Source organism: Osmerus mordax, chromosome 19 (genome assembly GCF_038355195.1).
Source record: "Osmerus mordax isolate fOsmMor3 chromosome 19, fOsmMor3.pri, whole genome shotgun sequence".
NCBI classification, from domain to species: domain Eukaryota; kingdom Metazoa; phylum Chordata; class Actinopteri; order Osmeriformes; family Osmeridae; genus Osmerus; species Osmerus mordax.
Window position 1 is genome coordinate 13541664 of NC_090068.1, and position 143691 is coordinate 13685354.

The 143691-nt window shown below is 41.5% G+C and overlaps 8 protein-coding genes across 15 annotated transcripts; 5 read left to right on the forward strand and 3 right to left on the reverse strand.

The window, feature by feature from the left end:
* Window positions 1–362: 362 nt before the first annotated feature.
* gpr83 (G protein-coupled receptor 83) lies at window positions 363–2234 on the forward strand. The gene is made up of 4 exons (XM_067257605.1): window positions 363–672; window positions 1256–1381; window positions 1471–1604; window positions 1763–2234. Exons 1-4 carry the CDS (start codon window positions 367–369, stop codon window positions 2232–2234), a joined length of 1038 nt encoding a protein of 345 aa, XP_067113706.1. The 5' UTR covers window positions 363–366.
* A 1939-nt stretch (window positions 2235–4173) lies between these two features.
* On the reverse strand, window positions 4174–9299 carry eda2r (ectodysplasin A2 receptor). The gene is made up of 9 exons (XM_067257581.1): window positions 9238–9299; window positions 8758–8859; window positions 7937–8115; window positions 7660–7748; window positions 7305–7469; window positions 6989–7090; window positions 6112–6755; window positions 5018–5073; window positions 4174–4598 (listed from the first exon to the last, which is right to left on the reverse strand). The coding sequence occupies exons 2-8, from the start codon at window positions 8839–8841 to the stop codon at window positions 5050–5052; spliced, it is 1287 nt and encodes a 428-aa protein (XP_067113682.1). The 5' UTR covers window positions 8842–8859; window positions 9238–9299; the 3' UTR covers window positions 4174–4598; window positions 5018–5049.
* An 8182-nt stretch (window positions 9300–17481) lies between these two features.
* Window positions 17482–34193, forward strand: ar (androgen receptor). The gene is made up of 8 exons (XM_067257255.1): window positions 17482–19196; window positions 23152–23303; window positions 24125–24241; window positions 28194–28472; window positions 28725–28869; window positions 29663–29793; window positions 30345–30496; window positions 30682–34193. The coding sequence occupies exons 1-8, from the start codon at window positions 17800–17802 to the stop codon at window positions 30838–30840; spliced, it is 2532 nt and encodes an 843-aa protein (XP_067113356.1). The 5' UTR covers window positions 17482–17799; the 3' UTR covers window positions 30841–34193.
* Window positions 34194–35848: 1655 nt separating this feature from the next.
* On the reverse strand, window positions 35849–52198 carry ophn1 (oligophrenin 1). Of its 3 annotated transcripts, none has more exons than XM_067257258.1 (23): window positions 51767–52198; window positions 50059–50154; window positions 49793–49854; window positions 49542–49613; window positions 48198–48299; window positions 47514–47624; window positions 47090–47194; window positions 46818–46947; window positions 46606–46706; window positions 46315–46406; window positions 45820–45898; window positions 45479–45512; window positions 45245–45307; window positions 44475–44549; window positions 43467–43551; window positions 42469–42527; window positions 41342–41447; window positions 40794–40953; window positions 39794–39941; window positions 38210–38545; window positions 37881–38028; window positions 37381–37431; window positions 35849–37138 (listed from the first exon to the last, which is right to left on the reverse strand). In XM_067257258.1, exons 1-22 carry the CDS (start codon window positions 51918–51920, stop codon window positions 37389–37391), a joined length of 2361 nt encoding a protein of 786 aa, XP_067113359.1. In that variant the 5' UTR covers window positions 51921–52198; the 3' UTR covers window positions 35849–37138; window positions 37381–37388. The 3 variants fall into 3 exon arrangements, with proteins under 3 accessions (XP_067113359.1, XP_067113358.1, XP_067113357.1); XM_067257257.1 differs by having other exon boundaries at window positions 35849–37158; XM_067257256.1 differs by having other exon boundaries at window positions 35849–37199.
* Window positions 52199–52589: 391 nt separating this feature from the next.
* Window positions 52590–55247, forward strand: yipf6 (Yip1 domain family, member 6). Its single transcript, XM_067257205.1, has 7 exons — window positions 52590–52725; window positions 53447–53575; window positions 53674–53752; window positions 53988–54030; window positions 54152–54277; window positions 54421–54578; window positions 54975–55247. The coding sequence occupies exons 1-7, from the start codon at window positions 52693–52695 to the stop codon at window positions 55094–55096; spliced, it is 690 nt and encodes a 229-aa protein (XP_067113306.1). The 5' UTR covers window positions 52590–52692; the 3' UTR covers window positions 55097–55247.
* A 2616-nt stretch (window positions 55248–57863) lies between these two features.
* Window positions 57864–76252, forward strand: stard8 (StAR related lipid transfer domain containing 8). Of its 6 annotated transcripts, none has more exons than XM_067256912.1 (15): window positions 57864–57953; window positions 58679–58712; window positions 65192–65263; window positions 66422–66503; window positions 67813–67876; window positions 68010–69355; window positions 70049–70222; window positions 70922–71081; window positions 71339–71537; window positions 72111–72321; window positions 72575–72689; window positions 72970–73191; window positions 73528–73745; window positions 73947–74123; window positions 74572–76252. In XM_067256912.1, exons 1-15 carry the CDS (start codon window positions 57909–57911, stop codon window positions 74687–74689), a joined length of 3237 nt encoding a protein of 1078 aa, XP_067113013.1. In that variant the 5' UTR covers window positions 57864–57908; the 3' UTR covers window positions 74690–76252. The 6 variants fall into 6 exon arrangements, with proteins under 6 accessions (XP_067113013.1, XP_067113015.1, XP_067113012.1 ...); XM_067256914.1 differs by lacking the exon at window positions 57864–57953 and adding an exon at window positions 58464–58489; XM_067256910.1 differs by lacking the exons at window positions 57864–57953; window positions 58679–58712 and adding exons at window positions 60751–60947; window positions 61032–61186.
* Window positions 76253–76404: 152 nt separating this feature from the next.
* Window positions 76405–86197, reverse strand: rxfp2l (relaxin family peptide receptor 2, like). Its single transcript, XM_067256792.1, has 18 exons — window positions 86191–86197; window positions 85583–85729; window positions 85090–85173; window positions 84673–84778; window positions 84499–84570; window positions 83604–83675; window positions 82538–82609; window positions 82144–82215; window positions 81747–81821; window positions 81508–81579; window positions 79369–79440; window positions 79201–79272; window positions 78853–78924; window positions 78685–78756; window positions 77598–77827; window positions 77059–77469; window positions 76709–76921; window positions 76405–76624 (listed from the first exon to the last, which is right to left on the reverse strand). Exons 1-18 carry the CDS (start codon window positions 86195–86197, stop codon window positions 76431–76433), a joined length of 2115 nt encoding a protein of 704 aa, XP_067112893.1. The 3' UTR covers window positions 76405–76430.
* A 2052-nt stretch (window positions 86198–88249) lies between these two features.
* Window positions 88250–90416, forward strand: steep1 (STING1 ER exit protein 1). Its single transcript, XM_067257168.1, has 7 exons — window positions 88250–88476; window positions 88693–88810; window positions 88933–88974; window positions 89150–89297; window positions 89428–89517; window positions 89742–89834; window positions 90102–90416. Exons 1-7 carry the CDS (start codon window positions 88353–88355, stop codon window positions 90162–90164), a joined length of 678 nt encoding a protein of 225 aa, XP_067113269.1. The 5' UTR covers window positions 88250–88352; the 3' UTR covers window positions 90165–90416.
* The last annotated feature ends 53275 nt before the right edge of the window (window positions 90417–143691 follow it).

A 143691-nucleotide genomic window follows, 5' to 3' on the forward strand; every position in this document is an offset into this window, starting at 1 on the left:
TTTCATGTCATTTAACATAAAATGTTGTGAGTCATCGGTACCACAACGGTATTTCAGGGCATGCACTTCTAAAACGAAATCATGCGTGTGGTGAAATGCCAAAACGTTGTATTGTTATAAGAGAGATTACTTATATTTGTTTGTGTTTATCCTTTACTCAATCGCACACGACGCACAGTGAGCGTGGAATCGAGGAGGCAGTCAACCGAGACTACGACTGAAATGATCAGTGGGGGTTTGGATAGGAAAGAGGATGCGCAGCCAACTGTACATTGCATATATCCTAGATGGACAGGATAGGCTAGGTTTCTCCTCCGTATTCAACAGGTAGACACAACTTAATTAGTAAAGTCGAAGATGGTTACAATGAATAACACATACTTTCTCAATCATTTCTACCGGTCGTCAAATTCTTCGTTTTGGAATTTTTCCCTGGATGAAGGAATGTATGGCAATGGTACTAGTTATGAGACCGAATCACAGCATTCCACCACAAAAGCTATTCTAATTTTTGCATATTCAGTCATCATCACAATTTCACTTTTTGGAAATATTGTGGTTTGTCACGTCGTGTTAAAGAACAAGCGGATGCATTCTGTCACCAGTTTGTTCATTATGAACCTGGCCGTGGCTGATTTAATGATTACTCTTCTCAACACACCTTTCACATTGGTAAGTTGGAGAAGGTGAAGACGACTGACCCAGTTACAGGATGTGATGATACATTTGAAATAAGTGTATAGGATGTGTTGCCTATAGTCATATGCAAGTTATGGCAAAATAACTCTTAAACCATATTTAGCCTATTTGCGTCTGATACATTGGGTATGTTTAATCAATTATGAAAGACGAAATCACCGAATAGTACTTCACTAGGAACTGCTTAAATCCTCTTGCATTGGTTTGTTTTCAATCTAGACTGTGTATTATTGCATTTTTATACAATTTTCAGTCTGATTTAGATTCAGAAGCTAAATGGCTATACCATTTTTAAGATGTGCAGTCTCTAACTGGGTGACCACAATGCACTTTTCTAACATTAAGTTTCTTAGTATATTTACTTAGCCTCTGGGTAAAAGTATCTTGCTGTGTAAGTAATGAAGTGTCAGATAAGTGGCAGCCCTTCTAATTAAGGTTAAATCGATTGAAAAAATCATGGATCCTCTGGTGATAATGCCATCATCCTAAACTGTTTGCCTGGATTTCATGTATATTTATAATTGACGTTGTTGCTCATGTGTGTGGTGTTTTTCAGACTAGGTTTGTGAACAGCACCTGGGTGTTTGGCAAGCTGATGTGTCACGTCAGTCGCTTTGCCCAGTACTGTTCTGTTCATGTCTCAGTGCTGACCCTGGTAGTCATCGCCCTGGACCGACACCAAGTAATCAAAGATTAATATCTCACATGGAATTAAAAAAAAATTACGAAAACTGTCAGTGTTTTTTTTAACAAAGCCATCTTCTATTGTAGGTGGTCATGCACCCAATGCGACAGCGGATATCAAAATTCCGTGGAGTAATTTGTATCATTGTGATTTGGGTGACAGCTTCCTGTTTCTCTCTACCTCATGCCATTTACCAGAAGCTGTTGCGCTTTGACCTTGGGTAAGTTGCTCCTTTTCGTAAAAATTGTATCAAGATAAATCAATATATGATATGTATAGTGCAACAATAACAGCCCCGAAATAAACAGCATATTACTGCCATATGTGCTCCAACAATTTTTTTAATCAAATGAAGTAAGTGAAACTATTCTCGCCTAGTCACAGGAAGGTCCGAATGGTGTGCCTGTCAAGCTTCCCTCAGCCGTCTGACATGGTGTGGAAGTACCTGGACCTGGCCACCTTCTTCCTGCTCTACGTGCTGCCTCTGTCAATCATATCCATCGCCTACGTCATCGTGGCCAAAAAGCTGTGGACTCGCAACGCCATCGGAGATGTGACTATCGCCCAGTACGCCGCCCACAGACGTAAGAAGAAGATGACTCTGAAGATGCTGATGCTGGTGGTGGCTGTGTTTGCTGTTTGCTGGTTCCCTCTCAACTGTTATGTTATTCTGGTCTCTAGCAAGGCAATTGACACTAATAACGCACTGTATTTTACTTTTCACTGGTTCGCCATGAGCAGCACCTGCTACAATCCGTTCATTTACTGTTGGTTGAACAGCAGCTTTAGGGCAGAGCTCAAGTCTTTGATATTTATTTTTTGCCCAAAGGTCGAAGCAGACCCTTGCTAAGGGTTTCCTTTCAAACTAATATGGATATAATGGTAATGATCCGGCTGTTTCAGACTCCACATACACACACAGTCTCTGTAATAAGCTATTACCACTATAAAGAGGTGCTACGTCTTGTTTTCTCATGTTTACAGCATTATTCATGTGATGCATAGAGCTAGTCTGTGCTGGCCAAAAGGAGCTGTATTATCTGAAGGTAGTAAAACAATAGACATGCTAACACATTCAGCCAGCTGGGTAGAACATACTGCAATTTCAGTAAACTGCCCTACTATGACAGCAGGGGTGTAGTTACGGCTTGAAAGATGTGGGGTGGTGGGGGGGGGGGCAGTGAAGTCAATGCCCATGTGTAAAACATAACTTCACATTTGTTAGAATCGTGCAGTAGATTTTGTTAATTCAGATGTGTTGAATATAGAAGGAGGATTTTGCATAGTGATGAGTTTCATCTGCCATTCATACAACTTGCATTCAGTGGATGATGAAAAGAATGAAACAGTAATTATTTGTGCAGAATGTGATAAACATTTAGACATTTAGCCTAATGTGTTGTGCTGTGTTATTCACATTGTGAAATTGTAAACTGGTAAATTACTTTTTAGTTTGAGCTCTACAGTTTGGATAAAAGCGTCTGATAAATGAATAAATGTAACTATAGAGCTTGGTAAAGTCTTAATTTAGTTTGTTTGTTGATTCATATGAGCAGTTGGAGTGTTGTAATGTAGGCTATGTGGGTGAAATATATGTTGATTTTAATGTATTTATCTTCTGTGTCAATGTATTTTCTTCTTATCCCACATGCTTGAACGTTTTACTGGACCCCATCAAAGAGACAGAGACACACAGCAAGCACAAACAATAAAACGAAGCATGGAAGAGATTCCTGGTGTAAGATTCCTTTACTGTGCCATCCCGTAACCCCTCCCTCAATCTCTGTGGGAATAAACAGATTCACGGAGCACAGTGTGCTGTTTGTGGGTTCATTTTTTACACAAAAAAAATATGTGAAACATAAGGTAAACAAGATCGTGGATGAGTAATTTCAGCTGTCTGCCCAGCGACGCGGAAACCATTAGCACGGTGACCCACAAGATCTCTTGAATCTATCGTGTAGTAGGCTATACAATTTTACTTAAAACCGAGTCGGGTACTTTTGAGTGTAAAATTAAGCACTTAAAAGGTTTCTTAAGGTCGTTGTGCCGGTCAAATTCTTAGCGGTGAGTGTTACTATTATCTTTTTCCTGTTAGTTCATTTGCATTCAGATGGCCACGGTCTGTAACCGTTAACTCTAACTAGTTAAACCATGTGCGTTCCACACTGCGCACAAGTTACGGTTACACAGCACAAGGTGGCACTAGTCTACTGTTCTTGCTGTACATGTAAAAAATATTCTATATTTGTAATATATCTGCAACCCGTAGTCCCGGCCTCTCACCTCACGAGAAAGCGGGGTGCCGCATTGCTGCTTGTGTCCTGGGAGCGAGGTATATCTGGCGATGCCTCTGACTTGGAGAGGTGCCTGTGCTAATCGGATCTATTTAAGAACACAGCCAACAGTCACAGCATTGTGAACTCCTTCCAAGATATCCCAATATTTTGGGGTCCCAGAATCATGGCTTAAGTTTTAGAAATGTAGAAACATTTTAGAATTGTTAATTTACATTGAAAGAGCTTAATTTTAACGGCCCTGTATTGATGCACCTTATCCAACTGAATCTTTCAAGTTTGAGCTGACGACTTTTTGGGGGGTCGACTATTTATCGTGTAATACACAGAAGAGGCATGAGAGGTCTCTGTAAGCTTGTGCGCTCACAGTCCGTCCACGTTTAAGTAGAGAGAAAAAAAATCCCAGAACCATATTTGTTTTGATACATCTTTTATCAGCCTTTAGCAAAGACAACCCAGTGAAAAGGATCTAATGTCAACAAACATCATAAAATAAAAGTACAAGATGTGATGAGGAACCAGCGCTGCTCCTTCTTCCTTGAGCTACCTGAGTTATATCAGTCGGGCTGATTAACATTTATGCAAACAGTCATTAGCGGATATTAACGGATGTCTTCCCAGCATCAACAGCTAGCCCCTGCAGAATGTGACCTTGCACCGGCATAGGGTCAACTCTTCAAAGCATCTTCACACAAGAGATCTGGGTCCTGCAGTCTTGGGGGCGTCGGGGGTTCTGCAGTTTTGGGGGCATCGGAGGTTCTGCAGTCCTGGGGGAGTCGGAGGTTCTGCAGTCCTGGGGGCGTTGGGGGTTCTGCAGTCCTGGGGGAGTCGGAGGTTCTGCAGTCTTGGGGGCGTCGGGTCCAGTGTCACAGTCAGGGACTCCATCAAGGTCTGGGGGAGCCTCCTCAAACCCACACCTGGTCCCATTATACACATGTCAACACATAAATGTCCTTTAGTAAAAGCACATCACATCCATTACTGGGCACAACAGGTGGGGACACATAACACATAAACAGAGACGAAAAAAAGTGAGACAGCTTTTCTGTCTGAATTGGTTTTTGAGTGAACTAATAGTTTCACTTTTCCTCAGGCAGTATAATATCTGGGGTTTCATGATCTTTTGATCTCCGGGATTGGTTGGCCTTTAATTACACAATTTATTATGGTACTTATTCAGTTTTACTGTTTTGATTAGTGCTTAACTTATTTTACGAAGGCAATACTTCACCTGTGTTAATCCAGGTGTACAGTGGCCATTGTTTAAACTTTGAGATCTTTGTCTGGACTAGATCAAAATACTTCTTAGATGTACTCAAAAAAGGTAAAAACCTACCCTGTGTTACCGTGGAAACTTGTCTTCACATTTCACACTTTTAGTCTTTCTGTCATCTGAAAAACAGAAATAGGGTCAGGATTTTACATTTATCACCTCTGAGACGACGATAGTCTCCCCCAAAAGGAATGTTAACTTTGCACTTGAGGCTAATAATGTGTAAAGTCACGTCTGGGAAAAGGCAATGTGTTAACAATCATGCACAGTTTTGAACATGAACACAGTGTTTCACACTGCGCTCAGTCTTATTGTTCTTGCGGTGCTATATCATAAGGGGCCTACGCTGCTGTTCTACCATCACATCATAAAAGATTAACTCCTTCATAGATAAACAGATAAACAAATAAATGTAAGATGAATAATTTGGGTGAATTCTGACAAAAGATCACAGTTTACAGTAGAGCCCGACCGATAAAGGATTTTTAAGGCCGATACCGATACAAATATTTGGTGATTTAAAAATCCGATATTCCGATATCGGCCGATATAAAAAAATATTTCAAAAATCCAGAAACGCGTAACAAAACAAACTGATTTCCCTAAAAGTAGTTATTTGTAGTTTACATTTAGTCACTTTTAGCAGAAGTTATTATCCAGAGCGACTAAGTACAGGGACATTCCCTGAGGCAAGTAGGGTTAAGTGCCTTCCCAAGGACACAACGCCATTTGACATGGCCAGGAATCAAACCAGCAACCTTCTGATTAATAGCCCGATTCCCTAACTGCTCAGCCATCTGACTCCTATTATTATTATAGTTTCTGATAAATAAGATGTACAAAAATACAAACTTAATATATGAAACTAAAAGTCCTTTGAAAAAAAAAAATAAAAAAAATAATATTCATTTATCAGCCATTATAAATGCCGATACCGATAGTTAGGAAAATGCCCAATATCAGCCGATAATATCGGGCCGCCGATATATCGGTCGGGCTCTAGTTTACAGTACCATAAAAAAAACTGTTGAATTATTTTTTAAATAAAAAATGAAAATGTCATGATAAAATATATTGAGCGTGTCCTCTAAGGAGCAGTAAATATCTCTCTGTGAGAGGAACAGATGACACAGGCCTGCCATCCCAACTGTAATTACCCGATTACTGTATCCAGGACTGTTGCAACAACCTCTCTGCTGTGGGATCCTGCAACAGCTGTCAAGCGGCTCCTTCACGCGAGCTGAAGGACTCTGTGATTGTTCCCTGAGCCTGTTGCTGTTGTTAGGGCCGTCCAAACCCCCAGCCACGGCCCTGGTCCCCAGACTCCCGGAGCTGCAGCGAGGCTGCGTTTGGCAGTAGAGGAGGTCCAGGGATGAGGAAACAGCCCTGTGGATATCCATCTCAGTGCATTCCACAGGAACATGCTGGTAGTTCTCCTGACGCTCGGAAGCACAGTGGCCCTGGGCTGTCTGCGACGGCGGGAAAGCAGACCGTCGTGCACACTCCTCCAGAGGAGCCGGGGTTGCCACGGTGACCTCCTGGATGTCTGAGGGTTGCCGGGTCAATGGAGCTGGGGCACACATGGTGAGCTCCTGGCTGTTAAAGGGTTGCTCGGACAATGTCAGAGACTCAAACCCAGAGGAGCAGTAACCGTCAGTTACATCAGGAGCCAGAGGCTGGATGTCTGGCATCTGACCGCAGTCCTGAGGCGGATGCTGGGGTATGATGGTAACAGACTCCAGCAAGTCCAACTCATCTCTGTGGGTCCCATAATCAGCTGCCGTGAAGGGATCACAAGGACCTGAGGATGTCTACAGATTATGTTTTTGTTCTGAAGTTGCATACGTATTTTGGGAACATATTTACACGTGCAACCGACATACATTATTTAGCAGGCACTTTTATCCTAAGAGACGTACAGATTTAAAACCTGTGGAGTCTGCAGTCAAATGCTCTGCCAGTAAGCTATTTAAATGTACACATTTCAATTGCTTATTATGTAAACACTTAGCTGTGGTGCACTGTGCTAATTACCTGGGATCTGCTCTTCTTGGTTTGGGTTCAGGGTGACCCTATTCACTCTGCAGGCTGCACTCTCCATGTCAGTCTGACTTTTACTTTTAAAAGTCAGGCATCCTTTCAGCGAGAGATAATTCATTGAGTCAGAAGCACAGATTGAGGAGGATTACTTGTACCTTTCTAGATACAAAAAAAATCCAAACACACACTGACAGAACTCACATTATTAGAATGAATTAATTTGCACTTTCAAAAATTAATTTACAACCTTGATGCAAGACTGTTTTATAAATGGATATACGGGACTTGCAGCTATAAAACTGGTGGGTACCTTTAAAGAACTTCCGCAGTATGGTTTGCCTGAAGTATATCAATAGCACAACCGAGAGAGTGATTGCCATGGTAACCAGGACCACAGAAACAGTGTCAGCAGCAGCATTATTCTGGGGAAGGATGCCTGAGACTGACTCTTTTTCCACATCAACTCCTCGGCTTCCTGCAAAACACAAGAACAGACTTGGGTTTGTACTATGTACACAGTACCAAAGTACCTGAAATATTTCGTTTTTTAACTATTCGTTGGCCGTAACCAGATCAGATAATACTATCCATGTGCAGCGCACATGTTATTTGTGAAAGGTGTTATATGCCACAGGTATATGAGAAGAGGATGTTCTGCTGCTTACTCCTGCACTGCTGCCCAGTAGGTGAGGAGGACCCGCATGGCATGCACTCCAGATCCTGCAGCCCATCAACCCGGATTTTACTGTAAAATCTGTTTGTATCCAATAAGAGAATAGGAAAACCCAAGACAGTTCAACAGGTGAACAAGCTCATTAAACAAGCACCACCTATGTTTAGGAGGGAACGCTTTCATCGTTAAAAAGGGATGGTGTCAAGTTACTAACGAAAACAATACAGATTCTTTTCAAGAAGCACAAGGGCATGAAACGCTGTACGAACCCAGGCAAGCACTCCCCACAGACTGTGTTCCTACGTGACGTGCAAGATGACTTTTCCTGTCTGTTCAAGCGTTTACATGACTGGCAAAATCTACAGTTGTGATGGCTCCAATCCTCTTTATAGGTCTTCAAACTGCAAGGGGTGCAATGAGCTGATTGGCCACTTCCGTAACCACAGTCCTGGCCAAAAAACAAAGACATACAGTACTGTCCATATGAGAGAGCAAAACAGAGTACAGTTTCAGCATCTCTGAACTGTGCTTATTAAAACATTTTACTAACCACTTTCCTGTTACATAAACATGTAAACTGACAGCTATTCCACAGACAGACGTGAGTCTAAACTGCTATCGTGTCCTATTTCATTGAGCAGGATTATTTCAGGTCATGGGTAACCCTAAACTCTTTTGGCAAAATCTCTCACAGCAAATGGGAAGATTGTAAGCATGCCTGCCAAGTTGACTTGTGTGAACTTGGAAAAATGCTCCCTGAAAGAAAATGGTACAGTCAAAGCCAGACAGTAACTAAAACAGGCTTCCCCAGTGCAGGAGCATAGAACCAAACTCAGATCAAGGTCTTTGGGGCACACTGCTGTGAAATGTTCATTTTGCCAGTGGCATCACCATCCATCCTAAATGTTTGGGAAGCCTATTGATTATTTCTTGTCTTCTGATGTACAAGCTAGGTATCATTCTCTCACTTACTTCCATACGAAACATTCTTCATCAGTATTGTCAAGTAGGAAAACAGAACAGCTAAAGGGGGCAATTTTTCAGTTTGAGCAATATGAAAATAATAATACGGATAAGGAAAACGCCCCACCTCTGACAGCTCCAGCCCTGGTTCACACTGAAGACAAGGATGGCACTCTTTATTGAGGCTGTATTGGTTTTCTGTGCAGTCCATGGATGCCAATTATGAAACCTTCCAAGTAGAACAGCAAGCAAATGAAAGGTCAAATAATGTTCATGGTGATAAATATTACTTCGAAACGTACTGCAAGCACTGTGGAGAAGTTCCAACCATATTCAACAACCTATTTGATCATGTAGAAGCACTATACCTTGCAACAGCCTGTCTTCAGATTAAATGATTCTTTACATGCCTTATAGGCTACTACAAAAGTTATATAGACTCAAATTATGTAAGAAGGAAAGAGCTGTAAGGGTTAACGCAGTGAGCTCTCTCGTTGGCAACGCAAGCATGCAGATGTTGATGCAGCATCACCGATAAACTCACTCTTGCATTGCGACTTTATCTATAGCAAAACATTACAATGAAACTGTCTTTGTTACAACCTACCTTGATTCATCAATGAAACTGAATGAAGTAGGAGGCCACCTGTTTGTTTCGTTTTGGTGTTGTTGTTTTCGACCACGTACGGACTTATCGATTATCTAGCGGCACTCTAACTAGACATGCCCTGACATGCCTGCATGCCCTCTCCCTGCGCGCCCGGTAGCTGCCTGTCATGCATAGTAAAAAAAACTCACAAATGTGCGTGAAATGACTGTGTGAGGATTTGTAGTGTTGGCCTTGTTATTGCAACCTTATTTATTGAACGTGAATAACTATGTTTTATGTCTGCTTGATGCTAAGCCTATACATGTGATTTAAAAAAGCATAATGTCAAGCGAAAGACAGTCCATTTAGTGGTGCAGTTTAGGTAATGAGATCACTGAATTGCTCTTAGTTAGGGAATAAGGGTAAAATATCGATGCTCCGCAAGTTTGCACACTATTTGGGGACAGACCCCTGACCCCTTTTTTCACCAAGTTTCATGTGTGCGACTCTGCTCTGCGTACCATTTGGTGGGGTAACTTGGAACAAGCCAAGTCAACGTCAATTTTTTTTTGTGGTTTATGGATTTTATGAAAAAGTGTCACAAAATTATTTTTCTCAAAGTTTGTCCAGTCTTCCCCAAAATTGACACAGATAATATTTAGACCAAGCCTCACAAAAGGCTTTTTTATTTATTTATTTTTTTGCCACACCATTTGTCCGTTACAGCCAAACCAATAGGTGCGTTCGACTTCATGCAGCGCCGGCGGCGCCGACAGCCGGCTGACTTGAAGCTGAGAATGCCATTGGCTGCTTCAAGTCAGCCGGGCTGCAGGCGGCTGCAGGCGACGCCGGCGCTGCTTGAAGTCGAACTCACCTATTGGCAAACAACCCGAACAGGACATGAGCTCATATGAAAATGACAGACAATCCAATTTTTGATTAAAAAAATAAATATATATATATCAAGTTGCCATGGCTACTAGTTAATCGGACCGCCTGCACCCGTCATAGCTGTTTGTAGCATTAGCAGATGTTGTAGATTCAAACTCTTTTAAACAAGTAATAACCACACAACAGAATGCAATTCAACGGATTAATCATACATAAAAACATTTTCCAAATATGACATGCCCATTATTTACTACAGGCTTCCAAGCCTGGCTAAGCAGACATTATTAGACTGCTAAACAAAACAAGTTCTATTTTTCCAAGCAAATCATTGTTCAGTCTAGGCTACATAGTCTACCATCCAAAGAGATAATCAAAGGTTAAAGCGTGGGATGAATAACTATGCTAACTTTCACAGAACAGAAAAAAAATCCCTTATTCTTTTTTTTTAAATATTATTTGACAACTCAGTTCAATTCATTAGGCTGTTTCATGCATACTTACTTCTGGAGTTTCAGTTTGTTCAGTGATAAGGGGGATTTTGTGCCTTATGAAAAAACTTATGAACAACATCAATCTTATAATAACTTTTGACCTTATAATTTATGAAGGTTATAAAATCTTGCAATAGGCCTGTACCTAGTAACATGCCATGTGGTGAGCTGGGCTGAGCTAGCCCAGAAAAACCTGACAAAAAGGGTGGCAACTCTGGAGAATGTAAACCAAAATATTGTCCAAGAATCATTTATACGCAAAGTACAGATGGTGTCTAAAGATTATAAATGTGAGAAAAGACAATCCATAACAGTTTTTTTTTTTTTACTGTTGTTTGATTCACTTGGGAATGAGTCTTAATGGGCAACAGTCTTTCACCCAGTGCTGTGTGCTGGATGACTGGGTTTTGATCTAGTGGGAGCTGCTCTTCTGAAGGCCAAGAGTGACTGCCAAACAGACAGGACACAGAAATGCCTCAGATAAGAACGTGACTGAAACATTTAACACCTGCAGCCAAAAGGAAGACTTAGCTTTCATTGTTTTGTTTGTACAGATTTTTCTCTTCAAACTCAAGTAGCCTCGTTCTTGTTCTAGCCCCCCACACAAAAACACCACCAACATGTGTGTGTGTGTGTGCATGTGTGTGTGTGTGCGTGTGTGTGTGTGTGTGTTGGGTCACACACATCACCCAAAGTGACGTGGGGATTGCACTGTATGTAACACTGAGGTGATTCACAATTTAGTTTGAAAGGCTTACTTTTACAAACAGGCTATTTGCTGCACATGCACCTTTCGTACAGTTTGGTCTTCAGGAATCCCCTGGAAAACTGTTGTTAATTCAGTGAGTGTTCCATCTGACTACATTTCCCATATTTATTTTGCTTCTTTAAACAATGGCTGGCATAAGTGTGTTTGCACAAATGGTACATAGTTCTTACATGCCACTCCTGTTTGATGTGGCTTGGCATCTGAAACCCAAACTTTAACGCAATATCAGCTGTCTTAGTGGAGACGTTGGTGTGTGGATACCAGTACTGTTAATATTTAATCTGTGAATGGCAGAACTCAGAGTGAGCCTTGTTTTTAGGTGAACCACGGAGCACTGCCTGCACAATGCACCTCCTCATCATCATACAAGCAGAGATCCTCCCCTCGGACTGACCCGTGTGACCTGCTTTGGTTCTCCTGCAATATGGGTCAGGCAGAGGACAGCATTGAATGGACTGTTCACTAATATATGTCACAATGGACTACTCACTAATACATGTTTAAAAAGTAATGTTATTTCTCTAGAGCAGCCATTCCCAACCTTTTCCACTTTGCGGCCCACTTGCATCGTTCAAAATTTTTTTGCGGCCGCCCAACACATCCGTTCACGCGCTCACATCAAAATCAGAATCAGAATGGGATTTATGTAAATAATAAATTCATGAAAGTTTGCACAGACAAGGAATTTGCTTTGGCAGGAAGGTGCATACAATAAACATATAGGGACCTAAAATTTAAATATGTGGACTATCTATACTAAGGGTACATAAACTAGCAGTACTAAGTGGGATTAGAATTAAATTAAATATACAATAAAATAAAATATAAGTTGCCGTAAATTACAATATAAAAATTCAAAAATACAAATATTACATGTTCACAACACCACATGCCAAACAGTTTGCTTTCACGGCTAAATGTATTGAGCGATCGAATATGACAAACTGTCCATCAGCGCCACAGTAAGTACACATTGTGTGTAACAACATTAACGGCTAACAAGCAAGCTGACAGATAATTGAGCAATGTAGCAAAAAATTGTTTGCTAGCTAGCCTAGCTAACGCTACTGCTCAAATCCTAGATAGCCAGAGCTAGCCTAGCTAGCAACTTTTACTGTGTGAGTTAGACCTGTGTAAGTAAACCTTACCTTCGTAATAGTCGATGTAGCTCGAAACTTACAATTTGAACCCCTTTTCCCTCTTGGTTGAAGGGCAGCAACATAGACTCCTATGTTCATCGTTGATTGTCATTTTGGGAAGGCAACCCGAACTCCTCTACAAATCGCAATTTTGTGTTTGAGAACTTATGTAACTGCTCGCTACTGGAAGTTGTTGACCTAGGTTATGCAATATGCGGAAGTGATGCGTGCATAGTGTATTGAAGTGGGCGTATGCAAGTTAAGGCGGAAATGTCAGTTGGTCTTTCGTCAACGTGCCAAGCGTAACTATGAGCGTTTCGGTCATGATGAATTAAAGGCAAAATTTCATTTTAAAATGAGAACGAATTTGCGTCAGGGAGTCGCAATTGAAATGCGGGAGACTCCCCGGAACTTCCGGGAGACTTGGGATGTCTGGTTTTCATTGGTTTGGCGGCCCACCTGTATTACCTTAGCGGACCAATAGTGGGCCACGGCCCACACGGTGGGATTCGCAACTCTAGATGATTGTTTAAGTCAGAAAGTATCTGAATCAACAAAATTTGCCAATAAAATGTAGTCAAGTCAGTTGACAAATCATGCTACAGTACGTGTCTCTATGACTCACTCTTCTATAAAGCAGGATTACAGGCAGATGTTAGCCTGGCAGCTGAACCACATACCTTGAAAATAACAAGCCATGTGGATCATATTAAACTGTTGGAGAACTTGAGTACAGTAGTGTACAATAGCTGCAACATCATTATTGACGGATGGATGGAAGGTTTTAGTAAATAAAATCAGTAGGCTATTAATTCTTTCTTACGTGTGAAATACTGATACTCTGATGCTGTTTAATTAGACTGAACAGTTATAGTGAACAGTCTCACTGATCAGTCAAATGGTTTGTAGAATGGAATAGATGATGTATATGAACAGATACATATAGATTGATGATGTATATGAACAGTTCTGTATGTTGAAGACACATTTTTCCAGCTTTCTGATGTTTGCTTGGTCTAATGTATTATTATATGTTTATTTATTACTAAACGAATGAAGCTCTATTATATCCAGAACAGGCTCAAGTTAATTTAAATTAAAAGGTATACTACGATCAATTAACTAAAAACCTATTAGGTTTAGTAGTCACAGCTATATATGAAAAAGCTATTTATCGCTCTGGTCTGATCTGTTTGTAACCTTGAATTATAGAAAAAAGGGTTTTATGTTTCAGCCTTGGCATTTCTCTTCTTGGAAGCCTTGTGTTTTCCTCTCACCTCTCCCACCCATTCCCTCCTCTCCCTCCAGTCTCTTTAAACTGCTGCTCCAAACTCCACAGTCACGTCACACAAAGAAAAGGACCCTCCAGCTTGTAGTTACACTTAAGAAACAAACATATGAATAAAAACACAGAATAACTATGATTATTCTGATCGGTACATGAGGTGGTACAGTGTGACACAATAAGCAAACGCCAAGTTCAAATTTAGTTTGGTATTCGCTTGAAACTCGAAGACAGGTTTGAATTTGGGTAGAACCGTGGAAAAAAAATCTTTCAAAGAGCTCCACGGTTGTGGTTTTGTTTAATTTGTGTTAAAGGTTAAGTTTCCCCTTTAGAAGAGTTTGTTGTCAACAAGACGCTGCAAGTTGAGAAACACCCAGAAATGTTTATGAAAATAACAGACACGATAAAAAGGAAATACAAAGTTCCCACACTACTTCTTGTTATGGTTTGAGAAACTAAATGTTTTGTTGTAGATGGACACATTTTTCTGAGTTAACTGCCACCAGCAGTGTGGTTTTCATTTCTGTAGTGTTGTCTAGAGTCCGGAGGAACAGTAACATGTCTTAGTGATTGAGCACTGAAAGGCAACGGACACTGCGGGCATGCACATCAGTTAACTACAAATATAAATTCAAATACATTTACATTTGGTCGGCTGTTCTGTATCGCTGGGACCTACATGATACATGATCTGTCTGACATATGAGCACTCCTTTCTTCATTTATATGGTTAAAAGTATCTGTACATAATCTGATGAGCTCATTTTGTTTTGATCAAAGAACGTGAAGTTGTGAGGCAGAAACACAATCGTCAAGGTTTTGTATGATTCAGTGATTTTATTAGAACTCCCCACTGGTTTATTGGCTGTTTCATCATTTGTTCAAAAAAGAACCATTTGTCCTTAATCTCATTCATGAAAGTTCTAGGCTTTCAAGTTAAGCAAGACTATTCATATTTCATTGACAGTGTTTAACAGAAACATGAAAGAATTGCATTCACAAAATCATATTTTAGTCAGCTTCACATTGTGTCTTTAAAAGTCTCACCTTTACAAACAGTTGTCCATGGTATATTTAGTTGTATTCATTTGAATAGCATTAACATTTAACAGTAGAATAAATTGGCATGACATCATTTTATATATATTTGTATAAACTGTTCCACAACGCAATACATTCATTTAAACTTGCATTATATAGAAGTCCAGAGCACAACACCATCTGGCTGGTAAATGGAGTTTCAGTCTTAAATTACTAGGATATGATACTTGATATCAGAAAGGCAACAGGTTATCAACATGTTATGCTAATATGTTTGGATGTAAAAAATAAATATTCCCATTTCCTGCTTTGTGACAAAAACTGTAATATTATGGGACTGGAGTTGAATCAGAGAAATGGCCTTGCTGAATCTGCAGACAGCCTTGAGTGAAAACTAGTAGGTACAAAGTGCTTTTTCAAGTCTGTCCTCCATTCAGTCCTGCCCTAACCTAGAATAGATCAGTGTGGAATGGAGTGGGAGGGTATGATGATGCGTGTATATTGATGTCAATCAAACCTTGTTACTGTTAGTGTATTTGACACAAACAGAAATGCTGTGTAGAATTAAAGGGGACACCACTCAGGGAATCTTAAAAGTTGTAAAACCACCACCAAGTATGTTGTTTTATTATTTCACTATTCTATTGTGTTTGTGTCTGTGAGCGTTAAGTAGTTACAGTCTTGGCCGAAAATATAGAAACCCTTGCACTTAAAATAAATAATAATGCATCGTTTCTTAAAGAAAACTGTTGAAATTCAAACACATTTTGGGATTTACATGTGATTGTGTTTGGTGTGTAGTTGAACAAAACTTTGCAAAATCTCTGCTGATTCTTCAAAGACATCCCCTAAATGCCTGGACAATATTATACTGGCACGTTCTAAAAGTAGAAATGATTTGATTAGAAACCAATGATTCTCCTTTACTTTGGAATTGAACTCCCTTGTGGTGAGTTGAAGGTACATGCGGAATATAAAAAACATATTCAACCAGTTTGAATAGAGAAAAGGGCTCATTCATTTGATTTGTGTCACTATCTGTGCAGCAATGAGCATGGATAAAAGAAAGACAACCGGAGAACTATCGGAGGTCAGACACAAGAGTGTAGCCAAACGTGGACAATCTCAAGGCTTCAAGTTCATCTCCAGAGACCTGGATGTTCTTCTTTCCAGCGTACGTAATGTTATCAAGAAGTTTAAGGCCCATGCAACTGTAGGCAACCTCCCTGGACGTGGAAAACTTGACGGAAGATTGGAATGTTGGAGAAAGCACCTGGGTTAACTGCGACACAGATTCAAGCTGACCTTCAGAGACAAGGTACCAAACTTTCAACGCACATCATCTGCAGCCAGATAAATGAAGGGGGGTTATTTGGTTGGAGGCCCAGGAGTACCCTGAGAGAAAAAGATGAGAAAGCCCTGACTTCAATTTGCTCAAACACATCTGAGCATGCCAAAATCCTTCTGGGAGAATGTTCTGTGGACAGATGAAACCAAATTAGATCTATTCGGTAAAGCACCCAATCTCTCTGGTTACAGAAAACATAATGAAGCAAACATGGAGGAGACAGAGTGACGTTCTGGGGTTGCTTTGCTTCCTCTCACCCTGAGGGCACTGAACGTGTGCGTGGCATCATGTAATCAGGTGACTAAAAAGGTATTTAGGAGCACCATGTCAGACCCAGTGTTGGAAAGCTCAGACTTCATCGAAGGTCTTAGGTCTTCCAACAGAGCAGAGACCCCAAACCAAACTTCAAAAAGCACCCAGAAATGGTTTAAGAAAATATTCTAGACTGTTTTGATGTGCCCAGCAATGAGACCAGATCTCAATCCCATAGAAAGCTTGTGGATAGATCTGAAAACAGCAGTTAGAAAGCACCCTTCTATTCTGGGAGAACTAGAGAAGTTTGTACACAGAGGAGAGGGACAAACTGCCAAGATAGAGAGGGAGAACTTGATTGCAGTTCTCCTGACCAAAAGGCTGTGTTACCAAATATTAAGTCTACGGTTAGAAATGTTGATGTAATAGGGTGATTTTATCTATTTGTTTTTCTGTCCATTTTCTGATTTTAATGAATATAGCCCATTACATAGCCTTCTGAATCAAATACAAAGGTTCTGTCATTTTAGGCTTATTGTGGAGACGAAATACTTATAAATAAAAAAAAATAACATTTGAGTTTTTTGAAGTGTCATATTTTTGGCCATGACTGTAATAGGCATAGGCCTACTAAAACGTTACTAGGCTACAGTAAATCCTGACTTTCTTTAAATGACATTGAAAACTGGAATTACTCCGAGGAATGTATTATTTTGTATGCTAGCGTGGGGTGCTAAACTCACAAACTGACCACAAAAGCGCTCAAGGACTTTGAAAGTAAACCCGGGAAGTCTCGCAATAAGTCAAACATTGAAATCAAAAGTCTGTTTTATAAGGCTTTGGATGCACATGACAGGATGGTAGGGGTTAAGAGTTTTGGTAATACCTTTCAGCGTAGTCAAGGCATGGGTGAAACTGTAGCGCAACTCTAGATTGGTCGGACCGTCCCTCACAAGTGAATGTTAGACCACGACAGTCGACCGCAGAATCATCTCTTAACATGTTTACTTTTTTCCTTCGATAGGACGAGAACGAGTCGTGCGTGTGAGTGTACGTTTTCAAAAGCTATGTTTTTGTACTTTCTACTCGAAGACAGGCTACCGAAGTCTGTTCTACGCCCAACGGAATAAAACTATTCATTTTCAAAGTTTGTATTCGTTTAAGAAACCGTTTACCATTAACCTGCAATCAGCACTGACTTGTTGTGCCATTTTAGTTGTCTACGGTATATTTGACTGAAGTTGATTGTGTAAGATGATGGAATTTTATTTAAATACATAAATTCTGTTCAAACCTTTTTAGACTTCTTTCAACAATATTACTAACTACTCACGACGAGCTACGTTTCTGGAGTTGCCTATAATATGGAGATTCCCGTTCCATTAGGAGGAGTTTGTGACTCCCCTAACATAGTTTTTCGAGGACCTTACCAAAACGTTTTTCACAACGTGCGAGTTGCGCTGCCGAATAACGCTGTCAACGAAACCTTGGACTACAGTAGTTCCAAGTACAGTTTCTTGCAAAATAAGCACTCCTGGGAGATGCGCCAAACTAATCGACAATCACCCCGCAAAGAAATATGGCCAGGGACTGCTCGTAATTCAGATACCGAGGTAAGAGAAGGTGACAGTATTGGTTTTTACAGAACACTCGAAGCACAAGCAAGTCGTATCCATTTTGTTAAAAGCTCAACAGCAACAAAAAACTGTTTGAATGGATCAGACATTGCAGACAACGGATCCTGTTGCACTGTCCCGCAAGTATTCACGGAAAAACAACGCTGTCAACCAGCTGTGCCCCGTCACGGAAAGGAGTTAAGTCCTAACGGTGACGCCTGTGCGGCGAGTACCTGCTCCAACACTGCCTGCACCACCATCTCAGAAACGGCGAGGGAGCTGTGCAAGGCTGTCTCTGTGTCTCTTGGACTTAACATGGACTCGAATGAGATGACTGATATGGGACATAATCACAGTCTCTCCATCTCAAATGACCAAACTCAAGGAAACTACTTGTTTGACGTTCCTTTAATTGATTGTCCTGGGTCTGGAAAAGCTACCTCAGATTACAAGTGCCCTATTGATCGCGGTCCCAGATCACTACAAAGCGATAAAGAAATTCCGATATATAAAAGTTCCACCGTCACTGAAATTGCAGAGAACTCCGCGGCTCTACAGCATGTCAGTTCCGCACACCAATCTATGGACGGGCAGGAGTTTGGACTGAGTATAAATGATGGTGACTTAACTTCAAAAGAAACTTCTATGAACAGAGAGGATGCGCCTTCTGTCTCTTGTCCCTTTGATCAACTTTTTTACGCTAACTTGCCACAATTCAGTCAAAGTGACCCAGACAGCAGCTCGTCTCATGTCTTTTACAAACCCCTTGCTCAATTCGGTGAAACCGGAGAGACTATGGAGGATAAATATGTAGACTATCTCCATCAGCAACACAGTGTTAAGGTTAAATCTGAGGCCATCAATAATGAATCCTCAGGAACACCATGGGGCCTGCATTATAGGTACAATGAAAACGTACATTATGGACCCTCCAGACAGAACATGAATACATGTAATGCGGCACCAGAAGCAACGTTCATATGCAACCCGTATGAATACGACAAAGGGGGTCTCGTGCACCGCGAACGGCCAAATCTTGAGGCGTGGTACCCCGGCGCAATTCTGGGACGGGTGACCTACCCCAACTCTAACTGCATCAAGAATGAAGTTGGAGACTGGCTGGATGTAGCATACAGTGACCCCAGGTAAGTGAAATTACAATATGCAATATGTATTTGGGAATAGCCTACATATTAAATCGAATTATTTCACAGTTTTGCTATTCACAAATTAGTTTGACTATAACTTAAACATTTACTTTAATTTGTATAGAGATTATGTCAGCAGGCATGCAAGCAAACAAATCATTTTGCACCTTTGTACCTTCATTTGTATTAATCCTTGATGTGAACTGGGAAGTTCATTGACACATAGCCTTAATATATTTTCCCCAAAACTTTTCGAGAATATATACAGCAAGAAACATCTATTTAAAACTGTTAAGAAATGGTATATCAGATAGATGGTATATCACACAGACACCCCTTCAAATAATAAAATGAAATAGAACAGTTCCCCAAAACGCAGGGTATAGTGTTAGACACGAGGGAACTATTTTCATTTCTTGGAGACAAAGGATTGAGAGGCAGTGGCTGTGCAGGGATTCAGAGCAGTGCAGTGGCTCATTGGGTATGGTGGTGAAGAAAGTGAAATGTTAACCTCATTTGACCCCTCATGCAGTTGTGGTGTGTGACGATTCATGTTACCACCCGCCTCATAAGCAGTTTATACAAACCATATCAATAATAGGAAATGGTAGTGAAAGTAAGATTAGTAAATTGGATTACCTATATAATATACATGTAATGTACATGTATTGTGAGACCTCAGGTATTTTTCTTTATAGAAAAGATGTCAGTTTGTGTTTGATATGAATAAAGTTTATGGTATAAAGTAGATCATTAGTTTTTTAATTTATTAATAAATTAGAATAGCAAACCACTTTAATTACACTTGACATCTAGCTCCTATTATTTACACTCTTGGTCATTGATCCTTCCATGTGTGTAATGTGTACATACTGTATGCAGAGTACATACTGTATATTTTAATGTCATATTTTAATTACATTTTAAATGATTTAATTGACACATTACTAGTTCGTAGTTTAATCGTAGTTTAAACTGACTTGTACTGTGACCGTCCACTTTATGGCCTTCCGTAGAACAGATTTCTTTCTGGTCTCTTGTATTTAATTCTTTACCATTCTGCAGACATCAGAATTGTCTGGTCTGCTGGGTCATAACAGAAACAGGGGTTTCTCGAGGTCATCAGGCCCCCTGAAAGTTGTCAATTTCTATTTCAATAATTCTGTGTTGGGAGTGAGAAAGAAACTGTCTGTTTTAGCAGTTGCCTCAACACAGTCTGCTCTATCTTTAGATCTTATCAGCACGTCATAGGAGACCTATTTACATATGTTGCACTATTAATGAAGATGCAGTGTATTTGTCCATTGAGCTTACACCATCATGAATACATTAATGAACACACAATCAGTGGATAGATAGTAATCTCTCGATCTGTTTATCTGGTTAACTTTCTGTAAAATCTTTACATTTGAGGTGCGTCTCTTCCCTGGAGTGGACTCTGACCTCAGATCCCTCTTGTCCCACTGCGCTGTCTCTTCCGTGACTATGTCTAATTATCGCTCCGTAAAAAACACATCAACAGAAGTAGGTGTCTGCCCACTATATTGTTTTGTTCCCTGTCCAGAGGCGATGTTTTAAATTAGTGTCATTATCTGAAATATTCCTAAATTTACCTGTGTGGTTTTGCATGTGTGTACGTGTAGAGGGGAAACTACATGGAGAACTCTCCATGCTGCCTGTTATCTTGAGGTGGTGTAGTGGACATGTATACTGTCACTACAGATTGATGAATAGTTTACCATTTGCACAGATTCACCACACCTAGTGGGGCATTGATCCCCTCCAAATTAAGCTCTACATCGTTAAGTGCTGTGCTGATGTCAGTTTCACATTCTACATATGAACGTGGTTGTGGTTTCTGGATTCTAAGGTTATATATAAACGTGTTAAGGATACCGTACAACATGAAGCACAGTTTTATAATCGGACTACCCTGAACTATAGTATTCAGGTTGGTTGAATATACAGTATTGGCACATTATTTATCTCTTGATTTGAACACAGCACGTAAACTGTTCTCTTTTACGGCAACAGCTTCGGAAAAGTACGAATTACTTCTTTATTCCGATAAACGTAGAGCATTAAAAAGTGCACCAGGGTGAAAGCAGCATGACGTTCTAAGGAGTTGGTGTTGCAGACATCCACATGAAAGAGAAATTAAAATGGCTCCCGGGTCAGCTTCCTGTTCCAGACAACTGGTCTCTCTCCCTAGTTAGTCTTGCTCTAGTCCCTAACAGTGGTCTCTCTCCCTAGTTAGTCTTGCTATAGTCCCTAACAGTGGTTCTCTCCCTAGTTAGTCTTACTCTAGTCCCTAACAGTGGTCTCTCTCCCTAGTTAGTCTTGCTATAGTCCCTAACAGTGGTCTCTCTCCCTAGTTAGTCTTGCTCTAGTCCCTAACAGTGGTCTCTCTCCCTAGTTAGTCTTGCTCTAGTCCCTAACAGTGGTCTCTCTCCCTAGTTAGTCTTGCTATAGTCCCTAACAGTGGTCTCTCTCCCTAGTTAGTCTTGCTCTAGTCCCTAACAGTGGTCTCTCTCCCTAGTTATTCTTGTTCTAGTCCCTAACAGTGGGGGATAGGGAGGTGTCAGTCACCTTCTGATAGGTGGTTAAAAGTCAATGTAACTTATACACAGCTGTGATAGAACACTTTTAGAGGAGTTCTAAGAATTTGAATGGGAAACTTTTTGTTTACTACCAGCACACTGCACAAACGAGAACGTCTGCGGTGTCAAACCACAGATACGTAACCTGAAGAAAAAGAATTTGAAAGCAAGATGTTGCTTTCAAACAGCTGTTGTCTATGCTATGGTGCCAGTGAGCGTTTGGTGAACACTCGGTCAATTATTAGTGTTGTCCTTGTCTGTTTAACACAACCTTGACATCTTAAGTTGCACGTCAACAAGGTTTAGTTATGTCTGTACACACTGTCCAATCTGTCCCTGTGGCCGCACTGGTGCTGGATGTTGCCCCCCCCCCTGTTCCTGGGGCTGCTGTTCACACTTGTCTCACACCCTCTGCAGTCATCACACCCCTTGCCCTTATCTAATGGGAAATCAAGCTCCTTAAATGAGCCTGAGCAATACTGCAGGCTTGGTCACACAGTCAGAAGGATGTGGCTCTTGATAACTGTGAATCAGTGTAACTAGACTGAACCGTTTTCTGCAAAAGCTGATTTGTGAATCAGATTTGTTTTGTGCTGTTTCTTTTTGGTCACAGAGGTTGTGTAGTCACACAGGTTGTGTAGTCACACAGGTTGTGTAGTCACACAGATTGTGTAGTCACCCGCGTTGCTGAGGAAGAGAAGCTTAGTAGCGGGAGTAGGTACAGTAGTAGCAGGACACCAGAGGCACAAACACAAACTAAAACAAAATGGCGCGTCCTAGGATGTCAGCGTCCTTTTTCCTGGATCTCCTGACAAACCCCAAACCATGTGCTCTTCTGCCACTAGCAATCTGCTCACACACACACACACACACACACACACTGGCCCATACAATTGGTTTGATGATGTAGTGTAACATGATCGTTTGTCACATCTGCGATAGGGGACTCACTTACTTGAGGCGTCACTTGATGTGTGTGCCTTGTGTGCATTACTGCTGAGAATTTTTGTCGTGGCATAAATGAAGTTCTGGCTGTCCAGATAGTCTTGTGCACTGAGTCGTTTCCCGTTTGTATGTCAGTGGGTTATATTTCACACAAGGTATTTTTAGCACAGAACACCCTGCTTAGCTACATGCCTAGCAAAATGTCTATATCTACGTAATCAAGTCAATCTGCAATGGCAGACGTCCAGATTATTATGACATATTCAAATTTAAATGAGTTTGAAAATATATTCAGACAACTTCAGGTTACGTAAAATCGTTCTGTTATTATGTAATTGCATCGATGATGCATTGTTTGCGTGTTTAAGATTTGCCTGAATAGACATGTTTCTGCGTTTGTCTTGAAGGTTTGAAAGTGGCAGGGAGCACATGTTCCCTATGGAATTCTTCTTCCCACCACAAAGAACCTGCTTGATCTGTGCCGACGAAGCTTCTGGCTGCCACTACGGCGCGCTCACCTGCGGCAGCTGCAAAGTGTTCTTTAAGAGGGCTGCAGAAGGTAAGGAGAACTGGGAATTTATTACCTTAGCAGCTTTCTGTGTAACACTAACAAGGCAAAGTTCCAAGCTAAGCTAACAGGGTCTTAAAAGACTATGGGAACTGTTGAAAGCTCTGTAGAGGAGACCCAGATATTGAAGGCGTTTTTGTCCTGAGTTTACGTTCTCGAAAGTGTGAAAGAAATTGAAACACGTGGACCCTTTCACACTATTTTTACAAATTTTTAGCCGGTAAGCCACACGGTTTTATAGATAATGTTTCCAGCTCACACGCTCACACGTTGTATTTTTGCTGTAGTGACGCATCATGTTTAGTAAGATGGGGAAATCTGACACTGGTGTAATCGTAGATCACACCAAGGCTTTGCCCCTCGTGGGAATGGTTTCAATCAGCACCCAAAAAACCCAAACATGTTTGAAATCATCATTGCAAGGGTGTGAGGGTTTAAAGAGTACCACACAAGTCAGCAGCTACAGTGAACGACCCAGAATCGTGGTTAAATAGGCTTTATAACCGTGTAGTTTGTGGGGGCCAATTCTATAAACGCAGGACTGCAGTCCTCGGACTGCTCCCAGAGGACTTGTTAGGCTCATAATTTTTTCTCTCCTGCTGAACTCAGAATGGAAACTTTGTAGAGACCATCAAGTAATGCCTTGTAAAATAAATATTTTATTAATTCACCATGCCACGATAAACGCATTATAAATGTACTTGTATTCATGTAGCTGCATCAGGAACATTGAACACTGATTTTAAAAGACAAATAAAGGAAACATATAATCAAATAAAACATTTACATACTTATATATTTTTTCCTTTTAGGGAAACAGAAATATCTATGTGCGAGCCGAAATGACTGCACCATCGACAAGCTCAGGAGGAAAAACTGCCCATCGTGTCGCCTGAAGAAATGTTTTGAGGCTGGTATGACTCTGGGAGGTGAGTGAGAACCCCTTTTCAATTTTCTGCATTTCAACCGACTTCTTCTTAACTACACTCCTGCTTCACTTTACACGTACGCCTGCATGCAAAACCTCTTCCCTTTATGTCGGGAATTTCATATACCAGAGTATGTATGTGTAATATTTCTGCTGATCCCATAAGCCCATAAGAATGAACCCAGCGTGGATGATTTCGAAAAACGGTCTAAGCCCAAGTACCCTATTTTTGGTGACTGTTGCATTCCCATCTTACACATTTAAGGTGTCTTCAAGTGCAGAATCACGATGGGAGATGCGTCCGCTAATCAAGCCCCTGACTGTGCCGCAAGGCAATTTCAACCTATTCCGTTCATTCTTCACTCTCCCAGACATGTTCGTCATATTAGACCCCTAAAGATAGACATGTGGTGGACTAATTTTTGTCTTGTGTTCAATTTTCACTCTCCACCATTTCCTCATTCTGGTAACAGTGAAAATTGTACCGAAGAGCAGAAAACTGACACGAGACATGGTATTAAAGGAGCATAAATGCTGGTAATTTAGCCACCAGCTGCTGACAAGCCCATGGGGGGAAAATGCGAAGTAATGCTGTGATTGTCAGTGTCACCTTCTCTAGCTGTAGTTACAAAGAGACCTCTCTCCTTCAAAGTCGCCCCTGTGAGATGTGTAATCCTCTCTCTGCACTTTCTTCCTGGGAAGTTTGTGACAGTAATTTGGGAACTCAGTGAAGATCTGAAAGACTCATCGTATCATCTTATTATAGAATGATGATGGATTTGATGGATTTATTATTCCTGAAAAATTGAAGAATCTTGTTGAGAATCATAGCATGCAGGTTTTCATTTGGAGCAGAGAATTCCATATGACCTTTTTTCAGGTTAATAATTACTGCACATCTCCAAATACATCTTCTGAATGTGCCAGTTAATTTGACCGATTCACCATAGATTCCATTTTGCTGATACACAATGCTACGGGAAAGCATGGGAAATATCATCAAATGACCTGGCTGAACTCTCTCTACTTCTAAACTTCTGTATGCAGTTGCAGAGGAAATGTTGTGCGTTGACAGGGTATTTCCTGTAGACAGTCTTTGTAATTAACCCCAGAATAATATGTATAGTACATTACAAAAACGGTTGGAGGTAATTAAAGAGCCAGAAATATTGGTTTCTCATGGGATTTGCCGGGAGGAAGATTGCTCACCCACCACACCAGCACCTGTTTACACTAATTATAACTCTCCTCATGTTCAGTTTAGCTGTCCTTATTAAAGTAAATGATAATTTAAACAGGCAAATATGGATATTGATATTCCTTTAGCAATATCTTTGTGCGTCTAAAACATAACTGGTTTAGTGGCATGTTAAAGGATACAATAAACGAATATACCAAAACTAGAGTGAAAATAACAAAAAAAGAATAATGTAAGTAGATATTTTTATTGTTAGTATTATTATTTACATCAGTTGATATATATATATATATATAATTAGTATTATAGTTCATACTTGTTGAGTAACAGAGCGTGACATCTGACTTGGCTACCTGTTTGAATTGGCTTTGCATCAATTTAAAGGAGGTTGTATGTACAGGGCAGTGCAACCTGACCAACACTTTTGACTCCAGTATGTACTATCAGGAAGATAAGACACTAGGACAAGAAAAATGTTCTGATGTGTGTGAAAATACTAGAAGGAATTACTGGATGGTGTTTTCAACTGAAGGATTTCCAGTCTTAGAAAATATAAATTTTATATTTCACATAAAATATGATATGTAAGAAATGTGTAATTATATGTAATTTGGCTGCAAATTATGTTTCAACTTTCTGGGATGTGTCAATAAACAATCAGATGTTGAAGATCAGAAAGCAACAAAGTGACTTGGCAATGTTCCATCATCCACATTTCACATAGTAAAAAGAGCAGTGCATAGATGGGTATAAATTAAACTTGCACAGTATATGTTCATAGGTACTTTTTGTACATAATTAACTTTCCTATATGTGTAGAATTGGACAGTATTTTAGTGTATATATCCATGGCCAGTGCTCATAAAAGCTCAAGCAGTGAGCCAAGCTAGAGTTGGAATGGTTTTGGGCAGAGAGACTTCAGACAGGGGGGTTAATGGAGGTTGTGGGTGTCAGTCCAACCATTCTCTCAACAGTGTTATATCATTTTCATTCCACAATATTTAGTCATCGTTTTGTCATTTACAACATCCCATATTGACAGGGCACTGAGAGGAATTTAAGAATAATTTCTCCCACTTTCAACCAAGACCAGACCTGCTAAAAGTGCACCCTGATATTTTTAGTAATTGATAGTCTACTCCGCATATGCCTCTAGGCTATGGATCTATAGTAAAGCAGAGTGGCTCTCATTATAGACAACCCCTTATCCTCCAGATTAATTTATTGGCCTACAAAGCTCAGCTAAACTTCTGACTTGAGAGATAGGCAGGCACCAGTCAGTCCCTCTTCAGAATTCGGTAAAACTCAGTTAAAAAGTAGAGTCTTTTGAGACCAACATTGTCTGTCCCATTCAGTTTGAATAACTTGTATGCCTGGTTATTGATCTGCTAAGGAGAGATTGCATCCCTCCCTCTCTCCCTCAGACAGGTGTCATGGTAGCGAAAGCAGAAATAACTCGGAGAACCCAGAACTTGGAAACTCAAAAGAGAGTTTGTGTTATCCGGAAAAAATAAGTAGTTTGAGAGTGAATGGTGGATTGGAGACTTGTCTAGTCTTGACTGTAGTCACAGGGTTGGTTTCAGCACAGATTGTTTGTGATGTGGCAACTGATTAGCAGAATGTGGTTATTTCACTTGGATTCATTTGAGGCAGGAGACTTGTCACCTCTGTAAGGAAGACTTAGTGCTTTTTGAGTTAATTAGTGGAGGGTGTCAAGTGTCAAACATCTGTCACATGCGGATCAGTTAGCAAACGGCTTCTTTAGCATTGTTTTGTCAATGCATCCAGTTTAAATGCAGTGTTGCAGCAGAAACATTTATAGCTGAACAGGTTCATTGCAAAGTCAAGTCTTGATCACTGGCCAGTTGGCCTAATGTGTGGCTGCATGTTTGAAAAAAGTCCTGCTTCTGGTCTTCTCTCCTTGGACTAGACAGTGAAGGAAAATATTTGTGCTTCACGGAGACATACCTTAACCCCTTATCAAAATGCTATCTACCAGATGGGGCTCATCCGGTTTAGTGCACTTTTATGAAAGTGTAGGTATTTTTTGCAGATTATTATCATTTTAGTGTGATCCTCTAGATCTACCTAACTCTTACTGTTAACCAAAGTAATTACAAGACTGCAATGTATTTTCCACATCGATTGCAGCAGAACTAGATGTTTGTAGATGTCAAGGCAGGATGAGGAAAAGCAACAGGAACACAGATAGCGATTCATCTTTCCTGGGATCACAGAGGGTTTTTTTCTCCTGTTCAGCCTAAATATTGTTGTTTTGTCTAGTCAGTTTTACACAGTTTTGTGTCAGGAATTTTTTAAGAACCTCATTAGTTAAACATGTTAATCTTGGTCTTCATTTTGACAGTTTTCTGTTTGAATGTATATCTTTTTTAAACCGGGCAACATTTCATGTTCATGTTCATATTCTGGAACTGGCAGTTTGGCCACCACAAATGCCCCTTTTTTACTTTAAATGTTCTCTTCAGAGACATTCTGAAACAGGGAAAGAGATCCTTAACTTCATCACAGGCCATTCTGGCTCAGCAAGGTTCAAGCTACCAGTGACTTATAGCTCAATCAACAGCAGATGTTAGAAAAGTTCAAAAAGCACTATATATTACGAAAAGTGAATTTTGCCATTGTTTCAATTATTTGGGATCCCTTCACGTGGTATTTAAGAGCTTCAGAAGGGTAACAGATGTACCGAATCTATTAACAGTGTTTCCCCTGCTGTCTCTCTCTCCTGTTCCACCAGCTCGTAAACTCAAGAAGATCGGACAGCTGAAGACTCAGGAAGATGATCAGCCCAGCCAGGGTCATTCTGAGGCTGTCCAGGTCCTCTCCCCCAGGCCCAGCCTGAGCTTCCACTCCCAGCTGGTGTTCCTCAACATCCTGGAGTCCATCGAGCCCGAGGTGGTGAACGCCGGTCACGACCATGGCCAGCCAGACTCGGCCGCCAACCTGCTCACCAGTCTCAACGAGCTCGGGGAGAGACAGCTGGTCAAGGTGGTGAAGTGGGCGAAAGGCCTGCCAGGTAGAGTGACACAACATGCAGGATGATGACGACATTTGGGATAGTTTTTCACGAAAGGTCTTTGCGATGGTCGTCCTGGCTAGAGCTGCTTCAGCGTCGGTGTATACTGGAGTCTCCTGAGGGTCCACATCTATGACATGATTGATTTTGAACTTAGCGTGCTATTGTTTAATTTGATTTATCACATGTTCCACTGTAATCAGCAGTAATATCCATTATACACCTTATCAACATTTCCCAAAATGTACTCAGGGTTTCGAAATCTGCACGTGGATGACCAGATGACCGTCATTCAGCACTCCTGGATGGGGGTGATGGTGTTTGCCTTGGGATGGAGGTCCTACAAGAATGTCAACGGCAGAATGCTGTACTTTGCTCCTGATCTCGTGTTCAATGAGTATGTGCAGCTGTCTCGTACTGAATTCAATTATCTCCACTAAATTATCTCATTGCCGCCAGGACACCCAGCACTTGTGTTGCTACAGTTTGATGTTTAGAAAGATTTACTCTACGGGATTGCCTCTTGGCTGTTAAGTATGTGGCGGATTCCAACTCTCTCTCTCTCTCTCTCTCTCTCTCTCTCTCTCTCTCTCTCTCTCTCTCTCTCTCTCTCTCTCTCTCTCTCTCTGTGTGTGTCTCTCTCTCTGTCTCTCTCTCTGTCTCTCTCTGTCTCACTATCTCTCTCACTATCTTTCTCTCTGTCTCTCTCTGTCTCTCTCTCTGTCTCATTACGTAATACTGCTGGGTGGGAAGTTTAAATCTTGTATTTCCTGGCCGTTGGCAGTACCAAATATACAGTCGTATCCAACACACCTTTACTGAGAAATATACAGTACATTAGCAACAGAATTATATATATATTTTTTTGCGATACTGTATCATCTTCATACCCACGTAAGGCTTGTGCCACAATGTCTTACTGTAATATTCCACAAAAGTCCTAAGTATATGGGTCCACTTACTGCATCATTCAGCCAATCTGGTCACACAGACAAGGTAACTCTCCTCATTCTAACATGGTCACACACAAACCTGCCCCCTTCAACCTCTCTCCATCTACAGCAACACGGAGTCAAACATTTAAAATGTACTCCCCTCAGTCCTCCCCACCCCCCCCGCCACCTATTCCCGTAACCCTGTTGCTCTCCCTGACCTCACAACGCTGCTCTCCCTCCGTCTTCTATCCTCAGCCATCGGATGCATATTTCCTCCATGTACGAGCATTGTCTCCGGATGAGACACCTGTCCCAGGAGTTTGTTATGCTCCAGGTCACGCAGGAGGAGTTTCTCTGCATGAAGGCCCTACTTCTCTTCAGCATCAGTAAGTGCTCCGAAGACATGCCCTGGAGGTTCACCTCACTCACTGATGACGCCAGTGAAAAGCATTTTCCGTTGTTAAAGCCAGATCTGCAGCTGTTGCCACGACCCCAAGCATCACCTGTGTTTGTTTAGTTGGGAGCACCAGTGTTGTTGTCTCTTGTTACTACCACTGAAATGATCAGTTATGCAGACTATTAGGAATTCAAATGTAGTGAATCCAGGTATGGATTACAATTTGTCAGTGCGATGTTACCTATGTTACCTGAATCACAGTTCTACAGTTAAGCAAATCACAGATCTACAGGTAAGCAAATCACAGATCTACAGTTAAGCAAATCACAGATCTACAGTTAAGCGAATCACAGATCTACAGTTAAGCAAATCACAGATCTACAGTTAAGCAAATCACAGATCTACAGTTAAGCAAATCACAGTTCTACAGTTAAGCAAATCACAGATCTACAGGCACATTTGAGTAAAGGGAGCTGCTCTTGGAGACAGTTATGAGGGTTATAGATGGTTGCACTTAGTAATGTATCTTATCTCTTGCAGTTCCAGTAGAGGGTCTTAAGAGTCAGAAGTACTTTGATGAGTTGCGTTCTACCTACATCAATGAACTGGATCGTCTCATCAGCTATGGGAGAAAGCCAAATTGTTCACAAAGGTTCTATCAACTCACACGCCTCCTGGATTCTCTCCAGCCGGTTAGTGTACAAAATGTATTACAACACATCAACTATTACAAAAGGATTTGAATAAATAAACGACTAAAATCTCGGAATAATATCACAATTATTCTGAATGGTTATCTCCGGCATTGCTTCAGCATGACAACATTGTGAAAACCTATACTCAAAGTGATTTAACAACTCTATCTTTCCAATTTCAGACCGTAAGGAAACTCCAACAGTTTACGTTTGACCTCTTTGTCCAGGCTCAGTCCTTGCCTACTAAGGTCAGCTTCCCTGAGATGATTGCTGAGATCATTTCAGTACATGTGCCAAAGATCCTGGCAGGTTTAGCTAAACCGATTCTGTTCCACAAGTAGTGGGATTGATTATCATCTGAAGAAAAGAGCAGATCTGATCCTGCCTCTAAAAATGAAAGCCAAGGTTCTGTATTGCTTCCCTGCAATTCTGTTTCTTTTTCTCCAACTTACCTGATAGCTCAGCGTACCCTTCTATAATCATGACATCACCAGTAGCAGTAGTGTTCTTGCTTATCTGACATAATTGAGATCATTTTCTCAATTCGACAGCCAGGTTTTGGCATTTATCTCAAGAGTTGCAAAGTGTCACCTTGTTGACAGCCCTATCTCATATTTCTAGGGAAGGAAAATCACATAGTACTTTTAGGGTCCGAAGTGAGATGAAAACAACATCCATTACTGATCGTTTAACTCATCTATGCACAAATTGGAACATGTAAGATCTTGATATGTACATTTTGAATTGTTTATCTAAAGTTATGCAGATAATTCCTGAATACTTCTTCATATACATAGACAGTAGTTTATCTGTATTTAGTAACTGTTCCATTCATGTATTAGACTATGTACCCACAGTACAGTTATCACACATACAATACAAAATACATCAAAATAGTAGTTGCACTTACAGCTTTCTGGTATACAGTTTAGATCAGATACATATATACGCACAGCTTTTCTAATGATGCTGTCATGATTTTATCTAGTTTTAATTTGTAAATTAATATGCTTTTTTTTTACCAGTTGCAAGCCGAGTTCTTCTGTGGATCTCTCTGTTTAGAATTTAAAGATCAAACTCAAAGTGTAACTAGTTTAAATATCGTGTGAGTAATAATTGAGGAAAATTGATGGTCAAACCGAACATACATAAATTGTTTCACCAGTTTCAATGTTTAAAACATGCTGGTTTTGCTTGCCCGTAACGGCCCATCTCTGTATTTGAACACACAATTTATTAGTGGCATCTGAACAAAAATGAACTGGTCATATTAAATAAGTGCTTGTTAAGATGGAATTAAATGAATTTAATCTAAACATGACATGACATGGCATATTAGTAGCAGTTGAAATGGTATAAACATTGCAGTCAAAAAAGCTATTTTTATGACCTTGACATTTGCGATAAGTAAAGTGTTATTTGGGATTCACAGAAACATTCTACTTTCTTTAATCCAGTTACAATATGCTCTTAATGTGAATATAGCAACAATATTTTAAGACAATCTTGCTCACTGTACCAAGGACCTTGATTTGTGTTTGTGATATTGCAATACCTGTGAGCTTTACTAACTGCATGCAGATTCCATGTGGCCCTTTGTAATTTTCCAAAACATATAGGTGTACTGTATATCTTGCAAGTAGGCCCTATAGTACAACTATGATAGTTACTGTTTTCAATAATCTCTCGTCTAACTGCATGTTTAAATTGTATTAGTGTAAATTCAGTAAAGAAGTCAAATAGAAGTAAAATAGTATTGTGCTTGACCATGATAATTTGAAACATATACCATTTTGTCCACAAGAAGATTGCTTTCTGTTACTTCAGGGTGATCAAAACTACAATAAGTGCCAAAATATGACTATACATTTGCCCTAGCTAATCACTGAATCACATGAACTTTCTGACACTGCATTCTTACACTAAAACATGTTTTAATACACAAGGCGAAACACCAATCAAGTGAAACATTTAATTACAAGTAAGGTAGGAGGAAAAGTGTTTTTTATGTTGGTTTCTATGTGGCATTTTAATTTGACACTTAACGAGTCTTTTTCTGCTAGCTGTGGCGTAAATTGCTCTACTAAATTAATTTGTATCATATTTTAGGTGTAACATCTGTAAATGTTCCGTGTAAAACCTGTAAATGTGTTAAATGTCTTAAACTTGCTGAAACTTTCATGCTGCTTACACAAAAATAAAAAACAAATACACTTGGAATAACATTTTTATGACCTTGACATTTGATTAACATATAGTGGTTCAATAACAAATAAATCAGCAATTCAAAATTGAATTAGCATTCAAATTCACCTTGCATTTGACAGTCACAAGCACTATGCAATAATCTGCAGTTATGAATCCATTTACAATAAGACTGGTTGTTAAAACACGCATAAACTGTAAGTAGGTAAACCAAGTATGTAATAAACAACATGGTTTTGATATAAATAGCCCACTGAAATCTTAAAAATATGAAAGTGTGTTTGACCAATCTTGTTGTAAAAGCAACAACATACAACTATTATTATTATGCTCATGACTAAACACAATGTATGTCTGTAATTATTTGCAGGCAATAAACGCCTGAGCTTTACTTCTCAAAACTGCTGGGCATATAAGATAAACCAAAAGTATTTGTAAAAAAAAAAAAGATGTAGCATTTGTTCATGTAATGTATAGAATCTTTGCCAAGAGATACTTGAGTCTGAATTGGTCTGCAGTTTTAGTCCATTCAATTGGGCCAGATTACACATTTCAGTAATACAGTTAACCTTTGTGGTTATACAGTAAGAAATATAGCAAGGAAGGAAGAAAGGGACAATTAATTAGCTCAATAGCTTGCACCCTAACTGTTTTGCAAACAGTCAACACTGCATCCACATTGTGTAATATGCACTGCATGAGCAAATTCAATTATAAACGTTTCTGATACAATTACACTGTAGTACAAAAAGATCACAGTAGTATCTTTGCTTTCTTTACCATTATCAACAGATTCCCCAGAATGGTGCTTCCAGTTAAAAAGGATCATACTCATGAATTACATCGCAGTTCTAATGGTTTTCATAAAAAACTTAGTTTGATCATTTCTTGCTTCACTGGTTTACTTTGAACAGGATTTTGTTCTGCAATAAGCTATTCCTCATTATTTACATTGAATTATACTCAACGTGTACCTTGTTAACTTGTTTCAAAATGTACTGACAATCTTTCTAAATTAACATGTTGATGCTGTTGATATACAATTAGGTTATATATTAAGATCTAATTTGAACTAACTGTATTTATAAATGTTATTAACTTGGCTATGTTTAAATGGTTCAGTGATTTGTGAATGGTACTGATGATACACATCTTAATCTGTATTTTTAAGCAGATTTTTTTTTCAACATCAGCTTCAGACATGTTCTTAATGACTTTGACTATCTTTTTAATTTCAGTCATGTGTTTATGAGTTTCTGTATTAGTGGAAGTGCAAAGTTACATCACTTTTTAGTAAATGTAGTCAAATATGACCATGCTTTTTAGAAGTGTTGTGACACCTGTAAAATGTGTCAGACTTAATTTCATAAGTCACTATCTGTAAATTGATTACCAGTTTTTTAAACAATTGGTATGATGTGTTTCTGGTCAGGGTTTGTGTTAACTGGGGGTTTGTTTGTGCTACTTTGCATATTATAAAAAACTACAAAAACATGCGTCTGGTACGTGTGTGCTTGATTTTTTACTTTACACATCAGTTAAGGAACTATGACAATCAAATAGTATTTGTACGACCCTCTTTACAAGCATTGTCCCTAACATACGTACATAGAACTGCACTAAACCCTCAAAGAAAACAAAGTAAACTCAGGCAGAAGAAATGGAAGAAATCGTGGGAGAAATTCATTGGCCCATTCATTTCAACATATGCCTACAGTGGTGGGCAACGGGCGGTCCACAGGCCAGTTCCGTAAATCATTTACTTAAACTTTTTGAGTTATATTTGCCCCAAGCATGCAAACAAAATGAAGGCATCGTTTTGGAGCCATGTGGGTGTGTGACGGAGAGGAGAGATGGATATTTCTGATACAGTAGGCCCTAAATGTGGTTTTACTCACTGGAGGGTCAAGTTAATGATAATATTTCGGTTTGCCGTTTGCTCGAGTCTTAAATAAATAAGTCAAGTTATATTCGTCAGATGTTAAATATGGGAGTTGGTAAAAAATAACAAATACATTTGAGTTGGTGTCTTCGCATTAACGACATATCTCCACAAGATGAGAGCCAAGTGGAGGAAGAAGCTTTTATGAGCAGGCTGAAGCCGTTATGCGCAGGCTGAAGCGTAAAAGGCGAAAGATGAGGCAGAGGTCCAAGTAGATCGACAATCAAACCACGCTTGTCATGAAGTGAGAACCAGTGCAACTTACCATGAAGGCTGGCTGGCTGACTGCTCGAGAAGGGCACATCTGGACTTTGCCACCAGCCCAGCACTGACTGGTCTTGAATGCCAGAATAAAAACACGGTTTATAAACGAAAAAAAAAAAAAGAATATGGGAGCAAGGTTGGAAGGTATGGGTAGGCTACATGGAACAAGGTTATCTATAGTGTAATTTGTCATTCTTAAACGTATCCAAAAGCTCAAATTATTTTGTTATTTCATCACAAAAAGACAGATTGTTCAGACAGTAATCATGTTGATATAGCATACGTTTCGCGAGCGAACCACAATGCCATGGAAACGTATGACGCGTCACGCGACCAAATCACGTAAATTCGAAACTCAGGCGCTATTAAATTTTAATTGCATTTGGCTATGTCTCCTAAAAGTAAAGTAGTAGTGGAAGTGACTGATATTGTGTTGTTATTCGGATAACGTAAACAACCGGTGCGTCAAGTTTTCTCAAGTAGCCACAAGTGGCATAAAGTGAAGACCTTTTGACACGACACGAGTTAACTAATGGCAATCTAAATGTCAGTTTAGGCCAAGAGCTATCATACACAAAAAGAAGACATGAATATTGTAATTTTGATCTGGTAAACGTAGCTTCTTTTTGATCATTTGCGGGGCATTGTGTCCTTGGGCAAGGTAATTCACCCCACTTGCCTCGGGGGAATGTCCCTGTAGGCCTATTTACTGTACGATTAAGTCGCTCTGGATAAGAACGTCTGCCAAATGACCAAATGTAGGCTAATGTGTAAATTTGTGTAGGCTAAATATGCAATTAGGCTACAAACTTGACCAATCAAACAAGAAACATGGTAGCCTACAAATTAAATGTTAAATAATGAAAAAAATCACATTCATGTAGACTAGCCTATTTATTATAGAGCTAGCTCTAGTCAATTTAAGGAAAACCAAACACTTGATAGTTACACTATTCCATATTGACTTTAATAATAGATATTTACAGAATCCACAATGATAACAAAATGCTCATAATCTTCTTGCCCTCACAAAGACCTTCACATTTCATTTTCACATTTAAAATATTAATAAAAAAAATAAAACATTCATAAAAACCACTAGGCTATGGGATAACAGCTATTCTAAATGTATTATAATAAAAACACGTCTGAAACGTCTATACACGAGAAGAGTCTGTCCTAGGGCTCACTTCTTTCGGGTCCCGTAGGGCGTAGGTCAAGAAAATAACGATCCTGGACAATGCTTCCCAGGGAGATTACCTTGACCCACCAATCCAAAAAATACAAAGGGTAGGCTATGACTGCGTCTGTGTAAGGATTGTTAACAGCTGAATTCCACAGGGCAAAGCTAAAAGAGTAAACTCATATTTTTACAATAAAAAATCGAAGTGAATTAGTGTAGCTAGCGTAGTAGCTCTAGCTAGCTAGCTACAACGTGTTAACAAAGTGTTGTACTGTTAACGTCAGTTAAACTTTTAAATGACCCTTTCGCTAGATAACAACAATAATGGCAAGTAGCCTAAAGTAACAGTACCTCGATGTGTTTTCAGGATGACAAATGGACTACTGAATGCTTAACAAATCATTGATCATAAATCAACTAGCTCTAATGATTCCACAGAATGGCAAGAAATTGACGGTTACGATGAAAATGAATCATGAGAGAGCATTGTTCAGTACATACATTGCTATACAGTAGGCCTACCACAATGTCACCAATTGGGAATGATAAACTAGATGATCTACAGACAACTAAGCAGGCTATAATTTAACAACAAACGATAAACCAGCACTATGCAACCACCAGTTTAAGTTTCAGTTAGTGTTCAGAGAAAATATATACTTATTGGTATTTAGTTGAAGATATGCAGACCATCTTTAAGGAAGGATTGAAAATGACCATTTATCAGTACATTTTGACTGGCTTCAATAAATGGTTTTTAGGTTATAAAGTAACATTCAAAGATCATATTAATATAAATTGTGACTTAATTTAGAATTATCTTACACAATTCCCTCACAAATGGGTCCCCAATAAAGTAAATCATATTGATTAAAAGTAAATGAAAAGTGTTCTTTTAGATTCCACATCCATTGTGCAATCCAGATATTCAGTGTAATTGTCAACAACAACAAGGATATTCCTCTTTAGACAATTTTAAATATAGGATGAAACACATGAGGGAAATTACACCCTGTCGCTTCAGGCACAGTGAGAGTCGACGATGCTGCGGGTGAATCGGATGAACTGCATCAGAAAAGCAGATGAGATGAACGCGAGTGAAAAAGCTAAAAAGGAAATTAACAGCATTGATATTTGATTTATGTATTATTATTTAGCCTACTTTGCCGGACATGTACCCTGTGCTGGCTGACAGACATGCATTTCTTACTAATTATTTGAGCAAAACATATGTTGTGTTAAAAGCAGTGGCTTTACAGGGCGGATTGGGTTTCTCTTCTTTCATACCTTTTGATTCATCTGGAGGCATTTTCAAAAAACTTGGCTTTGGAAGCGACACTGTAAAAGGAAAAATCATTTCCAGATGAATGGAGACAGGGCATATATTTTTTTTTAACCACAAACCCAAACACTCAAATAACAAACTTAGTAAAATACGAATCATTTGGTATTGTTATTCAGTACTCAGCACATCTGATGTCCCTGACAAGAGGAGAGTTAAGGTCAGGAGTTCATTAAATCATTGTTATGATAAATCAACCAGACAGCTTGACAACTTGGGCAATGAATGCAATGTAATCTCAAAAGCATAAATGATTCATCAAATGAATGATTCACTTTACGGGGTGTTATAAACTTAGAAATCGTAACTGTACAAGGAGTGGAAAAGGAATGAAGCGATGGCTGACAAAGCACATTTTGTGTTCAATTGTTCTCTTGATTAAGATTTTAATGAGTATGGACGGCATGTCTGGGTCTTGCTGAGATCTGACATCTACTGTACGTACTAAGATGCTGCAGTGTCCTCACTGGGCGCTGCGTCGGGGCTCCTCAGCGGAGCTGGAGTTCGAGCAGGAGGATCAGGGGGCCGGACTGGGGGCCGGCAGATGGCATGCTTCTCAGCTGGAGATCTTGTTTTGATCAGTTCACATTCACCTAAAATAGGACAACCTTTTTATTACACATTACTTGTTCGTGAAAATCAAGTGAATGGTTTTAGTGTACACACCTATACACTTATATCAAGTGAACACAACGCTGTACAGTATGAAGTATTATAATACTTCAATACTGTAAAAGTATTGAGTTTTGTATGAAATACGAGTAACTCTGATACCTTCTCTGATGACTGCAGCCCCTCGTGGGGCAGGTCTCCTGTTCTGGAACGACAGCGCTCGGTTCACAGCGACTACTGGCTTCCCATTCGCAGCGGCCGAAGTTTCTGACCTCTGTAGTTTAGCCACCATTTTGGCCACATCACGCTCTGAGTTTCGGTCCTGGGACGCGGCCAGCTTGGGAACAGGGAGCTGCCTGTGCGGGGGGTCCCGGGGGAGCCTGGGGGCAGGGCCCAGGGGCTTGGTCCTCTGGAGGGGTACAGGACTCCTGGGGCTCTCCCCAGCCGAATCTAAGCCCTCTACTCGGCGGCCATTTTGAGCGTTGCCGTTCAGCTCATCTGTTAGAGACAAATGAATGTCTGTTACAGCAACAAACTAATACTTTGTAGAAACTTGGTTTGGTAGGCCTTAGCATGTAGGAAATAATCCTTTATGTGGGTCTCACTGCAGTTTAAGTCATACTACAGAACTGACTACAGACTATGGGTCATAATACCAGGTTCACATACAACATGGACACAGATCAATATGTGTTTGTGGCATACTTAATTCAGAATGTTTGGTGAATCAATAAAGTATACATTATAACCATGCATCCTTACACTTAAAGAAAATGAACCACATCCAGCATTGTTGTTTTAATTAGTATATATTAGTTTTATAATACAGTACATGCAGGGTTACATTGTATAAATTCTACAGTTGATGTTCCCATGCTGTTAATTCTAATGTTATAGTATAGTTATGCAGGATATACTAATCTGAACTTTGAAAACAGGAAAGGAGTCCACAGCAGGAAACAGGAAACACTGCCAGACAACGTTAGTTTAGAGGCTTGCTTACAATAATCAACTATTCATATTGAAGATTAAAATTTAAATGGAAATCATGGTGCAGTCTTTGTCTCATCTTTAACTCACGCTCCAAACCAGGCTTCTAGTGGTATTTGCACAATTTAAATACTTGTACAAACTAAGACAGGTGGTGGTTACGTGTTGTAGATAACATAGCTAGTTATGTGGCATCTTGAAGCAGTAAAATACTACAAAGGAGGAGACTATCAGAGGAGAGACACAGAGGAGGAGAACGTTTCAACCGCCCACAAGAGTCATTTCACCAGAAGTTGTGAGAGATATGAATTATCTGACATACCCTGAGGCAGTGTCCCACTTCTAAATACTACCCCAGCCCCCCCCCCCACTCCCCAACTTTGAGGAACCTCAAATCTACACAAATGTAATACTTCATACATTTGGTGACATGTATAATACTATACAAAGCAAACAGGAGGTTCAAAGCACAAAACACTACGCCAATTTTTTTAATTAAAAATAATAGTTAAAAAAGTGTTTTCTATGTATCTAATCATATTGAGGAAACAGTAATATATAAATCTGAGTATAATATGTAGGTTAGAAATTGTACTGAAAATCTTGCTCCTTCGACAGTTTTCTACAATTCTTTGTAGTTTGTATTTAGTCTACTACTATAATTTCTGTATAATTACCTACTGTAAATTCACAGGGCAACGGAATGATAATGAGGGGATGGTTATGGTGGTGAAGTCAAAGGAGGAAAATAATTACTCTCGGTTGGCTGGAACTGGTCATGATTAAGGGCTTGGTATGCACGTGCTGGGCGCTTGGAGATTGTGATTGGTTGTCGTTTCCTAGGGGTGATCCTTGGAGGAGGGATGGGAGGGGCGGAGCTCTCCTCTGGTGGGCCACTGAAGATCTGTAAATATGCACACAGCCTTTCAGACACAATAAAAAATATCGGCCAATCCACGTGATGCATTTCAAACATAGTTTTAAACTGTAAGCTGGTTATATACTTGTGCACTTAATGGCCACTTGATTAGGTATAGTACACCTGTTTTTTATCAGAAAAAATTGGCCGTGACTCATTATGTAAGGCACGCACTACGCAGGCATGGGTAACGAGGTTCCGTTGTTAAACCAAACATCAGACTGGAAAGACCTAACGATCTAAGATACTTTAATTGTGGAATGATGGTTGGTGCGAGATGTGGTGGTTATTGGGTCTCAGAAACAGTTTGGGCATTGGATGCTGGGGTCTCGAAGGAACAAACAAACAAACATCTGTTGAGCGGCAGTTCTGTAGGCGACACCTTGTTGAAGGAAAGGTCAGAGGGACATGATCCGCCTACATCAAGCGTACAGAAAGACAGCAAATTGTGGTGTGGATAAATGCTATTGAGGGAGCAGGGACTGAACCCCTCAAGGTAAGTTTCCTGCACATCCTTAACTTGAGCTGAGTTGAGTTCCAAATATTTCCAACGGTCCCCAAAGTTATTTTTCCGAAACGGTAGCTAGCTAGCTTAGTTATCTGCCGGGCTAAATTACCTAGAATTATACTCGTAGTAATGCTACTACCATGCTAGTGTTACTTGCTAGCCGTCTAATTAGTACATTCTCCCACTTTCGAACGCTCACATTTGTGACGTTACTCCTTAATGGGTCAAATCCACACCACAGGCTATTTCTTCAGGTGGCAAAAGTGGTTCCAACTCGATAATATATAGGTTGGTCACTGACTGTACAGCACTTTCAATTACAGACGTACCTTCTTGTAATCCTCGATCAGAATCTCAATGACAATGTTCTGGAACTTGATATCCAACATCGCGGCCACAGTGTCCTCTTCTGCCCTCATCAGCGTGGGACCGAAGATCACCCCCATGTTGGAAGGTGTCATGAGATTCTCTCCACTGTTACTGCAAACACTGTCAACACAAGAGAATACGTTGTTAGTGAGAATAGAATTACAACCACTCAGAAAGTATCAAAAACATCTATTTTGCTTCATGTTGTAGTATTCCATTGAATAGCACACTTAAGACAAACTACCATCCCAATCAGATCCACTCTTGTTCAGACTGACAGTTTAATATAGAACACATACACAACAAGCTAGTTTAACGAGCCTAGTAATAACGTGTGGATTTATGTGAAGTGATGCCAGTAATATCCAGTATTTTAACTGAGCCAGAGGCAATATAATACCACAGTTATGCCATAAAACGACAAGACAAAAGACTGAACAAGCACTGCATGTTACATCAGATTAAAAGGACTCCCAACAGTACAGTGACACATCCACAAATATCTTACTTGACCAGGTGTTGGATAAGCAGGTTTAGCATTTCACGATTCTTCTCTGGAAGCTTGTAGGTCAACGAATGAATGGCCCCAAGTCGACAGTCAAGACTTTCAGATTCTAAAAGATGACAAACAGTTGAGCAGTGCTCCTTAAACGAATATCTTTATATATTTCCTACGCATATTAATCACGGGTAATACTACAGAACGAAAACAATAATGAGTCTGTGAGTGTCTAACTGAATGCATTACAAAAGCACTCTTGGGGCAATGAGGCTTTTCACAGTTAAGATTACAGCTGTGTACATGACATTACATGAGTTTAGCCCTTAATTATAGCATGTAGAAATACGTGAGGTCTGTTACCCACCAGGGATGGGTCCAGTCAATAGAAAAATAGACCCAAATAAAATACAGGACGACGGAATAATATTTCTGTGAAATTGGAACCAGTAATGGTTCTAGAAATATCCATTAAAAGAATATGGCTGAAGCCATTATGATGTGTTTCCTATTACTTTGTTTTATGTTGTGTGGGAGTCATTGGCTTCAGTCACTGCGACAAAAAGGATTCTGACTTCAGTTACAGCACAGGGAAAAGGGAACATATTTTTTTTCCGTTTCCTTTTATAGTTGTAACCAACCCTGATGAACTTGTGAGTGAACCCACTTTGACCAAGTACAATGCACGATGGACCAACTCTTGACTGAAGGGAACGTTTGTCAGATTAGATACAGATGTGGAAGTAAACAACCTTTTTGTTCAGCACCCAAAATGCAACTTAGGGATGAGTAATATTGTAATAGTACTGTAGTACTTGAGTGTATTCAAAAGAAAAGACAAAAAAGTGGATAATTGAGGCTAAATAATTAATTAACCTGATAAAATCCATCCATTCCTCCATATATATATGTGTGTGTACAAACATATACATACAAACAATAAAACACATAAATATAACTGCTAAATATTATTATGGAGTGCCCTAAACATCAGTAACAATGGAGACTAAAGCAAGATCAGTTGAGGTATTGCAGGTGTTATCTGTTGGCCTTGAATCCAGAGGGATTCATTGTTTTTCTAAACTGTCCAAACCATTTTCATGCAGATAACTGTGAATACAGTTAGTATTTCTTACTTGCAGCTAAAATGAGCTCCCTGTTGAGACCGTAAGTCATTAGAGGTTCCGTGAGGCTCCTGTGGATAAACACACACAGTCCAGTCAGCTCTGTGTGAATGCTAAAGGTAAAATATTTTACCCAAAGGACTTTACCACATAAATAAGTGTTACTCATACTGTATGCATCTGAAAGCTGATTTCACTGTGTTTTCAGGACATGAGAGACCAAAGGCCTTGAGTAAGGCTTCTAAACATCTGCTTAGCCTCTAGCAGAGAGTGACTGGCTTTAGGAGAGAATTGAGCATGTGAGAATAAATCATGAAGGGCAGAGGGTTGTGGCTCCAGTTCAGCCCGGCCTTGAGGATGAGGGGCCTTGTCACAAAGTGCTCCGAACAGTGAACTATTATATTGAGCACAGAGATTGTGGGACACTCATTTCATCCCCTGCCAGCTACTAAGATTACCACTGTAGTCCAATTCTTATCATGATGATTTTTCATAACTGACATGAAACACCATTTATGAGGGCTGGGCGCCAAAGGGGGGTAAGTGCCTTAACCCTTGTGCTGCCTTCGGGTCACATGACCCAAAGGTTCATAACGAACCATCGTGTTGTGGGGGGTCTGAGACAGCCCAACGGTTAAAAGAAAATGCTTCACTTTGTTTTTGTATGCGGTAAATTTGTCGCAATACAACGGTGGGTCACAATGACTGATGGGTCAGAATGACCCGATGATAACACAAGGTTAAACTATATTTTACATAAGGAGACAAAACAAAGCCCCACTTTGACCGCTTTTGAATTAAGTTTTCTTTTAATAAAAGCTTAGGGTCATCATTTCAGTTGTGACATTTTGGCAGCTTTCATTTCATATTCGGCCAATAAGGCACTTCCTTCCCATTGGCTAAAAGCCCTCATGAAACAACAGTTATGATGATCGGACAAATACAGTTTATCAATATCTATTTTTGTATTTCTGGCTCAATGTCAGCCGCTTTGCAGGAGACAACCATACCTGAGGTAAAACTTCATGGCACTTGTGATGGTTTTAACATCCCAGTCACTGTTTTGGAAATCCACATCCCCTGGGCATGCTTGGTCTGCAGGGAGCGGAGAAACAGAAGAAGAAAAACCAAGAAGTAAACTGGTCGTCTTTGCAAACAAACTCTTGAAACTGACAGTTGGCTTTCTGAACAAGGTGCACTCTTTAGAACAGAAGTTTGGAACTGAACTTATTGTTTAAATACAATTTAAATAATCTACATTTGTGAACATATAGTATTTTTAATAATACACAACGATAGATTTCTTCTACATACTTAACATTCTTGTTACAGTATTTGGCTCTATCTGTATGTGGCTGGTAGTTTAAGATCAAGGCCTTAGCAAACAGAAATGACCCACAACTCGCATGGCTGAAGTGGCTCCAATCACTATCACTGTCTTGGCCATTTTTATTCTCTGTAATTTGAACAAAAGGTTTTTTGTTTTTCATATAGATTATTCCTTGCATTACGAGTGTTGTATTCTTATTGTTATATTTTTAGATTGTTTAGTTCTTAGAAATCAGTCAGGGAGTCAGGTGGCTGAGCGGTGAGGGAATTGGGCTAGTAATCTGAAGGTTGCCAGTTCGATTCCCGGCCGTGCAAAATGACGTGTCCTTGGGCAAGGCACTTCACCCTACTTGCCTCGGGGAGAATGTCCCTGTACTTACTGTAAGTCGCTCTGGATAAGAGCGTCTGCTAAATGTAATGTAAAATGTAAATAGTTAAACTTTTGTACTTTTACTTAATTTAAGATCTGTATATGTTTAGTGTTTTGCACCTCCCTGCCACAGTAAATTCCATGTTTGTATAACATACATGGCGAATAAACCGAATTCTGATTCTGAATTCTGAGTGAAACAACGACACATTACCATTGAATGGATGTTGAATACAAGTTTCAAATCTCTTTGTTTTGAACAGTTCAGACCAGCGTCAAAAGACAGAAGGAACAGATGTTGACTGGGTGATTTCCTCACCAAAGAAGGCATTTAAAAGCTTCTGCACTTGGATGTTGCTGCCAACAGTTCTGTACACTCCTTCTTGTGTGAGTCCTGAAAAGAGAGGAAGTGAGAGAGAGAGAGAGAGAGAGAGAGAGAGAGAGAGAGAGAGAGTGAGTGGGAGGAGTTGAGCTGGCAAAAGGGAGTGTTTCCTCCAGAGAAGAGCAGGGGGGGATGTGCTGCTTGCTTCTCATGGCCTGCACACACAGATGTTAAAATGGAGATGTGACAAACACTGTGACAACACTACGTCCAATTTCCAAATGACTGATTTGCTTCACTGGTCGATTGGTTGTTTTGTCACGTATGGCTAGTGCATCTCCATGGTTGTGATCGAACACAGGAGCACAGCAAAGTGCCGGGTTTAGCAACGGCCCTAGCAACGTAGAATCAGAAAATTAAATTAAACGCACATGCAAAAGTGTTTCTTCGATGTGGTACGCGCTTAGAACATGAATGCATGCTCATTTGCGGAAAGAAAATACAAGTTTGGCATTACGAACCACCTGAAGGTATTAAGGAAAACAGACAAATCTGGACTAGTTCAAACCAGGCAGTTAGGAAGTAGCCACAGAACTTCACTTTAGAGGCAGTTGTTTTACAGAGACAGTCACTCCTAGCCTTCATGTATGGTAGAAGTGAGTCACAAAAAAATGAATGCCTCAACTCTGCCCTCTAGAGGAGAGGAAATTGATAAGACATTTGAGAAAAGTGTAAATTGTACCAAATATTAATTTGAGTTACTTTACCCTTTGTTTCCACATAATTGATGCACTTTCTCACAAACTTGAACCCAACTTCATTCAATTCCACTGTGTAAGACAAGAGAAAAAGGGTAAATTAACCAGTCATCTGTAGGCTGTGGACATTTCCAAGAGCACATTATCTCAGCCTTTGAGGGTGAATATATTTTTTTAAACAGTAACAACTCAGCAACACAGCCTGTAGAAGGAAAGTCATGCAGCCCTGGCAGGGACACTTACTTTCAGCTTGTTTGTGAATCGGGGAATGATAAATCTGAAATGAGTAGACAATGCCAGACTTTTTAACAAAGCATTCAGTGACCAATGACAACATTTTGAGTGAACAAACCAGAAAATGTAATGCAATTGAAGATAAAGATTTAACCTTTCATATAAAACAATACAATTCTCCAAAACAGAATACAAAGTATTGCATGTATTGTTCTTCCATGACTACTGCTTGTTTACGAAGAAGGTGCAGCACTATCAACATACAATACACCTCCACAACTGTTAGCATCAATAGCCCATCTGAAAGTACCCTCCACGGGGGGGCTTGTCTTGGGGCATAACAGACTCACAGGCTCTTTCCCGTCCATGGCCTCTATCCACATCTTCCTTTCCCCTTCTGACAGAGCCTGGAGGATGACAGGTGTGTTCCTATGGCAACAGAAATGTCACATTTTAACAAGGTGCGGGCTGCACCCTGTGGTTACGAAATCATTTTAAACACAAGGCCCTGTTCTCATGTGTAATCAATGATTTGCTTTTTTAAGGTCGGTTTGACATCACAAGGCAGCGCAAGGTGGCGCCTGCCCCTCTGTCATTCATATTGTACCGACAGCCAAGCGTGTATAAATATGAGTTCACACTGTTCTCCTCCCAGAAAACCCCTCCGTTCGCCATCTGCTTGCTCGCGGCGAAAGCTTGCCGCCAAATCATTGTTTGGGCTACAATCCATTCTTCCCACACTCGATGGCCTTGCAGACCACCTGTTCACATCGACGCTCTAAACAGTTTATCCGGCAAGACATCCATGTTATATCACACTGCGTACTCCCAGTTTCTCTGTGTACCTCTCTATAGTCTCCACCTCGAAGCAGAAGCGCTTGTCTATGGATTCAGTCTTCCGGCGGATGCAGGATTTGAGTTTCAGTTCTGTGGGGCCCTGGAAGGAAAAAACACTTGGGTGGGTATGAATTAGGAAGAAAGAACGCTACCGCAATTTATGTCTTGGAGCAACGAATGGAAAAGGAGAGGGAGTCTGAGTGAGGTGCGAACACTAGCCTCCCTTAAATTCTTGCCAACTGAAACAGCTTTAAAAACAAACCATTAAGACTCCTCACCATGAGCAGCACTGTGTTTACCTGTTTGGTTGCTGGTTTCTGCTCACACGGAACCATGACAAACAGTTTGCTGTCTTTGTGATACCTGCAGTAGTACTTCACCCATGACACACCCAAGGCCCCTGGGAGACATGTAGCATACATGTAACATACATGTAGCGGTTCAGGTCAGAGCTTGAGCCCGTAGCATGAATGTTTGGTCCAAGCGAATGTAATGTAGAATCTATACTTACACTTTTCTTGAGAGTACAGATAACCCTCGGAGACTGTCTGACCATGCATTTTACTGATCTGTGACGGCTGTTTCACTCTCTTCATCAGCTCCTCCATCTCCTCACGTGTGCTCTCGAAGTGGTTTCTGGTCTGCAGATCAAATCAAAAACTTCCATCCTATCAGAGGGCTCCCAGGAAGAAACAACAAAAGCTACCCAAAACACATGACTCCTTCCTGCATTAGTACTGAACTTATTTAATTGACTCAGGTGTTGCCCTTCACATCACTCACATTCTGCAGGCTGAGCTGCAGCTCCTGCTTGTAGGGCATGAAATCCTGAGTCATCTCCACAGTCAGGTTGTTCAGCGTTAAGATGCTATGAAGAAATGCCAAAACCTGTCCATCCCCGGAGAGTAAAACATACAAAAAGATTATGTGACAAGTCTTTAACCTCACAGATCGGCACATGTATTTAGTTAAAGAAATTAAAACGGTCCAACTTCATAATGACCTGATATTATATAGCCAGACATTTATTGGTTGGTGAGAGATTTCTTTTTAGCCCACACACATTGTACACTGCTATGCAGATGCATTACTCACGATTGTTAATTTGTTTTCCTGCATCATCAGGAAACGAAATGTAATTTAGTGCTCGTTTAAAATAGAAGGCCTGCTAGCAATATTGAGGGGTTTTAAACAGGAAAGCACTTACAGGCTCCACAACGTCAAACTTCTTCCTGTCTTGCACCTGTTGGATCTGGTACACATACTCCACAGATGACTCATAGAAGATATGTCTTTCTTTGTCCAGAAGTTCGTCAGCCTACAGTAAAAAAAAATATAAAAAATACTTGGACTTGAATGTAGTTATGCAGCAACTGAATGGGATAGTAATAACCCCTAGGCTATTTGTTAATAGTTGACATAAGGCATTGCATATTTCTTTTACTCAAGCGTCTAGTTAGAACTGTCCTTCTCCTACCAAAAATGACAGAGTCAATGGGATAAAGAAGAATGGATGAGAGATTACAGAATAGAAACTCTTTTATATACAGTCCACCAACTGTACATAATGGTCTCCCAAAAAGCAGTTGTAAAACCACTATTGCAAAGATATAACCATCATTCCAGCTCCCCCTACTGCTTGTTTACAGTCATTGAATTTGCTGCATTAAAGAACCAAACACACAATTGTCTGTGTGTGTTTTCACCACTATAAAACAAACAAACAAAAACAACAATAAAAAAAAGAAGATAAACTTGGTGTTTGTTACAGTTTTACAAGTTTCTTATCCCAGAGAAAGCATGGTGATTCCAACCCTATAATTTATACCAGGTGTTGTCAGAAAGTCTTGTCACATTCTTGACAGGAGATCTCTGCTTCGTTTCAACCAACCTCTTGTAGCTGCAAGTCCTTCTTCTTAGAGGACAAATTGAGATGTTTGTCTAATTGAGAGTAATATTTTTCACTCTCTTTCTCAAACTTCTTCCTCCTCTCCTGAAATAAAGATACATGTGTAAGTGATTAACATCGAGATAATTCCATGTAACTCCACGAAAACAAATCTAAGACATCTTTTTGACGTAACAATAACCACCAGAGTGCTGTTGAATTAAATGTTTTAGTTCTGGGCCCTGCTGATTACATAATCTTATGATTGTGACTTGTGTTCAGGAGCAGGAGATCGTTGCTGATAAAGTACAGAACTACAGACATGGGTCCCACAAGCCATGCATGAGCTACAGACACACAGACATTCAGTGAAGGGAGACTTACATTTACATTTACATTTTGTCATTTAGCAGACGCTCTTATCCAGAGCGACTTACAGTAAGTACAGGGACATTCCCCCGAGGCAAGTAGGGTGAAGTGCCTTGCCCAAGGACACAACGTCAGTTGGCATGACCGGGAATCAAACTGGCAACCTTCGGATTACTAGCCCGACTCCCTCACCGCTCAGCCACCTGACCCCACGACTCGAGACCAATACAACACTGCTGAGGAGCTCTAACCACAGACTGTATGATCTACCCACCAGCGATAGCCAGCTCCATTTTTCCATAGAAATCATTCAAGAACGTGTCCAAAGTGATTTCTCTCTCCCTCAGCGATTTTCTTTTCCCCATAACATTGCAGCTACAGTCCTTTCCTCTAGAGTTTATTCAACCATGAACTGTTTCTACTGAATTATTCCATTAGTAGCACAAAGAGAGAGTAAGATTTTTTTAAACAAAGGACTGTGTTACTAACTACTACATATTATAACTTCAGTACAACCTTATCTTCAAGTTAGAAACCTGGAAGATGTACAGTAGGATGAATGTAAGCTGACAGCAGTATACTATTAGTTTAAACTGTGTGCAAGGCTAAATGTCTTGCTAAATAGGCAGACTGTTGTCATGGCGAGCTTCCTACTTCAGTGCCATTAGTGTGATCTGCTCTGCCAGATCCTGTTTGTCTACTGTTTACTGCTTTTACACATAAAGAAGGGAGAGTCAAGAAAGGAGTGTGACATGATCACATGACTGAAGAGCTATAGAAAGGTTCATAGTCCAGAACAGAATTTGCTACTGTAGTATTTCTCTGTCACAACTGATTCCCTGTGTTTATAGAGCTTCTGTATCATTTAAGCTAATTTAACAATTACCAGTGTCAAGTTATAACCGCACATAATTACAGTAGTAAAGTAAACTGACAAATTTGGTAAACTGACTGAATCACTCAAGATCAATACCTTACCTTTGTCACACTTATTTGATCTTTCCGAAACTTCTCCAATGGCTTAATCAGCATGTCACAGGCATTCTGAACCTACATGGGCAAAAATGTCAGCATTAAATACTTTGATCACGATTTAGAAAACCATTTTAGGCTAAACAAATACATTAATTATTCTATTCAGTCCAATAGCTTATTTAACATTAGAAGGGAACTATTGTGTATCTTTATAAACAGCTGGATGTCAGAGAAAGAGGAAGCTGGTAACCCACCAGCATCATTCTGTCATCCTCTACTTCCTGCAGAAGACCAGCAAACTCTGAGAACGACTCCGCTATGGACAAGAGGCAACACAGTAACTATTTCACATCTAACCATTCGACTGAAGAATATATTGGATGGAAATGTGGTTGTTGCAGGTTTCCTTCTTAACAAAGAATATCTCACATTATTTGGTGTGACATGCCTACTGGATAATGTAATAATCCTGAAAAAGGATCTTTATGTCTGTGTACCATGACCAATCACATGAGCTTACCAATGTTCATCTCATCATCTGTCAGAGAATCGCCTATGAAGTCAAACTGGAATGCGCTCAGAGTCTGGGAGAACTTCTGAACAGCCACAGAATAACCTAAAACCACATGAAACCCAACACCTGTTAGTTCTATATTTGAAGGGTTCATTTCAGGTTATCATCTGGGTTAATTCAGTAGGCTGTAGTTATTCACATCATTCTCCAGAGCAAAAGTGTCCTGTTCAACACCACAGTTACTGTGTGAGAGCTACTGGTGCTTCATTAGCAGTGAAGTGTCAGATTCTGTTTACCTCAGGAGTGTGCCTCAGAGGCTTTCATCGAGATCTGCTTACTGTACCTCTGACTTGCCTACGCTGTATAGCTGACATTTCATGTGGTATTGCTTAAAGGACATTGCAGATCCAAACCAGTGCTAACACAAAAGCATATTGTTAAAATGATGACCTACCTACCCCTACAAAAGGCTTGCTTTGTTCCACACAGATGCAACTATTGTTATTTATGAAAGACATGGGCTAGTAACTAATGCATCTCGTCAAGAGTCTGTGGCAGATTTACCTACATCTATAAATGTTATACTGGTGATCTAAAATGAACACAAAGATTTACTTATGTCGGCCGTGTGACCAGGGGGGAACCATCAAGACGATACGATCAATAAGTGCCATGCCCTTCCCTTTGCATCACTCAAAACAATAAGCGTGTCTGTCCCTGAGATTAAAATGTGTGATTTGGATTGCAGAATGGAATCTTAAAGGGTCAGACAATGCAAATACTGTTCAAGTAATTTAGTCCTACACCAACAGGGACAGTAGACCTCATAGAAGGTATCCAAGAACTGACGTTTGGTCTCTGCACAGTGTGATTGCAATCCCAAAGCACTACAGAAAACCTTATGCTTTTGAAGAGGAGACCAAATCGCAGGAGCTTACATAAGGCATTCCACGCTCAACTTCTGAGAACGACTTAGATGTTTCTAGAGGATTCTTAGCTGCCCCATTGAGATCTGTCTCTGCACGTGTTGGAGGTTTTGACAGGGAAGAGGAAGCAGGATAAAGATAACCACAAAGGATATGACTACGCAAAAAAAACAATGAAAACGCTGAAACAATGAAAGCACATCGAAACGTGGAATTAGATCCTTCAGCTGTGTTGTTGTTGGTTTCCTCAAAGACGGACATCTTTTAATCAATGAGAATAAAGTGATGTCAGCCTATATGAAATGTCCTTTAACATGGCCTCCTGTTTTGTCCCTGGACATAATTACAGCAGTGCCATTGATAGATCAACATTCTGGTGTGTTTATTGCCTACCAACACTTTTGCCAAGTCTAAACCTTACTGTCAAGTTGTCAGCCTACAGTCACTTGTCCATACTGATTATAGTGGATATAACCATTGGTAGGACAGGTAATTTCCTCATACAGGACATACATGAATGTACCACATATTAAGGAAGTGAAACTGCTTCCTAAATGAATAACAGATCATAACGAAAAAGGAATGTAGATACACAATGTGCTGACTGAAAATATGTGATATGTAATGAGAGCAGTTAGTTAAATTAATGTAATCAGCAGGTGGCAGTGCCAATTCAATTGGTCTTGCCACCATCCCGATGCTGGCTCTTTATAAGGTTCAAAAGATTAAATTATGTTAAATTCCACTCCCACATCTATCTATAACATAAAAAGTCAGCATATGCTTACCCTTAATTGCATTGATTACATTGTTGCCATCTTTGATTACGTCTTTGAGAAATCTGCTTGTTCTTTCCAATTCTGTTTCATAGCATTTGAGTCTTTCTCTAAAATCTGGACTATCCAGATAGCAGTCACTAAATTCAAGAGGAGGATGCCCCATGCTGAAGTCAGCTGAAAATGAAAAACAATAGCTTAGAAGTCCTTGATTTTAAAACAGCGCAGCGTCACACAACATTTTTCCTAAACCTTTCCACGTCTAGAATCACATCCAGCAGCTCTCCTCCAGAATTCAGAGAAAGGGTTTCCGTGCCTACGGTGCTAAAATAATAGTTGGTGCAAACGAAGGAATATATTCTGATAATATAATTCACTCTAGTAAACACAAATGTTCAGTTTAAGTCCTCTTGAGGCCATCTATTTACCCTTTTGTTACTTTTCCCTAGTTGAGAGGCGAGAAGAATGAACTAAGAAGGCAGGCAAAATTCTGAACGCCTCCCTCGCCTTTCACACCCATGATGCCCTTAAAGCGACAGTACACTGAATATGGTCTCGGTGGACATGGACAGCAACAAGGCTAACTGTAATGTCAGATGTCTCCAAAATATTTTTTGGTTACGCCCAGCATTAAATGTATTTGAGGATATATGTATATGTATGTTTTAGCATCTGGTTTTCAGACCATCCACAAACAACCAGTTGAATACAGTTTACCATAAATATATTTCTGCAAATAGTTATGTCCGGGTTTATGTTTGCAATGCTATCTGGAGGATATAAATGAACCCGACATACTAGTTTATGCTGAAACCCAGTCACCTTGTTGCCACGGCAGGAATGCTCCTTATGAAACAGTAAGCAGTGTTTTTTTTGGAAGTGGTTCCTGAGCTGTTGCAAATTACTGATGACGTTTCACATCCGTGTACACCGAGAAAATGGCGGAAGTCGATGAGTCCAGTAAACCTATGGTAAGAAAAAGTAGATTTTAAATGTTAATTCCTGGACAACATTGTATTATTTTGATTAATAGTGCTATGTAGTTTGCAAGAATGTGGACCGCTGCTTTGTTTTTAGCTGGCAGCAAGCTTATGGCAGTTAAACAACCTGGCAATGCTAGCAGGTCTGAGTTCGGCTGGTGCTAATGTCAATGTATGTTGATTGTTGACTAGCTTAGTTTACCAGCAAAAGTAGGTACTCTAACTGCGTTAGCCAGCCAACCTGGCCGTTTCTCAAGTTCTACGTTGACAGTAGCTCTCTAACCTAGATCGGCAGCAACAAATTTGTAATTGTTTTGTCATCTTGATTTCTGGCAGCCCTTGTTTAGCATGCCTAACCACTAGCCAGCCTAGCTAACTTGAGTAGTGAGTTAGCAAGTACCTGCTAGCACCAGCTAGCTGACTGACTAACTTGGGTAAAACACTTTTGCTTATGCTTGGGATAATTAGTTCTGCACTAACTAGTTTAAATGCAAAAGTACTAACTCGAGAGACAACCTCATGTCTTTGGAATCTACTATGAGTGCGTGTCTAATTGTACACCAACTAGCTGCAGTGCTAGCCAGCGTAGCTGCTAAGTAGCTCCACGTATCACACGTTCTACGTCATAGTCTTAGTGCTGTTTTATTTGGGTGTAGTTTTCTCTTTCTTTATGTGGTTAGGTGCTAATTCCTCGTTTTAACATAAATGCCAGTTTGCAGGCCTGTCGGATGTATCCATCTCAGAGGATATTGCTGTTGAAGGAGAGATCAATGTGCCTGTTCGGTCGACGAGTCAGGATGACGAATTCTCCACTCTTGACGAGCCTGTCAAAGATACCATTGTAAGCCATTCGTCAGATTCGGACAATTGAACACAGCATATCATACTGTTCATAACAACATTATATTATGTAATTTTTATATTATGTTGAATTTATAGTTGAGAGATCTGAAAGCAGTTGGGAAGAAATTTGTCCATGTAATGTATCCAAAGAAGAGCTCGACTCTATTGAGAGACTGTGAGTAGTCTACGTGTATGTGTATCAAACAATGGTTTGTTTGTTTTTTACTTGGCTGTCTCGTATTGATGAATCAAGCCATATGAATATGAGATTAATTTCTAGCAAGCATCCAGCATGTCATTCATGCCACTCTACTTACTTCAGAAGTGATCATATACGTCTGTTTAGAATGTGTAGTCGGTTTCTACCTAACATCTGACTTCTTAAAGTATTAAAACTATATCTTCTTCAGGGGATCTCTGGGGTCCATTGTTGCTCTGTGTGACACTGGCGCTGTAAGTAAAACTATAATACACTGTTTCGTTGTCATACATATAAACTGTATAATTTCTATTGGTTTGTTTGGCGTCAGCGTTTGAATCATGCCACATAACTGCCTCACTCTCACCGTTTTAGAATGTTGCAGGGGGGATCAGTCGACAATAAAGAAGATGGAGGCCCTCAGTTTGCAGAAGTGTTTGTGATAATCTGGTTTGGGTCTATCATCATCACTCTCAACTCAAAGCTGCTTGGAGGAACCATGTATGTCACCCTGTGTTCTTTTGATGACGTACATTGCTCTAACTTGAATATAGAACCCTCTTCAAAGCACATCTCAGCCGATTGTTTTACTGTGTTGACATGGCTTTAACGGAAGCTCGTGTTTATTTCCCTCCTGGCTGTAGATCATTTTTCCAGAGTTTATGTGTTCTTGGATACTGCATCATGCCGTTGACCGTTGCCATGGTGGTCTGCAGGATCGTTCTTCTGGGCGGAACTGGAACAGGAAGCTTTATTGTGAGACTGATTGTAGTCACAGCCTCGTTTGGCTGGTCAACATTTGGTAAGAATTTCATTTTTTAAATGTTCTGGAGTTGCTCTGTTGAACGGACTCTGTGTGTTTTTTTATTTATTATTTAGAGTTGCAGTTATTTGTGACTTCCAGTAGATGGAGATGTAGCATCATGACCAGAACAAATGTTTCAAAATCTTTTTTACTCTTAGTAACATTTATTACAATATTTAAAAATTCATACAGAAATGGACAGTCAAGTTAATTATTAGATTAATTAGAAGCTTTTTGAATAAAACTTATTTTTACCTCCTTAATAAACATTTAACAACTGAATTGTTTGAACTGAAACCCAATTGACCCCAACTAAAATGTGTGAAGTTATGCCACAGTTCAGCGCTCATCAATATATATATATGTTTTTTGTCTTCTCATTCTCTTTTTTAGCCTCTACAGCTTTTTTAGCAGACAGCCAGCCTCCAAATCGCAAAGCCTTAGTGGTGTACCCTGTCTTTCTCTTCTACTTTGTGATTGGGTGGATGATCCTCACATTCTCACCGTCCCAGTAAGAGCAACCTATTGACTGAACTCAAGAGAACTGAACACAATCCTTCTGAAATGAAAGGATTTCAGTCAGCACCTGGGAAAGTAGTCTCATTTGTTGTATTGGAAGTGAATAAGCGTGATGGTAAAAAGTTGCTTGTGTTCATCTGGTGCAACAGAAGGTTTGAAGAAATATTGACCATTCTGCACAGTGCTTTATATCTTCATTTGCAGTTTTTTTAAGCTGTTCTAAGGAAACGTGAATCACTGTACACAGTAAAATCCCTTTATCAGAAAGCCTAACATACAGACTAAGGGGGAATAATTCTTTATCTTAAAACATGTTTACTGTACTACACAAGTGTTGTAGTAGAAAGAAAGAAAGAAAGAAAGAAAGAAAGAAAGAAAGAAAGAAAGAAAGGATAGATATTCTCCAATGTGATGGCCCCAATGCATAGTATTGACCACCAGGACCAGGAGTAAATGTACTTTCTATAAGGTCTTGGTAGAAGATGGTTAATTCCACGATCTTCCTGGGTAATGAGGGATGTCAGTGTGGGAGTTGTGAACAGGCCCCAACCACAGCCTGGGCCACTGCTCATAAAAACATGTTTTCAACATTGCTAAAATACTTCTGTTTTATTTTTTGAATATTTTGTTTCAAATGTCAATGTCTAATTTAGTTTCAGAAATCAGGATTGTACTAGCAAGAGCTATAGTGAAGTTGCTAAATTGATTAGATTTTTTTTTTTTTACTGGTTTTTACTTTTTTTTTCTGGGGAAAAGTTATATTGTTTTATATTTATAATGTGTCTGTTCATTTCTTAACTGAATGTGACAGTATATGATATAAATTCTCATTCAAAAGCTGTCCAGTTATAAACGTATTTATAATTTCTGTGTATTAAGGCCCCAAATTCAATTAAACGTGTCTCTCTGTTTCTGTTTTCAACCTTGTTTTCGACACAGCTTTCTGCATGTTGTTTTCTAGAAATAAAAATGTTCTATTAGAGCAAATGCTGTTCAATAAACTTTGAACACTGCGCTGTAGTGTGGAATTGACATTCTCAACACTTAATGACAGCCCAGACACAATCTGTTAAAGAATACAAAATAAATAAGCTGTGACTCCACCTACAGCTATTAGTTTTCTCCATGCTTGAAGGAAGAAATTGCGTTGGTGTGCAGCATGAAAACAGGACTCAGTCTGTTTTCAATCATACCTTGAGTAATAAAACAAACAAAGGTTTCATCCAGTTAACATTAATCTAGTGAAACAGGCGTAACTGAATTTTAATTTAGACATCCTGAGGTAGCATAGAGATAGTCAACAACATGTAAACACAATACATGTTTTTGTTATCTTTTGCTTGTGTTCTTAATCTAACCTTAGGCTTAATATATATTATATAATATATTGATCCTAGATTCAACCCACCGAGTTCATAAAAAAAATCACATACCTGTGACTAATCATTCCATGATGTCCAACATTACAAGCTCCTGAAAGGTATTTTTCTGGGCCGCCATTTAGCTAAGATCAACTTAACCCTTGTGCTGCCTTCGGGTCACAAGACCCACCTTTGGCACCACGACTGACACAATGTTCGAAGTTGAATTGAGGATTAGAATTCTAATGAATGTTTTGAAACGAAATGTCAAAGATGGCAGTTTTAAGTCTGACTGGCACGCAATCACTAGTAGGTCAAGTGTTCTGTGCATGACAGTCAATGTTATGGTTGCCTGCAGAGATCCATTATTGTCTTTTGACAGTTAATGAAATGTTAACTGCCGATTCTTGTCAGTCTCCAAGGTCTTTCTCTGTGTACTGATGACAGATTATCATGGTGTCTCATGTCATGTGATACATCTTGTGCATTTGGAATTTGATCAATATGGGTTTTACTGGAAATCCATCTGGGGATGAACATGTAATCCAGACATTCTTTTGTTCTTTGAGGAAAAAACACTCGAAAATGTGTGGGATATCTTAAGACTTTATACTGTGACATTAATGTGCATAGAACCTTGGAACGTCAACTGACAGCGTACTGATCTCATAGCTGAATTTGTAGTACAACAGTTAAAACTATTATTTTGTTTCTCATATTTATAACAGATTCTTTAAAATACAAACATTTTCAGCCAGTTCTTACAGACATGTATTATGTTAACCTGGTACAATACATTTTCATTGTGTTTTGCTGATATGACCATGTGTGGTGGTCTTTAAAAACGTACATTGTGTATACAAATGTCACAATATCATCTTTTGTTCGGTTGTCAACATCCTACAATGTGTGGGTATTGCATGGTTCCGAAGGACATTCCTTGGCCACTACACATTGGGACTTTTGTGCAGTAAATCTATCGCAGTCAAAAGTTGTCTGTGTGCCATTGTGGAGATGAGTTTACAAGCAAGTGTTTACCATTAAGGGTTTGCTTTAAGGACTTTGAAATATGTGTAGGCCTAATCTTTAAGCTTTTTTGTTTTCTCTGGCAACCAATTTACCCGTTTCTCCTGGCTCCCCTTATTCAGAAACAACTTTGATTCAAGTTCCAGAAGATTAGCTTATATGTTTTTAAAATGCCGTTATTTTATCCTCAAAGTCTTGCAGTCCAGTGCTACATTGGTATGCACAAAGCATCATTCAGAGCAGCTCTTCGCTGTGACTGACTGCCCTAAGCCCCGCCCACTGCCCCAGCCTCTCTACATCCTGACTCCTCGCTCCAGCGCAGGGCTGTGGACACCAGTAACAGACATGCAGGAACTGGTAACTCTGGCCTCGGTGACCCCCCCATCCAGGAGCTAGGACTTTTAGGATACCTGACCTGACAATGGCCTTTTTCAACTGTTTGTGCTCACTGTTTGGAAGGGCAAAAGTAAGAAGGATCTATCTTTTTTTTTTACAACGACTTAAATGATTTAGAATGTTAAATAATGTTATTAAGATACGTATATGACTTTTGGATCCAACTTATTACAGGCGAGATTTTTTGCCAACCTTATTTTGTGGCAATAAGACTTAATGCATCACAGTGCCTCTGTGATTTTCAAGTTCCCATCACAACTTATATGTCAGGCACGATGTGGAAATACTGTAGTGAGAGTTGAGTAAAAAGAAGTATTGTTATAAACTCTTTTGAGGAATTCGTTTAAGTTCTGTCATGGTTTTCCGCAGTTATTATAGAAGGGGTTTGTGAAGCATGTGAGCGCCTCCCAAAGTAACGGACATTCCAGGCAGTTGGGAGTGGGTGTAGGAATGGAGTGAATGCTGGCTTGTTCTCAGTCCTCAGTGAGCATGCTCTCAAAGTGCTATCACAGAGTTTCCACAGCAACAGGATTTAAAAGTAGCCACTCATGAGAGTTCATCCAAAAGAGGATGGTCATTTCTGGACATTCTGATATCAAAACAAAAGTAGGCTATTACAAGGCTGTGTTAACAAATGAGATGATGAAATGTGGGATTAAATACAACAGAAATGAACACATTTTAATCTCTATATGGTACACTTTACAAGCCAGTGGAATATTTTATGTTTGCTATTTCGGTGTTGGTAGGCTAAAACATGAAATCGTTTTTGTCGTAACATTGTTTTCTTTTCAGGTGATGTCCTCCTCATGGGGTCACAAGAGAGCAGGTGAGGGTAAAAACTATGAGGCGTATTTGACCATTGAGTTGACAACTCTCAGGCAAAACGTTTTATGTCTCAAACTTTAGTCTTCTTTCAGTAGGCTATAGCCTTGTTAATTAATAATTAATTTGCTGTTGAACTTGATGTGTAATTCCTAGTGTCAAAATATGAGTTCGCCTCTTAAATAAAAAATAGTCAAAAATAAAAATAGTTTAGCATTACCTCAAGAAACTTTATCAAGACGCATGGGGACTTAGACAAGAACAGCTATGCATGAACACATTCTCAAAGTCTGATGTATGTAGAACAAATGATTACTGAGGTTAAATCAAATCCGCTAGGCGTCAGGATTTGCACGAGGAGAGACTTGATCGGGTCTGGTTTTAGCCCACCATGCCTTTGAAGGGTTGAACGTGCAGCTGCAACAGAGTTTAGAAGTCTTAAAAAGGATTTGCGGAGAACTTTACAAAGAATCAGAGATTATGTAATGTTGTAAAGATATTGTAGATTTGACTTAAAAATGTAAGGTCTGGACTTGAATCATGGACCGCTGTAAGAATGATCGTCAATCAATGTCACGAACTTTTCTGGTGGTGTCCACACTCAGTAGGACTTTATGTCGACATGAAACAGACCATGAACCAGGTAATTCAATGTTAGATTTTATAGATTCTCATTGATGCTTGTATTTTGTGTGCTAGACACCAGTAGCTTACAGTGGTCTAACCAACAGTTTGTCAACATGATTAAGAAAGAATACTTGTGTGACGTGAAAGTAGACATCGATGTTGACGTCCATAATTGACTAAATACTCCCCCCCCCCCCCCCCCCCACACACACACACACACCTTTATTAGCCTATACTCGGTCATTGTCTCGTGCAGAAACTAGATTGGGCTCAACATTATTGTTCTGTAAAGTGAACCTTTTTGAGGTAAATCACACTGTTATTTCTGTTTGTAACTGCCCCCGTGTGAAATCCAGTAGGAGCTTAAGTTCATGAAACACTCACCGTGCCTCACAAATCACGATGAGTTGTATGTTTATCATTCACGTAAAGCCCGCATTTTTGCTGTCACACAGGAAGTCCTTTATTTTACATGATCGAAATTGCCACATGCCAGTAACGTGTATGGAGCTGTCCTATAATTATAGTCTTTGATGCTTAATTTGAAACCAGTTGTTAAGAAATAACAACCCCATCTGACAAATCTCACACATGACAGGCTGCAGAGAGGCCATGTTTCCTTCAGACACCTTGCAGCAGATGCAGTACTGACTTAGTGGCACACAGATAGAATATTCTTGTTGAGTTATGAGTTATGATTTGTAACTGCAGCTTCCTTGGGATATTCCACCTACCTAGTGCTGTTTGATTCAGTGGGGAATACAGTCGTGTTTTTTGGATTTGCCAGTTTTTGTACATCTTTCTGTTGGCTGACCAAAGCTAGAGCTCAGAAGGAGTAGCTGATGGAACAGAGGACCTTATTGCAGTGTTCATCACAGCGTAGAGAACCCACTCAGCCCACAAGTCTGGCTTGTATCCTTAGGGTACTGAAATGATTGAAACAGAACAAATGTATTCCACTATCATGTTGACACTGGCTGTGCTTTTGATGGTGGCAGATGATCACGTATATCACAGATGTCCTTTTCTTTCTTGTTTTGCCAGGAGAAACTGTATAGTACTGTACCTACAGTAACATAATTGTATTTGCTTCTGGTTTAGCCGGCATATGTTTTCTCTGCTCTACAAGACAGAAACAATCAGTTGTTTCCCGTCCCCTCCTCCTCCTCCTTTTGTCAACTTGTTCCAACAAGTTTAGCTCAGTCTACAGTTACTGACGTTTGATTTGAACAAGTAGGATTAGTCCTACTTGTTAACATAAATGCCATTTAGTTTATAAACAGTTGTTGTTTATTGTGGCAGAATTAATTGAATAGACTGTAGTTTGGTGTGAAAGCTGATTGTGATTTACACATTCTCAGTTTTCAGGCATTCTGGAGTTGTGAAAGTCTTGCTACAGCACAGTACAATTGGTTCTGGTGCTACAGTAGAAGTAACACTTCAAGATAATACAAGATAAGTAATGGCTCCCCTAGATTAGGTCTTTGTACAAAGCAACAATGTTTTCTCACCCCCTGTTTCACCCAAGTGGTATGTTCTTCCTGTAGGGGGTGGGGAGACTGAAGTGGGACGTTTGTTGAAGAGGAACCATATGGTTTTCAGCATGAATGAGGTCAGGAAGGGTAGCTTCTTGTTCTGGGGCAGTTGTTCTCAAATAGAAAAGTGGCCATAACTTTGGAGTCCATTTCTTCTGTAGATCTACTCGACTTTGCTATGCATGCTTGAAATCTTTTGGGGGATTTAAGGAACCTTTTACTCGAGTTTTGACGTCCATCAGAAAAGTAGTCTTCAATGTCCTGGATTATTTAATGAGTGGTCGGATTGAATATCAGCAACTACTTGGGAAAAATGGTAAGTTTAACACTGTTCTCTTTAATACTCTTCAGTAGTAGTCGTATGGGTTAATTGTTGAGTCAAAATAAGTTTCTGTCCTAAGTGTACTGTACCCAAGTGTTAAAAACATTTTACTTTTTAACAGGAGTTGTAAAAACATTTTTTTTCTTCCTAAATATGGTAGTTCATCACGAATATATTCAAGGTAAAGCCAGATCAAAGCATCCACTGTGAAGGGCGAATCGGACCTTTGAACTTTGCGTTCATTGCCTGATGTCACCACATGCTCAGTCCTACTGGAATTTTAATCAAATGGAAATACTGTAGGATTTATTGTGCTGGGTGGGCTTTGAAACCTTGGAAATCAATGGCTCACATTGTAGTGGCTGGTACGTGTCACTGTTAAGTTGGTTTTAAACAATGGCAGTCTCACATTTCCTGCGAACAATGCCAATTATTCATTTTGGAAACAGAAAGGGAGAGCAAGGACTTGTGGTTGAATGGTAATATGTGTCCTCCATAACTTGTGCCCACCAAGATATTATTGTGTTAGCGATGACGGAAGGAAAGGAGAAACGTATTATGAAGCAGGGTGTCAATATAAAGTTTTTATTTGTACATTAACACATCCTTGATTTTTCTTTGTATAAAATTCCATACACAGAGTAATGTTGCGCTGAAGAGATCTTGAAGGTCACTCAGAATCTTGTCAAATCGTGGTGAACAAACTCTTATCATACAATATGTGTAACCCCTCAGGACTCTGAGTGGTAAACTTCTTCCTTTGTGTCAACATCCCCTCCCGGTGCTGGGCCTGGGGATTTCCTGACGGCCGTTAGCATCCCGACGTTAGCATCCCGCCCCGCCCCACCCCGTCAAGGCTCTGGGGTGTCAAACCATCTGCTGACTTAGAGACAGAAACTTCTCTCTGTTGCTCTCCTTTCTCCCCTCTGCCGAGTAATGGACATCCATCCTGCCTCTTTTCTCACCTCTCACCTTTCCGCACGTGTTGACAGAAGGCTCTTAGTGTGGCTGATCTCCGCTCTGCCTCGGAGAGATGGGCATCCGTCCTCTCCTCCGAGGGACCAGACAGTACGCGTCACGCTGCTCTGACTTTCACATCACCTCAGAAAGCCACGTCCTCGTCCTCACCTGGCATGACAGTAACTTATTCTGTTCTTCAGACACGAGGGAGGAGAGCCTGTTTAGCATTGCCAGTGCGTGAAAGCACAGCCTTCCCATTTCGCTTTTAGTCACAGTTGGGATCTACATGATTTGAATGAAGAAGCAGCATCAACACATGACAAAAGTGTCTCTAGCAACAAATAAAAAAAACCCAGAAGGGCTCTTCGACTACAATTCATACAGTAATAGGCCTCTTAATGGTCTGTGACCTGTTTTACCTGGTACCCATTAAACATAGCGTATGCAAATCATGTTTTATTGAGTGTAAAATGATCTGTTAAAGGCCTACACAGATTTAGTTGAGAAAATAAAAGTATTAGGATATTTCCATTTAGACCCATTTGAATTTAGCATTTGTGAGGAACAGGTAGTAAGTTCCACAGTTTAAAAACAGTGTGTATATAATAATACACTGTTTGTCTGTACACAGGTTGATCAGGGGCCCTTTCTGAGTGTGTCAGTCATGATCTGAGGTACTTCCTTAGCTCATGTCATCAAGGTTCAAAGGGCAATTTCAAGACTCAGCATGAGATGAGGACAAAAAAAACAACTGTCGTTTCCAGTGAGCAAACCAGATGGTAGCTGTGGTAAGGACGCTGCACTTGCCCCAAGGCAAATCTGTTTGAAGTGTATTCAGCCTCACATCTGCATTTCTGTCTGATTACAGGGTAGGGACAGTACATTTCTGAGATAGGGACAGGATATGGACTGGAACTGGCTGTCAGCTCAGAGTCGGTTTGGACTTCATCTCCTTCCCCCTGCCAGCGTTTTAGCGCTTCTTCAATTTCCAAGTTTAAATCAAAGGTCCAAGTCATGTTTTTCGTAAAACAATAGTTGACAGGAGTATATGGTGTGAATAAGTTCCAGCGTGTGGGTTTTAGTGGTAACCTAAATTGTGTTTAGTGTGTGTGTGTGTGTGTGCCAGGTGCGTGTGTGCGTGCGTGTGTGTGCGTGTGATCACTGTGTCCTGCGAGCTTGCGTCTACAGCAGTGTTTTCCCGGAGCCAGTGTGCTGTAGGGCGGGGCGGTGTGTGTGGAGAGATCTGCAGAGGAAGGAAGCGAGGCTTCCCCAGGGATCACAGCGCTCACTTAGCCAGGACTTCCACAAGCACACATTACGAGACAAACTCCACACAATTAAACTAAACTCAATTATAATCACGTTCTGTACTGACTGAGCGCGTCTTTTCAGACTACAAATGACTTATGCGTCCATGATAGGATTACCACCCAACACGCTTCATTTCCGCAAGCCCGTTAGCCGTTGACGGAGGCCTAGTCTCACATGCTGTCGTGGGCTGTTGGAGCGTCAGGGCTGTGACTGGGCCCCCCGGTGGAGCGGGGAGCAGGGAAACGCTGGCGAGCTGGCGAACACACAACACAGCCCTTAGTCCTGCTTCTCATGAGGAGCTGGGGAGTTAAGGAATGTTACTAAGGAGGTGGAGTCCCTGTAAGAGGAAGAGAAAAAGCCAATTTAGACATGAGTCAAAACTTCACCGTCGTAGGTATAGGCTAGGCTACAGTAAAGTCATCATGTGAATAATCATTTCAGGTGTGACCTTGTTCCCGTGAAATCGCATTGTTATCATTTTTTCTCCATTCAGTGGTCAAAATATATTCTACTGTCATATGAATGACTTTGTGATTGAAAGCATCCATTTTCAGAGCTTTTAAAGAGCTCATGTCAGTCTTGAAGTCTGTTCAAGTTTGGGTTCCATTGTCCGTGGGAAAAAAATCGGGTTTTACCCCCCAATCTTTTCTCCGTCCTCTTCAATGTGCCACATCAACCCAGCTGGTTATCTTAACCCACCATATTGCTCAAAGCCATTTTGATAATCTTGAGAAAGAAGTAATATCTATGCTTCAAAAAAAATAATATATATCCTATATATATATACTTGTTTGGATTCTATGAATTAATTTTACACTTGTCAAGCCAATGTCATGCATTTCAAGCGACTGCACTGTTTAACTTTGCATAGTAGTCGGGACAAATCAACGCTAAACCGAGGTAACCTATAAGATGCTGCTGCTGCATGCATTGACGCATATTTCTTCATGGCATACCACAGAGCAGGTTGTATGACGACTGTGAAGGTGGCGTTAAGTAAGAGGAACTGCCAAATACACGTTTCACTTCAAACAATGTTTTGATTAATATTCGAAGTCTTACCAAGGAAATGTCTAATTTGGGTTTCAGTTAGTGATCGAAAATCAGGCATTTCCTGTGAAGACTAATTTAATCAAGCTACTGGTGCACCTGAGAGTATTTGATTCGGGGGGAAAGGGAACAATATACTGTCAATCCAGTGGCGAAAATCTGCTATCAATTTTGGGGGGGACAATTATATGACATTTTCTCAAGAGCAATTCATGACATTTACATTTATGCATTTAGCAGACGCTTTTATCCAAAGCGACTTCCAAGAGAGAGTTGCATAGGTCTCTGATCATAACAACGAGATAGCCCCAAACAATTCCTGAGGGGGAAACCAACATTACTGCTGTAACACATCACAACCTACTTTGTAATATGTTAAATATATTATTAATATTATTTAAATTTCCTTTACATTGATTTATTGGGGGGGACAAATGCTATTTTTCCCAGGTCGTGTCCCCCCTGTCCCCCCCGGGATTTCTGCCTATGTTTCGATCAGAACTTCAGGTCTTTGATGGTTCAAAGCCTGAATCAAATGTATCTTGCTCTGCAAAAGATTTTATGGGTATTCAAACCACACAAACTGTACTGTTACGAGCTCATAACCCTTGCCCACAGCGGCTCAATCATTTGTCGCCTTTCATGTCGAGGTCAACTCATTCATGTTTTATCTTTCAGAACTGGAGGCTAAAGAAGCTTGTGATTGGCTGCGGGCAGCTGGATTTCCGCAATACGCTCAGCTGTATGAAGGTAACCACAGTATTTTGGTCCTCAGTGTTCAGTCACTGATAACTTGGATTCAGGCTCCTCATATCAGTGCCGTCCCTCTGTCATCTGCAGCCAAAGGCTGGTCTTATTTATCCTAACACCTAAGACACAGGTGCAGTAAATACGGTGTCACCTCTGTTCACACAAAATACCTGCTTAGGTTATTTTTGTCATATTTTGTTCATCACACTCTAAATCGCACGTGGATGTCTGTTGTGTTACTGCAAACGTTAATGACAAGACTCAATTCAATGACCAGCCGTACGTACAGTGGTTAATGGAGGATTAATTGACACAATTTAAAAATAAAATAAACTTCACACCTGTATACCAGGAGAAACACAAGTGTCTACTACTAACATCTACTTCTAACATCTACTTTACATTCCTTCCAAATATCTACAGTACTTTATTATCATTATTCTCTGTCTGGCCCACAGCGAATACTAGTGTTTTGCTACAGAAGGGGAAGTATACCCTCACCTATCCATGTATCCTCTGCTAAGGGAAGTTGACAGAAACAAAAGCTGGAAACGAGAAGCTTCTGGAATGTTGCATGACATATTTTTTTTATTTTCTTTTACTAATCCCAGCGCAGACAAAATAGCTGTTTACTGTACACAATTTAAAGATAGCTGTGAAGTCTGTAGTTCTGTCACAATCGTTGTGTTTTACTTTGTGGAGTAATGGCAGTTAGGTAGGTTGGTATAGGTCCTTTAGGGGGAAATTGTGGCTTTGCAGCTGAAACATATTTGTTCAACTTTTTTATAAAACAAAATTTCAATTTGTTTTTGAACCTTTAAAAAGTTATTTTTTTGGGGGGGAAGAAGAATTAATGGAAACATATCTGAAATTGTAGTGTATACCTGTCATTTTTTTTCATCCAATACATTTTGTTTACAAAGCCATCTTAAATGTTCATCGGGGATCAATGTTGTTGTATAGGTGAGCAGTATTTGAGAGAAATAAATAAAAAGTATTTTTGAGTCAGAATGTGTCAGTTGGTGCTACCGGTTGAGATAGTAATTATTTTTTACGAAACATCAATTTGTGCTGATTTGATTTGTGCTGTTTTCTTACCATGTGTGGTGAACAATGACAAACATGCTTTTAAAAACATCTCTTCCTCCAACTCCACAGCCTCACGTCTGCCCTTAGACGTCTCCTCTGTGAAAAAGGATCATGCGTTTTTGGACCAGGATTCACTGAAGTCGCTATGCAGGTGAGCCTCGCTTTGGACCTCTCCTTTCCTCCTTCCCTTCCTTTCCATCCTCCTTTCCTCCTTCCCTTCCTTTCCATCCTCCTTTCCTCCTTCCCTTCCTTTCCATCCTCCTTTCCTCCTTTCCTTCCTTTCCATTCTCTTTTCCTCCTTCCCTTCCTTTCCATCCTCCTTTCCTCACCTGGATAAGCTCATATTGACACAGTCTGTGTGGGTTGGCCACAATCCTAAAATTGGGCCTGTATTGTTGTGGGCTCTGTTAATGTATTTGTGTGTTTGTTTATGCTGCAATGTGCATATATATACTTGTTTGTTTGTTGGCTTTTGACAGTATGAGCAGACCACATCCGCAGAACCCCCTGCAGGTCTCTCTGCAGTTTGGTAGATTTTCCTCTGAACCTGAAATTGACAAAGCAGGAATATAAATAAGCCGATCATCGGGTTGGTGTGTTTTAGGCTTTTGGTAGTATAATGTCCTCTGGAGAAACGGATGATGATGAAGAGGTTCTGTTTGCTTATTCGCGAGCTCAGCCCTCCGTATCAATGGGTGTCTTTCTATATCTGGGGGAAGCCATGGGGGCTTCTGCCCTCATGTCCAAATCTGCAACTGCTGTTACATTATCATTGATTTGTCAAGCAAGAGAGGGAAATGTGTCCAGGTTGTTAGCGCACGTCATCAGATTGATGTCGTGTGATTTGAGGAGTGTTTGGTGGATAAACCTGAGTGTAATAGACCCACAGCATCTGCCTTTAGGACTCATTTGAAGCTCTGGTGGAAAACTTGACGTGGTGTGAAATTCACTCCTGGGGTAAAGCAATGTATAAATAGACCAACCTTGGCCTTAGGCCCGCATGTTTATGCAGACTTTAAATGTTTAAATTACGTGCCAACTGTAATAATACAATTTACTTGTATCCATTTTAAACTTGTTGCAGTTTGCATTCTGACTCTGTGTATCTATCACTTGAGTTTTGAACCACTATCAAGCGTTACCTTAATGTTGAGCCCAAAATAACCCTCGTGGAATGGAAACAGCGTGAGAACCGGATCTGGGTCAAACCAGGGAGGGGTGTCTCTGACAACATCAAGACATTATCATCGCGTTGTCGGTGCCTGTGTTCTCAAATGCATGTTTTAAGCATTATCTTTCATCAAACATGTGACAATCAATACTTCTACAGCTGGCTGCTCTTCATACAGTCTCTACTGTTTCGGTTCGGTTTAAAGAGGGTGTTGTGAAACTACATGATGTGCTGCATTGGTTCTGTGCTCTTAATACGTTTTTCTTTTGTGTCTTTCTTTTATATATAGGAGGCTGTCAACGCTAAACAAGTGTGCCTCTATGAGGCTGGAAGTCCACTTTAAATGCAAACAGGTTTGTGAACTGGAAAGGCTGATAACATCTTGTTGCCATGTTACCTTTCCCTCAATTTCTTGTCAGAGTGACTCAGAGAGAAACTATTACTCACCCATTTTTCTGACCAACCCTCTGCTCTCTGGTGATTCAGAGCGAAGACTCTGAAGAGGATGACCTCTGCGCCATCAGCGACCGCTGGGCCTTCCAGCGCGAGAGTAAAACCTGGTCCAGGTTACGGACCCTCTCGCCCCACGTCGCCCCCGGGGGCGTGGAGGACCTGTCGCCCCGCAGGCCCATGCGGGCGTCCGCCAGCAGCGAGAGCCTCCTGAGTGACTTCAGCAACCTGGATGTGACATCAGAGGATGTGACATCAGAGCACAGCAGCGGCAGCAGCCTGAGTGTGGAGAGCTCCAGGGGCTCCGCACCCAGCAGGAGAGACCCAGCACAGACCCCCCCAAGCCCAGAACCCTCCACCCTCTCCTCCCGGGACCCCCACGTCCACAGCGGAGCCACCCAGGGCAGGGACGAAAAGCCTGCTTCCCCCAAAGACACAGTTTCCACGAGCAGAGAGAAGCCGAAGAGGTGTTCGAAGACCTTCCTGAGGAAGATTGAGTCGTTTAAGAGGAAGGATAGAGAAAAGGATGCAGCCAAAGTGACACATGACCAAAACGCTCCTCCCAGCCTGCAGTGCACTCCCGATGAAAGCCTCCCTGGTTTGAAAAAGCGCGGCACAAACAGAATCTGGGTCAACGACAGCAGGAAAGCCCACACAATCTGTCGATCGACAGCCCGGAGGTCTCCCGTAGAGGAGAGGGAGAAGGCCAAGAGCACCTGGCTGTATCTGGAGGACTATGACGTTGGAGGCAAGTCTACCAAGCAGGCGGGTAAGAAGAGTCCACACAGAAACGGCCTGGAGGATTGTCTGGTTCACCTTCCCACCGACCACAAGCCAGGAACCTTCCCCAGATCCCTCTCCATCGAGAGCTTGTGTCCTACGTCTACCTCCAGGGAGCTGGGCGACTGGCAGGCGGAGGACCCCAACCTCTCCATGGGCAGTAGTCAAGGCTCCCAGGACTTCTCCCTGTTCCCCAGGAGGAGAGAGTCCTGCGGCTCCGTGGGGAGCGTCTACGACAACGTCCCGGAGGCTAGCGGGAGTTCGGACGAGCTGTTCGGCAGCGGTGGAGAGACGGTGTTTGAACACCTGGACGAGATCCTGCAGCACGTCCACGGGCTTCAGCAGAACGTGGACCAGTGGTCCAAGAGAGTGTGCAAGGAGCTCAGCAACAGCCACGAGGAAGAAGATGTCGATGACGCCAGAGAAACGACCGTTTCCTCCGGCCTCCATTTTGAGGATCAGGAGGAGCAGTCCATGTCGGATGTGGGCACCACGGCGAGCGATTACGACAGCACGGGAAACTCCCTGAATGAGGCGGAGGACGGGGACGCGCGAGAGAGGAGGGACTCTGGTGTCGGAGCGTCGTTGACCAGACCCAGCAGGTAGGAATGCAGATTCCAAACAAAAACCCTTTTGTGAGGTGAGTTATGGTTTGGGAAACGCCTCAGAAGATAGGTAGTCTAACTCTGTTAGTCCATAATGATCTCCAGAAGACCATCTCTTTGTCACCCACAGAAAAACACATTGCTACATTATCCAATAGGATAGCTTTACTTAACAGTCAATTTATTAACTTCGTGTCATACCAACTGACTTTACAATTTGACACCAAATCGATTATGCCTCTGGACAATTCAGATGGAATGGTAGAGTTGACACATTGATAAATGTAACCATCATATGTTTACTGTTGGATGTGCTTACAGTATTGATCCACACTCTTGCCTTTTATTCATCAAGTGTTCCTCCTGGCCTCTCCTTCCTCCTGGCCTCTCCTTCCCCCTGGCCTCTCCTTCCCCCTGGCCTCTCCTTCCCCCTGGCCTCTCCTTCCCCCTGGCCTCTCCTTCCTCCTGACCTCTCCTTCCTCCTGGCCTCTCCTTCCTCCTGGCCTCTCCTTCCTCCTGGCCTCTCCTTCCTCCTGGCCTCTCCTTCCTCCTGGCCTCTCCTTCCTCCTGGCCTCTCCTTCCTCCTGGCCTCTCCTTCCTCCTGGCCTCTCCTTCCCCCTGGCCTCTCCTTCCTCCTGGCCTCTCCTTCCCCCTGGCCTCTCCTTCCTCCTGGCCTCTCATCCCCTCCAGGAAGCTGCGATGGCATAGCTTCCAGAACTCTCACAGGCCCAGCCTGACCTCCGCATCTCAGGAGATCAACAGGCAGTCGGCCGCTCAGCTGAACCTCCTGCAGAAGTTCTCCCTCCTCCGTCTGACGGCCATCATGGAGAAGTACTGTGACGTCAACAAGCCCGGCTGGAGCTGGTGAGGACAGCACTCACGGCACAATAACGAATGAAATGACAATGTGCTCTCCTTTCAGTAGAAGAGCTCTCTGTTCCATGTGCTTTTGATCAAAGTTAGAACGAAGGTAACATTTATTTGTCACCCTTTTTCTCTTAATGCGGTAGTTATTGATTGGAATGTTGGAGTAGGCGGCTGAAGATGAGCGATGAAAAGAACTTTTAAGAATATGCCGGTCTAAATGTATTTCTGAAGGGGCCTGTCATATTTATATTGTACTATAATGGAATTCTGTCTTGTTGGCTGATAAGAATGGCTGGTCTCGTTCTCTCCCTTCCGATAAAATGTTTTATTTTTTATGATAAAGAAAGGCTCATCTGGTCCACCCCTGCTCTTACCAGCACAATTACACTCAGATCCGTCTTCTGCCTGACAGTAGCCTGCCAAAACAGGAAGTGGGCTGAGGTCTCAAACGTATATTTTGTCTCAGAAGTATTGAATCGTATTTTTATCAAACTACGATGAAAGCACCTAAGATCAACGTGGTTGTTACAAGTGTTAGTCGGTAGGAAACACGACCATAGTAAGTCAGTCAGTCTTATTGACATTAACGTTAACAAGCATCTTATGAAGGCCTTACTACCTATTAATCAATGCATATTACAAGCACCAGGAGCTAAAGTGTTATAATGCCATCTCTGTCCTCCTCCTCCTCCGCAGGTCCATCCCTAAGTTCATGAAGAGGAGCAAGGCTCCTGACTACAGGGACAAGCAGGTGTTTGCTGTCCCTCCCATCATCCACGTCCAGAGGACCGGGCAGCCTTTACCACAGAGCATTCAGCAGGCCATGCGCTACCTCCGCAGTCAGTGTCTGGGAAAGGTAGAGCCGTTTGGACTTCCATTATAGCTGCGTGATTTAAAGTGTTGAATACAGAACCACGTCAAGCAGTTATAAAAGATTAAATACTAACTTGTATAGGCTGCAATGACAGAAGCCTTTGGTACTGTGTGAGCTGTGCTTATGGTATTTTCACAAGTCATTGAATTGAATAAAAATGGTCTTATAAAATATGTATTTAAAGTGAAAATATCAGGAATGTTTAATAAATTTAATATTTTTGCCACCGCTCTGTCAAGGTTGGCATTTTCCGCAAGTCAGGGGTGAAGTCCCGGATCCAGACCCTGCGCCAGCTGAACGAGCACTCCCCAGACCATGTGACCTACCAGGGCCAATCAGCGTACGACGTGGCCGACCTGCTGAAGCAGTACTTCAGAGACCTGCCTGAGCCCGTCCTCACCTCCAAGCTGACAGAGACCTTCCTGCAGATCTACCAGTGTAAGTGCCTTCCCCTCCTCCTTCTCCTCCTCCTTTCCCTCCTCCTTCTCCTCCTCCTTCCCCTCCTCCCCCTACTCTCCCTCCTCCTTCTCCTCCTCCTTCCCCTCCTCCTTCTCCTCCTCCTTCCCCTCCTCCTCCTCCCCCTACTCTCCCTCCCTCACCTCCTACCTTACTCTCCCTCCTCATTACCTCTCATCCCCTCTTTCTCCTCTCCTCCCCTACACTCCCTTCCCCCTCCCCTGTTCCTCCCCTGTTCTCCCCCCCCCTCCCACTCCCTCTCTACTCTCTCTTAAACGACTCTGAAACACACCGTTAAATGACTAATGTTACCTGCTAGGCTGAGATTGCCTTGTCGAGAGGAAGTATAATGTGCTCTACTGCAGGTGGAGGACGAAACCAGAGGTGTACTGAATAAACCACCTGGTCCTGATGTCAAATAAAAAGTGCTTTCGCTCACAGCCAAGGCTTCCATCATTACTGGATCTGTCTCTGTGACAGTGTGTCTGAGGGAGCTGCTTGTCATGTGAGTGTGTCTCATGTCTAACTGCTTGTCTTGCGGGCTGGTGCTCTCAGACGTCCCTAAGGAGCAGCGTCTGCAGGCGGCGCAGGCGGCGGTGATCCTGCTGCCAGACGAGAACCGCGAAGTGCTCCAGACCCTGCTGTACTTCCTCAGCGACATCGCCTCCGCCCAGGAGAACCAGATGACAGCTGGGAACCTGGCGGTGTGCCTCGCGCCCTCCATCCTCCACCTCAACGTGTCCAAGAAGGAGGGCACCTCCCCCAGGTACCACAGGCTGTCTGTGTTTCCGTGTTTGCTCGCACTGCACCTAATGGCTGTAAACCATCCCTTTACACAATTATACCAGATGATTCGTTGTAAAACGTAGAACATCCTCTTAAATGGTCTCATCCATCACAAACAAGCAGCATTGCCTGAGAGGGCTGTTTTCTCGTTGAACAGCGGCCTGTTGATGACCTTGTGTTAGGAGGTGCGAGCTGAGGGAGTAATTGTGCTTGGTGTTCTCCTCGTGTCTCAGGTTAATCAGCCGGCGAGGCGCAGGGGTCAAACCAGACCACAAGGACCTGAGTGAAAACATGGCCGCCACTCAAGGACTCAGCCACATGATTGTGGATTGCAAGAAATTATTCCAGGTAAAATACAGTTCATGGACAGGAATCCCATAATAGTTCAGGAAATTGCTCCATTGACAGAGATGCATGTATACACTGTACACATGAATTATTTTTCAAGGACTGAAATTCGAAACTGTAGAGGGCATTGCAAAAATATATAAATATATTTGTATTTTTTATTATTGTAAAAAAATGAATCCGAAACTGGTGGGCAGTGGAATAAACCACATAATAAATTCCTAGCGCAGAGTGCAGCTTCACAAGTCTTGATCCACACTTCCTGTGTCTACTTGGCCAGATCCCTCACGAGATGATGCTGCAGTCGCGTAACTCGTACATAGCCGCGGACGCCCAGCCCCTCCCACTGCACGGCCTGGGCCTCAACCTGCTGGGGGAGCCGGTGGACTACCGCGCCTACTTGGAGGACAACATCCAGACACTGCTGAGGGAGGCCGCGGAGAAAAGCAGAGGCTGGCACAGCGCCCAAGGACCGGAAAACACAGAGCTCTCCTACAAGAAGGTAACGCTCCTGGGTATCTCTCCTCCCCTCCAACCCACACTGAACTGCTCCTCAGGAGGTCCCTGCATTTTCATCTCTCTTGAGTTTTCCTGGGAGTTTATCCTGAGGGTCTAGATTGGTTCAGGTGCAGTTCGGTGATTGGTTCAGGTGCCCTCTGTGACATTGCTTGTAAAAAAAATCTATACAAATGAAATTGGATTTGATAACAGAAGAACCGACTGTACGATACTGATATATTGTGCCTTTTTAAAGCCTTGTGGTTTCGGTGGCGGACACCGTTGACACGCCCCCTTTTCCTAGTCGACTGTGTGCTGAGCTAAGCGTTCCTCTCTGCAGGTGGGGCACGGCCATCCAATCAGATTGTGGAGAGTCTCCACGGAGATCGAGGCCCCGCCCCATACGGTCCTTCACCGAGTTCTGCGAGAGCGCCACCTGTGGGACGACGACCTGCTGCACGGCCGCGTGGTGGAGGAGCTGGGGGACGACACGGAGGTGTACCACTACGTCACAGACAGCATGGCACCTCTCCCTCGTAGGGACTTTGTGGTGCTGAGGTAAGGACCGCAACCGTCAGGTAACGCCCCGAGCCACCCAAACTCCTTTGTGCTCCGCTCGCACCAACGAATCCGTTCACGGCAGACCGGAGAGGGTGGGTGATGATGATCATTATCGGGGCGTGTGTTGTTCCTGCTGTTGTGCTGATGAAGGCAGAGTTTTGTTCTGAAGCGCTGGTCCTTGTGGTCCGTGCGGTTTAGGAGGTGGTGTTGCGGCCTCCCCAGAGGCCTGTGTCTTCTGGTGTCGTCATCGGTCGACCACGAGGACGTGCACCTGGACTGTGGCCTGCGGGCCGTCCTTCTCACCTCCCGCATCCTGATCGAGCCCCTGGGACCTGGGCGCTCCCGCCTCACACACTACTGCAGGGCTGACCTCAGGTACACCTCCACCCTCACACTACTGCAGGGCTGACCTCAGGTACACCCCCACCCTCACACTACTGCAGGGCTGACCTCAGGTACACCCCCACCCTCACACTACTGCAGGGCTGACCTCAGGTACACCCCAACCCTCACACACTACTGCAGGGCTGACCTCAGGTACACCCCCACCCTCACACTACTGCAGGGCTGACCTCAGGTACACCTCCACCCTCACACACTACTGCAGGGCTGACCTCAGGTACACCCCCACCCTCACACACTACTGCAGGGCTGACCTCAGGTACACCTCCACCAGCTCCAGGCCCGCTAACGTGGGCTCTGTGTTTGTGGACGGCTAACAGCTGCGGTTGTGGGTCAATATATTTCTAAAGTGATTTCTGAGACCGGGTTTTGTAAGCATGTAATTGAAATAGCTGCTTGACCCCGTTCTCTCTGTTTCCAGGGGGCGATCACCCGAGTGGTACAACAAAGTGTTTGGACACCTTTGTGCCGTGGATGTTGCTAGGATACGAGGATCCTTCCCTGTGCTCCTGGTCCATGGAACGGAGACCAAGCTCTGATACAACCACTGCTTCGTCAGGACTTCATCTGAGGAAAACCTGCTGCGTCTGTTAGGTCTGTGCGCAGACGCAGTGTGGTGGGTGATTGCATTGGTCTCCGATCTGATTGCCTTCATAAAATCCAAATCAAGATGGAAATAGAAAGCACTGATTTAAATTATATAAAGTACTGTACCAAGTTAAGTGCTTTTAGTTGTAGTGAATTAAAGTGCATCAGAGATTATTTTTCTCCTCTATGGAAAATCCATCCTCAGGAAAATAAAAAAAATTATATACAGGAAAGTAAGGACAATCGTTACAACAGCTTTACTTACTCTATCTGCATATTCTTTCCCATGAGAGTGCTGCTGTGGAATCATCAAGCCATTGAATGTTTTGAGGTGAAACCTGCTTCCCTCAACTCAGGTGAGCGGAGGAGCCGTCCTGGCTCCTGCGCTGTCTGCTATGCATTTTCACTCCTGGTAAATTCTCCAATAATATATTGTGCTCATGTGACCAGGTGCATTGCGAATGGCACCGTAACATGTCATTTTCACATCTAGAATGTGTCTGAGGTCTTGGAGTGTGCATGATGCAGTCATCAAGGTGTATTTAGAGGTGGTTGTGTTTGTCTGAGTTTTCTGCTCCTGTTCTGCCCTGGTTTCGCTGTTCCTTTCCTCAAGTGCTCATCATCATCACTATTCTCTGGACACCTTCATTGTCTAGCTTTGTACTTTTTGTGATTAGTCTGTCGAGAACATCTCTCCTAATAACAATCTCAAATGGCTCAGTCAGTGATGGCTGAGAGATGATTGGTCCCAATCACATCTCCTTAGGGTGATCATCATCCTCTGTTGTCAAAGGATGGGAGGATAAAACACAGATATGGTGTACCATATATAGGGGCAGCACTACAGTATATTCTTATGCTTGTCAAAGCCTTAACCTTTTTGAAAGACACTTTTGCAGGCTCACTCACTTGTCTTTGCAATATTAGTATATTTGATTTTCTATGTTATCAATGTTTTATTTATGTCTGTTTGTGTCCTTATGATGACTGTCTTTCAGTCAGGCATTATGCACAGGATTTGTGCAGTGGGAGGCAGTGCAATGATCGAATGCTTTTCCGCTAATGTTTTATTCTGACTACGTGCTTTGTTACACAAATGTCTCATTCGCTTCTATCTTACCACAGAATAATTACCACAGGGAACAATTTTAGGTAGGAGAAAAATAGAAATAAACTAAAGTTGTATATATTTTTTGATGGATTGCAGTCTTATTATAACCTTTGTACTTACAGTTGAAACGGACGTTTCTTTGTTTAAGGTATGTTTTTTCTTAATTTACTACCTATTTGTATTATGCTTCTCTCACTGTACACAGCTAAATCAATAAACTTTTTGTATTAATCAATGTGTCTGGAGGGTTGAGCTGTGTTGCATATGATGTACAGCTCCTGCTTGTACCACCTTCTGCTGTCTGTGCTGTGTGTCTGTGCTGTTTGTCTGTGCTGTCTGGTTCCTGCCACAACTAAAGGCCAGGACAGGCTGTCTAGTTCATTCAATAAATCAGCTGACGTCAGATTCAATTCTGTTGCGTTTATTTCACTGTTGTAGACGATATATGGAATCTTTCAACAATGTATAACAAAATAGGAGTTGAATCTGCGTTTACACCAAATTCACAAGCAGGTGGTCTTTTCTCGTAGATGGAGAATGATGACAGCAGTGACATTCATGGTGTTCTTTCAAGCGGGCGTTTACAGAGCGCTGGGCGGATGGAAGATATCCGAGCCGTGCTGGGAGGCGCCCCGCGCTCCAACCTCCCTACACCTCATCTTCAGACACAGCTGGAGTCTCTCCTGGAAGGAGCTGGTGGTGATGGTGTAGAGGATGGGGTTCAGGGCACTGTTGATGGGAAGGATGAAGATCACCACCCACAGAATGATGGTCCCTGAAATGGAATCAGTTGAAAACCATCAGACATGAGCACATTGATTGAATAGGTCATCGAGTAACCAAAAGCTTCTGACAGTACCTGTGATCTCCACTCTTAGCAAAGACAGGATTTTGAGGATGAATATAGGTATCCAACACATTGCGTCTGTGAAAACGATGAAAAAGAACCTCTTTGCTATGGACACTTCCTTGTTTAAGACGCTTTGGCGAGCTGTGCTGGCTGTTTTCCGCACTGAATAAAACATGCTGGTGTAGGAGAACACGATCATGATGAAGGCAAAGAGGTTCAATCCTGAAAATACAGAAAGATGTAGTATACATTATACAGTTCAACACAGGGATATAACAAGACTTAGTATGTGGGCCGACAGCGTCTGATCCTGTTGACGTTCTTCAAAACCACCCTTAGGAGTCTAATGTACCTCTCACCTAGAAATATTCCTGTCGAGTAGCAACGAGCTCCAGGCTTCTCCATGTCATCTGAATGAAGTGGAAAACAAACTCCATTCCTGCCGTAGTAATTCCCAAAGGTCTGCTTGTCCCAGAAGGGGATCACGGCAATCACGAAGCCAAGGACCCAGATGAAGATCAAGTAGAACAGGGTCTGTTTGCGGCCGGCTCTGTAGTTGTGGAAAGGGAACACGATGCACAGATACTTCTCCAGAGTCATGTAGGTCAACAGCATGACTGACACCTCGGTGGACAGCATGGCTAGGCAGCCAATCAGCTGGCACTGCAGGCTCTCCATCCAAAGCTGGGCATGTCTGTTGTATTCTCCACAGTACTTGATGTCGAATGCACCGATGAAGAACAGGTAGACTCCCATCAAGCAGTCGGCACCTAGAATATCCGATTTGATAAGAATATCCGATAAGTGCAGGTTTGTGTGTGGTGCTGGTTTTGTTTACTTCGAAATCAGTGTTTTTTTGTTTGTTTTTTGGAAAATACTTTCTTTTTTTATTACTCACAGCACAGCGATATGATGGCCATGGTATGGTGCTGGTTCTCAGATGCAACGCAGGACCTCAGGCAGATGACAAACACGTTTCCGAAGCAGATGACAGATGCCACGACCCACACAAACACACGCAGGATGATGTTGGCTAGCAGGTTTTCAAACGAGGAAATCCCATTGGTGTTCGGCTTACAACTCCGCACGTTCGGAGAGTAGCCGCAGTATTCAAACCTCTTAAAATATCTGAAGTGAAGGATGCAAAATGAGATGAACAATTTCAGAAACGACTCAAAGGCCCATTTTTGGTGGATGTTGTCTCTGAACACCTTTTAGACAACAGCAGGAATGATTGTGGATCAATATTGAGGCCTAAAGAGTCTCGGTAAACTCCAAGATTAAGTATGATATTAACTAAACAGATTATCTGGCTTTTGGAAGATAAGCCCCCCTAACACCATATTTGATGACATTGATCTACAGTGTAGGAAAGTATTCCAAATTAGCTGAAACAAAATCTTACAGAACACACTAAGTTAGGCTTATTGTTGTTGTCCACCTGAGGTAAAACACACTAATGAGGCTAGCATGAGCTCACTTGTCATCAAGTTACAGTTAATGATCAACATCATCTTCCACCGCATCATAAATGCATCACAGGCCCACAAATCTTATACATGGTGCCAAAATAGTTCATTGGCAACAAATCATACAACATCTTGTTTGTTTACTCACTATTCTTTTCATGAAGCCTTTCTTTGTTTTGCATAAGAAGCTTTGTCCCCCAAGCCAGTCTCTACACATTTAGCTCTCCAGAGAAACTGACTGAAATGATCAGACAGAACTGTGTTGTAGTGATGTAGAAATTTGTCTTTGTGTTGAGCTACTCGTGCAATGCTGGGGGAATTAACATCTTATTTATAGCACAGTGGACCTCAAAGTATGAGCAGGGCTGCACACAAAATATGTACACATAGATGGATACTTACATGACTTAATAATCCATGTTTCATATGGGACTGCAATATGCAATTACATAAAGAACTGGCCTATGATTATGTAGTTTGAAAGGAGAGCAAGCCCAATCATGCCTCTCTACTCACATGTGTGAGAGGTTGGTGAGAGATCGAAACATCTGGATGCTGATATTGGGTATCTCCACATCCTCGATGCTCCTGACAAACATCACATGAGAAGGCAGTGAGCATCTCTCCACTTCCACAGTAACAGTTTCTAGGTCTCTAGGTGGACTGTGACATGGAATTACTTACAGCGATTGCAAATTGACAAAACTGTCAAACTGATTGTCGTAAATGTGAGTCAGGGGGTTGTTTGAAATGTTCCTGAAAAACAAGAGAAGGTCATTACAAAGCATCTGATCTGGATTAATTTAATTCTTGGCTCTGTCTCATCTCATTTGTTCTCTGTGGTATAAATCACAGAGGGATTCAAAACACCAAATAATAAACACTTGGACTCAATGTTATCAGTCTGTTTTCAAACTCGATCCATTTCACCGTGGGAAGAACCTGAGAAATCACACAGCAGAGACAACAACTGAAAATGTTCTACTATTAGCCTCCAATTGTGCCCAAAATGGCTTTGGCATGTATACTCACAACTGCTTCAGGTTGTGAAGATTACGGAATAGAGATGGGGACAACTCCTCAATTTTGTTTACAGATAAGTCCCTGGAATGAAAAGAAAATCCTTAGATACATTGCACACTGCATGTGCACAGATTGGGGTGACTGGAATTACATGAACTCAATGGAAATTTTACTCACAAGTCTATTAAGCTTTGCATTTCATCAAATGTTCCTTCCTCAACGCCCTGTATTCTGTTTCCCCTTAGAGCCCTGCAAGAAACCTTGTACTTTAGGCGCTTACATACTTGTATTCATGCAACAACAATTGTAAACTAGAGGGGGTACAATTTCTGGGGAAATTGTAGGGTGTGCTTGCTTGCATCGGTTGTAGATGGGTCCGTTTATTAACGGAAATTTTTACAACTGATATGACTTATTATTTATGAAGATTGCATAGATTACATGCATAGCCTACATTTGTTGCTGCTCATGTACAATTAAAAATACAAAAAGTGAAGTGTAGCATATCACTGTACTTACTGTAAGTCGCTCTGGATAAGGGCGTCTGCTAAATCAATGACTAAATGTAAATGTGGAATGAATCTAACCTATATGACTTAAACGTCACCTTAAGTTTTTCCCTTCTACAGTAGTGATATTTTCAAGCATTTAGCCTACTCATAATATTGCATTCATTCATTGAGAACCACCTTTAAAACAAGCTGAACCACCTTGAAACAAGCTATTCTAAGTAACAACGTTGTCACCGGCAGTACTGTATTAGATGGAATCACGATTGAAACAGTACCATCTCCTAACTGAAAATATGCCCCCAAAAAACGTAAATAAGATTGACATTTATTTAGGCGGAAATGGCTCATTCAAAAGAAGTTTGCTGGAAGCGATCATTGTCAGTAACAATGCCAAATACGACCATTTGATCTTAGACTAAAGCCCTGCACGGTGGAGAAGCTGACCTCGGTAAATTGTCCTACGAGGAAGCTAGCCTAGCTGCTGTTGCTAGCCAAAGTAAGGGGGATTGTTTGAATGCGCCGGAAATGAAAAACGCTTTTGACATCAAGTTTAGGCTGTGGCATTGAAGACAGCGACACACCACACAAGCTTGAGTTTAAATACATTATTTAATGTGAAATTACTTACTGTACTGTACATGCAAGTCTTGAATTACTTAAATGTATGATGCTGCCAGTACTGTGCGCAACAGGTTTACTACATCTATGCACGTCGTATTTATGCGTCGTTGCTAACGTGTGCTGACGTGGTGAAGGCTTGCACTGATTCCCGACAAAAGGCACTTTTCGCCACTAAAAAAGTAGTTTCAATTTAAACCGTGCAACGGAACCTAAATAAAAATACAAGCAACGCAATCGCAGACAACACGAACCTTTTGACACTGGCATTGTCTATGTAGCGCAAATATTGAGGGATCCTTAGGAGTGGGAAAAGAATTAAAAAAAATAATAATATATATGTGAGAGAACAATGGTTGCGCTCGCCGAAGACGTGAGCACACCCAACTTCAACAGTTTTCCTCATTTCAGTCAATACATGCCAACATGCATTCTGTATTAATTATTTCCTTATTTATTCGATTTAAATAATATAATAAAACAAATAACTGAAAGAAAACAAAAATCAAAACAGATACAAACCTCAAGGAATAAAGATATCACAAAAAAGACATTCAAATCTATACATTTTCAGCATTTTGAAGAAACAGAGCTTCGCCTCAATAATTCACCCGCCTGATATTCACAATGTGGAATCCATACTTATCATGCAGGCTCCTGCCAGGCCAGGCATGCAGGGCCCCAACCCCACATCCCCACAGTTCAATTAACAGAACTCACACATCGCACAATATGATTGAATTTCTTTTTTTCTGACAATCCTCATTGCTATCACTATCATATGACGACTGAGGGGCAATCAGCAGTTACAGAAACTGCCAAATCCACTTAAAGAGGATTCGGAAGCTCACTCTGACCTGAATCTCATTAGACACCACTAGCTGGTTAAGGTGCTGATACGAGCATCATGGCAGCTGTACCTTCAGTTTCACTTACGAGTGTTGAAGACGGCTTGGTTAGTTAGGAGAGCCAAACAATAGTCATCTTTAATCACATTCAACTCCCCGTTGGGGAAGATGTGAAAGTTAATTGCTTCATTCCATTACAGATACTTAAAGGGACTCAGTATTGAACGTTAATTCATCACCACAAAAAAGGCTTCCTGTGTGATTGAATTGTAACACAAAAACCCTAAACAGGTTTAAGATTGTCTCCTGAGACAGAAATATTTCCCCATCAAACTCACAGTACTGTCAGAGATGTACACTCTTGAAAGCTTGAAGACCTCATGGATGAAATCCTGTTTCCCTCAAGTTCCCTGTAAATAAAAAGGACGTGTTTGACATTTGTCACCCTGGGTGCTGTAAACATCAATTACTGAGCGATGCTGCAATTACGTTTGCAATCAAAAGTCATTTTCATGAAGAGTTTGTGAATTAGAACAGAGCACTATACTCCGCGTTGGTGTAGCCTACTGTCACTCACATCCAGTTCAGTCTGGGCATTTCCATGCATATAGACTTCTTGGGGATGAACTCAAGTGAATTGTTCAGAAATGACCTGAAACAAACACACATGCACTCACACATTCACGCAAACAAATAGGGAAGCTGGTTAAGATGTATTTCAATTATTCAGAGGGAGAGTGAACTGCGAAGCTCATACCATACAAGTGCACATCAATACTTTACCCACACCAATACTGTACTCACACCAATACTGTACTCACACCAATACTGTAGCCACACCAATACTGTACCCACACCAATACTGTACTCACACCAATACTGTAGCCACACCAATACTGTACCCACACCAATACTGTACTCACACCAATACTGTACCCACACCAATACTGTACTCACACCAATACTCTACTCACACAAAAAATAACGATTTGAGACCCTCAAAGGACTTCTGTCTCAGCGACGTGATTCTATTTTCATCAACAATCCTGAAAATAAAGAGAATTAAAACAAATGAATCCACAGTCTCTGTGTTGTCGTTCAGTGGATGCAGTTCCCCGAGAGAGCAAACTCAGGACCCATTTAATTACTGCATAAACCATGGTAACCCCTCCCACACTGAATTGTAACTGGCAGAAGTGTTCACACATATGTGTTGTTGAGCCACTATGTTCATTCATGCCTTGTAGCCGTGGGACTGAAGCATCCATGAGGTAAATCAACTATGGGTTGTCATGGATTAAACAGAGGTGTTTTGTACGAAGATGACTTTAAAGCAACTATGGGGCATTGCCCCATGACTTCACTTACAGCCACTCCAGGTTCCAAAGGTCCCTGAAAATGCCAGCTTTCAATGTCGTAATCCGATTCTGACTGAGAAATCTTATCACAGCAGGACCGGTGCACAGGAGGGGAAAAAAAAGCACACATCAAAGCATTTTGATGAGATATCTTTACTGATGAAAAGCATGACTAAAATATTAATGTTGGCCAATTTACAGCATATACTTTGGCAGTGTATGAAACAATCTATATTACAGGGACAATATCCATAAGTATCCTTAATATCTGTATCGTTTTTGGTAAGAGACAACTCTGCGACAGCAGATAATATCGAATATGGAAACACATCCACCTTCTCCTCATGCCAACTGTGCATTCGTAGGAAGCGCAGATATTTCCGTTTGCTGTGGTCTGTTCCACATTCTCACTGAAGAGTCCCTCGGTTACGACTGCACACTTACAGAGAATTGCTCTGTAAGATGTATGATGTGAAAAGTAGGGCTTGTTGATTTTCTGTCAAACATCCTAGAGTTAGCTGTCACTCTAAAGACTACAGACCCACAGCGTCCTATCCTCATAAATACTGACCTCGCTACATTTATAGAGGTGGTGCTTTCAAGTGTGATTTTTTCTCTCTCGCTTAATTACAGACCAGGGTGAGCTATCTGAATTGTCCTTTATTATATTTACATTTAGTCATTTAGCAGACGCTCTTATCCATAGCGACTTACAGTAAGTACAGGGACATTTCCCCGGGACAAGTAGGGTGAAGTGCCTTGCCCAAGGACACAACGTCATTTTGCACAGCCGGGAATTGAACTGGCAACCTTCAGATTTCTAGCCCGATTCCTTAACCGCTCAGCCACCTGACTCCACTGACAAACACTGGCTGCCTTTCAAAGTTCTGTCTATTCTGGCTAAATGGAGAGAGACATTCATACCCACTGGGCTCTGGCATGTCTACAGTACGAGGTTCACCACAAACCACAGACAATAAAAAATGAAGGATCTGTAAAATAATCTATGCAACACCCTGGAAAAGATCAAAGGAATTTAAAAGGGATTGTGCTGCTGGTGAAGGAGAGGGACTTACAGCCTCTTTAGAGAGTGGAGCCCAGAGAAGGCTCGCCTGGAAACGGTCGTGATCCTGTTGTTCTCCAGATGTCTGGAAGGTGAAAACAAACATCATCTCTGGGTATTCAGGTAGTCAAGTTGTGTGAAGTGCAATCTTGCAGAAGTGAGGGGCTACTGTTAACTATGGATAATGTCTTTTGATGGTGACATGTATACACCATCATTTGACACATGATTGATTATTGCATCTTCTACCTCAAACCATAAATATATATTTGTGTAAGATCCTACAGCGAGTTGAATAGAAGTGTCACTCATGTAAGCACCCAGATAAGTTCATGAAAACAGTACACCCAGGAACATCAAGAATCAAAGAATCAAAGAATCAAAGAATCATTTGTGCTTCAAAAACGGAGTTTTCACACTCTATTTTGACCTTGAATGTCAAAAATTCTTCACTGCTCTGTTCCTTTTCATAAAGTCCCTCAGCGTCCAGGTAGAAGCATGGCATTATTTTCTTTCATAAGCCCTTTCCTAACAATTCAATTCAAATGACCACAGTTGGTCAGACATTGTAGACACGTGGTGCCACGTGCATTTTTCTAAACAGTTTATTCTTATTCACACAGTACAAGAGAACAAAGTATTGAGATTGTGAAGCCAAAGGCAGAATCTCAAATTGTCGTTCTAAAAGCTGCAGTAGCTGTTTTGATGGAGGAGAAAATTAATGAAACTACATCTAGTTCCACTCCTCCTGGTCTTGACCCTGTTGTGACGAACATCTTATCTTCCCTCCTGAGGTACTGGTCCATACACACCATGCAGTAACAGAGCCACAACCTATATCAAGCACCTTTTGAATTTACACTTAAAACCAGAGTGGTCCAGAGAGGACTCTAAGAAGACTGACTCACAATCTCTCCAGGTTACCGTAGCGGATGAACTCATCTGATTGCAGAGATTCAATTTTGTTGCTGTTTAGCTCTCTGGGGGGAAAACAGAACAGTTCATTAGGATGGACACCGTGTTGTCTCATAGCATTAGACCACCAATATTCTAGGTATCCTCAGATAACTCAGTCTACTTACAGGGCAGTGATATTACCAGATACAGCAGGGACTGCCAGAAGACCCTTATTGTTGCAGTTGACTCGCCGGTCCTCGCAGTAACATTCCTCAGGGAGCACTTCAAGCACTGTAACACACACGCACACACATGCACGCGCACACACACACACATGCACACACACACACGCGCACACACATGCACACACACACGCGCACACACATGCACACACACACACACACATGCACACACACACGCGCACACACATGCACACACACACATGCACACACAAACGCACACACATGCACACACACACGCGCACACACACACGAGGTATGATTAATGATCATTGTCTTTGCTGGGGCTGAGACAGCACATTAGTCCGTCTTCGCACACATTTTTGTTTAATTCATGTTCATCATCGATATCAGGTAACTTACAACATTCTGTGGAAACCTTCATGGAATTGGAAACATTCTTCTTCATGAAAGCGTCAAATAGGTGTGGCCACCCGCTATTATCCACTGCAAGGGTCAGGGAGGGGTCAGGGAGGGGTCAGTAAAAAGAGATCGATCTTTCATCATGGAACATTTATTTCCTATCAAGGGTTCATGTTAAACTACCAACAATACCACATCATGACTCAAGTCATATCTGCATGTACAGTGTGCAACCCTGAAGCCACCAGGAAGAGAAGTGTCCCAGTCACACATCCTCCCGCCCGCAAGCAGCACCATGCCTGTTCCAAGACCACACACTGCACCGTGGCCATCTGTCACCCTCCCCCACCACACACACACACATGTCCCCTCACACACCTCCCCATACACACACATCTCCCCTCACACACACACACACACATCTCCCCTCACACACACACACACACATCTCCCCACACACACACACACACACCACCCCCCCTTGCAGACTCACCGCAGTCCTCCTCATCAGCTCCGTTAGCACAGTCCTGGACGCCGTTACAGTGTTGGAGCTGGGGGAGGCAGAGCGACAGGTTCCCACAGGGGAACTGACCCAGTGGGCAGCCGTCCGAACCCGCGGCCGGGCTCCCTGTGGCAGACTCTAAAAGAAAACGGTCTGATTAAACCCAAAGAGACAGGTTCCTGAACGGAACACGGAACACGGAACACAGGAAACAATTACTGGTCCAGAGCTCTCTTAGGGGAAGGAGAATATGACGATGCTCTGGATCCTGCTGGCGACGGCTGAGTTCGTGATGCTACTAGGTCACATGACTGATGGAAGGGGCTCTCCAGAACTGATGGATCTGCCACCATTCTTGTGACCTCGCAGCCTCAAGACATCAGGAAGCAGGTGGGATGTCCCTGGGACTGGGCGGAAGCAGGTGGACGACAAATACCACAAACTGTGATACTTTTCTCCAAAAAGGTGAAACACACAACAGCACAACAACAATAGGAAGAAAACCCGGCTGAAAACAAATAAATTATTTCATTTTTCCATTCCACAGTAATAATCATTCCCTATTTTATGAGGAGTCATAGTTCAAGATCCCTCCATACCATCCATCATTACAGAAAATTGTTAACGCTATAATTACAGTACATTTGCTAATGCAGTTTTCAGTTGGATGATTGCTGTAATTGTTGGCAAATACCTCTGCATGGTGTGATATTCTCTCAACTCATTTCCATTTGGTTCAAAGAGTTAGTTCAATTGATTGCTTCAGTCCACTGTCGGCCTTTGGGGTGTACTTAAATGTGCATTTAGCATTTCAAAGTCACAGTCATTAATCTTGCCTTCAAACTATATGGTGTCTCCAAAACTAAAAATACAGTCCGTTTTTTCAGAGCCTGTATTGCCCTGCAGATCTGTTGTTATTGTAATGATTCATAAAAAAAATAAGTATATATTTCTAGTTTTGTATTTTATATAAAAATAAACTGCCTAGCTGAATGGAACATCAGCAGTTGTTAATATTCCTATCCTGAAATCACACAGAACATACAAGTCAAATAAGATGCACTAGATGAAGGTTGTGGCTTCTAATGGTTTTTGTATGTGCACCTGTTGCTTGTTTTCTCCAACACCAGAGATCCCTAACCCCATCAGTTGAGTGGCTTTAATATGAAGACAGACAAGAGTATGAAAACATGTATAAAATATTTTAATGCTATTCCATTTTGTTTATATAATTGGTGCCTAAAGCTTGTCTGGAGAGACAGCAAGGTGTTCACATTTCAATGAATAAAGATGCTGATTCAAATCTTCTCCTCTGACATGATCCTCTTCCGTCCTGTAAGTCTTTTCACCAAACAGTTTTTTTTCGAAACAGCATACGTCAACAATGGGTATGAAATAAATGAAACATTTCTTTACACAATACAGGGGATCACAGATACTTGAGAAAAAAATTATGAAAAAGAAGGATTCCTTTCATAAGAGCATGACCCTGTTTATCCAACGGAAACATTTTTAATTGTTGATTAATCCAGAATGGCGTTATAATCAGGGGCAACTGCCTGCCATTTATGATAACCTGTATATTTTTATCCAGAACATTTGACATATTCTAGGGTGCACAATTTTCAAGTGTTGCACACACATTCAGAATTGTAATTACCCATACCTTGACATCCAGCAGGTTATAAAAACATAATCTACTCAGACTGATGTCTTACATCTCAATTTTAAATTCTGCACTATATGCCAGCTAGTGCTCCCAATTTCCTCAGGAGAAAAATCCATACATTATTTAGTAGACTCATCTAAAGCCTGTTCAAATCATTAGGGTATATAACAATAAATGAGCTCTAATTACTGTCAATATGATTAATGCCCATGATTAACCTCTCTACATTACTCAAGATAAGTTAAAGCTCATCAACTGAAACATAATCATAGTTTTTTTTGATGATCTGAAGTACCCTAAAAAACCTTCTTATGTTACAGATTAATTAGTGAGATTGCTTACCTATTATTACTGCTGTTAGGGCGAAATATGAGAGGAGATATGGACAATTCATCCTAGAATCTGCGGCAGCATACATTCCTTGTGCTGGGTAATCCTGAACCAGGAGATAGCAAGCGAGACTGGACTCACCCCACCAGCTTTTGACTGTCAGATCCCTGAGACACACAGACGTTTGCACTTTTGTGAGCGCTCTCTCTCTCTCTCTCTCTCTCTCTCTCTCTCTCTCTCTCTCTCTCTCTCTCTCTCTCCCTCTCTCTCTCTCTCTCTCTTGTGCTTTCTCCGTCTCTCTCTCCCTCAATCTCTCTCTCTCGCTTTCTCCCTCTTTTTCTCTCAATTTTTCTGTTTCTATTCACTGTTTCTTTCTCCTGTACATATACACACACAGACACACACACAGAAAGAGAGGGAGAGATGGCCCCTTTGATATAAGATCATATGAGATGAGGAATGTTCAGTAATATATATATATTATACAATATTATTATCGAAATGACCTACAACGTGACATTATAATATAATCGTACCTTTGTGCTTTAATACTAGTATACAATTACTCGAATATTGCCCCCTGCAGGCAATGATTCCTACTACAGTTGAAGCTTCTATTCTTGACGTAGTGTCTGCGTCATCATTGATCGCCCAGCATGTTGCTTCCTGTGTGGTGACCCAGATGCTAGCTAGCCACGTAGAAATTAGCTAGACTACCATTTAAAATATATGTTTGCTTTCTTTTAAGCAGAAGTAACAGTCATGCCGAAAGTTGTGTCACGAAGTGTTGTTTGTTCCGACACCCGAGACCGCGAGGAGTATGATGACGGAGAAAAACCTCTTCACGTGTATTATTGTTTATGTGGTCAAATGGTTCTAGTTCTGGGTGAGTGGCTATAGCTACATTATAAATTGCTAGCTTGTTAGCTACCTAACTGCGTAGCATATATATATGTTAACGTTTTAACATCGTTTAACATGTGTTTTGTGTTTCGATGGTTGAACTTCAAGCCTTGTTTTTTTCTTCACGTGAATGCCTTGTACACTTCCACAATGCTGTTACTCTGGATACGAGCGTCTGCTAAATGACTAAATGTTACAGACTGTCAGCTGGAAAAACTTCCTATGCGGCCACGAGACAAATCAAGAGTGATCGATGGTGCTAAACATGCACACAAGTTTTGTAATGTTGAGGAAGACGAGAACACTTACATCAAAAGGTACTAAAAGTACAAAGTCAAAAGCTTTCAGAAACTAAAATCGAGTCGCCATTCTTCAGCATTTGAAATGTTTAGAAAGCTTGAGTGCGTGATTGTGTTAACTCTTCTCTTTTTCTATGTAGACCAGAGGGAATTGAGAGACAGTATCGTAAGAAATGTGGAAAGTAAGTATCTAACACAGTTGATACATAGGTGTTTTTCAGTCCGTGAAAGGTTTTAATACAAAATCTGTTACTAAACTCGCAACAACATAATGTGTCTCCGCTGCCATATTAGTTTTGAAATTGTACGTGCATAAATGTAAGGCTGTTTGCAGTAACGTTGATTTTAAAATATTAGGTGTGGGCTACTACTTTTCTATCAACACCAATTGAAGAACACCCCTGTCACGTTTATTATCGATGAAGCGGTTGTGAAATTTGGACAAGGAGGAATCGGTAATACGAGTGTCTACAGTCAAAAGCCAGAGGCTCCCAAGAAAGTCAGAGTATGTTTTCTTATACTTTGAATCTTTCATAAATTGATTTGAGTATTTGTATGATTGACAGTACTTGATAAAGTGATAACATCGCTGCTAAGTAAATCGTTCATTTGTGTCCTGTGGCGCACCCTACAAGGTAATGATGACCAAGCGGACCAAAGACATGGGCAAATTCAGCTCAGTTACTGTGTCCACCATTGATGAAGAAGAGGAGGAAATTGAGGCTGTAAGTTAACAAAAATAGTTTGTCTGGCTTTGTTTAAGAAACACACATTTCGAGGATAATTAAAATGGCTGTAAACAACGTTCAATCAAATGATTAGTTTACTGTGGTAATTGCCAGAAGTGTCAGCATTTAATTAAATTGCTGATTGCTACAGGGTGGATGTTAAGACCAGCTCAGATGTTGTTTGTGTGTCGTCACACTGTTTAACTCTGTTTCCTTGGCAGAGAGAGGTGGCAGATTCGTACGCCCAGAATGCTAAAGTGATTGAGAAGCAGCTAGAGAGGAAGGGCATGAGCAAGAAGAGACTTCAGGAACTGGTGAGTAAAAAACTCAACCAAAAAACGCTCATCTTGTTTCAAGTGGCATGGGACTCCCTCAGCCATGAATATTACATGTTGGGGGACAAGAGTATATAAGTCAACCTTATAAATAATTTACACATTTAAAAACATGGATGTGTCCAACACGGTTTACTCTGAAGGTTTCGTCCTACTATTTTTATCTTCAATGCTTGAGGTTTAGAATGGCTCTGTTGTTATTCTCAGTTGTTTTTACACCCTTTTTTCTCTGGTGTTTGTTTACAGGCTGAGCTGGAGGCAAAGAAGGCCAAAATGAAAGGAACCTTGATTGATAATCAGTTTAAGTAGTGAGGTGCAGACGAAAGTAGTTTTTGTAAATATTTTTTCTAAACGTCCATGGGGATATGGACTCTTGTCTAAAAGGTCTTAGAAACTATTTAGTTTATATTAACTGTAGTACAACCATGCTCAGTTTCAGTTTAAACATTGCTGTTTCTAAAATCTGATTCAACCACAAAGGATTATTGTATTTTAGTTCAGTCACTGTACAGAAACTACAACAAGGACAAAATGCTGAAATAAAGTTGTTTTTCTAACTTGTCCTGTTCCCCCCCCCCCCTTTTTTTATGCCATAAAGCATTACATTAAGTCACAAAAATGAACCTTCATGTCCTTTGTGCAGTGACATATGGTTCTCCTCTGCAGTGCCACTCCTTATTGATTTTCCGACAAACTGTATGTCAGTCCCATTTACAAGAAATATACTTATTGATGACATGTCCTGTGTGCTCACGGGCTCCAGGGCTCTGCTGGTTGATGGAGAAGATCCAGGTCTCTGGTTTGCAGAGTTTACAGAACCAGTCAAGCTGCTACCATCTCGTCCTGTGGGGAACGGGGAGTGATTTGGGAGAGTTTGTGTGTCAGCTCCTCAGTGGGGGGCCATGACAGGTGACAGATGAGCCAGGAGTCATTTCAAGTGTCGTCATTTAAGGTTGTTGTGATGTTTATCATCCTGTTACAGATGGATTTCTGTCCTAGTTCCTTAAATAGGCTTTTTTGCTCTGGAGAGAGTGGATGCTTTGACAGGACTGTGTATCCCTTAGTTAAATTTGTGATAAACTAGGGAGGCTTTTGCAGTTGTAAGAAAACTATGGACATGTACAGTATTGCTAAACAATCCTAACCCTAACTACAAGTTTAACAACTGGTCAAAATGATAAAGGCAGGAGATGGTATGGTTGCAACACCTGACAACATCCTGACATTTACAGGCATGGCTGTAGCACATTTATTTATGCATTCCCTCTTTCTTGCTTTCTCCCTCTCTCAATTTCTCTGTTTCTATTCACTGTTTCTTTCTCTTGTACATATTTATTTAAACATGCAATGTTGGAATTACACTTGTGTTATTCATAATGTTCCCATGACGTGTTAGTACTGAGAATACCACATGCGTTAGAACTTCCATCTCAGCATGAGAGGAAGTAGTCATTGAGAGCGGCTTTTGTTGTGGGGAAAGGTTATCGTCATTCCAGCAGGGTAGGTTGGAGACCTGTTTTAAAAAGCAATGAGGAAGGGACACCTCAGAGGGGAGCGCTCAACCACAGGTAATGAGGGCTCAGGAGGCTTTCTTTGTTATAAACTGAAAAACCATTCAGGATTCATCTGAGTTCATGCATTAAACCATTCATTGGCTTTGATTGCTTAATTGTGCCAGACTCCTGCAGTTCGGATGAGGTATTGAGGTGGAAACCCTACACTGAGGTGGAATGGAGACCAAATCTGTCTTGAAGCTTTGGAACTGCGTTTTATAGGTGTACGGTATTTGTGGTGAGAAAGGACTGGCTCTGGTTGTAGATTATGTTTTCAATTATTTTTTGTGTTGGATAATTTATTGCTCTACACTGTTTATGGGTTTGTTATAAAATCAAGAATGTAGAAATCTTAGAATGTGATTCAGAAGACAGCAAAAACAAATCTAACATTTCAGTAACTAAATATCTGAGTGCCCAGGAATTTATTTCTTTAAGACCACAATAAATTTATAAAAAGCATCTGACTGTTTCTTTAAAAATATTTCCATCAGCATGTGAAAGTGTTTTATAACAGTGGCTTCTTCATTTGGCTGATTCAGTGAGTGATGGAATCCTCAGGTCTTGGTTTCCACCTGGTGGTGTATGGAAGTACTGCATCTGTCCCCTGCACTTGATTCAGCAGAATTTACAATGACTATACATTTACATTTATGCATTTAGCAGACGCTTTTATCCAAAGCGACTTCCAAGAGAGAGCTTTACAAAAGAGCATAGGTCACTGATCATAACAACGACATAGCCCCAAACATTGCGAGCAGCCAAAACATGAAGCATACATTGTGGAAAACCAAATAAGTGCCAAAGGGAAGAACCATAAGAGCATGCAGTTAAACAAGTTACAATTGAACAACATGAAACTCCACACAAGAGTGCAAGAGTGTACCTGTAGAAAAAACAATCAACAGTAAAAAATATTTCACAGCGAGTACAAGAATTTGAAACCGTTACAACTAACCAACAAGAGCAACAAGTCTCTCAATACGAGTCATTGTAATAAGACCTCTCTCTGAGGATCTTAGAAAAAAATACACATGCATGAATCTCAGCAAGAGGTTAGACATACAACATGGGTTTAAGAGTTTCCAGTGATATTCTGCTTTGAGTTTTCAGTGTTAATTACCCTGAGCTGAGCAACCCTCATCATTTTGATGGGTAGGTCATTTCGAAGTGACCTATTTGAGTCTTGGCTGTTCGGTAGCGTCCCATAATAGTGACCTAACTTTACTGACCTAACTGGACATCTGCAGACATTTTGCATAACTTTGTGGTATAATGGCACAGTTTGTGTGCGGTTTGCATTTAGTGAGAGTGGACCGGTACTGATCACAACTTTCTATTTGCATTTGATGTAGAAAGAAAAAGATGCTGTAGTTCATATTATGACCACATGGTGGCAGCATTAGGTATATTTTGTGGTTCAAGAGAAAAACTGTTCATGCAAGAAATATCTATACCACTGTAGTCTGGTTGGCATGGGTCTTCCTTGAATGGAATATACTGGAAAATCTTTTTTTTTTTTTTTATCTTACATTCAAACATATAAATTCAATATATATCCTACAGTACATGTCCAAAAGAGTGTTCCACTCCATATTGAGCTAGTTGTTTACTGTGTAATTAATACAGTGGAATGTGAGGTTGTATACTTAAATAAAAAGAGCATGCAAAACAACACTGGCATCAGTTTTAAATGACAGCGACATTTTTTTTCTCCTTCAGGATTGTGTGCAATCAAGTCCTGGCAGGGTGTCCTATTACAATTACGTAGCCAAAGTTGGCATGCGTGCAAATCTTAAATTGGTTATAAACAACGTTTAAGTTTGAGTATTCTCTAATTAGCCTTGATTACAAGAGAAAAAGCATCAAGTTATTCAAAGTAAGTTTCTGTAAAGTGGAAAAAGAAACATCTGTCGATAATAACTAATTCAATTTAAATTGCAAATGCCTGTGGATTTTAGTGACGTCAAATAAAACTGCGATAAAAAAAAAGTGGTGTTGCTTAATAGATTAAGTCTTGATAAATAAAATGGAACATGCCTGTTTTGCCTTCAATGACAGGTCTATGCCTTCACAGGTTTTGTCCAACTTTTCATACTTCACTGACCAGGTTACACAGTTAAAATGTAATGCAAAAATCTTGCCAAATTCTGTTCTTAGACGTTGATATGGTGATAATTCTGCCACAGACACTTCTGTGTTATAAGGTTCCCTTAAAACCAATTTGACAAATCTTTTGTCTTGTTGATTCTTCCTCAAATCCAGCTCTCATGGGAAGTTATTCTGGCCAACATTACAGGACCAAGCCATGGCATCCACATGGAACAGGAGAGACAGTGCAAACTATTGATAGAGATGCATATCTGAGTAATACTGCACCATCCTCACAACACTGCTGTTATTAGCATGCAGGACAAATCATTCCAGGCGAGTTGAGATAGGGTTACGTGCCCAGGTCTGACCGGGGGGTTGAATATCAGATCAGTTCAATAGCGGCCTAACAAAGTTTTGTAGCTGCAGGAAATGATGTCATATAATGCATTATTCACATGCATGGATTATGGTGCAACCCTAAACCGTGGAAGGGCCCAGGAGCCGTGAAACTGTAGATTTCTAACATGTCAGGAAACAACACAGGGACAACAAGCCTCCGCGAGCTCCCGTCTGGCTCCATCCTGGGACCGCTGGGTCGTCTCTGCATGGGAACGAACCAGCAGAGACACTGGGGTCTGTCTCATTGTTTCCTGTGGAGACAGAAGCTCGCTAATGTGAACACAGACGGGCACTAGTCTGCCCAATTTACAAATGGCTATTTCAGATTCAGTGGTGCCATCCAACTCGGAGCGCATCTCAATCAAGCGAGAAGGGCACCTTGTTGTGATACACAATTAATCCTCTCATTACTCCTGTGATTAGGCCTGTCCCACCAAGAGGCCGTGCATTCTGATCTGATTAGAGGACAGTAATTGGGGGAAGAATCACATGATGCATTGTTTCCCTGGGAAGATGGGTTTTTAGTTTGTGTCTCGTCAACACAGCAACACACTAATGATGCTGTGTGACTCTGGGACAGGAAAGAGAGGACTGGGGAGGATTAGCCGAATGATTGAAATCATCATCTATTCTGGAAGATATCAAATGATCATTAAACCCTGTCAATATATGGTAGAAAGGGTCAGTAAATAACCATTATATCATTCATTGTAAATCCTTTGCTTGAAAATGCATACACAGTATATTACGTGAAGAGTTCTGACAAGTTGGGATCGTGTCCGTATGAAAAATTATTCCAGAAAATATTATTGGATTCCAATCATGTATTTATCCTACTGACAACGTAAGATACTGTCCATCAGTTTGCTAGTCTATTTTGCTATTTTATTTTCTCCAGTTTTTATTGTAAGCAGCATTTAACAAATATGTACTTAACATATTTGTCTAAGCAAAACAAGTGCTTTAGCTAATCTTTAACCCTGCTACAAAGAACTCTAATTCTAACCTATGGTTCAGCTTTTGGTGCATGTGAGCCACAAGGGTCCTCAGATCCTGTGCACCCAGTCTCAACTCCCAGACACACAGGAGACAAACTGCTGATTAGTACCACGTTTTGACGGGATTATCGCGGTAAGAAAGTGATTGGCATTGTTGTTTATCCAACTACTGTGCTTCTTTTTTTTTTACAGCGTACCAAAAGTGTACATTCTGGAAATTCTTTGTGCCTGTTTGGAGCCCTAATATTGTCACTGCTCCACAATTCCAGGATTAATCTGTAATCTCGTAATATGATAATATGATTTTTTAGGCCGCTAGGGAGCATTTAATCTTCAAAATAAAAAATTATATTATTATTATATATTATATTTTTTTATGTATATATATTTTAAAAAAAGACCTTGACTACCGTACTGCTTTAGCAACATTGAGAAGTATTGCTAGTTTGTAGAGTAGACTACCTACTGAATCTCTGGCAGCTGTTGATGTCATCCATCTTTAACACCATTCAACTATTGTTGTCATCAATCACGTCCACCATTTCAAATCTCCTACAGGCCTGAATAATAAATACATGAGTTGGACCCTCTGAGCCTTCATAATAATCCCTTACAGAAGGCAAACTGTGATGCATTGTGGCAGGAACTGAAGGTAGAAGCACACATTCTTATTTGGCAACACAATTAATTGTTCTGTTGTGGATTCTCCGTGCCATATAATTCCTCCACAATTAATTGAATAATTGTGTTCTACATCCCTTGTTCCTGCCTTGTGTTCACTGTGCAGAACAGATTTATCAAAATATCCTCCAGGGCAGAATGCCAGAAGAACAGCTTTGCTTTGCAAATATTGTAGGACCTTGGAATTCACTCTCACAACATTTAGATGGAGACATCTCTATCATGGCCAGAGAGAGGGTATCATGTATATGTTATGCATTATACAGAGAAAGCAACTTTAACTAGATAATCAGGTTGTAGTCTAAGAACCAGATGGATTTGTTGAAAATATGACTGTTCCCACAAACCGTAATTTACACCTCTCTATCATTCACTTCTTATGATTATAACAGTGTATGAATCTTGTATTCATTATATTGATTAGCTTTCCAAATAGAATCTTCTTGAATTAAGGTTTTATTTTGAAACTAAATAGACATGCAAGTTTTGGATTACAAGCCCAAGCTGTCTGGCTTTTGTGGCCCCCATTGAAGAGTGTTCACGTGGAAGTGATGCAGCCTGACACTGCACCCACATGAACTAAGTTATGTGAAATGGACCTCATCAGCACCAATCATATCAGCTCCTCGGAGACAGTGGGAAGGCAAGCGCTGCTAGCGACCTAGTTGGGCTCTTAAAGAGACAAAGGCCCGTTTTGTATTTTTTTGGGGGGAAGAATACCACCAATGGTCAGACACATTTCTCTCTCCTCGTCTCTAACAAATTCAAACACGGTATAAATAGTCCATACTACTATCTCCTTTAGCAGCGTATTAACTGGCACGATTATGTATTTGTATTTTTCGAAATGTTCGAGGAATCACCGTGTATGAGACACACTGCTGTGCAGCTGTTCTCGTTGGCAGTTAGGCGCTCCTGGTAGCGGGGAAGCTTTGACCAGGACCAGCACTCTGCCACGCTGGAAGCCACTGCTTCTGACAACGTGTTAGTGAAATGTCAAATTGGAGCTTACATACATCGACCTGGTGCTATTGACCTGCAGCAATGTCCTTGCCTCAAATGTTGCGTGACATCACCTGTTTTCTTTTCTCCTCAACCTATTGGTTAATAATAGCAACTTGTATCCTAGTTCAGACAGGCCCTGTGGCACACTGTTAAGAGTTCAGAACAGACATTTGTGTTAACTTAAGAACAATAGGGAAGATTCCCCCCACAGAGTACAAATAGGAAACATCGTTTTGGATGAACTCGACGACCGTTGTATTTATGAAATTCTAATGCAGAATGATCAGACCGTCTGATCGGCACACAGCAACAAACTCATTTCAGGCTTGTTGCTCAAAACCCAGCATCCACCGCTGTAGTTCTCCACAGACTCAAGATGTGTCTCATCTTGTAATTTCAATATTTCAATCCCTGGCAGCAGTTAACAATTTGTTTACCATAAAATATCGTCTACAAGGCTTCTGTAGCCAACCGTCGATTGGTTCAAGCCTTGTTTGCATTTTAAGACAATGATTATTACAACCTTTTCGTGCTACAACGCCTTCCTGTTACCAAGTGAGTCATCTGTTCTCCAAGAGAACCCAAGCATGAGAGGTCAATAGAGTGAGACAGCTGCCTGTTACGTACTGCTGAGAGCCAAACAAGATGATGGAGGAGAAGACCAGATGACTTCCTAGATTAGATATGGCAGCATTTTGAGTCAGGATTTTACTGTTTGTCAACTGAGGGATTGAAAGAAGGATAAAATGTTGCTTTCACAGTAAAGGTACAGTAGGCACAGAAGATACAAGAGTTTAGAGTTGAAGTTGAAAAAGGCACAATATTATTATTGTTTTCTCCAAAAGTTGTGGGTTTTTACAGTTGTGGTTTACTGTACTGTGCTGATGTAAATATGTCAATCATTGACATTATTTCAGTATGTGTTGCTTTTGATCCCGTTCATATACTACATTGGAATTTATATTTAGTTATTCATTCATCTGGTTTCCCAGCAACAGTTATGTGCTGTTGTAATTGAACCAAAACAATCGAATCAAAACTTCGATGGTGGGACCAGAATGGTACAATTGGTGTAGAGAGAACCACAGTTGTTGGACCTTGGCTGTTGTTTAAGTCAGTTCTGTTCTTTGATGTTATTCGATAGCGCCTGACAATGGCATGAGGTGCCTTATTTCCCCGCTCAGCTGACCTCGTACCAACCTTCAAAAAGGACGTTTTTTTGTATTTTCTATTCTTGCCCCCAGGCTCAGATTGAACTTTGTGATAAATGGGTGCCATAGTTTGTTTTTTTTTGCTTGTACCTTTTTCTTTTCAAATGCATTCCTTCGACAGACATGTAGCCCGTGTGACCTCGGCACTGGAGCCACATCTGCTCATGGCACTTTCCACTTGGTGGGGCATGTTCAGAGACGAGCGCCTCCCCCAGAGATGACCTACAGGCCTTGTTCATCTCCCTCAGGTTCTGTCAGGCCTCAGAGCAGCACAGAAGGCCGGCCCTGCCATGTCTGCAGCATGATCCTTAACACCAGCAAGGTCGTAAAAGGGAAAGGTTCTGGAGAAAAGCACTTGAATCTCATTCAGTTTGTATTTCTTGTTCTCCAAAATCTGAAGGAAAACAATGGGTGACATCGGTTGACTTTTTACTTGTGTGCCATTTTCGTCTTCTCCGCATGTAGAAGTAATAGGTTTCTTACTCAAGGATAAAAAGTTATCTCACATGGCCCTCTTTGTGTTTCTGTGGACTTTATATTTACATACACACACAGAACCGCGTGATGTAGAAGGTTGTGAGAGAAAAATAACTTTTATTGGGAGTGAGTGTTTGTTTTCTACTTTTGGGGTTCAGTTTCTTTTCAGGAACATCGAAACAGGATACCGCTTTTTCTTCCTCTTTCGCCCGGGTTTCTTCTTCTAATCATACTTCCTAGTTTTAGTTATATAAAGTCCTTTCCAGAGGAAGAGCCACAGACCTAATGAGTTCCGCCTGGCGTTTCTTTATCTGTTTGGCAGTACAAGTTTGAGAGTCGTGTTTTAATTTGTATTGAATAAACAATATGGGATTGTATATGCAATAAAGCTATAATTATGCCCGCGGGTTGTATTTCCTCAAAGGAAATTAAGCGGGCATGGCATCCCAAAATGCAATGGAAATTACTTCCAGATTTCTGTGTCTCAGCGTTCATGGTCTAGGACCATGCTGAACGGTCTTCTCAAAGCCTTCCCCTCACCCTCACAACATTCCCCTCACCCTCAGAGCCTTCCCCTCACCCTCGAACATTCATTCTTGCCTCTCAGAGGTGCACAGAAAGGTTGCATGGAAAACTGTAAAAACGGAATCCCACCCTACCATAGATTTGCATCCTCCAGAGTGAAGACGGCTATGTGGACTTCACACACTTTCTTTGTCTGTGTCGTCCTGCGGAGCGTGTCTGGGCGTGGTCATCTTCTCAGGACGGAGAACTCCCGTGTTAGTCTTGGCGTGTGCGTGATGACCACAGCGAACGTGCGCTCCTCTCACAGAGGGATCAGAACATATTTTGTGGTCTGATCAGCCATTTTCATTCCTCCCACTTCAAGCTCTTGGGAGTTTTATGACCCAGAGCTCCTCAAGTTGAAGAATTCCTGTCACTGCTTGAATTCTGGTCAAATTCCATTTCTGTGCATTGCTGTAAATGACGCAGTTCACAATACTTACATACACAGGAAGTAGTTTGATTTCAAGTCACCAAGAAGCAAGTTTTCACTGCAGTTGCTAATTATTTTAGAATAGTATTTGAGAAGTGCTGCGTATAGTTCATGGATCAAAATATATTTAATTTTATTGACATGTCTGCTTGTTCAATCTGTAGTGGTTTAACAGTGAAAACACACAACATGTTGTAACTGTTTCCTATGCACATGGATAATCTGAGAACAGGCTGTGAACTAAACTACAATTAAAACCCCTCCACCGTGGGATTACAATGCCAGAAAAACTTAAATTTGTATCTTTACCTTTTCCTCAAGATCACTGACCTTTCATTAAGGGATACTGGTCAAGTCTGGTGCGTGTAAACAGACAACCGAGAGGAATCAATGAGCAGTTTTCTGTCAGTTTCTGTCCTGGCTGTCTGTTGTGAAGGATTCTTACCACAAGGGGTAGATGTGGTCATGTCATCCCCCTTCTGCTCTGCTGTGTGTTAAGGTCACATGGCTCTCTACATCAATAAATGGTCCTTCCCAAATTGTACATACAACACATGCTCATTCAGAAGAGTTTTCTGTGTTTAAACTAATGTTTTCACATGGCATAATTTTTCAATAAAAACGCGTATTGTTTTAAAGATTAGGAAAGTTGTAACTCAACATATGCCATTTGACCTAAAGTTAAAGAATGTGACAAAGAGCATGTCAAATGCTTTAGTCTCTCTGTTTGTTAATACAGTTTAAACTTCCTGAATTTACAAGGAATCTTTTAAAACTCGTTTTCCAATTATAACCACCGGCGAAGCATGCGCAGATAATTTGCATGTGAAGAAATGACGTTAATACAAGAAGCCATCTAGAGGGAGCGGGGTTGCCTTATCGTCATCCATGGTTATTAGTATGTTAATAGAAATGACTCATTAATACGCATGACCATTTTCCTTTTGTGTTGACGGTTAATAGGGTAAAGAAGAGGTGAAGACCCTTTAGGTTGAAGTGCTACAGCTCTTTACCGGACGGGAAGGTGTGACCCACAGTAGTGACCTCGCACAGTACTGGAAGCCCGGCTGTGTAAGACGCATTGAACGCATTACTTCCAAAGCGTTTCAAGCTACGCATTATGATTTGAACTTCGATTATAGCAGACATTTAATACGGTCTAAGGTATTTATTCACAACGTGTTTCGCTAATCATCCTAGCCTTCACTTAAATCTCCGTCTTTAATCAATTGCAAGGTCGCGACGTCTTCGCCGCATTATGATAGAATAATCAATGCGGAGACCCTACCGGCGATAACAGAAACAGAGTATGCTAAACTCTTTTAAAGATGTGTTGTCGACGTAGGCCTACTGTAAATGTGGTGGCTCAGGTATGATGACACACATGTAGGTGTGACGCCGTCTGAGAAATGAATGCCTCTCCCCATGCTGTAGTGGACATAAATCTCCGAGGGAAGAGGTTGGCTCTCACATAAATAACTCAGCCTCCAGCTCTCCAAATTTATCATGGAAACGGTGGGATGGCTTTTTACAAAGGTGTTTTATGCAAAGCTCGTGTCACAAATTCCTGAAAGCACATTTCAAGCTGTCAGTTTACGGAGGTGTTGGGTTATTTGCTGCTATTTATTGGGCAAAGTGACCTGTGACCTGTCAAATGGGTCAGACACACATCTTACACAGTAAATAAGGCATGCTGAGCCTCACTACAGACATGGATTTGCTATTTATACGCTTAACTTTAGATGTGTTTTTTTTCTGATAATTTGAGCCATCTTAAATCTTAAGTCTTATTTTAAGACTATGCTATGCTTGTTTGATGGCTCTACTGCAGCTGAATTTATGTATTTTTTCACCTCGGGGATCACTGTGAAAAATTAGGTTGCCAACATTTGAAGTGTCAAGATTATTAAATTGTCTGAACATGTTCATCGGCAGGCTGCAGACACCAGAATCATACTGTGAAGTTGATAAAAGAGCAAGATGTGGAGATGTGTATTGTCAACCTTTTGTTTTTCTGAAAAGGCTGTCGTCAGAAGTGTCTGGGAGGATATGCCATAAAGATGATTGCATAGTCATTTGCATATTCAGCTAATTGATAAAACAGCTTATGAAAGCATGTCCCTCTGTGAGGCCTGGTTTCATTTACTAAATGAAGCGTTTCTGCTGTCTATCATAACAGGATTAGGGTGATTCACTGGTAAAACCATTAGGGAATACCTTTGACTTGTGATGGGCCAAGTGTCTCAGTGCTCTCTTTACAAATAATATTTCTTACCAAAAAAATGCAGCGTATTTCATGGTAAAAATCAATTGCGTTGCTGTACAATACCGATTATTTTCAGTCTGACTCATTCGAAATCCCACCATAATAGTTTCACCTAGAAGAACTCTATACAGGTCATCATAACATTCCATTGATCTGTGATGACCTTCCATTAACTTTAACTGCAGCAAATCACAAGTGAGAGCCATCACTGACCATGCATTTCATTATCCGTTTTACCGCGGTATTGCCACAAAGAAAGGAAAACCACTCAGGCCGAATCATGATCATGCGTTTGAAACTTCAATTTCCCAGGTACCGAGACAGCGATGATGTGTGCACTTAAGTCTATGTAATCACATTGTATATCTAACCTTCATAGCCTTGGTGAACCACCTCAGAACATCCGACTCTCCTCAGGGAAGATTTCATTTCCTCAATCTCTCCTCCATGAGAAATTGCTGAGAATTCAGGGGCTTCGTATGTCATGCTTCAAATATGTTATTTGAAAAATATATAGTTGTATTTCATGTTTACTCGCTGTCTTGTCGCTGCTCTAGTGCTGATCCCGAGAGGGGTCAAATGCAGGGTGGCCGATTCTGATCTTATCAGGCAGATTTGGGTTAGTTTGCCCTCTGGCATTTCGCATGCATCAGTCATCATAAGTCAAAATGTCTCTACAGTAACGAATAGGCCTAGCCTATTGCACGTGCAACCGCAGGCACAAGGTAAAATTAGTCTGTCATGCAGCGCTCTCATTCCAAAACTTGTCATTGCCAACCACCGGGTCCCACGGTGCTTTGATGTTGATGCAAAACAATATTCTGGTACTCACTTTTTGAAGAGCTTCAATTTCCTGATTGAGGCATTCTGATAGTAAACAGTAGGCCTAGGCTATGTAGGCCTAGCAGTTCTGTTTAAAACTCATCGATTATGTCCAGTCTAAAGCACACATAGCCAGTCTTGCTTGGATATGGTGTTAAACAGTGACTTTTACTGCACGTTTCATTAAAAGTTTAATAGGCTGCGAACACTTTTATATGCATCTTTAAAACTGAAATGGTATCCATCTGGCACACGCTTAATTATTGATAACAGTAAGAGCACATGCAGTGTAACTTCTCAATGTGCTAATCGTAACTGTCAGCTCTCTAGGTGTCGGCTCCAGACTTTCTTTTCCCGCTAATTATAGCTCATTAAGTATACTTTCATTAAGTTACTGTAGCTACTTTCCAAAGTGATGCCTCATCAAACAGCCATTGTTGGAACCATTTCAATGGTGGCTATTGGGTGGCGCTGTGCGTAGCCATGGTAACGTACTTAAATATAGGATATAGGCTTGGCGCACTCAGCGAGGTCTATTGTTTTTGAACGAGTGGCAGGGTAAAGGCTGTCTGTATGTTTTTCTGTCACAGCCTAGAAGTTATAACACACAGCCTGGAGTAGTTGTAGCCTAATTTAGACATTGAATGGACTGGCTTATCAGACTTTCTTTGTGTCTTTTTGATACTTTTTTGTGTTGCGACTTGACATGAGAGGTTCAAAAGAGCCTATTTTGGAAGCGCGACCCATCTACACCGGAGCTACAAGTAGCCAACGCCGATTAGAACAGTCTACATGGTCTACGAAAACAACTCCAAATGACAACCCAATAAGAACAACGACTGCAATCGTATTTGGAACTCCATCATACGCTGGAAAACAGTGTGGACGTATTTTCTTCTTCTCTAAGACAGGGTGGTGAATTTACCGTGGTGCTGTAGGGTTTAATGGACGACCTCTAATTACGTAGACTGTGACCTTCAACCTGAGACACAGCAGGCAACACTGTCATCATCATTCATTCTGACTCAGCCAACGCTGCTGTCGGAAAAATCTACAGGAGTATTTTTCATGCGGGTTAAAAGAAAAACTTTTTTATTGGCACCAACAGGGCAAGAACACCCTAGGGTATAGGAGTGTGCTGTATTTGACTAGTACCATCGGTTCTGGTAGTGAGATCGTTTGCAGGGCAGTAATTGCATCTTTGTTGTGAGTGTCCTTCCTCCTCACTGGTCCTTGAGCGTTTAGTAGGACGCTAATGAAGACATCCCTACACAGCCATTACCACTGGGCCTTTAGCTGCCGTGATCCGTAACAGAGATCCACACAGCTCTCCCAGATCAATACTGGGGGTCGAGTCATCCTTCAAACGAGCCAGTAGAAACTACTGGAAAACAACCACTGAGCTTTTGGGTGGCCAACATGGCGGTGTGTCACGAGTTTAAGTCAGCCATTTAGCCGGGAGAAGAGTTTACCTAACTGACAAGACGGCGGTTATTTACAACGGCTCCCGTGACTGGGGAAAGCTCAGCTAGTACCCTGCAATTCAATGTGTTTTCTATCATTGAGGTTTGAGACATTCAGCGTGTCTTCAGAGAGAGAGAGAGAGAAAGGGTTCTGTTTGTCCGAGTGTTGAGAACATTCCAGAAAACCACACATAGAAGTTAGTTTCAAAACAAAAACAAAATAAAACCCTGGTATTTTGACTGTTGTTCAAGCAGGACAACTCCTTCATCAGCCTCAGCCTTGGCCAGTTTCTATGACATTCCACTTTCATAAAACTACATTATCCATTCCATTAACCAGGTTAACACCCTGTGGCTGGGTGGGTCCTCTGCTACTGAGCCAACAAGACCCACCAGAGCGCTCACAACGCCAAAATTGATTTCCATACGTACCCTCTCTCTTTGAGAGAGTGCTCAGACCATTAGGAGGTCCGGTCCACAGACTTGTACAAAGCCCTGAAGTCATGGCTCATTTTTGGGTTATCTGGCTTGCTTTGCTTACTCTGAATGGGAGTCAGGTGGCTGAGCGGTGAGGGAGTCGGACTAGTAATCCGAAGGTTGCCAGTTCGATTCCCGGTCATGCCAACTGACGTTGTGTCCTTGGGCAAGGCACTTCACCCTACTTGCCTCGGGGGAATGTCCCTGTACTTACTGTAAGTCGCTCTGGATAAGAGCGTCTGCTAAATGTAATGTAAATGTATGAATGGATCAGGGTCATGGTGTTTGGAAGCATAAATGAAGTCGGTTGCACAGCAGCTGCAGGGGAAAGCAACATCCCTAATGGAGAGATAGACTGGCTTCTCCTCGCCGGTCTTAATAGCTAGCCTTTTGTGTGCTTCTAAGTGTTTTTCTAAGTAACTTCAGGATTGTTCATTCGTATTATTAGACTTCAGCCAGTCATGATCCTATTCTCTCATCCATGGAATTTGTTCATCACTGGAATGATGGTGTGTTTCTTTCATGTGTTTCATGCTAGCCAGCTGGTATAGTTTTGTGTTGTTTTGCTAAACTGATATACAAAATAAGAGTACGTTTCTTGTATTGTGAGTGATGCTTACATGTGTGCATGTACAATGACATCATCAGACTGTCAGAGTGGGAAAGGGTAATGGGCCACAGCTACAGAAATATAACAGACAGTCTATTGATGTCTAATGATTTCCATGGGAGTCATTATTTCAGTGTGGTTAATAGGGCAGAATGATACCTGCACTGTATTCATAATCATCATAATGTTATTGTGGGTGAAGTCCAGAAATTAAAAATCGATCACGTAATTTTCACCTTTTGTATTTCACTTTTTCTGAAACATTTTCTTAATTTCTCCTGGATTGCGTCATCTTCATCATTAGCGTAATCAAGCTGGGACACCCCAGACGAACACAGACTGTCAGCTGTGATATCCTGTGATGCACCTGGGTGGGACAGACATTACATTTACATTTATTCATTTAGCAGACGCTTTTATCCAAAGCGACTTCCAAGAGAGAGCTTTACAAAAGTGCATAGGTCACTGAACATAACAACGAGATAACCCCAAACATTGTGGGTAACCAAACATGAAGCATACATTGTGAAAATCAAATAAGTTCCAAATGGAAGAACCATAGGAGCATGTAGTTAGACAAGTTACAATTAAACAACATGAACCTCAATCTTCCCATGGAAAATATTATTTGTACATTACAGAACATTTCAGTAAATAATATTAATGTTACTGTTTAATTTACACTACAATTTTATAGCCTAATCATTTACCATAGGGAGTACTGTACCCCCCTACTTTGGGTTTTGATTCGCCTCCAGGAGGCCATCCAACAACTTCCTTCTGCCACCCCATTGCCACCCCGAATGAACATCTCTAGATCCGCCCCTGCAAATGTTGGCACCCGAATTTCTGCATTGACCAAGTACCTAAAGAGACCCAGAATCTTACAGTGATAAACTTTGCAAGAGACCAGCAGGATCTGGTGTCAGGAACAAGTACCAAGCCTTATCTGAGGATGTAAATGACCAACACAATAAAAGAACACAGATATTTAAACCAGTTAGTTTAATTGCCAGCACTTACATCTGGATGTCTCATATCACATTGTGTTGGGTCTAAGTGTTTTAGTCACCTTGACTTTAATCCAAAATGCTGATGGATCCAGATCCAGATATTCATGTTGCCTTCGTATCAGCCTCGAGATACCCCACCCCTCTTTCTAGAAAACAGGAAATATCTCAGATTGTCCTTGTGCGTGAAGGGCAGATCTAAGAGGGCAGCCATTTGCTTCTCCTCTCCTGGTGTCTCCTCTGGTGCCGAGGGCGTTGTAGCGTGTCACTGCCTCGGCAGGCTGCAGGAGTTAAGCTTCTGCTGCTCCCGTGAGCCTCAGAGACCTGGGGGGCTAATGACTACACGCCTCGCCCTGCCAATCACCACGCCAATGAGGAAGTTAAGTCAGTACTTAGTTATCCTCGTCTCCCTGCGGAGCTGTGGAGGCGTGCTGTGCCGGACAGAAATGTGGTGGTTCTGTCTAGCTCACCCCTGCTCTGACAGAAGAAGGTCGTTTGACTGAAAGGACACACCAAAGCTCTGCACAGTACCACCCAGTGTGGCACCCTTAGTGGGCTGACACCAGTGTCTCGCTGTCCCAAATTATGACGGATAAGCAAGGCAGACAAAGAGGAGATTTTTGTTCCTTTGAATGTGTTTTTATCAGCTAATATAATGATTAAATGATGATCGTGAAACTGTAGTATCACATAGGTGAGAAAACATTTTGGATTAAATGTCTATTCATTGACTTTATTTGGTAATTGCTGTGTTTCCATAACCTGGATCCATGACAGAAAATTATATTCCAGTGGAACACACACCCAGAATCAGACCCACCATGCTATCATCAGACGCCTGCTCCAGACATGAATTTAAACAGTATAACATTATTATCAGATATCTAGGAGACAAAAAAAACACACCCTAATGTGCTGTAGTTGGCTGGCAGAGCAAAACATAGCTGGACCGTGAATAAATACAGATACACTAGAGGTCTGGTCCCCAGCTGAGCTCAGTCTAGGGCTGTTATGACCCTGCAAACTGAAGGAAATTACAACACTGGCAGCGAATGTGTGATAAACAGTCACAACAGCAGGAGGGAACTTCATGGACTCAGATTAATGAGTACGTTACTGTATATATTCAGGGTGTAAATATTATGAAACAGTTCATGGTTTCAGAGTTCACGCAGAACACTTGAAGGCGTTTCTCCGTCAACAAAAAAAAGCTGTTTGGAACAAGCTGTGTTTTGAATGCAGTTCCTAAGTCGATTGTTCTGAGAGGAAAATCATAATCTGTCGAGTCAGCTGTTGACAGTTGATGGACAGTCCTGTTAATAAAAAAAACGGACAAAAAACCCACCATCTTTGTTAACAACACCCTAATCGACAGACTGTCCTGAAAACAAAATTATGACATTCAGCTGTTAAACAGTCAACCAGCCCGTCACAGGCGACTCCTAAATGGAAAAATGGCAGCCGTATTAGATCAATACAAATCCCCAGAAAGCCAATTTGTGTACAGTCGGCCATTACATTCCTGGCTCCCCTCCCAAGCTTCTGACAGGGCCCTGTCTCGCCTGCGGTGAGCCCAGGTGGCAGGGCCAGCCTTCGGCTCACCCGTCCAGGGGCTCCGCACAGTCAGGCTGCCACTGTTCTGCATAAAGGAATGTAGACTCTTATCTAATGTGGTACGGGCCCGGGGCCAAATAAACGAGCTCGGCAGCTGCTCTGGTAGCTCCTGCAGGAGTCCCGAGGCCCTCCGCGAGGCCCAGATGAACACTGAAACAGGACCTGAATCATCTGCAGAGTGCTGGGGGGTGACAGACCTCAGGGGTGCTGCGTGCTGGCTGTGGGGATGACAGACAATGCTTGGTCACGGTTTGATATGATATCCTGAACATCTGACAAAGAAACTGGAGGTAACTCTTGACAGGATGTGAAACGTCTAACCTCTCAACTCATCGTCTAATTGTCTGACTCAGGGTTACAGATCGTGACATTCTCTGATTTCTGAAAACATGTTTTGGCAGGTGCAGTGTTAGCTTATAGACATTCTGCTTAGCCTATAGACTATTGGTATTTGGTGATGTAACAGTGGTAGGCTGTTGTCAAAACTACCGGTTTTCCTGGCGTAGAGAATTGGTGATCCTGACCCAGAGTCTGTGCAGACGTTGTGTTCGGAGGAATAGTGTGGATGTTTCTGTGTAAAAGCATCCCTGTGTTGATGTAGTTCTAACCTCTAACACCATCTCACCCAGTATACAAGCTCTTTGATACGCCTTCTAATACAAACATCAGAGAGCTGCAAAGACCACAAGATACAGGCTTGTTGGTGCAAAAAAAAAAAGCTGAATTTATTTAGCCTGCAGCACAGTTTGAAGTTTGCATTATGAAAAAGCAATTAAGCCATCAAACAATCCTAAATGCAACACGCAGCCCAGATCACAAACAACTGTAATGGTATCCTTTCGTGTGAGGTCCAGTTCTCCAGATTCCTGTGTAAATAAAATATATCTTACTTGAAATCCAGCAAATCCACGAGACTACAGCTACCCAGCTGCTTGTCCTGTTTATGAGAGAGATGCTCAGTCTGGCCTCTGGACACACACAGCTGAGTCATCAACTTTCAGTCACAAAAAATATTGAACTAGATGTGTTTAAAGAAATGTTATTTATTTACCAATGTATGGACATTTCATAATAGGGTTTGCTTGCTTGTGTTCCATCGAAGCCAACACATTCAACAAGATCTTATCTAGGTTGACTAGAAGAAGACTTAAAATAAACCCAAGGATGCAAAATAGGACAAAGGTTTGTCATAAAATGTTTCTCTCCCTTACGTGTGTCTCTGGTGTTTCTGCTGACTCTGCAGACAGAGTTTATCATGTTCTGTGGGCAAGACTTTAATAACACCTCCTAAAGTCGAACACTTGCCTCTTATCGCAGCACACATGCAACTCAGTTAGGACAGACACTGCAGCTGAGGCCCTGCTATGCCAGGTGGTCTGGGTACTACTAACATGGTCCAGCACCTTCCCAGTTCCCACCCCACAGGGGTTGTGGATCAGGTTCACAAAAGACTAAGCTGCATACGTAATAGATTTCTCACAAACTCAGAAATCGAATTTGACCCACACAGAAATCGGTGTACCCGACAGTGGATTGCTAATGAAGGCTAAATGTCTGTTCACATGATGCATACTGATGGCTCGTCTGGTAGGAATGTGTACCATATAGGCTAAATCCTGAATGAGGGGCCTCAGGTTCGATTCCGGCTCAGGGAATTTCCTGCATCTCCTCCCCCCTCTCTCTCTCCTCACCATTTCATATCCCTCCAACACTGTGACTATCTCTCAATGAAGCAGAAATTCTGTTTAAATATATCTTAGAAAAGAGAAACGATTGGAATGCACATGTGGCATCAAGCTTACACAGATGAAGGCTTTCCAAGAAGAACTTCGTGGTGTTTCTGGATTGTTCCAGGGAGCCTCTGAGCTCTCTGCTGCAGCCAAGCTCATCTCTGGTGACTTCACTTCCTGCTGGATCTCTGTGAGGACAATCTTCAGCCTTTCACAGCTTTGGCTCTGGTCCTTTTCCTCCCCCTCTGTCAGTGCGTATTGGCAGGTTTTCACTGAACCCGTCATCGAGGACACACAGATTCAGAACAGTATTAAGTGGAGCTGTACGATCCTTTCAGCTGAGGCGAGTGGAGACTGTTGTAACGATCCTGTTTCACCATGGTTTGCAAACGCATGTCATGGCGTTGCAGACAGACAGAAAGCTAGAGTACATCTCAATGAGCTCACGTTTATTAAAACCTATTTGCTAAAACACCATATGTCGGATGCCACTGCGCACACTGATGAACGAGAGTGTTTGGGATGGGAACGATAGCCATGTCTGTGGCACGGCTCATTTCATAGTAGACAGAGAAACTGTCAGGATAAATGGGCTGTGACTCCATTTAACAAAATCATAAACGCCTCACCTACTGTCCGATGATGTGCAGAAAAATTGTTTCCTTCAAGTCTCTCAAACTTCCTGTAGAAACAGCAGGATTTTTGGAGGGAAAATGACAGGGCTGAAGTTTGCTACCTCCCTTCTGCTATATCTTCCTGCTTATGTTATCCTTTGTAACTGTCAGAAACTAAAATGCAAGTGTTTATTTTGAGAGCTTTCCGGGATTTGTCGACTAAATATTTACACTTAAAATTTTCAATGGACGTTTAATTCCAACTTTTATATCAACACAACAAATAACAGACATATAGTTTAACTTGGGCTCGGGAAACAACAACTCTGGAAACTGATTTCTTTCCAAGAAGACACATTTAAATCAAAAAGCACTCAATTCACCAGGAACTGTTGAATGCGTTGAACTTTTCGAAGTTATTCTCTTATTTCTTACCAGTGATTTCCTGATGTACACAATGATCTGAAGCATGCCAGAGGAATGTCTCTCTTCTGTGTCCCTGTAAAGAGCAGCTAGCTGATGCCAGCACAGCTCAAATCAAATCAAATCAAATGTATTTGTATAGCCCTTTTTACATGCAAGCATGTCACAGAGGGCTTCACATACGCCCATAGAACTGCCCCTCAACCAACCTAAACCCTCAAGGAAGACAAGGAAAAACTCCCAGAAAAACTCTCAACAGGAGAAAAAATTGAAGAAACCTTGGGAGGAGCAATTCAGAGAGGGATCCCCTCCTCCAGAGACGGTTGGTGAGACAGCTGTGTCGAACAACTTGCAACTGGACCCTAATGTCGACAGCTGTACCCTCCTCTGGGTTCTAATGAGAGCGCATCTAAGAAAGCTGTACACAGTTTTGAAATTGATTTTGGCGCGTGAACAAAGCTTTCCTTCAGTGACAAAATTAAGCATCTAATATGATTAAAGGTGTACTTTGCTGCCACATACTCTGATGTAATTATGGAAGGGTACAGTATGGCACAAGAGAAGTGTGAAACTCATGCAGAAGACAGAACGGGCTGAACAAAGGATTTTATCAATCACATATGATACTTGTGTTGTATGACCGCTTTAAGGCAGTTATTTCATTTGTCACGAGACACATACTTTCCAAAAGAACTAGCACCCCACACCGTTTTGGGGGATATTAATCTTGTTTGTGTAAGAATGCTTTGTATTTTGCTTCTTAACGTAATTCTTTTGGACTCTCTTGGGTTGCTCAGGAAGTTAAGCTGGGCCTGAGTTCCAAGACGTTCTGAACAGGAAATTGTCCACTCTGGAAATGAAAACCACTCAAAGAGGCAGTTGAGAGAGGAATGTTGGACTTATGGTATATTTCATATCCACAGAACACTCTACACATCTTATTTAAAAGCATCAGTTTTTAACAGATGGTGCAGTGTAATGTTCATAAAAGGAGAGCCAATTTTAAAGTGTCAGACCCCCTTGTTTGCTAAAGAAGTGATTAAATACTTCTGTAAATAGTATTTTTCCCTATACCAAACAGAAAACATAAAATGACTGCACGTACACAATCACTGCAGACTTGGTAACAACATGTCGTATAAGGAAAAGCAATGTTAAGCTGCGCTAACACACAGGAATTATGTCATGTTCCATCAATTAGTCTGCAAAATGTCAAATTGAAAACAAAGATAACTGGTCAAACGTAAACGGAAAAACTGCTGTCAAAAAGATAATAAACCTTGAGTTCATATTATATTTGTGTTTCTTAGTCATGTCCATGTGCTAATACAGTCTGAAACCACTCAGAATCATTTTGATGTTTAGGATCAGAAGACATATCTTTTGTGAACCCAATTACCTTAAAAGGAAAACTTATTACTAAAAACTTGACAGCATATCTCAGGGGAAGCTTAGTTTTTTATTGGCACATACTCAAACTTTACTAGTAAGGAAAAACATTTCCAGAATGACCACCAGGCTTATCTCCTTACAACTTTAAGTGTCAACACACACGAAAACATTCGCTGTTGTAAGTTTGCACAGTTGATTTGATGGGTTCCTTTAAACAAATCTAGATTGTAAATTATTGCTGACAAATATCCTTTGGGTTCTGTCTCCCTTAGTTAGTCTGAATGTGCACACAAGTGATTTATTGCTTTGAGTTACCCATTGTGTGGTCAATCTCCCAACAACTTCACAAAGGACAAGTGACATAAGGCCATTTAAGGGTATTGAATAAACCAAATTGCAATTGTTCTCATCCAACGTGTTTCATTTTGTGTTTCAATTATTAAAATGAGAGAGGTCCACAGTGGCTCATGCCAGTGACTAATAGTACCAGAGCCTGGAGAAGGATTAATAATTCACCACACACCACAACACTTCTAAACAACACAGATTATTAACCAAAAGATTTACAGCTAACAGTGTGCAGTGTGCTCTGTTGTGTTCTCTGATGACTAACATTTGAACATAGAAGCACCTGTGAATGCGTTTGACCTCCGCCAAGGTATGTGTGATATTTTATCATCTATCTGAGCCAGGCCTCAAGACTCTTTTGGCAGGTCGTCACTGACACAGAGATGCGTTCCTGTTTCAACACTGCTAATAGACTTTGCAAACACTTGGAATCCTTCCCCTTATTCAGGAACAAAAACAATGTCAGTTTGTATTTTGTGGGAAAGCAGAGTGGTGTACTATTTTACGGTGGTGCTAATACTTGGTTTCCTAGCACTGACATTAACTTTGTAGTCATGGTGATATTCAACAGAGAAATGCCAATTATCTCCTCATTTCCCCCAATTAAAAGGTTCTCTACGGACATCTTCATCACACTTCAAACAGTGAGGTGAGTGATGGTTTGAAGAAAATATCCAATCTTTGTTATGGTGCATTTTGAAATGTCTCGTTTTTCTATATGTGTGCCTGCTGTTTAAAAAAGCATTAATCCTTCACACGTGAAAGCTCAATGCATGTGATCCTTCCTGGTCTGAGCCAACACAATCTTACAGTAGAATACAGCCAGCAGAACACACAAGGCTTTAATCTCCAGGGACAAACACCCCATGCAGAGCATGATCAAAGAGGAGAATTCGTTTTAAATGAAGGGGGTGCTCAATTTATTCTAATTCTAACTAATCTTATGAACGAAAACATTCAAACAGAGGCATTTGCAAACTCAACAAGTAATAATGTCTTCAGTAATTCCCTTTTAGATGAATTTCTAATTTGACTACCACTTGGTAAAAGCTGTTACAGAAACGTCTTAGGCCTGTGTGATGAAGTTGAAGTTAGATGATGATGAAGTTTGCCGGAGATCACAGTTAGTGTGGATATTGTTAGTTCTGTAATCTGATTCTCTAAAGCCCATAATAAAGGGAGTCAGGTGGTTAGGGATTCGGGATAATAATCAGAAGGTTACCGGTTCGATTCCTGGCTGTGCCAAATTACGTTGTGTCTTTGGGCAAGGCACTTCACCCTGCTTGCCTTGGGGGAATGTCCCTGTACTTACTGTAAGACACTCTGGATAAGAGCGTCTGCTAAATGACTAAATGTAAATAATGCACACAGGGAATAATAACTACTCCAAATAATATATAATAATTATCTCAAATTCCAAAGTGATGTGAAAACAGACGGTCTGTCTCCTTCCCTGTGGAAAACATTTTAGTAAATTTCAAGTACACCTAAATTGATGGGCCAGGATTTCTCCTTACTTTGCACTTTGCGTGGGAAGGAAGAAATTGCATATCTGAGCCCTGTCCCACCTTGAGAAAATGTACACCCGGATTCTGCAGTGGCAGCGTTTTTGACTTTTGTAAGATTTCTGACATAATGAGCTGTCAGCCTGCAGTCCCCACTCAAACTGTACGATACGACATCCTCACGGGGAAACTTAAACCCCACTAGAAAATATAAATATTCTAAAAGCATTTACCAGTTTGTGTCGGTTTACTTAAAATCTGTCATCAATTAGGTATTACCAACAATGATACACAACACCTCATTAGAGGTTGATAACAGAACATGCTAAATACAACAGAGAGCATATAACACATTTAGATTGCATCACTGTATTTGAAATGCGAAACAAGATCTTCATTTACACTTGTGTGTCACCTGAAGGAAACGCTTTTGTAAATTGTTTTGTAAATGTTTGTCCTGGGTATTTTTTGTTTTTGTAAATGAGTATTTTGTTTTTTATTTTCTATTTTCCTATTTCCTCTTCTTGCCGACTACAGCGCCGCAATTTCCCCTGGGAGATGAAGGAAGAACCTACATCTATTATTACTATTACCTTTGTCTGACAGCTTTCAGTAGTCCGCTATGGCACCCTTTGCATGCATTGACTTGATTTATTGTTCTGCAGGATGTGCAGAGAAATCATATGATCATTTTGTGCTAAAGGGTTCTGTGGATTGCAATTTATCACATCTTGACCTTATCTGACCCTGTCCGATTGAGCCCTGTACTGTAGATGAACACCATTTTGAAACTTAGGACATGGCCAGACTGTAAAATAGTGATCAAGTGTGTAATGGTTTTAGTTAGCAGGTAAGCTACAGGACAGACCAAATACCAATTTCCCTGGAGATAGTGCAATTATATGGTCTCTGGTTATACGAGGAAAGATTTTTTGAGTTTAATAGTGTGTGTTACTATTTCCCCACAATGCAGTGTGTAATAAGAACTTAATTATTGGGGTGAATTTGCACATTTCACAGCCTGTGCCTTGCGTTTCACAGTTTGTTGAACAGTGATCCAACCTTGAAATAACAACAAAAAAGATTGCGGTTGCTGTGCAATACGAGCCACTTATCACCTTCCCAGACACAGATTCTCATTCCCTGGATAGCATCATCAGTTTCAGATTCCTAAAGGTAGCTACAATAAATATATGAAGTAAAGTGACTATGATATGAGTATTGAAGGCCTTACAGTAGACTTACTGACTGTAAACTAATTCCTAGATTTTAACTTTAGAAAGTATGACGACAGAAACGATGACGGCAGAAAGTTTTTTTTCTTCGTGTTTAACATTGCGCATTTCAAACGTTCGCAGTTCGCGTTCTGGTGACAAGGCAGTAGGAGGGAGGTAGCGAAAGCGGAAAAATGTCCAAATCTAGATGAAACAAATGAAGTCAACATACTGAGAGATTCTGACCCACATATGGAAGCAATGATACAGCGGCAGCCCCCATACCCCCTCCTCCTTTTCCCCCCAAAAAGAACGACAAAACCTCAACAGTAAATCAAGTCGTTATGCCAGTTGAGATATTCGAGGGCAGGGATGCTTGAACCTATGGCCGCCAGACGCAAGGGAGTCTTGTCTTTCTGGAAGGATCAAGGCCACTGCTCTTTGATTCACTCCGTCACATTCAACATGGCTTCAGGGAAACACTCCCAGTAGAAATACATCAAGAAGAAGACAGACATGACTGACCCCCTCTCTCATCCCAAACTAGAAGATGTCTGTACCTAAGCAAATATTTAGTTTTTTTTCCCCATGATCCTGCCACCAAAGGAAATACCTTTGATGTGTTTAGCCAGATACAGTTTGAGAAAGAATTCAGATGTTCCGTACTTTATAAATGCCTGAAGATAATTAGGACTGCATCTGTTTGAAAGTATGAATATTGAATTAATTCATTTAAAGATATTAATATTGTATAACTAGAACAGTGACGTTAGGCAAACAATTCTGGAAAGCAAAAAGTCAACGTTGGAAACCGAGTAGATAATGTAGCTTGAGGGTGGTCACACTGCTCAAGGCTAGCCTGAAATGTTCAATCTAATATTAGCAATAGGGAAAAACCAAAGCGCAATGATTATCATATCAAAATGATATGAATATTTCATAACATGCAAATGCCTTCCGTAGTTAAGTATTGAATTGTTTCCAGTACGATGAGGAGATTTTGGTCCTTTGAGGTCGGCCTATCATCCATCACTTGTGATGAGCAAGACAAGGAGACCTCATTATGTTATAAAGTGACTGAAGAAAGTCCTGGCAGGCAATTAACACCAGGATATGCCATTTATAGAGGTTAGGAGTAATTTGTAATCTGAGGAAAAGGTCCACCCACACTGCAGGAAGGAAACTCTATATCTTTTGGGTAGCAATGAAACCTTATATTCCACCTTGGGTGAATGAAGAGAGGCAGCTCTAGTAAAGTTGTAGACACAGAAACTCACAAGGCGACCTGAAGAGAATTTTTTTTAGAATTTCTGATGTTGCAAAGTACACTTCTTCAAAACTAGTTAAATGTTTGAAGATGCCCCATTAAACTTTTGAATCTTTTGTTTATCTGTTCCCTTTGATTTCTCCAGAGATTGTGCTCTAAATTCCAAATAGTAACACAAGTATTTCTGATATTTTGCTGCTCGACACAAAATTGATTTTTTATTTGAGTTAATGTGGGTGCAAGTTAAATTGGAGCAAAGAGAATTTTCGCTATCAAATTGACTGAATCTGATGTGCATAATCCCTTGGGAAAGACTGTTTTACTGTGGAAAAGTCCTTTCTGAGTGGATGGTATTGCTGTCATGAAGTAGGGGTTTTCTCTGCAGTTTCATTTATTTATAGCAGGGAGAGGATCTGTAATCAGGACAATCTCAGAAGCCCAGGGGAGCCGGTTTAAGGCTCTATCACTATTTACCATATCTCACGACAATATCAACTTACACTTAGATGAATGTAAGGTCAAGACTTGGAAAAAAACGGAAAGAACTTTTCTCTTTAATTATGTTATCTAATACACTAAATCTGGTGTAGATTTCCCAGTAGATACACTACGGGTTTTCCCAAAGTTTTGTTCCTGAAGAAAACTCTTTCAATTGCCACCACTAATCACAAATGGATTTATCGGTTGTTTTCTTTTCAGCGAAAAAAAAACTTTGTATCAAAGCTTAGTGATTCCTGACTGCTCTTATTACGGTAGAGGTCAGTTTAAAAGTGATATGTTAAATACAGCTTAAACCTTTCAGTGCAAGTCAAAAGAATCGTTTTCAAAAATCAGCTCACGACTTTCCAATGCGTTCATTCAGCTTTCGGTGTGGTCTTAATCTGTGTGAATGTTTACACAACAGACTGACACATCAGCTGCGCCTCTTACAGTAACATTGGGCTGTTTGATCCAGAGGTCATCTGTCAGTGTCAACCACATCCCTGTTTACATTCTGTAGTTAGTCCTTGAGAGGATCATCAGATGATCGAAAATGAAATAGAAGTCTGTTGTTTTTGGCCCGCGGTCTGAGAATTAGTCTGCTTGCAGTGTGTTCACACAATGCCTTCATCCAACCTCTGTTTCCCATTTCTACAAATGTGATCCACGTGAAGTAGTCACTTCCCACTTGTCTCTAGGTGACATCTAGAGAGCCTCTGTTTGTGTTTCGCTGCCGTGCTCTCGTCTTCCAAACACGGGGGTCGACCTGCTCTCAGCGGCACAAAGAGACCTCCCTTCCAGCCCCTCTCAGAGAGACCTCCCTTCCAGCCCCTCTCAGAAAGACCTCCCCTCCTGCCCCTCTCAGAGTGACCTCCCCCCCTGCCCCTCTCAGAGAGACCTCCCTTCCAGCCCCTCTCAGAGAGACCTCCCCCCCTGCCCCTCTCAGAGAGACCTCCCCTCCTGCCCCTCTCAGAGAGACCTCCCCTCCAGCCCCTCTCAGAGAGACCTCCCCTCCAGCCCCTCTCAGAGAGACCTCCCCTCCAGCCCCTCTCAGAGAGACCTCCCCTCCTGCCCCTCTCAGAGAGACCTCCCCTCCTGCCCCTCTCAGAGAGACCTCCCCCCCTGCCCCTCTCAGAGAGACCTCCCCTCCTGCCCCTCTCAGAGAGACCTCCCCTCCAGCCCCTCTCAGAGAGACCTCCCTTCCAGCCCCTCTCAGAGAGACCTCCCCCCCTGCCCCTCTCAGAGAGACCTCCCCTCCAGCCCCTCTCAGAGAGACCTCCCCTCCAGCCCCTCTCAGAGAGACCTCCCCCCCTGCCCCTCTCAGAGAGACCTCCCCTCCAGCCCCTCTCAGAGAGGCCTCCCCAATGCCCTGCTGAGAGTCTGTTTGAGTTGGACAGGAATCCTGAGGAGAGCTTGCAGATGTTGAAACATGGTGCTGGAATGTGATGAGACAGCCACTGATGCGGCCATGCTGTATGGCTGGAAAGGTAGACGCTATAGCATTCAATTGCAGTTTCAGTGTTTTTTACAGACTTTTGAATCGATGCCCAAGACGATAATTAACAAATGAATCTTTTTTTTATTTTTATAATTATGTTACTGGTTTGCCACAGAAAGATGCCAAATTTTTAATAGATATCCACAATAGTAGGTAGTGTTAAGTCATTGGACAGAGCAGTCAAAGTAGTCTAACAGTGCCAAATTTTCTAATTAATTGGCTCAGGCAATAGCATTGATGGAATTGAGTAACATTCTTAATCACTAAAGGGTGGTCTGTCCAGGACAGACATCGTCCTGGTCCCAGTTCAAACCCACGTCCTCCCTCCTTCGTGTTTGACAAAGAGTACGAGTGTACAAACAAGAGCTCTCAGTGATAAGCCAAAGATTATCCTTCAAAACTGTGACTAAACCAATTCAATTACCTCAGAACAGCTAACTTGACGCAGAAAGAAGGGTTGGCTTTCCCTCATTTTCCGGCATACTTTGTCACATGTTGAAGATATTAACTGTAATTTGCCAGTGTGGTCATATCCCCGGGCCCTTCGTGATGTGGTCTGAAAGAGGGAATTCCTGAACGCCAGGCCCCTGGGGAGAGCAGCCTGGCCCGGGGCCTCCTCACAGCCCTGGTCTGCCTGGAGACACAGCACAGCAACGCTCACACCTGGGGCCACAGCGGAGGAATGTGGAGCAGAACTGCACTCTCTCTGCTGTCTCATCGCCAGCATACTTCAGACGTGGGTGTTTGTGTGGGTGTGTGTGTGTGTGTGTGTGTGTGTGCATCAATGTGTTTGTTTCTCCTTACTTAAATCTTTTTTGAGGTTTTGACTATTCTGATAAAACATTACTCTCTATTTCTTTCTTTTTTTATGGTTACTGTAAATCCTGAAAAGAGCCATCTATAGATGTTTGTTTGAGTTGTGGGACGTGATATATTCTCCAAACACAACGTCATTTCTCTTTCTACACGTCCCTCTATCCACCTGCTGGTCCAAACACAACACAGAGCTAATCCATCAAACACAAGCCCACCTGGACATGGTCCAGATGGTGTCTGAGTACATCTCGTAATGCAGGGAACATCTATTGTGTGATTTTAGCTTCTTTTTTTTTAAACATAATTTCTATTTAGTAATCTGATTGGGTACACTATACTGCAGTCTGGATCAATTAATATTCTCCTTGGCCCATCTGGCTGTCTTTCATCTACATAACATCAGGTCACACACACACACAAGAAAACATATACCATAATGTTACCATGATGGTGACTAATGGAAATGAGCCTGTATAACAGGCTAAGATGTATGTAGATTTTGACTCCTTGTGATTTTCCGAACTCAACAAAGCGCTAATGATGATGATCATGAAGATAATGAGGATAATGGACGAAAATATCTTGGTCCTTTCGGGTCTAACTACTGAAGCACTGTGGATTGCGAGATTCGAAACGACGAACAACCTAAAAATATATAGTTCTCATCACACACCGACATTATATGTGAGAAAATGGACCTTAATAATAATTGTTTTTTAATTGGTATTTTGGTTGTGATTTCACATCATCACCTTGTCAGACTATACTGATTAAGAGGACAATTAACAGCCTCAAAACAATGACTTCTGACAGAGTGTTTAAAGGGCTCTGTAATTATGATAATTCAGAAGATTTTGAAACCTTAAAAGAAAGTCATACTTTATAAACGCATCAATACGTTTTAGGAAGAACTTTCAAAAATCCCATGTGACTGGTAATATGTTTGATTTGATACGGCATATTTTATATACCTACCATATTAATATACTAAAATATCCTACTTAATACTTCATAACACTATTCTAAAATGTTCCCCAAAAATCACAAACAAAACAAACTTATTACATCTTGCTAATTCAGTTTTAAACAACTTAATGATACGACTCAACTTTGAAACAATAAAAAGGGATGGGTACAGAAACATCCTAAAAACAGGGATTGTTTAGAATGTTTGAAATCCTTGAACATTTAAATCCTGATTGAATGTATAGAAGTTTGAATGCTTTGGCATCTCTAGCTTTCCACAGAAAAAGATGATATGCATGCTAGAAAAGCACTATTGCCTTACCCTTGTCATCAACAGACATTATTTTGCAATCTCAGGGGCAAAATGTTGTTTCTCAATATATTTCCAATCTTTCAACACTAAGCATTAATTTCACACCTCAGCACACCTTCACCTCCCAGTAGCAGTATCTTGCAGGGTTATAAAAGTTGTAATTTTGTAAGCGATAAATACGGTAATGGAATGAAGTCTGATAGAGCATGCAGCCCTTGCAGTTTTTTATGTCTTTTGTCATCACAATTTTACTGTGCATTTCCTCAACTGAACTTCTGTAATATCTAAAATATTGTTCAACACGTTGCCCTGATTCATTGCCCTGATTCATTTTTCTGACACAAACAATATTGTAGTGAGTGCTGTGTTTGTAAAAGAAGTGAACAGTGCTCCTGTGTTTGTATACACAGAGAGACTGAGTGGTGGAAAGCAATCTCACTGAGCTCTCTCTGAAGGCAGAGGATGTTGCTGTTTCTAGACACTATCCCCGTCATGGCTGGGTGGGGTGTAGAAGGCTATTACAGCAGCCAGAATGAGCTGCAGGATGGTGGGTTTGGAAGCCTGTCTGGTCACACCAAACCCTCACCTTTGGAGCTGGAGATTTGGTTCACTTGCAAAACAACAGAGCAATTATTTCTCTTCAGCTTTTGTGATGTTTTTTGTGTTTTTTGTGTCTTTTGTGGTTTTAAACATAAGCATTACGTCTTTTCCCAGTAACAAAAGCAGAACTCAATTATCATGCGTTTTTTGTTAAAATAAAAAATATTTAGGTTGCAGCAGCCCACCAACCAGTACAGCCAGAGGCTCATCATGGCCAAGCTGACTCAGAAACCATAACCTCGTTCTGTCATGTGATTTCCTGGACTCTGTTTAAGACACGTTCCTGAGAAGGGAAATAGGCAAGAAAAAAATATAAATCCACTTTCAACCTGTGGTTGTGTGTGTAATCAGACAGGCGAGCTGTAATCATCTGTCAGGCAGAGGCAAAGGCCCAGATGAGAGCTGTTTGCAATGACAATTTAATTCCCTTCCATCAGATCAACTAGAACATCCAGTAGAGTCACTCGTGGGTGCAGTGAAGTGGACGAGAGCTCTTGGCCATCGTTGCCAGCAGACATAGGTCACTGCAACAAGCTTCAATTGCGAAAAACAAACCACTAGCAAACCCAAAACTCTCTGTTAGTTAAATCATTTAACTTATTTAGCATTTCTGAGATGTGAAGTTATTGAGTGAATCACAGATTTTTTGCTTTCATTCTGTGAAATATTTTTGAAAACAGGGTCACTTCCCTCTGTCAAGGAACAGGGCTGGTGTTTCAGAGGAGAAGCTTGTATGCTTTGTTGTAGATCATTGATGATTTGCTTTGTTTATTGTATCTTGTTCGTTATGGATTCATGAACAATTTCAGTGAATGAATAACCTCGCTGTTCTGTAAATTAAGTAACTATAATGGCCGGGTTTCCCAGATTCTCTTAAGAAGCTCTAAACGCTAAGAGCTTCTTAGGAACGTTCTAAGAGCGCTCTAGAACGCTCCTAAGAAGCTCTTAGAACGTTCCTAAGAAGCTCTTAGCGTTAAGAGCTTCTTAACGAATCTGGGAAACCCGGCCATTGTCTTTATTGTTTTCAGTGTAACTATGAGAATACAGAGAGATTACATAACAATGTTTGGTTTAAACCAAAGATCTGCATCACTGATACATTTATCACTTATCACTGATGGCGGATCCATCTGATCCAGCTGGATTGAGAGAGATCATGAAAGACCCATAAGTGGATTGTCAGCATATAACATCTATGAAGTGGGACAGATTCTGTCAGAGAACATTACAACAGGTGTTAAAAATAGGACGAAAAAATGACAGAGTTCTAAAGCATTTAAAAATGAGTTTGAAGGATGATTTTTGCAATAACTGACCTCCTATGCATGAAATTTTCATTTCCCAGTGTGCATTTAGCTCTGTGATATTTTGGTCTCCAGGGCTCCAAGCCTTCTCATTGTTACTGCGCCAGATGAGGGATCGTGAGGGAAGCCTGCTTGAGCTCGTTAATCTTAATTAAAGCTGCAGTGAATCTCTCAAGTAGCTCAGTCGGACGTTTCTGGAACAGACTCCAGACTACCCAGGTAGAGCAGGAGATTTGGCATTCATCACATATCCTATTTCTTTTCATTTACAGTGTTGTAATGTGTTCTAACACAATGTTTTCCTTTTTACTTTGATTCATAGTTCATATGAAACACATTGCTCAATTCCAAAGCCGTGGCTGTCATTAAATCAGTATTCAGTTCCGTTTCACTAACTGCAACACCGATGTGAAATTGTGGGTGGTTCAGAAGGCCTGATTAGCAAAATATTTCCTGAAATAATAATCTAACTGGAGCTGTGTAAGTACAAAATAGCTTAAAGTTACAGGTTGGGGATGAGTGTTGATTGCTGCGTTTTCACATTCATCAATCACAGAAGCCATTACCGGATCTCATTTTCCCCTCGTAGGCCAGACAGTAAGACCATACGTCTGAGGGCTGCTGATGGGCATAAATCAATATCTCAGTTTTTCTTCCCCTGCTTGTGTGAAACATTCATGCTCCTGGGAGAATGAGACTGTTGGTGAAAACAGTATCCTCACAATATTGTTTTCTTTATTGTAGGCTGCTAACATAGAGTATCATTACTCAACTTAAATCCATCCGAACATTTACAAAGATAAAGAGCACTTGTATGAACAGTTTACCTGTCTAACATGTCATCCTAAACTGTGGTGTATATTACAATACTTAACACACTGTGTAGGGTACGTTATAATCACACACCACACGTTCATAAATAACACATGACCTTGTAGATGTCAAATACTCAAGGTTTGTGACATGCTGAATTATTACTATGATTTTTTGCATTGTTCCTTGAGTCTCCAAGCAGTGATAATCAGAACCATTACTCTGACAACAGGAATCGTAATAGTGAGAAAAAACGTGGTAAGTCCAGTCCACAGTCAGGAATGCCCAACCCACGCGCTTTACTCTGTCAATTCCTCTAATTAGCCAGAGGAACAATAACAGAGAAATTAGGTGTGCCCTGTAATTGCTTTCAGATTTGGCCCAATAATCTTTCTTCAGCCCTAATAGTAATGAGACCTTGGGTTGTGACTTGTACAATGACACAGTGTTTACGCAACAGGACCAGCAAAACCAATTTAACCGAAATTTAGCATAAGTGTAACCAGATGCATCTTTAACTCTCAATATCGCAAACAGTCGACCAGCTCATGGCTTTTATCCTGTGGGTAATAAGCACTTGTTCCGCCATTATTCTCACGTTCATCATCACCATGACCACATGGAGTTTAAGTACTAAGAACATACTGTACATTTCATACAAACATTATTTTTCTGATTACATTTGCTTGACACAGTACTTGGTAACGAATATCTGATTTATAGATTAGCATCTTAACTGAAACCATAATCTATTTGATCCATTGGAGGGGAATACAAGGCCTAAGCGTGACCCTGAACAGTGAATGTACAGTATTGTATCTCTCCACCGTAAAGGAGGCTCATTACAACAGCTGCTACAGGTCCAGTTTTATCTCTTCAATGAGGAATGTTAGCGTGCAGGTGAGGCATTGTTGCAGCAAACATCCCGTGGGATGTGTGCAGTAAGTGGTGCAATTTTGTTGCTTTATGTTACCAGTCACACCTCACTGACCCTGCCTGGGCTGGTACTCAATGGCCTTATTCCGATTGCAGTAGGTGGATGCCTGCTGTTTAAAGCAGCAGGATTCGCTTGTTCAGAGACACTAGAGGTTGAGATTAAGTGACTCACCAAGCCACTGTCTCATACAAGAAGGTGTTGACTCCGTGGTGTCCATGGGAATATGATACCACAGGAAACCCTGCTATTTCAAGCCATCCGTGCTGTCATCTGTTACTGAGTATGTGTCCTTGGTGTAGTATCTGCCACTGTCTGGAAATATGTGCATGATACAATGCCACCAATTGTTGTTTTAAAATCTTTCTATTCGAGACGTCTGACAGAGTATAATGACTGTATTTATTTATATATACGTGTGTCATCAGAGGGGAGTCTGTCAAGACTTTGAGAGAGGGAGATAAATGATTTAAGCTGTGTGCTAATTGAGCACCAGAGCTGTGATATTCTGCAGCACTGTCATTGCAGTTCAGATGTCGGCACCCCAGTCTTGAGGTAACAATTTAAACTGAGCGCTGCAGTACGTCTACCTAATGATAACAAGGACCCTTCCACTCAGTCAACACATGGGCAATTAGCACTGTTCAAGGTGCAATTTGTTACCAGAATAGACTGTGATAATTACTTTGCCTGGTGGGCTGTTTTAGATAGCAACTGTCTCCTGATGATCTGAAGGGGGAAAAGGCAGACGTGAGGAAATTAAGACATTTTTATGTAGTAAAAGCCATATACTTATATAACTTGAACTTTACTATATTTAAATAACTAAGTGCTGAGCGAACCCACCAGTAATGATTAGACAATTACGGCATGTTTAGTTAAATTCACTGTTGAACACAGCGGAACACCAGAGCCAGAGAAAAGGTCAAACTCTGACTAGAGCATGATCTCTGACTCGCTCTAAATAGTTGTTGGTGAAAAAAAGGAAGAAAAAATAAGAAAAACAGAACTGGGGAAAGGTCGGTTTTTTTTACTCTCCCCAGAGCCAATTATTTGACATTTCACCGAGTCTGGCCAGCCCTGTGTGCTGTTATTAATCTATTTATTCCACAGGAGGGTCAGTGCAGGAGAGAGAGAGAGAGAGAGAGAGAGAGAGAGAGAGAGAGCACAAGAGACAGGAGTAATACCATCAGAAGCTTTTAACCCGTGTGAATGAATCCACCGAGAGGTAGCCGCTCAGGAGCAGGGAAGGTGATGAACCTGAGTACCCTGAGAAACCCTGCTGAGGAATCCTCCGACCGATCCTTCTCTCCTAGGATTCTGCTAGCAGCGATACCTCCACACCATGGCTCCTGAGTCAGTCTGACCGAAGCCATTACTGTTTAGCTCCTGTCTCTTTGTCACAGTTAATTAACTTAACGCCATCTCTTTTTGGGGGGGCTTCTATCAGCTTGTATTACTGATAAGACAGAGAGACAGGAAAGCAGAGAGAGGGGGGGGGCGAGAGACATGCAGGAAAACGGTACTCACTCTGACCCTGTGAGGTACCAGGGTGCGTCACCGTACCCTAACTTGACATAATGTGACTTGCTGCTGCGTTTGTGCTGACCGTGGGTGTGCTACTCTCCAGTCGGCGCCCACTTTGCGTGCATTTGAAATCAAGCAGACCTTTGAAGTCATCAAGCTCTGAAGCATATCTGGATTCAACATTTCAGACTGTGATGGTTAGATTTCATCATTCACTTTATTGCCCATATTTATGAATAAAGTATGCATGGATATGACTGTAAAATTGAAGAAAATGGTAATATGATCACAATGTCTTGATTTGATACTTTTCAATATTGACTACAGTGGCACAATGAAAGCCCCCATTACATGTAATCAATAAGTGTGAACCAGTGCACATGCATGCACTTACAGAAAGAAAACTTGTTTGGAGCATTGTAGGCCAGTCTTTGTGTGAATGCAACAGACATGGAGAGAGACCTCAACACTTGAAAGAATGCTGGTTGAAAGGGGCAGTTTAGACAGCTAGGGGCAAACCCTGAAAATCTGCTTATGTCATTGTATTGGGTTTCCATTGTGAGTGAAGAGGGATAGGGAGGGAGGAGTGGGAGGAATGGAGGGAGGGAGGGATTGAGGGAGGGAGGGAGGGAGGGAGGGAGGGAGAGAGAGAGAGAGAGAGAGAGAGAGAGAGAGAGAGAGAGAGAGGGAGGGAGGGAGGGAGGGAGGGAGGGAGGGAGGGAGGACGGACAGAGGGAGAGAGGGAGGGAGGAGGGAGGGAGGGAGGGAGAGAGTGAGAGAGGGAGGGAGGGAGGGAGAGAGGGAGAGAGGGAGGGAGGGAGGGAGGGAGGGAGGGAGGGAGGGAGGGAGGGAGGGAGAGAGAGAGAGAGAGAGAGAGAGAGAGAGAGAGAGAGAGAGAGAGAGAGAGAGAGAGGGAGGGAGGGAGGGAGGGAGGGAGGGAGGGAGGGAGGGAGGGAGGGAGGGAGGGAGGGAGGGAGGGAGGGAGGGAGGGAGGGAGGGAGGGAGGGAGGGAGAAAGGGAGGTTGGCCAGGGGCGGCATTCTTGTGCTCTCCCCGTGGCTGTTCACGGTCTGGCAGGACTGCTGACAGAGCAGAGCCAAGCGAGAGGACTGGCGCCGCCTCAGGGAGGGCTGGGGCATCGAGTAACAACAGCTCTCCATCCCCTCCAGCCTAATGTACCCAGGAATGAGGCCTGAAAGGATCGATTCACCCCAGCACACCAGCAGTGCTGTCAGGCCTCTCTGACACAGCACCCCCGGTGGACATCCAGGCTCACCGCACCCTATGAAACGCCAGAGTCAAGTGAAGAGAATTTTTTATATATATATTGGGGTATTTTCCATAGCTTTTTATTTTAAGTGAAGTATGTTAGGAAAGGCAGGGAGAGAGAGAGAGAGAGAGAGAGAGAGAGAGAGAGAGAGAGAGAGACAGAGAGAGACAGACAGAGAGAGACAGAGAGAGGGGAAGACATGCACCAAAAGGCCAAGGCTGGATTCAAACCAGGGCCTGGAGATTCATTTTCTTTGATATTGAACTGGATGTGCTGTGTAATCACCTGTGTAGGTAATATACTAGTTAAATACAGTTCTTGTTTGTACAGTTCTGTGTAACAGATATCCTTCCTTCTGTCTGTTTTATAGGAAAATCTGGATTTGTTGGTGGAAGTTAGTGAATGTGTGACTACTTATCCTCGAATGGATTACTCATGAATATGTTCTGAGGTAAATCAATTATTTAACAAGGCACCGCATCTTGAAATCTGTTGAAGCATGCTAGAAGTCGTTAATAATGAATCAGAAACGCACTCACCTAAAATAGCGAAAGGGAAGCCTTTTTGATTGGAATGCAAGTAAACAGGAAATGACACGGTTGGCGGCACCCCCCTCTCTTTGGCTGGTTCAGGGACTGGCACCTGACAGTACATACACGAAAACACACGGGAGGAAAGACACAACAGCTCCTCTCTCTCCTGATGATCTGACCACACTCCCTCCTTCACATACAGTGGTCAACAGCTGCTGCAACTGTTGAGTGATGGACGAGATGAGAGTCCACACCCTTCAATTTCAGCAGTCCTTTTCACTCATGTTTCTCTGAATACAGATGCTGTGTGTTCATGGTGAGTTGTTTGCAGAGCCGAGGGCTGCATGTTCCTCCCCTGCTCTCTCTCTGAGGCGAGCAGTTTCACTGTCCCAGCCCTCCTTCTCCTGCCTCCAGAGCTGTTAAGCTTCACCACAACACAGGCTTCTAGCCTGGGTTTTGTAATTACATGGAATTTTCTTGCCAGCACTGAAGTGCACTGGTTCGATACATTTTTACAGCATTGTGGAGTTGAAAACCCATGATTCCCATGACACGGTAACCACAGGGCTTCATCCCGAAAACGTTTCTATAATGGACTATTTCTATAATGGCCTTCTCTACTGAGGCTTGGCGGAAACGCATTTCTAATCAAGGAGGAATCTACAGGAAAGAACATTAGAATTTAACCAGTTAAGAACACCCTTCTTATTGTATGTCAGTTAACAAACTGTTTATTACAAAACAATAACATTTTACTCACAAAATGCGAAATACTGAATGGTATTGTCTGTTGGATATATTATCTGTTCTCATCTTTTTCTAGAGCCCTGCTTTGGTTTGTTAAAAGATGTACTTTGATTTGTGAATCCTGGAGGGAAATCACAGTGTTAAGATGGGAATTATTTGGCCATACATTTTCTCTGCTGTGATCTTAGCCTGATGTTTTAACATTCAACAACGAAGCAGGAAAAAACATTCATTGCCCGTCAGCGGCAAAATGTTTTCAGTGTTAGGAGAGATATGTGACATGAGGTTCAACGTTGTTTCGTATTTTTCCGTCAGTGGTTGTTGCTTTGAATAATTTATGCATAACGGATCACATACTGTTACTAACTTGTGTTTCGGTATCTGTTGTGTGAATGTGTGTGTGTCTGGTGTGTGTGTGTGTGTGTGTTTATGACAAACATACCATGTGACCAGGCCTACTACAGTAACCTGATACCGAAGGACATCATTGATACGCATTATTCTGAATTATTGTTTGTGTTGTATGTCAGGACCCTTATTGGAAAAGAGATGGTTCATCCCAGCAAAGAAACTAGCATCGTCATTCAGTCATGACGTGTCATCCAGGTAAGAGCTGGTCAGGCGCCGTTTTTCTCAGATGAAAGATTTGCTTTCGGCCAACATGACCTCTGCAGATCTGTTCTCTTTCAGATGAAGGGAGGAGGTCTGGATCCTTTCCTCTCTCTTGTCTGAAGTTATCTAATGACTTCCCTTCTCTTTTCTTACTGGATAGACATCACTGTTAAGCATCAAATCATTTGCTCATGGCTCTAATTAAGCGGTCCAGCTGTTTGCCAGGTCATGTCATGAAACACTTCAGATCTTTTTGTCGGCTTTGACAGTGAATCCAGAGTTACACAGAGTCCACCCACAGTTGACGGGACTTTTGAAGCAAAGGGCCAGTTTTAAAAAGCTGACATGTGTTCAAACCTTCTGTTTCTTTTTGGTGTAGGGTTTAAAATGGAAACTGAAACGAATACGTTTAGGTTTTCAAGGACTTCCCTTTGTTTGAAAACCTTTAAGGGCATCTAAACAAGCATCTCGATGCAATCACCACTGCACTGTACCAAATGCTGGTGAATGTACACAAATTATCTTACTGTCTTACATTCAAAAGCCATAGTTAGGATGGCATGCTTTCACCTTCGATTAGTGATGTAACTATAATGAAGTGTGATATCTAGTCAAGTATTCTCCACGGTCTTTTAGCTGACAGCTGGCAGAGTCATCGTGCTGTTTCCCTGTGCCTCCTCTCTCCATTCAGAACAGATGCTTCAATAAACATCACTGGGGCCACCTACATATTTTCACAAAGCCTCAGATTTATAGGGCGGACCCAGAGCAACGTACGGGCCATGCTGCTGGCCACACAACCCCTGCTGCTCTTTATTTTTAGTCTCATAAATGCTTAAGTCAATTTAATTGTCAATTTTACTGCGCTTGCTCCAAGGCGAAGGCACATAAAGAGGATAGCATGTATGCAAAGCCTCACTTGAGATCTGGGGCCTCACTCACTTTTGATCTCTCGCTTTTATGGATCTAAACTCTTGATCTGTGTCAGTGATATGCCTCTGCTGCAGTCTAGCAGAACTTCAAGCATTTAAAATCTCCGCTCTCCTTGCTCCGCGTATTAGTATGTAAATAAAATGAAATGATGTGTGCGGAGACGGGAGACTGATGTGAGTTTGAGAGTTTTTTTTTCCTTCACATTACACCGTAAAAGAGAACGTTCCTCATCTCCATAAAGGAAAGCAGATGTGAGCGGGTCACTGGCTGGGCTGTGTACAGTCTGTCTGTGTCAAAGCAAACACATTAGTAATGCCTTTAACCACAAATGTGCTGACCAGAACAAAACTAGCAGCGCTGGTGACCAAGCTTGTGGAGAAAATGGCCCGTCCTATTTTAGATCATGCAGCCTTTAAGGATTTTCCATGGGAACTGTTTCATATTCTTATATGGTGGAAAAGCTACAGATGATGTTTATTTGGGTCTAAATGGTGACCTTGACAAGCAAACATTTAACAACTGACTGGATGCAGCAGGGTGCTGACATTTCTGAAGAGAAACACGAATCATGCTGAGCAGTGGCATCTGTCAACATGTTATTTATTTCATTAGGATTGTTGAAAATTACCTACATAGTATCATTTATGATTACACATAATCAGATGTAACTATCTGAATATGATTAACATTTGTTTGAACATAATTTACAGTGATCACTATAATCATATGGTTATATCGTTAGCAATTTACCTCAGTTTTCAGTCAAAATGCATTTTGAGAAGTTTATTTATGTCAACATTATACAAATACAGCAACTTTTAGTAGGAGGCAAGCGGTCGCATTTATATTTGATGTTGTTTCTTCCATGTTACTGTTTTCTGAAGACCAGTGCATGTTATCACTAAACCATCACCCCATCTCTGGGTGCCTTCTGATGTCCCAGGTCTTCCACCTTCCCTGCTTTGAAATTTGAAATGCAAAACCTCCCTTTAAAGAGTGATATTTACCGTACATAGGCCGCTGTAGGGGCCCTCTGAATTTATATTTGCAGCCACAGAGTCATAGTATTGCTTATTGTTGCATTGCTTTTTGCCTGAAGACAGATTTTGTGTGTCTGTGTGGATTTGTGCTAATGATGACATTGCACAGTGTGGGTTTCTGTGACTTTAGGCTTTTTATCTACAGAAATGCCACCCATAAAAGCATGCTCTCTCCACATGGAGAGATTTAAAGTGCTTTGTAATGTTGTGTTATTAAACACCAAAATATTCACTGCTTCTACACAGAGCATATTGCATTTTTTGTGCCAATCAACTTCGCAATGAATCTTTGTTTTCTTCTCAGCATGCCAAATATATTTGTAAAAATGCTACCCCCCCCTCCACCTACCCACACACACACACACACACACACACAAACACTAATGTGCAATATAGCTCTCAAGCTGTGTTGTTTAAAATACATTTGATAGAACTACTGTAGCATTTTAATCTCTGGATGCTACATTGAGTCCACCTACACAAATAAGCGGCTTTGTGAGCCGGCCTAGATTAGGAGAGCTGCCATTGAGCCATCAGAGATTCAAAATGAATTTTCCCATAAAGCTTTCTTGATCTACCTGGCTCTCTCAGAGAAACGGAACAGCATGGCAAAAACCTGGCTCGTGTGAACCCAGCAGATGCTCTATAACGGAGCAGAACAAACGTGCCAAACAACCTGGAGCTGAACTAGCACACAATTAGCTGACAAGAGCCTGATCAGGGAACAGAAACTGACAGATTGTTTTCAGACATTTCACAACAGTAGTGGCAGTGATTTAAAACAGTTAAATAGCCTATACCCAAAAGAAAATTGACCAATCATTTTTGGAATTCGATTAAACTGTTAATGCTGTTGAGTCAATATTAAAAAAGTCTGGAAAATTTGTGTTTTAATTTTGATACAAAAAATCGTATCTTTTGATTTGACTTTTGTTCTAACCCAATATCACAGAGATGTCAGATAGTGAGAAAAGCCTGCAGCATGGATCTGTCATGGGATTGCTACAGTATAATAAACCAATAAAACTGACATACTGTTATTAAATTGATTCTTATCACTGGGCTGCTGTTTGACAACGCAAGGTCTCAGTTCCAACAAGAAAATCCTGTCAAGCTCCTCCTGTTTCTTCCTACAAAGAGAGGAAGGTAAAAATATTTCCTCTGTAGTGAAATAGGTCCATGTTCCTCATCGGTCTCCAACTGGATGAAAGGAGTGCAAACAACACTGCAATTCCAAGGTAAACTAAATAAATTATTATTTGTTTATCCTCAGAGAGCAATCCAGAGAACACTGCATATCCCTTGAGGTGTACACTAGGTTATACACTCAAAATATCATAAAAAAGGTCAACAGTTGCTTATTGTTTTTCCCATCCCCTAGGAGTTATGATGGAGGTGAACCCCAAGGCATGAAGAAGAACAACTATAGCGTCAAGCTTTTCAAGGTTCCTGGAGGAATCTTGTAGCGTGATCCATAATGCTTGACGGTCACACTCACAGATTATACCCCTATCCCTATTGCAAATGCATGAGGTTGCTGAAGAGCATGACCATTTAAAAAATAAATAAAAAGGATGCTCGCCATCTAGACCTTTCCGTACCTACAAACGAAAAGCCAGGAAGGAAGCTGACTAAAAGACCTCGAGGTCGCCACATCGGGGAATGTTATTAATGCAGATGTTCTGTTTTATCTCTGAGCAGGTCTAGGAAAGAATGCGGTCCCTCCACAGGTTCTATAAGAGCCCACATGTGGAATAGTCGTTTGTGTCACATGCATGCGAGTGGGCAGAGTTTAAAACTAAGCGTAACGCGCGCTGCCCTGATCGTTCGCTTCCTCGCGTAAAACCCACGCTTCCTCCGGCATACGTGCTCATCCAGCGGCCTCATCACTCGCCGTGCCTCTGATTGCTTCCATGTGTCCTGTGGACGCACAGCAGCGCTAAGTCACTGTCTCTCCGTGCCTACTAAGGGTTTATCTCCCGGTTCCTTGAGCCTCCCTCGTGAAGATGTCTCTGTACGCCTTTTTACGCCTGTCTTAGCCGCTACAACTCACCTCTCCTCACAGTTGGTTGCCATGGTCAAGGTTCGTAGATTTACATTTAGTCATTTAGCAAACGCTCTTATCCAGAGCGACTTATAGTAAGTACAGGGACATTCTCCCCGAGGCAAGTAGGGTGAAGTGCCTTGCCCAAGGACACAACATCAGTTTGCATGACCGGGAATCGAACTGGCAACCTTCGGATTACTAGCCCGACTCCCTCACCACTCAGCCACCTGACTCCCCCACCAAAGACATTTTTGGCTTTTTTCTTTCTTTCCAATTGCTGACTCAACCTTCGACACTCATGTATAATCAGGATGCATATTTTACTGATTCACCAGATCTCTTGGAGACTTGGCAGACTTAACTTGCATCCGGCCTATTCCAGACAGACTATACAGTTATGACCATGCCCTGCCTGCAGGACAGGGGAAGTTACAGAAGCTTAATTTTAATTACTGAATCTCTCAAGTAATAGAGACACGTAGGGAGGGTCCTGATTTCATGCAGCTGTGTCGTTTTAACTTTTAGGTCTATGCTTACGACATGTAAATAGCCCTTCACCTGGATCCTGTACTGTATATCCATGTGAAAGCTGGTTAGAAGTGCTCATGGCTGCAGGGCGCTGAGTCTCCGACGTTCCAACCGTAAAGAAGTCAAACATACTCACATTCAGTCATCCAAGATTCAGGAGAGTCGCATAATTCATGTTCAAATATTAGACGGTCACCATGTATTCAGATACACTCATATTCAGATGAATTAATGCTTCCTTTTTCAATTGGCTAAAACAGCAGTGTTCTGGCCTGGTTCGGATGTTATCTCCTGGGTAATGCTCTCTCTCTAATGGCAGACCTGCTAAAGTCATCATGTATGATACATGATATCACTTAATCTCAGCCACATGTCGATTTTCCTTCAGTCCACCCCCAGATCTGGGCTCTGGGTAGTGAGTGCTCTGTGCTGGAGGGCAGGTTCTGATGGGGCTGGAATCTTGAGGCGAGAACCAAAACTGAAGAACTCCTCAACATTCCGGAACCACACTTTTTCCGCACGAGAAATCTACTGTGTTGAAAAATGAATCTGGGGAAGAAAGAAATTCAACGTTTGAGGGAAAATCATATCTAGGATTTTGGCCAAAGGTTTAGTCTACGTGACCTGTCTAATGGAGCCTTCATGGCCAACAATTTCAACTATTCAGCTTTGAGTTTGTTTGGCAGCAGGGTTTTTATAAGGAGCTTTAGGAGGAGATAGTGCGTCCTGGCGTATTTGGGACGGATCATGGATCATGCTTTGTCTTGACACCACAGAGTCCAACACCTGCTTGAACTTAACTGGGCTCCATAACTCTTTTGGGGCGCGTTTTCATTGTAGTGGGCGTCACTTGCATTTTTACCAACATTTACTTTAATAAGGTCAAAGGTGACTTATAAATGGACACGTTCTCTTTCAAGGTGCTCTGGGTGTGCGTGTGAAACTCGTTGTGAACTTTAAGACTGAATAGTTTCATTTTGTGTTCCGTAGTTCACTTATTTATTGCTTGTTTCAATTTTCAGCAAAAAACGCTGAGGATTGATTTTAACCGTAGAGAACCAGAGAGAAGAAAAATGGCTGAAAATATTCCAAAGTGCTGTTTGGAATATTATTACTTCTCAAATGAAAAAAGGATGTATAGTGTGAAACCTTACTAGCCTGACAAGGGTTCTATGTGTGTATGGAGAGCCTTCCTCTAGTGTTACACAACATTCAACATGGCACCGTTTTAAATTTCCTCTTCCTGAAGAAAACGAATAAGATAGTCACAGTTTCTTCCTGGCATATCAGATTTTCAGGTTATCCTTCAAGTTAGTGGTATGTACGCTTTTTCAAGTTCGGTTCATAGTGAAACAATAACGCCCCGATCAAAATCGGTGGTTCTTGTGGAATACCAAAGGTGGAAAAAAGATATTGTCTGGATTCTTAAGAGGCTGTTTGCTTGTATCTGCCTGGTGTTGAGACAGAGGTTATTTCTGGCTCCTGTATATAGATAGCTAATTTACAACACAAGGTGACAGACATACTCTGCGCTCCAGCCATCCTGTAGGAGGTGGAAATGATGTTATACGTAATTGGTGTTTGTTTACTCAAACACTATCACTGTTTACATGATGGCAGCAGAGCGTTTTCTTTGTAGACGGGTTTAAAGTTGAATGTAACGTGCCGTCTCACAACTAGCTCACGCTCTTGAAAGTTCATGAAAAATGCACAAACAGCAGGGGCTAGCAAACTGGAGAAACCTCAGTTGGCAAGGTATCTGATAAACTATGACAGCATTTCTTACATTTACACACACACACACACATACACACGCACACAGCGCACACACACATACATACACACACACACACACACACAAGCGCACACGCATACACACACACCAGTGCATACCCACACACACACATACATACACACACACACACACACACACAAGCGCACACGCATACACACACACACACACACACACACACCCACACACATACACACACACACACACACAAGCGCACACGCATACACACACACACACACACACACCCACACACATACACACACACACACACAACTACCCTTCCTGCTGGGGCCCCAGCAGGTCTTGAGAACAACTTAATTAAGTGTCAGTTTGATCATTCTCAAGTTCAGTCCAAGTCAATCCATATTTTGCTTAAAACTTAAATAACTTAACTAAACCGTCAACATGTTTTCTTGTTTCTAATGTAATTTTTTTTGTTATTTGCCTTCATATTTTTTAAGGTTTGACTCCAACACCAATTGGCAAAAGCACAGATACACTTGCTTATTATGAACCCTTTTCCCCTTTATAAACCTTTATTTTTACAGAGTTTTTTGACTGACATTCTGGTTATTTGTCTAAAGCCAGAGCTGTTTGGCTCCTGTCGAGAGAAGGAAGGCAATATGAAATCTGACATTCCCAAACATCCTCCTCACAGTGTGTGTGCGCGTGTGTGTGTGTGCACGTGTGTGTTTCTAGAAATATCAAAAGTTTCCGCTAAAAACGTTTTTAAGTTTTGAAACGACCTTTAACTTTTTTTGTGATACTTTCTCTCATGCCTTTTGCTGAGTTAACCTATGATGGCAGTAAAGTACCACAACATGAAACTCTTCTCAGTCTACCTCTGGATATATTTCCTTCTTTTCATTTTGACAACATTTACCATCTGCAAAAACGTCTACTTGATAATTACATTATCCTTTTAGAAATAAGCATTTGGGTTCGTTTCATGTGACAAGTATGACATTTAGCTACTGTACTTAATCTCTCACAATCCAATGAAAAGCTTTTTAATTGATACCAAATGTTCTTCTACTGAGAGGAATTGATTGAAATGCACGGGCTTATTGCGTGGCTTTGCTCTGAGTCCGTGGCCTGTCAAGGGTCACAACTAAGCATCAGCAGATGTGTTGGATATAACATTCCTTTGCAGTAAACCAGGATATAACATTGTAAAAACATTCAAGATATTAGTTTTCCTCATCAAGTTTAATATTGAGTTGTATGGACTTAACTAACAACTTGGTAAGATAACTTATTACCTAGTTTTGACAATCCAACTGATTTAGCTCACATACCATAAAATCCTAAAGTAAAATGTTAACTTCAGTACTTTAAAGTAGGCTTTTGCCATTGCCAGCTTTTCAGTCTATCATTCACTGACTACATGTACTATGCCTGGAACATAACTGCATTCATGTTTTTTTATGTACATTATTTGTACAGTGGGAAAATGTCAAGGTTATAAAGCTGTGGTTTATCACACACACTCTAGATGTAAATAGGCCACTGTCTCCATTGTCAACGTACACACAGCTACAAGCCTGGAGGGACCACCACTGAACTAGTTTCTAGCCGACTCAGAGCAGAATGCTATTCGGAGTAAATTGCAGTTTGTTTAAATTCTACAAATAACATGGTAGTTGGCTGTCCCACGCAAAGTGAATCTGACTTCCTGGTTGTGTATTTTATAGTCAGGGGATTTATAATGTACCATAAACACAGATACACCAGCGCCGTCGACACAAGCCCTCTCCATCTGTTCCACCGTGTCTGTTCTGACCAGGTCTGGTCCCAGCTTGTGTCTGGGAGAGACCTGCCCTCAGTGGCCGGCTGATGTGCAGAGGCTTTAACTTAAAGCCATATTCCACACTATGTTGTTTGGTTAGAACAAGGGAGTCAGGTGGCTGAGCGGTGAGGGAATCGGGCTAGTAATCCGAAGGTTGCCAGTTCGATTCCCGGTCATGCCAAAATGACGTTGTGTCCTTGGGCAAGGCACTTCACCCTGCTTGCCTCGGGGGAATGTCCCTGTACTTACTGTAAGTCGCTCTGGATAAGAGCGTCTGATAAATGACTAAAATGTAAAATGTAAAAAATGTAACAAACAAACAAACATTATCATAAGACAACAGAGATTCCCCCCTGGAACACCCCATCAGAGCTATCCCTCTCCTCACTCTCTGCCATGTACAGTACGGTAATCTTAGGTAAAAAAAAAAAAAAAAGAAGATAGAAGTGTAGTTTCCAGAGGCATCCATGTGCTGCAGAAATGCAGCAGATCAGTGGAGAAAGATCCTGGACAACACATGCTGTGTGTGCTTTTCAAATTGCCATGGTCTTTGATCACACCATGACATTTTGTGTATGACTAATACAGCTATATTAATAGTCCTGCAGGCTCCTTGTAGGCAGACAGGAACGGGCAGTGGGCCAGATCCTAAAGCCATGACTGTGCATGATATTCAAATTACCAGTTCTCTCTGCTGTCTCTTAAGATGGTAGGATAGCACTGCTTAGCCTTAACCAAATCAACTTCACCACTCAAATTCTCTCTCTCTTTCTCTCTCTGTCTCTCTTTCTCTCTCTCTTGCACACACACACAAAGCCAAGCCTGGCATACACAGTCTAAAAAACCTTGACTAAATGAATCCAGCCATACTGGTAGAAAACATCCTAAAAGGAGATCCAAATGAAGATATGATCATATTAAATCCAGAGAAATGAATCTTTCCTTTGTGCACACACTTAAAACAAGGGCACAGCTACAAAAAAAAGAAAATATCTGAAAGAAGAATGAATGTCTCTGTGGTTTATAGTCATTGTTCACTGAAACCGCCGTCTCTCTAAATAAACAAAAAACGAGTACCATATGTTTCCCCTTGTCTCTAACGTCTATATCTAAACAGGCATTTAGGTGTCAGAGCAGTGGCGATGTGTAAACTAACCTCTTATACGAAGCCTTGCACGGTGGCTTCGCTTCTATGGATGAGTGGGCTCTATTGTCTCGCTAACAGGGAGCGGGATTGCTCTGGCTTTCTCGCTAGCTAGCGTATTTAGATATTGTTCCTGCCTCCCCTGCCCCTGTTCCAGCACATGGCTCCTGGATTTAGGTCAGGTCTCCGATGGAGTTGCTGCCGTGCTGCACTTTTCACATGACATAATTGATAGCGAGTGAACCGAACTGTACAGTGTGTACTGTTCAAGCCAGAGCGATTTGGATATGCTCCACAAAACCTACAATGGCCCTCTGCATGGGGATGCTTTCACCCAGCAGAAAACCTTTATCCTTGTCAAAATCGAACAGAAAATCTCTTAATGGTTTGTCAGTAATTAACAAAAGACGGTGTGTTTTCTATCGACCTGTTTCCGTTGTCGAGCAGACCTAAGAATTAATATCCGACTGTATCATGTCTCCTCATTTTCAAAATCCTGTTTTGGTGTTTTGAATTTGTTATTTTTCAGGCAGCCTGTCATGTAGCAGTTAACTGAAGGCCCGAGGACATAACTGCAAAAGATTTTATGTTGACAGAAAAAATGCAAACTTTCAGCCATGCACCTGAGTACTTGCCTGTTCCTTGAAGAGAACGCTGACCCAGCTTTCACACGTTTAGAAGTTTCATCTGCTCTGGAGGATGAATTTTCACTGCATGAAAAGTGTGTGGGGCAGAGATGGGATATAACGACACTGTTATTATGTAGTTATTACACTGTTAATATGTAGTTATTACACTGTTATTATGCTGTTACTACACTGTTGTTACACTGTAATTACACCGTTGTTACTTTGTTTTAGAGATGGGAAGTAATTAAGTACAAAAACTTGTTTTTTGTTTCTGTACTTTACATTTAGTCATTTAGCAGACGCTCTTATCCAGTAGTTAAGTAGATTTGACTGGTATCAGTACTTTACTTCACTATTTATTTTTCTGAAAAATGTAAATCTTTTTATTACACTAATATCTGTACTTTCTACTTCTTACATTTTCAAACCAGACTCTTTACTTTCGTTTTATTCTGTATTTGGTGGCATGATCAATCTCTCTTTTCTTTTTAAACATGAGTATCTGTACTTCTACTTGAGTGAAGGATGTGTGTACTTTTGCCATCTCTGGTGTGTGGCTGGACTAGGCCCAGTGTGTTGTCCTGGATGAAGACAGCTAGGAGGATCGGATTTCACCCAGGAAAGAGAAGGCTTTGGGTTGAGCTTCAATTGTGCCTCTCACCTGTTGTGTGACTAAGTCGACTGCCCTGGTCTGTGAGGTGAATCCTTGGAGGGTAGCTGGCTTTATCCCTGCATGTGTCCTGCAGTCCGAGTCTGCTGGAGCCTACCGTACAGATACCTTACCACCATATGACTGACATTTTGGGCAATTGCAACAAAGTAAAAATCGTAATGTAAGTGATTAAGATTATTTATTAGCGGTGGAGGTGACGTGAAGGAGAGGTGGAGGAAAAGGTGGAGGTGAAGGGAGATGGAGGAGAGGTGGAGGAGAGGTAGAAGTGAGGTGGAGGAGAAGTGGAGGTGAGGTGGAGGAGAAGTGAGGTGGAGGAGAGGTGGAGGAGAGATGAGGTGGAGGAGAGGTGAAGGAGAGGTGAGGTGAGGTGGAGGAGAGTTGGAGGTGAGGTGGAGGAGAGGTGAGGTGAAGGAGAGGTGGAGGAGAGGTGGAGGTGAGGTGGAGGAGAGGTGGAGGTGAGGTGGAGGAGAGGTGAGGTGGAGGAGGACAGGTGGAGGAGAGGTGGAGGAGAGGTGGAGGAGAGGTGAGGTGGAGGAGAGGTGGAGGTGAGGTGAGGTGGAGGAGAGTTGGAGGTGAGGTGGAGGAGAGGTGGAGGTGAGGTGGAGGACAGGTGGAGGAGAGGTGGAGAAGAGGGGGCTATTTTCATGTTCCAGACTGGTTTATTTTCCGTTTCGGTCGCAGCACAAACATTCATGATATGCATGAGACTCCACAGTGATGTGGGAGATCAAACAGTGCCTCTCGCAAAGAAAGAAGGGGGACTACTTCCTCCTGACATTAAGATGCAGTGCGGAGTGTCTGCCACATAAACTTGGCCTAGAAAAGTAATTTCACTGTGAATTTGAGCACTGGTCTGACAGCACATGCTAGATAACCAGAATTTGTGGGTAGAGTGTTATCTTGGCTGGCAGTGTCATGACATTTACTGCTGAAAACGTTGAGCGGTAATACATTTGTTGCTTAAGGTCATCCCTGAAAGAGAGCGTTCCCTCCCCAGGAACCACATCTATCTGTTTCCTTGTCTGTCTGAGGTACTCATCAAAGACAAAGGGAAAAACTAACTGTATATCACAGACATAGGACAGTTGGTTTTGATTCATGGAAACCAGAGAGCAGGCATGGTAGTATGTGAATGTAAATAACAAACATATATTACAATCTATATATTATATTTTATTGTATATTTTATTTAATTCTAATTCCACTTAGTACTGCTAGTTTATGTACCCTTAGTATAGATAGTCCACATATTTAAATTTTAGGTCCCTATATGTTTATTGTATGCATCTTCCTGCCAAAGCAAATTCCTTGTCTGTGCAAACTTTCATGGCGAATAAATCTCATTCTGATTCTGATCTAGCAGCGTTTAGATTACGCTGAAACAAGTTTCACAAATGCTACATTATTACTACTATGATTTCACCAACTCACTGTAAGATTGTTTGTATATAATATTTCTTTCTGCAAAACAGATAAATCAGCTGTCTTGCGTCGCTGGTGTTTCAAAGCTTATATTTTAGACTGTGTTAGATTTTGGACACTGTGTTGAGCTTGCTTCCATATTCTGTGAAGAATCCCAAGGTCTTTGAATCTTTCCATAGTAAGTCGGCAATCTTTCAAGTGCTACATAATCGCAGACTCTCCTGAGGAAGATGCCTCTGTGGGATCTGTTTTCCAGGCATAAATTGTGGATCTTTCTATTGTCATCCTCACATTGAAGCCAGGGGAATGACAGGTAAAAACTTTTTATCCAATTGGGAGTCAGCTGCTTCTCTGAGCCGGCCAATCAGTTTCCTCCTTGGCAGCTCCTGAAGGGCCAAATTATAGTTGCAAGATGGAGAGAGTAAAGTTCCTGAAGTTAGCTGCATTTAAGGCTCAATCCCCTTCAAGGGAGTTATGTTTCCTCCAGAGCATTTTAGAAAAGGTGACTTTTTTTTAAACTCCACGAAGCAAATAGAGACAGACTCTTTTTAATATTCATGACAGGATTTTCGCTCACAGTACTTCTAACGAAACTTATTATTTAATAATTTTGGGACACGAGCCTTTGCTACCAATCCTGACTGGCTCTGAGAAGATGTTCCACACATACAAGCCCTCTGAGATACGGATGTTGTAGCCTTCAGTACATTTGGTGACAGAAACTGAGGTCACGTACGCGCATCAAGGTGTTGCAGTGTAGAGGTCCTGGTGATGACCTGGTGATGAGCAGCAACAACAGGTTGCTTCCACCCTCTTTTCACACATCGCTGAATTCCGTGTCTGTCTTTCACACAAACAGGGATATCTTCTCTCTCTCTCTCTCTCTCTCTCTCTCTCTCTCTCTCTCTCTCTCTCTCTCTCTCTCACAAAAAGGGCTCTGTGAGTTTCAGATGTGAAAGAAATAAAAAGTTTTTCCGTTTTCGCGAAAGGGGGTGGGGGCCCGCATTACAGAGAGGAGGGACATGAAAGATCCATTCAGATCCAAACCACAAACAGTCAACTACTGCACTGCATTCTTCATAAATCAGTCCAGACATCACTATCTGGAAAATGGAGTACATAAAACCGTTCATCCTGATTATGATTTTAATATAATGTTGAAGGCTAAAAGATGTCCCTTCCAGTCCGGATGCCGCAGGGAAGTCGTCGACTCTGAGAAATCTCATTTCAGACTTGTTGGCTGTCACTCCTGGTAAAGATTTAAGCGATGAGTGATGTACAAAAGTACTGCGCCAAAGTTTCAGGCACACATTATTAACAAAAGTAAAGCAGAATGTTTCAGAAATAATGAAATTGAAAGAATAAACTGAAAAAATATTTAAATATTGCTCTTTGATACTGACACTAATGCAGAAGATTGAAAAATAAAATAATATTTGTGTATGTGTGTGTGTGAAAGGTGCCTATGACTTTCGCAGACACTACAGAAGGAGTCCAGGGGGTTCTGTGTTTGCAGAGTCTTGAATGCATGAGACAGAAAACTGAACCCAACCAATTAAAAGTAATTTTGAGTCCGGGAAGGTTCGATTGACTTGTGGGAGGCTCAGGGTCACTGAGATCAGAGTGGTCAGCAGGACCGGTCGTTATGAAAGTGGGCTTTCATTAGAGAGAGATCAGAACACACATGCGCAGGTTCTGACCCCCTGCCATGAGAGGAGGATCACTGGATGTGTGGTTGTAGGTGCAGCTCTCCCTGGTGATGAGCTCCACGGTGCAGTGGAGGATGAAATAGCAGTACCAGGTAACCGCTTTTTCTCAGCCCTCACCCACACACCTGGGGGGCGCATGGTGACTAAAATAAGATGAATGTTCCTCTGTGGAGCCGTGTCAAGAACAGTGCTGCTTCAGGGAAGATCCTGAGGTACTTTGTGGTGGCGAGCATCTCAGATTGTCATCATGTAAAACAGCATGAAATTTCACATACTTCTTATAAGACTCGTGTTTACAATGTTAAACAATTGCACGTCTTTATATATACACATATATAAAAGAGGAATTGTAAGTTGGGTCTACTCATATAAGAGACAAAACAAGACAAATTCCATAGGAAAAAAGTTTATTTATCAATATGCAATATCAGGATTTCAAAACTTGGCTCATGGAATTTCCATTCCATTGTAACTGGTTATGTTGAAACCAGCTTCAAGCTGCGAGTGAAAGAAAGGAGAGATATATGAATATGGAGCAGACACACCTATAAACGTATCGGGATTGCTTACATGTACATTGAAAATAACACTGCCATGATGAAAAACAACGATCAATAACGCTGAGACCAGGAACATTGAGAAACCAGTGACACAGTTGAGCCACTACTTTGCTGTGCTGTATATGTAAAACAAACCACTATATTAAAAAAGCTTCTTTTTTTTCTTTTTTTTTTTTTTTTTCAACACCTATATTTCATGTTACTTAATCACACATTTCCTCACAGTAAATCGCCAGGGCAACACTGTAATATCTCTTACACTTTGAACAACCAGTACACACAGCATAGGCGAGGGGAACCCTGTATAAGATAGCAGAGTGTCTGGAGGTTATGGGGATTTCTCATTAGATTGAGGCAGGGATAATATTGGGATAATCTGGCGAGGTCATGAGAGTCTCCTGTCCTCCTCGAGGCCTGATGGAGGAGTGAGGTTTCATTTATTTCCCCAAAGTTGCAAGATCAGCAGAGGCCTTAAAGTGTGGCGTTCCTCCCCCTCCTCCTCCCCCCCTCCTCTCCCCCCTCCTCCTCCTCCTCCCCCCCTCTTCCTCCCCCCTCCTCCTCCCCCCCCCTCTCCTCCAGTAGAGAGTAAGGAGTCTGCTGTGTTCGACCACACATCAGCCTGTCACAACACATGACGCCGCTCTGATGTCAGTGATTCACATGGAGCCCGGCGAAAAAGGCAATTAGTTCTAGTTTAGTTTTAGGAAAACTGTGTACCTTCGCCTTGATTAAAACATACATGTGGGGCGTCGGGTATAGGAGTTGACCCCCTACTCTTTTTATGCACAGTGTTTCCATGGAACTCAGTGGTGACTAGGTCACATGGAAAATGAATTGAATGTCTAGATTCTCCAAGTTTTAGACTGAAGGACCGAAGGGAACAATATCTGAGGGAATTTCTTTCTTTTTTTTTTACCAACTGCCACTTCGATACCGGCGTTATGAGATTTGTGTAATAACTTTTTTCTTTATTAAAAAAAAATCTAGA

Bases quoted from the DNA above. Each gene is read 5' to 3' on its own strand.
- ophn1 (XM_067257258.1), bottom strand. From the start codon at position 51,920: ATGGGGCATCCTCCTCTTGAATTTAGTGACTGCTATCTGGATAGTCCA. The intron at 41,448-42,468 runs GTAAGAAATACT...GTCATCTTTTAG, and splicing joins GGAGCTCATTTTAGCTGCAA to AATCTGAAAGTCTTGACTGT. The intron at 38,029-38,209 runs GTATCAGAGTTA...GTCCTATTTTAG, and splicing joins GGCTGCAGTCATCAGAGAAG to GTGAATGTGAACTGATCAAA.
- stard8 (XM_067256910.1), top strand. The intron at 65,264-66,421 runs GTAACCACAGTA...CCAACTCCACAG, and splicing joins ATACGCTCAGCTGTATGAAG to CCTCACGTCTGCCCTTAGAC. The intron at 73,746-73,946 runs GTAAGGACCGCA...CGTGCGGTTTAG, and splicing joins AGGGACTTTGTGGTGCTGAG to GAGGTGGTGTTGCGGCCTCC.
- rxfp2l (XM_067256792.1), bottom strand. The intron at 85,174-85,582 runs GTGAGTCTGCAA...TGACCCTTGCAG, and splicing joins AGCTGATGAGGAGGACTGCG to TGGATAATAGCGGGTGGCCA. The intron at 78,757-78,852 runs GTAAGTAATTCC...GATGTTTGTCAG, and splicing joins TTTGTCAATTTGCAATCGCT to GAGCATCGAGGATGTGGAGA.
- steep1 (XM_067257168.1), top strand. From the start codon at position 88,353: ATGCCGAAAGTTGTGTCACGAAGTGTTGTTTGTTCCGACACCCGAGAC. The intron at 88,975-89,149 runs GTAAGTATCTAA...TTAAAATATTAG, and splicing joins TATCGTAAGAAATGTGGAAA to GTGTGGGCTACTACTTTTCT. The intron at 89,518-89,741 runs GTAAGTTAACAA...TTTCCTTGGCAG, and splicing joins AAGAGGAGGAAATTGAGGCT to AGAGAGGTGGCAGATTCGTA.
- yipf6 (XM_067257205.1), top strand. From the start codon at position 52,693: ATGGCGGAAGTCGATGAGTCCAGTAAACCTATG. The intron at 53,753-53,987 runs GTGAGTAGTCTA...TATCTTCTTCAG, and splicing joins CTCGACTCTATTGAGAGACT to GGGATCTCTGGGGTCCATTG. The intron at 54,278-54,420 runs GTATGTCACCCT...TCCTGGCTGTAG, and splicing joins AAGCTGCTTGGAGGAACCAT to ATCATTTTTCCAGAGTTTAT.
- ar (XM_067257255.1), top strand. From the start codon at position 17,800: ATGGAGATTCCCGTTCCATTAGGAGGAGTTTGTGACTCCCCTAACATA. The intron at 28,473-28,724 runs GTAGAGTGACAC...AAATGTACTCAG, and splicing joins GTGGGCGAAAGGCCTGCCAG to GGTTTCGAAATCTGCACGTG. The intron at 28,870-29,662 runs GTATGTGCAGCT...TTCTATCCTCAG, and splicing joins CCTGATCTCGTGTTCAATGA to CCATCGGATGCATATTTCCT.
- eda2r (XM_067257581.1), bottom strand. From the start codon at position 8,841: ATGGACTGCACAGAAAACCAATACAGCCTCAATAAAGAGTGCCATCCT. The intron at 8,116-8,757 runs GTGGGGCGTTTT...TTTTTTGGCCAG, and splicing joins CAGGGCTGGAGCTGTCAGAG to GACTGTGGTTACGGAAGTGG. The intron at 7,091-7,304 runs GTACCCACCAGT...TCTCGCTGAAAG, and splicing joins ACTGCGGAAGTTCTTTAAAG to GATGCCTGACTTTTAAAAGT.
- gpr83 (XM_067257605.1), top strand. From the start codon at position 367: ATGAATAACACATACTTTCTCAATCATTTCTACCGGTCGTCAAATTCT. The intron at 673-1,255 runs GTAAGTTGGAGA...GGTGTTTTTCAG, and splicing joins TCAACACACCTTTCACATTG to ACTAGGTTTGTGAACAGCAC. The intron at 1,605-1,762 runs GTAAGTTGCTCC...ATTCTCGCCTAG, and splicing joins CTGTTGCGCTTTGACCTTGG to TCACAGGAAGGTCCGAATGG.